This window comes from Eschrichtius robustus, chromosome 19 (assembly GCF_028021215.1).
Source record: "Eschrichtius robustus isolate mEscRob2 chromosome 19, mEscRob2.pri, whole genome shotgun sequence".
NCBI classification, from domain to species: domain Eukaryota; kingdom Metazoa; phylum Chordata; class Mammalia; order Artiodactyla; family Eschrichtiidae; genus Eschrichtius; species Eschrichtius robustus.
Window position 1 is genome coordinate 20,395,094 of NC_090842.1, and position 108,201 is coordinate 20,503,294.

Here is a 108,201-nt window from a genome sequence, read left to right on the forward strand (position 1 = left end):
TAGTTTCCCAGAAAATCAACTCTTTGATCCAATTATTCACATTTATTTGTTTTGCAAAGTGCTCTTGTGAATCCTTTCAGTTTCTTCGGGGTTTGCATTATTTTCCCTTTCTGGTTTCTAACTTTAAATATGTGTCCTGTTTTACCCCATTTTTTCCTGTTATATTGGCCAGTGGTTTATCAACTTTATTGGTCAAGTCTATTATTCTTGTTTGCTAATGTACACATGGCTGTTATTATCTCCATTGCTTCCCTAATTCCCTTTGTGAGGGGAAACCTGAGGAATATAAAAGTGAGGGGTGGGGGGAAGCGTGCCAAATTTAGTAGCAAGGGTAGAGTGTGTGGGAGGAGCAAAGGGAGAGGAGGAAGAAAGGGGAGGCGAAACAATGTGGACCCGCAAAGGGAATTAGGGAAGTTTCCCCCAGGTGGCGCCCCTGGGAATCACTCACTCCCTGCGGCCGAAGCCGGCCTGCATCCGCCCTTGCATCCGCCCAGCGGGCCACCAGCTCTCTCTGCTCAGCAGCCTAATGATCTTCAAGATTCCTGTGGGCGAGAAGAAAAAACGCTTGAGGCTGTCCCTGAATTTGGGCGGGACTTTGGCGCGGCCCTCAGCACGCTTTTGTATGGCCTTCTTCTCCCGCTGGCTGGGGATCGCGGGTGGTGCAGTGGGCTTGAGTGTGGGTGCAGTGCGCCCCCGGGATGCTGAGGGCGCCGCGCTTGTGTCCCGCACCGAGCTTGTGGATGGCGCCGAGCGCTCGGGATGCGCCGCACGGGCGACGTTTACTGAGCGGGAGGGACGTCCCCCGGATTTCGAGTCCCCCGAACGTGCGTTGTCGTCTTCAGGATTCATGGTGGACCCCCGAGCCTGGTGGTGTCTGGCGGGCCCCTCGGCTCTGAGCCTGCACGGCGGCGGCCGGCTCTCCCCTGGGAACCAGCGTCGCGCCGCAACGGCTGCCGGCCGCCTCTCCCTCGCGCGCACTCAGCTCTCGCTGCCGGCAGACAAACTAAGCTCTTCTGCAGCCCTCGTAGCCACCGGGATGCGACGCCGCTGCCTAGCCTGGGAACTCAAGGTCCCCTCAACGCCACCACCTCCGTGCTGCCAGCCAGCCGGGGAGCGGGCTCTGAAGACCATTTCGGGCCTCCCGGCCTTTCTCCTCTGCCTCCCGGGCCCAGGAACAGGAAAACCGGATCCCATAAGATTCAGGCGCTCGAGCGCTCCCTTGGAAGTTACAGCGCTGGGCCCACAGTTCCTAAATCTCTTCTTCCAGCTCCCATGTAGAGATTAAAATGAGAACTGCAGAAAACATGTGTCAGAATAAAGAGATATGTTTAATAATTAGCATCAACTAAAAAGGAATATAAATTTACAAAACTTATAGTTTGTCATGAACAGCACTTTTCTGATAAGGACCACTTGGATTAAACAGCAGCTTCCGGTAAATAAGGGCCCCGTCGGCAATACAGAACACCGAGGCCACGAGTCCAAACACCTGAAACAAAGACACAGTGTCACTGCTGTGGCCATGGTCGCACAGGTTTTAGGTGGTCTGCCCACCGGTTTCCTCACCTGCGAGGGCACCAGGATTGCTCCCTACGCTGTCACCTAATACTAAAATGGGAAGAGACTTCAGAGATCATTTTATTCTCATTCCCAAGTTTTCCCAGTACCTTCCTAGAGAAAGGGAAAGATAATTTAAGTGAGCAGAAACAATATTGAGGTGGTGTGGGCTCTGAAACAAATACTTGTCTGGATCTCTTGACTTGCTCCTGGATATACTATTTAAAGCCCTGCGATGGTACTTAGTTACCAATCAGCATTTCTATACCCAATGATCAACTGTTTGACTTTTCTGTTGCAAACTGTACTGGAGAAAAGGTCAGGTTAACACCAGCTCACGATTTAACCATGGTGATAGTAGCTGTGATAAGAGCTTTGGAGAACTGGAGTGATAAGATGACCCAAAGTGAACTCTCAAAGGCTGGGCTACATCCACTTAAGGGGTGGGATTCTAAATAGGCCTCAGGAAAACAAAACTGATGTAAAGGGAATAAACTAGAACATGGTCTTTAGGTACTCTGATGGCTATTTGAGAACTGGTGCCGGGGCTGCAGAAAGGGGATGTCAGTGTTATTTCACCAGCTCCATCCAACTGCCAAGAAATCTGGCTTTCTGGCTTCAGACACTGTTCCTTTTCCTTCCTGAATCTCAAACGCAGCTTCCTAGGTTCTGACCACGCTAAGTACCTCCTACCGGTGCTTTCATGACTCTGGTACACAGCATGTTGCTGGTTCCTCCACCTGGAACCATCCCCGTTTCCTCCCGTTTAGTCCTGGCAAACCACGATTCCACTGTCGGAGAGAGGTAGCTGCTTCCTTTTCTCTGTGCCCCACAGTACTCTGCTAACAGCTCAGACACAGCTGTTTGCACTTTTGTCTCCTGTATTAGGCTCTAAGCAACTTGAGGATATAGGGCTCACATTCTAGTCCAGAGCTGTCCAAACGAAATATAATGTGAGTCACCAATGTAAGCCACATAATTAATTTAAAATTTTCTAATTGCCACATTAAAAAGTAAAGAAAAAACAAGTGAAATTAATTTTAATAATATATTTTATTTAGCCTGATACATCCAAAATAATATAATTTTAACATGTCATCAATATAATAAAATTATAAATTCTACACTCTCTTTTGGGGCCAGTAAGTCTTTGAAATCCAGTGTGTATTTTGCACTTACAGCTCATCTCAATTCAGACCAGCCACATTTCCAGTGCTCAATAGCCACCTGTGGCTTGTGGCTCTATATTTTGTCAGCACCTACTGAAGTGCACTTAAAGAATGAATCAATGAGTGAATGAGTAAATAAGTGAGTGAAAGTAAACCCTATGCCTCATCCCTCTTTCTCCATAATTATCTTTAAAGACAACTAGGAGAAATTGCTATTACAGCACTATGTCATTTCTAGAGTAATTCCCATCCCTCATGAAGTTGCTTTGGGCCTAATGAAGGAGTTGAAAAGCCATGGATTCTGACATATGTGGCCAGTTCCCCTAAGTGGCCCATACTATGAAAAGACAAGGAAGTAGGAGGGAGATTTATTTAAGAAGAACTTAATAATTCACTTCTCTAAATCAGAACCTAGAAAAGCCAAATGATTTTGAACCCCCTATAAGAAATCTCAGAAGAATATCCGATGGAACTGTAACTAAATTACTTGACTCTTCATTTGTTTTGGCTTGCCTTCCAAATTAAACTGATTTGCTTCTCTTCAGTGTTCAAAATAATCCTTTAGTTACAAGGCTTCCTACCACCATTCCCTTACGATGACACATCTATTAAATTCCATCTGAAGCAGGATCTGGACAAGAAATAACTGAGCTCAGAACAGTCTGTCTCACCTTAACAAGTGGAATGTATCCTTTTCTTGAAAAGGGAGAGCTCTGAAATTCATCCATGGTTTGTTTTTTTCTTGACATCAGGTTTCTGAGAGTTTAGTACTGTAACTGATTCCAGTAGCTTTTCTCAGTCTAGTCTAGCCCTACATATCTATGAGAAATATGGAGGAATCTCTTTATTTGGTTAACTTCAATTTTAGCGTGAAATCATATTCCTTGACATTAATCAGGGTACGTGTTCACACACAAAAGTATTAAGCCATTAGGTACTGTGTACTGGCATAGAAGCCTCAAGGATGAATACAGTCTAGCTTTCTGTTCTTGTATTTATTTTTCAAGTAAATTTGAATTCTGATCAATCCTGAAGGAAGAAACCAGAAATACCTCCACTTACCCCTCCAATGACTATATATGTTGTGGTTTCTGGGATCAGTGCCAACACAGATATAACTATCATGAATACTGCTGTAACCACTGAGTTGATAATATCCTGAAAACACAGAATAGAAAGGTCAGCTTTACATGAAGATCACCAACAAAATGAATCAGCTCCCTAAAGATTTCGAAAGTTCCATTTTATTAAATTTATTTAGTTTAAATAGTTTTATTTAGTTTTAGGAAATCAAACTGCTGCAGTAAAATGACACATATATTGTATTTGGCCTATAATGATGCCTAATGGGTCTCTTAACCTATGATACACCAATCATTTAACTCCTTAACAGGCTTATGTCTTTTTTATTTAAATGTAGTTGGAGGGAGAGCTCATCTGGTTAGGAGTGGATGCTGTATTATGCGGAACGTTTAAAGTAGAATGGTACACTGGGAAGTCAGGATGCTCAATTTTAATAATATAAGAGAAAGTGTGGAGTGCTCTACACCATAAAATAAACAACTTTATAATGTTACTCCAAATGCAATTAATAAAACTTAGGGCTGGAGAAAGTGGTAATTTTCGGGAAGAAGCTCCCACATATCTGTATGCAACAGCTGGCCAATTATGCAATTATTTTTTGATGATGTAGCTCATTCATTTAATAATTTCTTGAAATGAAGCATTTTCATTCTGAACTGTGGCTTTAAGAGGTGCAACTTACATTTTGAATGGATGTAAACTGTGGGAAAGTTAAATTGTCTTTATTCTGGAATGGTTTATATATATTTGCAGATAACGGTAGCAAGAAGGAATTTTTAACACAGAAACATCAAACTTCAAAACTCTGGTAACTTAGAAAAGTAGTTATTACAAAGAAAATAGAAAGAGGTTCAACAGGGACAGGGCAAGATTAGATACACTTAGGCAGGAAAAAAGTCCTCATTTGCAGGAGATATTGAGTTCTAGGTTAATGCTCCTCTGTGCTAGGTATTTTGCTCTGCTTCAAGGCAATAGACCACACCTCTGCTTCAGACAGGCAGCCCTGCCTCCAGTTAGTAATTTGGCTAAGTGTATATGAATGGCTTCAGATAAAAATGGTGTTCTAGGGAGTGCAGAGAATCACAGGGGGGAAAAAAAGGATGCACCTGCTCCAGAACATCAGTGATCCTTAATGGTGGTTTAAAGCATTGCTTTTCTATTAAAACCAAACATCAGTATGCCATGGAGTAGAATATAAATTTAATTACAAAAATGGAGATTGCATAGAAATTTTGAGCCTGTACTTACGTATCACTACAAAGCCCTGGGTTGGCTCACTTTGTGTGTTTTCTGTCACTGGAGCACTTGAGGGGAACAGTCAGAGGAAGCCTGCTCTACAAGCTGTGTTAGTTACTGCAACTTTGGGACAATGACACAGATCACAAATCTGTGTGCAGACGGCCAAGCTCTTTCCTAATCAGTGAAGACAGTGGCCATCAGATAGAAGTATTTACAGGTTACCTTTTCCCCACCTACAGATTAATTGGAATCTTCAGCCATCTTTGTGTCCTTCACTTTTGTTATAGTGAAAGAGCCACAGACAACTTCTCCAGCTGTGCTCTGGCCCCATTCCCGTCAACCACTCTGCTGGGACCTCACTGTTTATTGCCCTCCTTTGTCCCTGGCCAGGTTTCCTCAACTCAGTGGTGGCCCTTCTGGTTACAGCTGTGTCCTTCCCTGCTCAGTCTAACTATCCCCACTGCTTTACTGTCACCTGTCCATTCAAGGCAAACCACTCTGGGAAAGGTCACTGGGGGCCTCTATTGATACAGTCAGTGAATATAGATATATTTTTTTTCTGGGCTTTCTTCCTTTACCTGTGACATTATTCACCACTTCTTTCTTCTTGAAATGCTCTCCTCTCTTGGCTTCTGGGACATGGGTCTCCCTTGGGTCCTCTCCTGTCCTTCTCTGGCCACTCCTTCTTTCCACGCCAGATGTTGGTATTTCCCAGTCTTGCCTTATCTTGCTCTACTCTCCCTCCGAGCCATTTTCCCAGAGCTCATTTACCATCACGAGGTGATGACTCGCAAAGCTGCAGCTCTGACTTCTCTCTCCTAAGCTTCAGACCTGAACATTTCCATCTGAATATCCCATAAGCAACTAAAACCTTCTGTTTCTCAAACTGAACTCATTACATACCACTCTCCTTGGCCCTTCCTTGAAGCTGTCCTTCCTCCTGTACTTCCTGTCTCATTACCCTCTTAAGACGGTTCTTTAAATGGCAGCTATCCTTGATTTTCCTGTTACCCAGTCCTACCAGTTTTCATCAACACTTTTTCTCACCAGCTACCGTTTTAACCTTAATTTAGGCCTTTCTCATTTCCATGTCTGGATTATGATAAGAGACTTTTAAGCGGTCTCTGAGACCTACCTCTACTTTTGCTCCTCTTCAAGCCATTATTGACACTGCTACGAGCGATCTCCTCAGATATGAGCTAATCATGTCACTCTCCTACTTAAAAACCTCCCAAAGCTTCCAGCGGCCTTTGGATTAAAACTCAGGGCATTCAAAGCCTTGCATGCTCTGACCTCCTACTGCCTCTCAGACCTCCACTCTTGCCCCTCTCTTCTTCACAGCCACTCAGAACTCCTGCAGGTCCTTGAGGGTCCAGCTCTTTCTCCCCCTAGACCCTCACACACACTGCTCCCTGTACAGGGAAAGCTCTCTCAGCCCCGTATCAGTCAGCTAACTACTTTTCATCCTCCAGCCCTCAACGCAGGCGTAGTTTTCCTCAGGCAAGCCTGTTGTGACTTGGTCCCCTTCCCTTCCACACCGTCCAGGTATACATCTATCACAGCACCTGTTATACTGGATTGCTCACCTATCTTACTTCCTGGCTACATTGAAAGTTTCTCAGGCGCAAGATTTGTGTCTTGTTTTATCAAAGAAGCTAGTATAGAATCTGGGATTAGCAGATACTTAATATTTGTTGAATAAATGATTTAATGAGATCAAGAGCAGAGAGGAATCTGGGTTTCATGATGGAGTAATAACTTAGTTGACCAATATAGCACCATATCTAAGAGTAGAGTATCAGCCAAGTGTGAGCCTCAGAGATTTGGAGACTACTTTCAGTATGCTATACTTAGGCCACGCTCCTTCTCAGTGTGTTCTGTTAACTTTAGGACTCCAAGTTTATTACTGGGACGTGTAAGAAGCTCCAGAGAATTACTACAGTTTGAGGAAAAATAAATGCTAAAATGTGTTAGTTTTATTAACTTTGGAAAAGCAGAGTGTGAAGAGCAACTATACGACTTTTTGGGTACAAGATTAACAGGATGTGGACCATATTCCTCATCTCCTTGAAGAAATCCTTGGGATAATTTAGCTTAGTCCTTTCTGCTACTAAATGGTATTACATACCCTGAGGGCCAACTGAGGAAGGCTTTGTAATCTCTTGTCCCAGAACTTACTTCAGTCAGGTCCAGCTCCGAAGTGTAGATCAAGGAGGATTTTGGAGAGGTGCCATGAAGATCCTATCTATTTCCCAGCTTTCCACTTTGGGGACTTTCTCAGCTTGTGATTAGCCTGAAATGCTCATCATTGGTCTTCAAAAGTGGTTCCAGAAGGCACCACTTTAAGGGATGCTTATGGTTTGAGAATAGCTCTAAAGTCCTCTCTTCTTAATACGGGTCATCAGCTTGGATATCAGCACTCTGGAATCCCAGAGGATGAGACAAGTGGTGCTACCAGCCCAGCCAAAGGGTGGAAGGGCAGCAGGGGTCTCAGAAAGGAGACCTATGGAGATAGGATTCTGGGGATAAGACTTCAAAGAGGAGCAGTGAAGTCACTCAGTTCTTCCTAGAACCAGCTTATGGTCCAGGCTGAAGGGCCAAGTATCCCTTAGTTAGTATCTTCAACTTGCCTATTTTGAAAGTTTCCAGACCATCTGGGCATTCCACTGGGCAGTTATTCCTAATGCTGTGAGTATGGCAGGTAAAGTCCATATGCTACTAAATAAGGTTCTACAAGATGAGTTAAAAATTATGTGGCATTAATGATTACAGACATTTTGAAGTAAGAAAATGTTGTGCTTTATTCAGCCTCTAAATTATTTTGATTTTCCATATAGTGATCAGGGATGTGTAAGATGTAGATACTTATGTATCTGTCTCCATTTCTATTCCCCAATTTTGAGGTCATATCAACATGCATTTAAAAAGTAGGTAAAGATTAAGAATGCTGTATAATTTCATTAACCATGATCTTAAATTTAAATTTCTTTTGAAGATCTACACCTACGTGAATTCTCCTTAGAAAGAAAGGTCTGAAAGGTCAGCCACATCTACTGATAGATAGAGCTCAGAGGAGAATTTATGCTCCTGGCTGCCCTGATTCCCTGAGAATCTCCCCAGAGCACATTAGCAGTGGGTAGAGTTCCTCCTTCCTAAGCCTGTCAGAGATTCCTTAAAGGCTTAAGAAAACTAAAGAACAGAGTTTATTAAAATGTCTCTCTATGGCAGGAAAAAGTAGTTAACTTTAACAGTGAAACTGAACACTTACAAGCAAAGGCCAAAATATACAGTCAATTAATCGATCAAGCCTGAGTATATATAAAACTATGAAAAAGAAATTAACAGTGACTTCAAATCCAGTGACAACAATGTATGGCTCTGGGGCTTGTGCGATGATAAAAAGGGTCATAGATGTCACAGTTAGCGCCTATAGGAAAAAAAAAACATGATATATTCAGTGATTATTGAATACAAGTTTAAGCTGTAAAAATGATCATTTCTAAAATAACAAAATAAATGGGTTTCTTCCATATACACACACATCTAAAAGAGGAAGACTAAAATGTATGGATGTTGACTTCTCTTTGTGTTTTAGAGAACTAGGTATCCCTCTCTGTTTCAAGTCTAATTAATTACTCCGCTTGTATACCTAATACCATCACTTCCCACATCTGTTCCCTTGATCTTTTTCCACTAAATATCTCCTTTTCCCTCTCGTACCTTCAATCTCTCCTCCTCCACTAGTTCCTTTCCTCATCATCCTCTAAACATATCTAAGTTATCTTCTCTTAAAACACACATACCTTCCTTTCACCCTGCTCCCCACAGAAATTCCCATTTTCTACTTCTCCCTGTAATGCTTCTCAAAAAAGTGTGTATACTGGCTGCTATAATTCCTTATCATCCACTCATCACTCCTTAACTCTTAACAATCTGGAATCTGCTGTCAAATTTAAACTTAGAATGTTGCCATGAAAAATACTGGGGAGGAAAGTTGAAAACAAATTGTCAGAGAAAAACAATTCTCTAAAGAATCCTGTGAGGAAGAAAAGGACAAAAAAACAAACAAAAAAACCCAACAATTCTGATGCTTCGCTTTTTAGCACACTTCCTCTTATCTAAACATAATGCAATCAGAATTAACAAAAACTTAAGTGGAAAAAAAAACCCTTGAAGATTATTAATCTAATCCAATTTCCTCATTTCCGAATGAAGATATAGAAAACAGAAATGAAAAGTGACTTAAAGGAAAAAATAAGCTGGTAGGTCCCTGGGAGTCTGTCAATGTCACGATGTTCTTAGGAGACACAGCTCTATCCACAGTCTCTGTGTTCTTGGAGAATGGTTTTGTCAAGAGTTTTCCCTGGCTAGACTTTTATGAGCAGTCTGTCAGCATCCACATTCTCTTTTTAACCTTAGATCTATATAGGCTACTTATACATAATTCTTTCAATTACTTTACTACTGTAAAAGTAGCTTACCTTTAAACTTCTAAATTGGTCAGTTTGCTTACACAGTAAATATAACTGTGTAAGCAGTAACAGTAAATATAACTAGTTACTAAATAACTCATTCTTTATAATTAATATAATTATGATCAGCAACATGTCATCTCAAATCACTTCATTTACTCTACTGAACCAAGGTCTTGAGTTCATGGGTTTATGAAATCAAGGGTCACTTTTTCAGTCCCCATCTTCTGTAACCTTGGAATTTGGCACTGGTGATTAACCCATTTTCTTAATTCCCATGATTTCAGTCACACTGGGTTCTCCCCTAATCCATACTAACAGCTCATATCTTTCCTAACTCCTGGCCTTTGTTTTCAGTTAGCTTTTAAATATTCCACTAATACCTCAAACATTTCTTCACCACTCTATGTAGACTGCTTTTGCCAAGATCATCAATGATTGCAAAATTACTAAATTTAACAAACATTTTTCAATCCTTATCCTACTGGCCCCCCATGACTTATTTGCAATTGGCTTTTTCCTACTTTTCTACTCCTTGGCTCCCATGTCACCTTTTCTAGTTCTTATACCTCTGAAACTATTCTCTCGGTGGGCTTTCCTTTTACCCATCTCTTTAAAATGATGGCATTCCTTTAGATTCTGTCCACAACCTGGGTCTCTGTCCCAGGTCTGTCCTCAACATCTCACACATAAATAGCCATTTAGAATCTTTAATTCACCGTGTGCAAAACTGTCACCTTGCCCCTTCCTCCTGTATTCACTGTCTTAATTGGTGATATGACCATCTATCTTTTCACCTGCCCCTGGAAACCTAAGATCACTGCTCCAACTTACTCCTCACAACTGACCAATCAGCAGGTCCTGCTGACTTAATGCCTAAGCATTTTGGGAATCCACTTTGTCCCTAAAACAACGGCCCTTCAGTATCTTTTCCTTGAATTACCCTGACAAAGATACTACAGTAAAATTTCTGAAATAAAAATGTGTGCAATTCTTCACCTATTTAAAACCCTTCAATGGCTCCCCATGGTTTTTAGGATAGAGCCTACCTTCACCACGGTATTCAAAGTCTTCCATGACTCAGCTCCTGTCTACTTATCTAGCAAAGAGTTGTTCACAATTTATCCACAGGATAATTCCAATGTTCAATTCTCAGTCCTCATCTTGAACTATCATCAGTATTTGACACAGTTGATCATTCCGTCGGAAAAGTTTTCATTCGGCTTCTAGGACACCATACTTTTAGTTTCTCCTACCTTCCTAATTGTGCTTTCTCATTCTTCTTTGCTGGTTCCTCCTCCTCTCCCCAATCTCTTAATGTTGAAGTGTTCTGGGGCTCCATCCATGGTCCTCTTCTCCACTCTATGTACACTCATCTCTTGATGATCTCATCAGTCTTGTGACTTTAAATACTTCTATTTCTGCAGTGCCAATCTCGCTCCTAAAATCCAGTCTTGTATATTCCAAATGCCTGTTCAGTATTGCCACTTGGATGTCTAATAGACATCTCTAAAGTGAAATCCAAAATTGAACTTCTGATCCTCTGCCTACATTGACTTCACCCACAGGCTTTCAGTGGATGGCAACTCCATTCTTCTAGCTGCTTAGGCCAAAAACTTTGGAGTGATGTTGGACTCCTCTCTCTCTCACACCGCATCTGGTTCAGCAGCAAATCTTGTTGGGGTTACTTTCAAAATATATCCGAAATGTGATCATTTCTTATAGCCTACTCCGCTAACAGCCTGGTCTGAGCCACTATCTGCTAACAGCCTGGTCTGAGCCACTATCATCTCTTGCCCAGATTACTGCAATAGCCCCAACTCATCTCCTTTTTTTCTACCCTTGCCTCTTCAGGAATCCTCCTGTCCCCACCAGCCCCCACCTCCCAATCTATTGTCAACATATTAGCTGGTGTAGTTTTTATTTATTTATTTATTTTTTGGCTGTGTTGGGTCTTCGTTTCTGTGTGAGGGCTTTCTCTCTAGTTGCGGCAAGCAGGGGCCACTCTTCATCGCGGTGCGCGGGCCTCTCACTATCGCGGCCTCTCTTGTTGCGGAGCACAGGCTCCAGACGCGCAGCCTCAGTAGTTGTGGCTCACGGGCCTAGTTGCTCCGCGGCATGTGGGATCCTCCCAGACCAGGGCTCGAACCTGTGTCCCCTGCATTGGCAGGCAGATTCTCAACCACTGCACCACCAGGGAAGCCCCTGGTGTAGTTTTTTAAAATGTTAGATCATATACAACTTTACTCAAAACCTTCTTCATCTCCCACTGTGTCCCTATGTCAGTCCACTCCCGCTATACTGGTTTCCTTGCTTTTCCTTGAACCCTTCAGGTACATTCCTGCCATAGGGCCATTGTACTGGATTTTCCTTTGCCTAAAACACTCTTCCTTCAGATATTCATAGCTTAACTCCCTCATCTCACTCAACGCTTTGCTCAGAAGTCACCTCAACAAGGCCTAACTTGACCATTCTATTCCTGCAATCTTCCTCTCCAACCCTACCTTCTCTTACACTCTCTTACTTGGCTTTAGTTTTCTCTTGTTCCACAGCACTTACCCCCTTCTAGAATACTACACCATTTATTTATTGTGTTTATTGTTTGTCTTCCCTGCCCTCCCACCCCAATATGTAAACTCCATGCAGACAGGCGTCTTTGCTTTGTCCCCTGATATCTACCAAGAGCCTGGAACAGTGCCTGGCACATGGCAGGCTTTCAATAAATATCTGTTGGCTGAAAAAAATAAGGCAAAACTCAACTTCTTATGGTTTGCTACATAAATCATGCTATCATGCTGGTTTTGTTTTTTTTTTTTTTGGCCTCCACGCCTTTGCTCAGGTGGCTGTCCCTTAAACCCTACCCAATGTCCCCCTAGGAAGTTTCCTGACACCTCCTTGGTTAGATGCCTCACTCTGTGCTCTAACTTCATCCTGTCACACATCACAGCTATCTGCTTGTGTGCCTCTCTCTGACTAAACTAAAGGACTCCATAGTCAGGGACTTTTGTCTTGGGTGTCTTTGTTGTTTCAAGTCCTAACTCAGGGCTGGGAATACATTAAATATTCAAAATTTTGTTGAGGGAATTAATATATCAAAAATGAAACCTTTCTGGAGACTATCAAACCAGAAATAGAGGAATGATAAATGTGTTTCATTCACACTATAGAATACTTTGAAGCATATACAAATGATAAGAAAGATTTATAATTATATTTTTAAAAAATGGAACCTTTCTCACAAAATCCCATTTCTCCTCCAGTGTTCCAAAGCTTTCAGTACCTGGCATAAAACCCCAGACCCTCAGGTCACTTCTTTCCTGATTATTTACTCCCAACCCAAGGTAATTTCTCCGTTTTTTGAACTCCAGAGTAGTTTTCTAAACTTCTTTCATGCATTCTGACTTGCATTATGTCATAGTTATTTCTCAGAATCACAGACTTTCGTGTGAGAAGGACCTTGCATGCAGTTTGTTCTGCCCACTCACCTGAAGCTGAAGTTGCCATCACAACATGCTAAGTGCTCATCTGTGCCTGCTACCTTTTCTGTCTGGGAATGTACTGCCTTCCCAAGTGGCCACTTAATTTTGGCAACTTTCCCAATAAAAAAAATTCTTCCTCATAATAAGCAGGACTGTTTCCCTGTAACCTTTAACTTTCCACCTCCTCTCCTTATATGTCACCTCTTTAAATTTTAAGAATTATTTTTTTCCTTCCCCTTTTCTCTTCTTGAATTCCTTCAACATATTCTCTTATGATAATTTCCACTTCTCTAACTAGCTGGGTCGCCTTCCTCCAAATGCCGATTCATTCTCTCCCAACCTCTGCCAGAACTTGCTGCAATGCTCCTGGCATGTCTGACACCCCAGGAACCAGGAGTTCCATCGTCCTTGCTCTGGACTATATCAGCCTTGAGCTCACTCACATAAAAACTACTGAGCTCTAGCAGGTAAACACAGCATCCACTGAAACCCCTCAGTGCTTTTGTTTTTGTTTTTGTTTTTAATCTTGTTGGCATCTGAGTGGTACAACTGCAGCTGCCTCCCCTGGTAACCTGGGTACCTGGTTTGTGGGTCCAAGTGTGGGCCATTCATGTAGGTGTGCGGATTTTGCTTTATGAGTGGGTCCGTTAAGCCCCTGATGGGGGAGGACAGCACCCTATTTCTCGTCTTCTACCCCCAGGGTGCAGAGCGAAATGCCTTGCCTCTAGGAAGGCCTTGACAGAGGTTCAACAAGGTTGAAAGAGAGGACAGGGCATCGGCTTCGTACTTTGCAGCCCTACCTCCCTGCGGGGGAGCGTGCTGGGACACTGTCCCTCACCCCGAGACCCCGCCCTCACCAGCCGCAGCATCTTCACGTGGCCTTTCACGCTGAAGCAGAAGGGGCGGTGCTTCGGTTTCAGCTTCACCGTGAGCATCTCGTCTGCAGACCCAGCAGCAGCACTTCTCCGTCAGTTCCCCTCCTCAGAGGATCGCTCTGCCAGGCCTCGCGCCGCAGCTGCAACGGCCACTGGGGGCCTCGAGCCGCCCTGGAAGGCGTCCCGCCTTCGCGGCGCGCATGCGCAGGTCATCTCGGGCCGCACTTGGGTGCACGCGGCAGCCACCCCGACCCTGTCCGCCGCCACCTACTGGTGGCCCCCGCTATGCGGAAAGCCAGGGTTCGCGCGCAGCGTTTCCTCAGACCTAGAGGGAAGCCAAGCAGGCCAGCTTCTCCCCACCCCCTAGTTGTCTGTCCAGTGGGAACGTTGGTTGTGCCTTTGTTAAAAGATAAATTGAGGCATATTAAAAATTTTAAGATTTTACTTGAGCAAAAATGGATGCAAATCGGGTGGCATCTGAACTTGAATCCGGCCTCTGTACCCTGCCACCGAATTAATCTCGGAGACAGAGTTTTGGGTGAAGTAGAAAAGTTTTATTGCTTTGCCAGGCAAAGGGGGCCATAGCGCGCTAATGCCCTCAAAACTGTGTGTCCCAACTTGGAGAGGTTAGTCAGAAGGTTTACAGTAATTGTTCAAAGAGGGTGTGATCAGCTCCTGGACATTATTCTGATTGGTTGGTGGTGAGGTAAGTGGGAGTCAGCATCATTAACTTTCTGGTTCCAAGGTGTCTGGGGTCTGCGTGCTTGTGGGCAGCATACCGTCCTTAACCATTGACTTCTCCCATCTGATGGGGGTTTCCGTATCTGCAAAACAGCTCAAAGATATTGTCGTGTATATCGCTTGATGGGGAGCCAGGACCTTGCCCCAAGTCTGCACTATTGTTTCTCTCTCTCTTTTTTTTTTATTGTTTCTCTTGACTGTTTGTTTCTCCTTTGTCTTGCATCCCCTTCCTTCCCTAATTAGCAGCTGCTTGAATATGCCAGATGGAATTTAGGGAAGGTCATAGGCTGAATGAAGCCTATTTCCTGTAATCAAAGAGATGGGGCACATAGAAAGGCTTTTGTGCCCAGGAGCCCCACAGGATCCTGCTCAGTATCACACCCAATCTAACATAGAAAGGAGCTCTGAAGAGCTGTACAAAATGAAAGACTTTTATAGGCAGAAGGGAGCGAGAACAAGGAAGTTGGTTATTGCAAGATTACTTTTCTTTAGGGGATGGCAGGGGGTCTATCAGGCAGGTCACTTAACTAGATCAGACGAAGCTTGATTGACTGGAGAGCCAAAACTATAATTAAGTCTCGGTTTGGTGAGTGGGGCTTAGCATAAGCGACTCCATTTGGGGCCTGTTGTCTTTTTTTAATAACTTCCTGAGGGATCTAATATATTTACAGTCCAGACCCTGGAAATGTCAAAGTTCAGAGGAAAGAGTGCTGGCTGTGAAGCAAGATAGATGAGCATGAATTCCAGCTCCACCCCTTAATGAATATTTCTGATCACTTTTTACGAGTTACCTAAGTTTCCAAGGATCAGCTCAGCCCGGAGAATGGGATTGACAATATCCACCTATACGGTTGTTGGGAAGAATAAATGACACCTTGCGTGACAGGTGCCTGGATACAACAGATGTTCAATTAACTAATCTCCAATAGTTAATTAACCAATCAGTCGCTGGTGTTATTGGCCACCCATGCCCCGAGTCTTGCCAAATCATGGGTTCATTCTGCCAGCGTCTCGTTGGCGGGAAGATATCCAGGCTGCAAAGGGCGAACCCCTCACCCTCTCGGAGAGAGGGTGAAACGAGACGGTGTCTCTTTAAGAGCCGGCAGGGCGGGGCGGGCGCGGGGCTGGAGGCGGTGCGTGGAGGCGGGCCCAGTCGCTGGGCCGCGCTCGCGCCAAAGTGCGCCGCAAGGAAGGTTGGGTCAGCTGGATTCGCCTGCGGGGCAATGTTGCTGCGGCCGCTGCGGAGCTGGGCTTCCCGGGCGCTGCGCCGCGACAGGCCCCGGAGCGCCGCCTCCAGCCCGGGGTCGCTAGGGGCGCAGCGTTGGGCCTGGCCTCGGGGTAACGCGTCTCTCAGTTCCCCTCGCTGGCGTCCCGGAGGCGGCCCTCAGTCCCACTCCGCGCCCTCAGCTCGCGGAACCAGCCTGAACCCGAAACCCCTTCTCCGAGGCGCCGGGATTTCCTCGGGCGGCCTGGGGGGAGGGGCGGGGCGGTCGCTGGCTGGTGTCCCAGACGCCAGCCGGCAGGGAGCGGGTGGGGCCTTGGGGCTCCGGGCCCAACTCTTGTCCCGAGCTGGGGAGCCCTCTAAAGAGCGGAAAGAACCCCCCTCCCCCAAGGTTCCTGGGCCCATTCTTTTGGCCTTGGGGGAGATGCCGGCGAGCGGTGGGTGGGTTAGGCTCGGTGCGCTCCTTCTCCCGCTGGGAGTGGAGACCCTCCCCTTCAGAAGTGAGAGCCCCTGTTGTGGCCAAGTTCTGGCATTCTTTGGCCTCGGGGTGTTCAGTGGCACCTGAGAACCCCTGTGGGGTGGGTGGGCCGCGATGTCAGCCCCGGGCCTGCAGGAGAAGCCTGAGTCCTGTGCTGAAACCCACCCCTGGGTTTCAGTGGCTCGCCCGCCAACCCCTCTTACCCCGGAGCTACGAGTGGAGGTCACTCTGCGTTTTAACTAGCTGGACACCCATCAGTGAGGATCATAAATATAAAATGTGTGGAAAACGGAAAGCAGAATATACTAAGTGACCAAAGCTGAGCACAACTGGGGCCCTGACGTGCCAACAGGACCCCGGCGGCAGTTTCAGTGTCACACAGGTAGATAGCAGTGGTGGGCCTGCCTCCGTCCACATAGGGAGGGTCCCAGGTGTCACTGGAAAACGTTTTTAGGCCAGGGAGCAAGCATAAAAATTACTGTTTTTGTCATGGTTTAGAAAATTAGGATAAAGAAGAGTGAGCTATTTAAAACTAAGTTAAAAAATTGATTTCCTTTCTTTTCTAGATAAAGGTAGAGAAAATGAAAAAGAGAAAAAATCAGTGGTAAGTCTCCCTCTTATGTGCACTCTTTCCAGTGTAGGATTATATATGTGTAATACACACGCATAACACACACATGTTTTGAGGAGGGGAGTGAAGGAATATGTGCACATAATTAAAAAAACGAATACAAGAGGATTTCCAGGGATAAAGAAGTCTGTCTCCACTCCTGGGCCCCAGACTCCTTCCCCAGAGACCACCTCTGTAACCAGTTTCTGGTGTGTCCTTCCTGAGAATCTACACAGGTGGGAGAATACATGTATTCATAGCCTTTAGGTGGATTTGGACTATTAGCTTGATGAATGATTACAAGGGGATTTGAAAAGTGGAAGTTTAGTTTGACTGGGTTAGTGGGTGGCAGCCTGGCTGTGAGGGCAGATCTGCTGACCGCTGCCCCCAGAATACCAATGCTGAGAATGGTGGGTGGGGGAGGGATAACAGAGAATTCATGGGGGTCCACAGACAGGGGTTCCACCAGTGCAGTGACTTTGAGGTGCTACCTCTGGGGTGGGACTGTGGCTGGTGTGAGGTTGAAGGTCAAAGGAGGGTCAAACTGGACATGCCCATGGGATGTTTAAGACTTTAGCTGGCTGCGGTGGGGAGCAGTATTTCGGTCACCGTTGATCCAGAGGCTCAGTTCCTTAAGGGAGCTGGAAGTTGGTAGATATGGCTGGAAAGGGATTTGCTTGGAGGGTGTCGGCAGGAGTACCTTGGCTGGGATATGCAGAAGGCGGAAGGTGTGGGGAGGCCCCCTGGGGTATTTGGGGTGATGGAGAGGGCCTGGGAAGGAGTGAAGTCACACGGAGAGGACTGGTGATGAAATGCTTGAGATTTATGGAAGTTTGTTGAAACTAGAGGTGGGGTGGGGTATGGCATAGGCATCATAGCAGAGGGAAGGGGTTGGTAAGTTGAGCTGGATGGGAATTGATGCAGTATTGTACTATTAATTATTGAGCTAGCATTGTTGTGAGCTGGCCCTGTCCTAGGTGCTTTCTGGGTGTGGTCTGTTACCCCCAGACACACAGTAGGTGGTCCATGGGAAGTGGTGTGGAGCCTGCATTCAGGCCCAGGGCTGCTCTTAGTCATTCAAATCCTCTGAGTTCCTTTGTGGACCTGGGGACCTGGGAATCCAACAGCCCCGGTTAGTGAGCCTGTGGTTGGATGGGGGGGATGGCAGTGAATAGGACAATGGTGGATCTAGAACAACAGGGAGTAGGGGCAGGGCTTCTAGAGGATGATGACTGAGGGGAGACTTGAGGCCTCCTGGGAGAAGGAGAGGGCGAGGCAGGAGTGTTGGAGCAGAGGGAACTGCAGGGGTAAGTCACAGAGGGATGAGAGACTGAGGCTTGTGGCCAGTCCCAGAGAGGTGGCTGGGGAGGGCCTGGGGGTCGGGAAGCAGGACCGGAGACAGATCCCAGCGCCCGGAGCCACTGAAAGACTTTACCAGCTGTGATCTGGTTTGCGTCTCAGGAAGAGGTGGTGGACCATGGATAGGGGATGAGGGACCTGGCTGGGCTGGACTGGAGGGGGAGAGGCCAGCAGGGAGGCTGCTCCCACAAGGAAGGTTAGAGACCTTAACTAGGGGCCAAGGAGACAGGCCAGGTTCTGCAGGTGAGTAGGAAGCGGGGCCCAGAGGTATTGCTGAGTTGGTGGGTGAGGAGAGAAGACATCCAGGGCCTTGAGGGTGTCTGGGTGGATGGTGCAGCCTTTCCTGAGGACAGGAACGGGAAGAGAAGCCATATGTGGGTGTTGGGGGGTGATAAATTGAGGTGCCCATGGGACATCCCATGGGATTGGACAGGACAGGGAATATCTGGGCTGAGCTGCAGCTGCGAAGTGAGTCACCGCCACAGAATTACAAAATAAATTCCAAAGTCGGGTTAAAAAGAAGTGACTAATGTTTTCAGGTGAACAAAGTCTGAACAGACATTTCCTGAGTGAATTTATTAATGGCTAATAAACATAAGAAAGTGCTCAACCTCCCTAACAGAGAAAGAATGCTTTGGGAGATGGAGTGATGAAAGCTGTGGATCAGACCTCAGACCTGGGTTCCAGTCCCAGCTCTGCTCTTTAGTAGAGGTGGATAAGTCCTTAACCTCTTAGAGCCTCAGTTTCCCCATCTGTGCAAATATTCGTAGCTGTGACTGTTGTGAGGATCAATGTGACAATGTTTGCAAAGTACAGAACCCACAGGGGCTAATTTTATAGACATTATTAACAATGAAATTAACGAAGATTTAGGATGGGATATGCCCAGTAGTGGCACAGTATGGTAATAGGCTCACTCTCATCCTTCTAAAAGGGGTGTGAATTGGGTCAGCATTTTAGAGAGGAATTTGGCATCATGCATCAACAGCTATAAAAACTCACTTATCCTTTGATGCAGTGATTATATTTCTAGACGTCTATTGAAGGGATAATCAGAGCCAATGACAAGGATTTATGTACAGGAATGTTCACAGCACAACTTATCATATCAAAAAAATGGGTGTCACAACACAGTTTTATAATAAAATAAAAGTAACTGGACAGAATGTAACATCCAACAGTAGGGATTTCAATAATTCATGGTATATCTTATATGATGGAATATTATTCAGCCATTCAAAATCATGTTTTTGAAAAATATTTAATGACGTAGGAAGGTACTCAGTATGTAAGAGATGAAAAAGAAAAGAATAAAAAAATATAAAGTATGATCCAAATGAAATAATAACTGTTCATAGGGGAAAGAAAGGAAAGAAATTGTCAGTCTGGTTAAGGGAAAGTTGGGAAGTCATAACAGTGGGTGTGTATGAGGGAGAGGGAGAGAGAATTTGGGGGGTGAGGGTGGGAAGTCAGATTCTCTTAGTTCTTTGAATGTTAGATAAACTGGGTTCTTTTTTTTAAAAAAATGGCTTTATTGAGTTATGATTTACATACCCCCAAATTCACTTAATTTTAAGTTTACAATTTAATGATTTTTTTAGTAAATTTATAGAGTTGTGCAACATCACAGTCTAATTTTAGAACATTTCCATCATTCAGAAAAGAAACCTCGTGCCCATTTGCAGTCACTCCCCCAGATCCAGGCAACTACTACTCTGCTTCCTGTCTCTATGGATTTGCCTTTTCTGGATATTTCCCGTAAAATGGAATCATATAGTATTTGGTCTTTGTGTCTAGCTTTTTTCACTTTGTGAAATGTTTTTGAGGTGCACCCACGTTGTAGCATGTATCAGCACTTCATTTCTTTTTATTGCCAAATAGCGATACTATAGTGTTCCGTTTTGTGCACGTACCCCACTTTGTTGGCCATTTGGGCAAGTTTCCTTTTTATGGCAGATTTCTCAGGGTCTTTAATAGGACAATATATATTTTGATTCTTCCAGTGGGGGCTTTGGGGCTCTAACCTATTTGCCTCTGGAAAGTTTGGTTCTGATTAAACATTTAAATGATGGTTATCTTTGGAATTATGAGTGATTTTTATTATCTTCTTTTAGTTCTCCGTATTTCTTACTGTGAGAATGCTTAAAGTCTATTTTCAGAAAAGATGAGATGTTATTATTTAAAAATAAGGATAGATGGTGCATCACAGCATCAGTTATAATCATGGGACGTTGGAATCAAGGCCTAATAGCAGAGTGGTGGGCCTGGCTGGCCATGTGCTCCCATGGCATGGTGAACATCTTTTCTTGTAATTGCCTCTTACTTTCCTCCCCATCTTCACACTCATGAACCCAGTGGGTGCTGGGACTGGCTCCTGAATCCACATTGCCTGGCACATGCAAGGCCTTCAGTGCTTCAGTGAGCAGTTGAAAGACTCTCAAAGATGAGAAATGTATAGAGAAAACAGTACTTGCCTGAAATACACTAAAATGTAGTGATGTTTATCTCCCAGTGGTGGGATTATGGGCAGTATTTTCTGCTTTATGATTTTCTCAATTTTTTTTCATTGGGCGTGCACTCCTCTTATAATGTTTTCAGACATCACTTTAAAAAAAAGTTGAAGACTTCCTTTGCTTGACTCCTCTTTCTTCCCTCCATGACAGGGGAACTTGGTGAGATTCTCCATGCCTTGCCTGGTCTAACGAGAAAACCAGTTGGTAATCCAAGGCCCTAGATTTACCAACTTTCAGGATTTCGTGGTAGGAATAGGAACACATAGTTTTGGAAGAATGTCTCATCTGAACAACACGTTCCTTGCAATGAACAGGAAAGAAACAGTCTGTGCAGAATGATGTCTAGGTTGAGCTCTTTTTAAATGTCTAGGAAAAGTTGTTTCCTTTAAAGAACAACAATAAAAATAAAATCCACTGGTGCCCTGATGGGATCTCCCTTTTGCACACTCACTGTGTTTTCTTGTGCTGAAGGAGTAAGCTGACAGGGAACCCGGGTTGGAGGGCCAGGCCTCTGTTGGAACTGCGATTGTCCGTCCAGCTCTCCTAGGTAGCCGTTAGGATCAAGGCAGGAGGAAATCTTCGCAGCCAACTGAGAGAGAGTTCAGTTGCTGGGGAGAGTTTGTAGAGGTGGGGCAAGGTGAGACAGCCCACTGTGCCCCTGTGTTTTATGCAGGGTGTGACTGAGGCTCCACTGGGGTCATGAGAAGGGAGTTGCCAGGCCTAGGTGTGAATTCCAGCTCTTTCCCCCGCCAGCCCTGGCACTTGGGGCAAGTCACTTAAGTGGCTCACATTTCTCTGTGGGTGCTTCCAACCTGGGTGTAAAGGTCACTGTGCAGCAGGACAGGTCCCCTCTGGCTGTGTGTACCCCATGGGACATGTAATATGTGTTGTCAAGGGCAAGTTTGTCTTCTCACGTATGTGGAACTGCCCATTTCCTCTCGTGATCTGATGGAACCAAAGCCATTTGGCCCGTGTCACCAGCAGTCCTGGCTGAGCAGCGTCTTGTCAGAATTGCTGGGCAGCAGGTTTAAGGGTCCCAACCCAGAGTCTGATTCAGAGGGTCTGGGTGCTCCGCTGGTGCTTCTGGAGCAGGGTGTCTGTGGACCAGTCATTGAGAAACCCTGCCATGGGTCCGTGGTACTCAGCTTCCTCCATGTTGAAATCACCTGGAGAGCTTTCCAAGGTACTGAGGCCTGAGTCCCACCCTGAGATCATGCCAGAATTGGCCTGGGTTGTGGCTTCCTTGTGTGGATTCTTAAAAGTTCCCAGGTGATTGTAGCACATGCGTAAGACTGAGAACCACAGCTTCAGTTGCTTTCTTTCCCTGCAGTGGGTACTTGTAGGAGGCTCCTTGTCTTTCTTGTGGGTAGACTTCTCCCACCAGTGCCAAGACAACCCCTTCCCCCCAGTACACTTAGTGTGAGCAGAGTGAACGTTCAAGCTCTACTCCTTGCCTTATGCCCTTCGAGAGCCTCATTTTTCTCTTCTGTGAAAATGTTAGAACCCGCTTCTCAGGTTCTGGCAAGGTTAAGTGCAGGATTGGTGTATGTTGCCCATCTTAGTCCTTTTCTCCTGTCCTCATACCTTCCAGTCCACGGCCAAGCATATTTTTCTGCACAGAGCGGTGCATTAGGTTCTAGGTAACGTACACGTGCTTCCCAACCTGAAAGCCATTAGGTTCTGGTGAAGGAGGCAGGACATTTAGGCCTAAAATCTAATAGTCTGAGGGGTTGAGCTAGGGAAGGGCAGAGCTAGCGCGGCCGAGGGCAAGCTGTGTGGGGTCTAGGGGTTGACCTAAGGGAGTGTCTGTCCTGGAGGGCAGTGGCCTGGTGGCCAGCAGCGGTGGGCCTGTAGCCTGCCACTGAGGGGAAAGATCGGGTGGTTGTTATTACTAACAACAGGACCCTGGGGGTTTCCTCCAGAGGGATTTTCGTGTACACACTGAAGTCTTGGGCTGAACCAGTTATGCTGTTCACCTGAGCCCTTCCCTAGAAATTCTTCCTGGTATTCCCCCGGGCACTCGATTTCTGGTCCTAACATGCGTTTGTCTTTTGCTAGATCTGTGTCGAGGGCAATATTGCAAGTGGGAAGACGACGTGCCTGGAGTTCTTCTCCAACACAACTGACATCGAGGTACGGCTTCCACACCAGGTTTGAAGGAACCTGCAAAAGCTTGGTGCATTTATAAAGGGTGCAAACCAGACCTGCACTATAGAAATGCTGCTGGGGGAGTGCGTCCTGTGTGAGAGGAGGGAGAGGCCCCTTGGAAGCTTGTGCCTGGTTTTCCCCCAGATTTTGCTCCACACACCCTTTTCCTTGGCTGATTTTGCTTTGTAACCTCTCACTGTAATAAATCTTAGCTATGAGTATGACTGTATGCTGTATCTGGTGAGTCCTCCCAGTGAATCCTCAGACCCGGGGAGGCGGGCGTCTTGGGGACTCCCGACACACCTGTCCTGAGCTGTGTAGCTCTCGCTGACACTTTAGAAGCACATGTATTCTCACTGAACACCTTGGAGCCAATGTACAACAACAATACCATCAGCAAGGAGGGTGAACAGCTAATGAGGGTAATACTCTATGCCAGGCACTGTGTTGAGGCGTCATTATATTATCTAATTGATTTCATTCTTACAGGAGTAGTCGCTATGAGACAGGTCCTGTTATTACTTCAGTTGCAGAGGAGGAAACTGAGGCTCAGTAAGGTGACATGACTTGGCCAGGGTCGCACGGCTAGTGCATGTGGTGCCATGTCTCAGCCCAGGCTGTCTGCTGCAGGGGCCATGCCCTTGTTTGGCTCTATAGTATGCAGAGCTTTTTTGGCTTTAGGAAAACCACCCAGCCTTCAGATCTCAGCTCTGCTCTCTGACCTCCCCAGCTAGGTTACCCTCCATGGTGTAGGTCCTTCTGGCTCCTCTGTATCCTTATTTTGTACTACTTCTCGGGGTTTGAAAATATGTGTTGCTTTCTGTGATGACCTGATTAATGTCTGCTTCCCTGGTAAGTTTAAAGTTGAAAGCATGAAAGCAGGGCTGGGGTGGTTTTTCTCTTGCTGAATCCTTGGTACCTAGCGTGGCACCTGGCACAGTGGGTGCTCAGTATTTGTTGAGTGACAGTGCCACAGATGGGGCACAGGTCGAGGCTGCCTGTGTCCCAGCCTCTGGTGGGCCTGAGTGGTACAGCATATGCTACTCAGGGGACAGGACCAGAGTGCTGAAGACCCAGTAGAAGGAGAGGGAGGTTGGGAGGAGCAGGGAATGATTCACAGAGGAAGGGATATTTGAACTGGATTCTGAAGGATGTATAGGAGTTTTCCATGTAATGAAAGTTGAGGTGAAATGAGGTGAGGTGGGCATACTGGGCAGAACAACAGCATGAGCAAAGGCACAGAGGGGTAAAAGGTGGGGGGAGGTTACTCTTCAAGGGTCCCATGCAGTGCTTTCCTTTGGTCTCTTGTGCCCTGTGGCACCTACTCACATAGACTTGAAAGTCCCCAGAGGGATCCGGATATTCTCAAAATCTTGGCCCCAAGAGCGCCATTTACTTATTTATTTACCTTGGCTGTGCTGGGTCTTAGTTGTGGCATGCATGTGGGATCTGGTTCCCTGACCAGGGATCGATCCCGGACCCCCTGCATTGGGAGCGCAGAGTCTTACCCACTGGACCACCAGGGAAGTCCCAAGGGCACCGTTTAAACCCTTTCCAGTACACACCTGCACAGCTTAGGGAGGCTACTAAAGAAACAGGACTCTTTGCCATCATTGTGCCCAACACAGAGATCAGAGGGAGGAAAGGGAGGCAGAGCACGCTGCCGAGGTCGCTGGAGAGCCCTCAGGCTGGAAGCTGGGTGCAGGCTGCAGCCTGAAGTGCAAGAAGCAGCCTCCCTCTTGGCTTCTCTCACCTCCCTGCCTTCCTGATGTGGTGGGCAGTAAGGGGCAGGGTGGCACACATGAAGTGGGGATTGGGAGAACCCATCTTGCCCCTGGGGAGCTCCCGTGGCAGCAGGAGAAGTGGCGTGTGCATATGCTTGTATACAGGGGTGGACAGAGTGGTTCTCAAGTCATTTCTCGAAGCTGCGCCTGGAGCCATGTCTACATGGAGTTGTGGCCTCGCAGGGAGGGTTGCTCCACTCTTTTGGCCCACCCTGGGTGCCCAAATCTTGACTCTCTCCCCCATCCCACCCCTAACATGAGCCTTCACAGAGCTCAGAACTGAGGAGCAGCAGCTCTCTGATGTTTTCTTTCCTGACAGGTGTTAACGGAGCCCGTGCCCAAGTGGAGAAACGTCCGAGGCCATAATCCTCTGGTGAGTGTGTTGTTCTATGCGTGAACCGCCAACTGCCCCCTAAGTGTGCAGGAACAGCGCTGCTGGTACCTGAGCCTGCACCCTGTCCAGACGTGTCCTTGCCCTTCACTGGGTGGTGGGGGAGAGGGAGGGGACAGAGGGAAAATGGCAGCATGTCGATGGTCTGAGGTCCAGGTGCTTTGAGGCCTGGCTGGGCATGTAAGGAGCCCAGGGACCTCCTGTCAGCTATCCCAAACTGTCCCAAGTGGTCGGCCCCAGCTACCGGGGGGCCCGTCTCCTGCTGCTCATTCTTACCCCACCCTCTCCTAGAAGAAACCCAGGTCTCCTCAGGCCTAGCCCCCCAGGACCTGTCCCTAAGTAACTAGCTTCCTTGGTAAACCTCTGATTGGGGTTTGCACTTGGCAATGCCCAGGGGCTGCCTCAGGCTCACCCTGAAGCTACCAGTCTGCTTTCCCAAGGGTGGACCTAGCAAGTAGGGGCTGTAATGTGCCTGTGCCCCTCCTACGTCCTTCCCCGTTCAGAAGGCTCAGCTCTGGCTGCTTGAAAGAGGTGGGTGGAGTCTGGGTCCTGTAAGAGTGAACTCAAGAAAGGGATGTTGGTTCTGGGCTCCTGTCCCATGATGGAGGAACGATTAGTTTCGTTTTTCAGGTAAGGAAACCGTGGCTGAAATAGGTTGCCCAAGGTCACACAGCTGGTAAATGACAGATCTAGGTTTGAACCTTGGACTAGGGGGAGCCTGTGCTGTCCCCTCATTTCTAGCAACACAACTGGCATCTCCTTGTGTGGTTCTTTAGACTCTGAGTTCTGCTAAGGGCAGGGAGTGTGTCTAATTTGGCTCACCGTTTTTTGCTAGAACATAGCACAGTGCTGAGCACTTAGTAGGTGCTTGTTCACTGCTTGATTCAGCCAGTATTCACTGCATGCCTGCCACGTGCCAGACACTATTCTAGACGCTGGGGCGGTGAGCACCTCGAAGCTTCTGCTCTGCTGGCCCTAATATCCCAGTGTGGGGAGGCAGAAGGCAATTAAAAAGTGTGTGATACGGCGGGTGGTGACAGGAGCCAAGAAGGCATCTAAAGCAGGTAAAAGGATATTATTTAAATAAGGCAAAACCTCTCAGAGCTTTTGAATAAAGAATCCCAGAGATGGGAAAAGAGTTTCACCTCTCAGCAAGGGGGAGAAGATGGAATGCCAGTCGTGGGCATAACAAGGAAGCTCAGAAACATTCCTGTCTTCTAGGAAACCGGGAGGAACCAGGGCTGGATCGTTATGTAAGACAACTAGAGTTGCGGACGTTAGGGGTTAGAGGTGACATTCACAGGACCCAGTCCCAGTCTCAGAAGTCTGAGTACCGTGGCACAAAGAGCATTGCCAATGACAGTTTTATAATAAAAAAAACAATAGAATTAGATATTTTTACACAAGTTTCCACTCTAGACAGAGGAGCAAGACTGATAGTTTTGTGAAAAGTCTCAGTTCATCACTTTATCTGAATCGGTTTTCTGATGCAGAAAGGTCTTTTTTTCTGCAGCTGTCAGGCAAGAGGGAGTGTTTCTCCTAACTTTTCTGAGATTCTTTCACCCGCAGTTAGGAGTTTGTAGTTTTCAATGCAGAGCACCGGAGTTTCATTAGTTAGCACCACGAGAAAAAGAAGCAAAAATGTGGAAAAGAGCAGAATAGGATTATTAGCAAGTGGAACATGGAGCAGGAAGTATTTTGTATCTACAGGCAGTAGAGAGTGATTGGGGGGATGGATTCTGTTTTAGAGAGGATGGTTGGGAAGGCACCTCTGACAAAGTGACATTTGAGCAGAAACCTAAACAAAGCATGGGAGTGAGCAGTGCAGGTATCTGGGGGAGAGTGTTCAGGCAGAAGGCACAGCAGATGCAGAGGCCCTGAGGTGAAATTGCACTTGGGTGTTTGGGTAACGCTAAGGAGGCTCATGTGGTTGCAAGCTCACAGAGCCAAAGGAAGAATGGTTGGAGACAAGATGGAAGTGATTGTCTAGGGCCCTGTGGGCCTTGGTAAGGGCTTTGGATTTCATTGTGAATGCAGTGGGAAGCCAGGGAGGGTCCTGAGCAGGGGAGTGACGATAACTGGCTCCTGTAGTGTAACAGGCTCCCTGGCTGCCGGATAGAGAGCAGGCTGCAGGGCTCAGGGAACATGATTGAATGCCTGAATGAATGCTCCCTGGGACTTTATGTAGGCTTCTGTTATAGCTGTTCCCAGGCTGTCCTGTAACTGCTCCAGTGTCTGTCTCTGTCCACTCTGTGACCGGGCTGGGAGTCCTACAGATACAGCACTGCATTCTCCCCTCTTTAGGGTCTGATGTACCAGGACGCCTGTCGATGGGGCCTCACGCTGCAGACATATGTGCAGCTTACCATGCTGGACCAGCACACTCGTCCTCAGGTACATTTCAGATGCTTGGTTTCAACCTTCTTAAACACAGTTTTCTTCAAATGAGTGGCGTGTGGTTGCCAGGAAGGGAAACCTCACAAGGAAGCCCCGCTGGGCCTTCAGAGCTGCTCAGCCTTCTCTGTCTCTGGGACCAAGGTCTCTGTTCCTACAGCTCTCTGAGGACCAGCCTCCAGTGGCCCCACCCACCAACCTCAGCTAGCCAAGAACTTGCTATGATGCCGTGTGAGCCCGAGTCTTCCTGACCCGACCGCTCCTGGGCTCGACTCCCTTTAACTCAGTTCTTCTCAAAGTGTGGTCCCTGGCCTAGGAGCGGCAGCGGCACCTGGAGGCTTGTTAGAAATGCACATTTTCTGGCCCCAGCCTGGACCTGCTGGATCAGAAATTCTGGGGTGAGGCCCAGCAATCTGGGTTTTATCACGCTCTCCAGGTGATTTTAACGCATCCCTTATTTCTTTGCAATTTGTTTGCATGAGAACTGCTGATCTAACCTTCACAAGGCTTGTTTGCATTCTCAGTTCAGGTTCTTGAGAGAAAGAATCTGATTGGCTCAGCTTGGGTCAGGTGTCCAACCCTGGTCCAGTCAGGTATTGGGGCAGGTCACAAACACGGCCACTTAGGCCCCTTCGATCAGCGGGGTGTGAGTAGGGGCAGAGTCTCTTAGAAGAAAGGCTGACTGAGAGATCCGGTTGGCACCTGTGGTTCAGAATGGCAAGTACAACCTAAGAGACTGGCTTTGGAGGCTGTCCTTGAAGGAGACAGGAGATCCATCGGCCAGTTTCTCTGACACAGCCATTCAGTGGTTTGATGCAAGGCTGGGCACTTGCAACCATAGCTATCATTCTTCTACAAATCTGTGTCTTTTAATATTAGAAAAAGATATGAGCAGAACCGTATGAATTTCTATCTCCCCAAAAATCTGTCTAAAAGATACATGTCAGAGTATGGTCTGAGGTTGGCATGCACCCTACTTTTCCTGAGTGGGCACTCGATTGCAAATGTAAATTGTATCTAGTATATCTGAATATAATGGGCTGTATGTGTGTTCCTCTGTTTAAGGAAATCTATCAGGAAGGAGGCAGAGAAAGAGAGATGGACAGACGAGGAAAGAGGAGAAGGAGAGAGGGATAAATGGGGAACTAGCAAAAGATGGGCAGCAGAGAGTCATAAGTAAGGAGAGGACTGAAAAACAGAAAAGAAGGCAGATGGACAGATAGACAAATAGGAGAGTCAGGAAATTCCTGGGTTATGGCTTTAAATCAGCCTCTGATTTGCTGGTCCAGGTCCCGTTGGGTGCTGTGGGCCAGGCTCAGTGAGAGCAGTGTTTGCCCACTTGGTGTCAAGAGTAAGAGCACCTCCGGCTTCCCAATGGGACACTGTGGACAAAGGGAAAGGCCTTCTGTGGAGGGTGTGTGCATGCTGGCAGAGAGGGGCCACGTCAGTGTCGTCCTCCCTCTTCCTGGGCACAGCCCTTTCCAGTTTTGAAGGGCAGCAGTGATCCCCAGCCAGCCCTGTGAGGAGGCGGTGAAGTTGGCAGGCATGCTGGTGGGGTTCCATAAAGCCACAGCCCAGCCCTCTCGGAGCTCTGCCTCTGCTTAAGCAAATGCATCCTATTTAGGTCCATGATAATCACCACACTTTGTGCTTGCCACCACTTTCCCGGGGGCCACTTGGCAGTTTTTCTAGCACTTCCCCAAACCCACAGTCCAGTGGAGCCTCACCCCTCCTGTGAAGGAGGCTGCTGCTGACAGGCCCTCCGCCCGGCCTTGCTGCACTGACCACTGAGCTTCAGGGTATGGTATGGGGAGGGTCCAGGGCCCAGGAAGCCTAACGTGGGACACACGGTTCTCTGGTGTCCACCTCCCTCTCCTGAGGCTTCTCAATTCTTGTATTCAGCATAGACCGTAGGCAGGGGGAGCAACAGGCATTCTTCAAGGCTTCCTGACCCCTTCCTCTTTGCCTGAGTTAGTGAATCACTTTTTGTTTTCTTGTAGACATTGCCTGTACGGTTGATGGAGCGGTCGATTCACAGCGCAAGATACGTTTTTGTAGAAAACTTGTATAGAAGGTACCGTAGTTTGCACAATCGATAATTTATTAAACCATTAAATTTTTAGAAATGAAATTGGAACTTATTTATCGAATTGACACTTACTGAGTACCTACTGTGTTGCCACAGTAACGCTGTGTAACAACCAACCACGAAACCTCAGTGACAGACAGCTCTGCGCGCTGATGGCTCGGCTGTCCAGGACGGTCGGCCCAGCGGCTCTGCTGACCTTGGCTGGCTCAGTGATATGTCCAGGGGTTGTCTGGTCTAGGGTGGCCCGGTGAGGGTGACTGGGGTGACTCATCTCTCATCTGCTTGCTGATCTTCCTCCTGGGACTGGCAAGCTGGCCTGGGCATTCACGTCTCATGGCGATGGCAGATCGAAAGCACCGTAAAGTTCTTTTTCAGGTCTCTGCTTCATGTTCGCTAACATCCACTGGCCAAAGCAGGTCACACCAGCCCACCCCAGTCTGAGAGGGGGCAGGGCCCTGTGGGTTACACGGCAAAGTGGGAGGAGACAGGGAGGGGTGAAGATTCAGAGCGACTAGAGCAATCAGTCCAGCAGTGTGCATGATATTTGTTGTGGTTTCACTCACAGCTGTCTTCTGCCCTCACGGGAGCAGACTGTCACACAGACCTAGCTGGGGGGGCTCTGGTGGCCCTCAGAGGTGTGGGGTCCTCCACTCCTGCGCTCAGTTGACTGCTGATGTTTGGGGGTCTTGGGGAATGGCCTGCAGCTTCTTCTCTGCGTCTCCCTTCTTGGTAGCTTTGAGCTTCACTCCCTCACAGAGCTGGTCCTGATATCTGCCTTCCACTCTACACCCTGGCTCCCTGTTCCCTCCCATCTGCAGCTGTGGTCCCAGCCTCTCTGTCTAGGTGGGTTGAGCCTCTCATTCTTTCTTTCCCTTTTCTTTTATTTATTTATTTTTGGCTGCGTTGGGTCTTCGCTGCTGTGCGCGGACTTTCTCTAGTTGTGGCGAGCGGGGGCTACTCTTAGTTGCGGTGCGCAGGCTTCTCATTGCGGTGGCTTCTCTTTGTTGTGGAGCACCGGCTCTGGGGAGCACCGACTTTAGTAGTTGTGGCTCGCGGGCTCTAGAACTCAGGCTCAGTAGTTGTGACGCACGGGCTTAGTTGCTCCGTGGCACGTGGGATCTTCCTGGACCAGGGCTCAAACCCACGTCCCCTGCGTTGGCAGGTGGATTCTTAACCACTGCGCCACCAGGGAAGCCCCTCTTGTTATTCTTAATTACTTCTTTCTGTTGGTTTTCTTCGTGGTATTCAAGACAACTTCTAATTAGATTGAACCATATGAAATTGTTAACACTTGACCAATTTTGACCTGCAAAAATGGCAGTTTTATGTGGTTTAACTTAGTATCTAGTTACTTGTTTGTCTATTGCAGGTCCCACCAACTGGACCATAAGCTCCTTGAAGGCAAGGGAGCACGTCTGGTTTGCTGGCCTAGCTGGTACCCAGCACAGAGCTGGCACCTGGGTGATACTCGTTAGCTATTGCTGGGTGTCAGGACCTGTGGCTGGTCTTTGGTCTCCAGCCCAACTTGTTCCCCAGCTGTTTCACACCCCTTCCTCTGAGGGCGCCACAAAAAGGCTTCTCCCTGGGTCCTGAGCTGCCAAGGATCGTGCCCTAGAGCCTGTGTGGTCCCAGGGTGAGAGCCTCTGCCCCCACCCACTCCAAGCATCCCCAGTGCTATGGGGTCAGGGTTGGCAGCCAGGGCAAGTCCTGACTGTAGCTTTGTCCTTTGACCTCAGAACTTTCTTGTGGGCTCTACCCTTCCAGCAGGCAGCATTCCTGATGCTGGAGCCCCGTCCGCACCTGGCTGCCTGCGTGTCTAGTGGGGCTGGCGTGCCCACTGCTAGGTTTACACAGCCCTTCGCCCTCCCTTGCTTCTGCTCATTAGTGCCTCTGCCACGGGGAAGACGGTCAGAGGAGAGGAGAGAGGAGGACGAGGGAACCCCTCCGGTGTTCATTTACTGCGGACCCCGGCAGTGGGTGGGACTCCCTGTGACCCTCGCGTAGCTGGGCTGTCTCTGTTTGCTAACTGCAGTCAGCCTGGCTAGTTCTGTGTGGCAGCCAGTGGCTCTTTTTGAAGAGGATGACCTGGAATGGAATGACCAGAAGTCAAGGGGAGAGAGTGGAGGGTGGACTTCAGTGCACCTCAGTTCCATCCTGGCTCTGGAGGCATTGTGAGCACACCCAGGTTCCTGGACCTCTCTGAGCCCTTCTGCTCTCTGATTCTGTTGTCCGTCTCTGGAAAGCCTTTGGAGTGGTTGCCTGGTTAAGGTTTGTGTCCCTTGCCCACATTGGTCTGCACGAAATTTGCCAGTTGAACCCCCTCCCCCCACAGGCTGCCTAACGTCTGGTGAGCTTGCCCAGGAGCTGCTTGTGTTGCTGGTCCTGGGCGCAGTTTTAAATTTTAGCTGATGTCCCGGGCTTTGGTTCCTCACACCCATGGTCCTTCATCTCAGCACTTCTGACGGGTGGTTCTCTGTTCCCTGACCTCCGTGGCTGTGGTCCAGGTGATGGGGCATTGATGGGGCCTTGCCCTGGGCTGTTTGGTGGGTAGGGAAAGGCTGTAGCTTTTCATTTTTTGAGCTCTTTTCCTCCATATTTACACCTCCCCCTGGCCCTCCCAGAATGCCTGGCATCTGTGGGTAGGATTTCTGTGGGACAGTGAACCACAGAAGAAATTCACAGCGTCCTTGTTTCTGTTCCCAGGACCTAATTGTTTTAAGTTCACGCAGCCTCCAGAGGGCATGGATTTCCTTGAAGATCTTGTTGGAGCCTCGAGACTGATCTCTGGTATCACTTGATGGAGCCCAAAGGCTGTGGGTTGGCCCGAGGGATCACTGTGGCACCCTGGGGGGCCAGGCCATCCGCCACTTTGGTTTCAGGGAAATGGGAGAAGGCAGTGCTCCTCAAACCCTTTCCCCGAAGTCTCCAAAGGCAGAGAAACGCTCACCCAGGCGGCCGCTTCCCTGCAGGTTTTCCCAGCCTGTGTACCCGAAGCAGCCGGCTAACTAACTGGAAATTTCTTTGAAGACTTCTCTTCGAAGTCTTTGCATTCTATCCCATAACATATCCTTGTGATTGTAACGACTGGTGTGCTCAGGACGTGGCTGGGAGTCCCCCTCACTCAGCCACGCTCCCCAGAGAGCCCGAGTTTGGGCGGCAGAGATCCAAGGGCAGGGGCAACAAGAGGCACCTTCCCAGTGCAGGCCATGCACTTGTGGGACTGGTCCAGCTTATCTGAGAGTAGGCACGGCTCACGCGGTTGAGGGGCAGGCCAGGGACCCGTGGGCAGGAGCTACAGTTATTGTCCTTCCGTTTGAACCCTCAAGGCAGCACTGAGATGGGCACTGTTGACCGTGTTTGGCAGATCAGGAACCACGTGGGGTCCGAAGGCCTTGCTCCTTCCTGGTTGGGCAGGAAACTGACTGGGGGGCTGACCTGCACACTGCTATGTGGGGCAGCAGTGAAGGAGGAAGTGGTGAGGCATCTAGATTTCTCTCTTTAAGGCCAGAGGCTTCAGGCCCCAGGGGAGCCCCCAGTGTGCTGGCTCCGGGGGACCAGGCCTCTGCCCCTTTCCACCCAGGCCCTATACTCAGCTTCTCCCACAGACTCCGTGCATCTTGTTAATGCACCCATGCTGCTTCTAGGGTGGGGCCCGAGAGCCTGCATTTCTAGCAGACAAGCACCCTAGGTAGCCATCATCCTGCTGGTTGGCGTCACACTTGGAGGGGCAGCCTCCGAAGAAGGCAGCAGCCAGGTGGCCCGCAAGGGGCCCTCTGTGCCAATCATGGTCCTTTCCCCTGGGAGTTTTGCCCCGTGGCTTCCTTGGGGCCTCACCTGGGCCTTAGGGGTCGTTGAAAGCAACACCTGCGGGCTGTCTTTGTGGGGGGCAGCGGGGCAGGTGGCAGCCAGAGTGAAAGTTCTTCATGGAGCAGGATTTCCTCAGCTTCCTGCACCACCTGCAGTTTCTTCATTTCACATTTGTGGCTTCAGCGTTTGCTTGTTGGGGGTTTTGTTGTATCACCTTTGTTTTCAGGGTCTCTGGGTGTATTCCTAGGTCAAGAGTGAGGCAGCTGTAGGCCAAAGGTTTTCTTTTTGGAGGCACAGTAAACAGCATTTCTAGCCAGAGCTAAAGAAGTGACAAGTGGGAGGAAGGGAAGGACGTGGGCTTTCTTCTTGGTCACTTTCGTTAGAAACCCAGCTTCTCTCCATGCAGTGGGCCTTCCACAGTGAAGTGGTGCTGCAAAAGTAGATGTTTCCCTGCCCCCCAAATACAGATTACCATCATTTTGAGCCTAAACCAAATGATGCCTAGAACTGGGTTTGGCTGGATCCTTTGCTCATACCCAGAATAGGATGGTTTGGTTCCCACCCGTGGGAGTTCGGCTGGGTACTGGGAACCACAAGACGGCTTGTGTGGGCTGTCAGCTCTTGCCTGGGAGCTTGTGTGGGGACAGCCCTTACACAAGGCGGGGGTGCATGGCTGCTGCCCCTTCAGCCTTGGGGTTGGTCCTTTTCTCTTTCACAGCAGCCCTTGCAGCCTTGGCTTGGAATCTGGAGGGACTGGGATGGAAGGAAGTACGGTAGGCATGGCCTTGCTGTCTGCAGTTGCAGGCTCGGGTGCCCAGAAAAGCCCACATTCTACAGTTCTGCATCCCCCAAAGCCAAATTTCTGGAAGGGCTTTCTTGCCTTTTGGGCCTCGGACAAGTGAGGAGCTCCTCCAGGGAGAGACCCGCCTCTTTTGCCCCCATCCTCACCCCAGCGAGTTTGGGGTGGGCAGAACATACATGCAATTATGCCACCAGGGGTTAATTGCCAACAAGGAAGATTCTGGTTCCACAGTCTCCTTGAAGACTTAAAGAACCTGAAGAACTTCTGAGGTGTGGGCGCTGTGCTGGAATGAACAGCTGAAGGTGGCGAGAAAGACTCAGGCAGCTAAAGCGGCCACGCAGGCCACTGTGTGGCCCGACCCTGGGGGCTAGTTGAACACACAGGTTTTACAGGATCGCCTGATTGGTGTTTTCTAAGAGCAGAAGGAAGGGAATTGCATGGGGCCCAGCTGGGGAAGTGACACACTGACTCACCTGGGGCTGCCGGTGGCGGACATCCATTAAGACCCTGTGTTTGGAACAACAGGCGGGTCTGCCTACTGCCCTGATTGGCCCTGGGGACTCACTGCCTGGGTCATGGGCCTGCGAGCGGTGGCTTTCCTCAGGCTGAGGCTAGAGAGACACTGGACGGGCCCAGGGGCAGCCCCCTCAACTGACAGACGGGGCAGGTGGGGTTGGGGCACGTGGTGCAGCCAGGAGCATATGGGTTTGGGGGCCGCCGAGAGCCAGGCTTCAGTCCCTGGCTCAGAGCTGGGCTGAGCTTCTCTGGGCCTCAGTTGTCCTCATCTATAAGTTGGGGCTAAAATTGACCTCACAAGGTCTTGTGAGAAACAAAAGAAAGTCATGTGTACAAGGAGGCTGGCATTTGAGTGTGTGATTTCTGTTTTAACCCATGCTCTCTGGGCCTCAGGGGGAAGGCGGCAGCAAACTGTGCCAAACAAAACAGCAGGATTCGTGTGGACCCGTGATCTCAGTTTTGCCCCCCTAGGATAAGGGGAAGGCACCGTGAAACCCCCTCAGTCCACCGTTGGTGGGTCTGCAGAGAGGTGCTGCCCTCTGTGTGTTCTGTGGAAATAAAAGCAGTGCCTTGGTGGTGGTGCTGGGCGCCCCATTCTCGAGGCAGACACAGGAGGAGCCGGGCAGATTCCCAGGAGAAAAACGGCAGATACAGATAAAACAGCGCCCGCTGCCTGACATCCCTCAGAATCATGGAAGGCAGCTTCCGTTTCCTCACTCCGCTCAGCCGGTGGCCAGTTGTCCTGGACCCCCCCAGCACATGGCTCCTGGCAGTCTTGGAAGGGTTTTCTGGAGGTCTGCCGGCCGACGCTGCCCTCAGGGAGGCTGCCCGGAGCCATCTGCACAGGGGACCTCTGAGGAGAGCATCGGGAAGGGAGGACCTGCTTCTTCCGTTTCCTCGCAGTCCCAGGTTTACCTGCGCCAGGTGGGAATGGGAGGTTCCTGAGCCACCCAGGGGGTGTCCTGAGACCGCCTGGAGCCGATTTCCAGCAGAGCAGTGGCTCTCAGGCCCCAGCACTTTTTGTGGTGTCAGTTGGTTTGGTTTTAGTTAACACTGTGCTACCTGTGTCCTGAATTGTGACTCAGTTTGGTGGCCACAGCTAAGGGTATCCTCCCAGCTCTGGGGTTTGACGGAACCTCCCTTGAGCCTTACAGACACCGGTGAAGTCCTCAGGGGCAGTCTCACACCAACTGTCCAGCGTCCATGACGTGGGAGGCTGTTGGGCAACTTTCCCTCCACGCGTGCTGCTCACTTGCCCACACCCTCGAGTTGCCAGTCTGTGCTGTGTCCCCAGGCTGCGTGTTTGGTGGAGCGAGTGGGGCTGATCAGCAGCTTCTTTTTTGCAAATCCTCATTCCCTCGGAGTCAGCTTTGTTCCAGAGAAGGAAAACATGTCAAGAAGAGTGGTTTGGTGTCTGAATATCAAATACTCTCAGCTGCAACTAACTGCAGCCCAGCTCAAAGTAGCCTGAACACTGAGGTTGTTACCGGCTGTCTTAACAGCAGGCTTTGGGGTTGGTTTCATTCGGTGGCCCTAGCGCTGTTTCTCTCTGTTTTCCTACTCTATCTTGTTTGTGTCCTCAATATGATTCCCTCTTGGTGACACAATGCCTGTGGCAGAACTGGGCTTCTCATTGCTGGCCAGAGGGTGGATGTCTTGCCAGTGGCTCTCCTCTAAGCGTGAGGAAGCATGGTTTCCATAAACCCCAGCAAACCTCCCTCATGTCTCACTGGTCAGGTTGGGTCCTTTGGCCTGGGCTGATCAACTCAGCCTGGCCAGCGGAGAGGACGTCCCTCAGACGTTGGTTTACTCTGAAGCTTGGGCTGGGGTCAGGTTTCCCTGAACACTCAGGCCTGTGGGATGGACCCTGAATAGATCATGGGCTACTTTTAAGGAGGTAGGAGGAAAGAATTGGGGGATGGGCAACCATATGAGCCGTGATCACAAAGTTGTTACCTTTAGTATCTGAATTTTGGTCCCTTCTGCAATGTCCTGGGACTTCCTCCCTCTCCCCTCCCCTACAAAGCCTCCCCCACTTATTCGGGGGGGGCGGGTGCTGGTCCTCACACGTTAGTCTGCTCTGGTGTCCCTGCTGAAGTCTGATGCCTGAGACCCCTCAAGGCGCTGACAACTGCCCGTCTGCCCCTGCTGTTCTCCCGGGCGCCGTGCATTTTCCTGCTGCTCTGCCAGGCACAGCTCTTCTGCGCTGAGGGCGGTCGGGTGGTCTCAGGGACTAGGGGAGGATGTCCCCCTCCAGTCTGTGCCCCGCCCCATCGTTTGGGCCCCCAGGCAGGGCTGCTTGAGCCTGTCATCTTCAGAGCGCCTTCCTCCACGCCCATCCTGCCCCCTCCCCCAGGTGGGAGTCAGTTCACCACCCGTGGCGGGGGCAGCTGCAAACCACCCTCTCCACCGGCCTCTTTTCCCCGCCTCCCCTTCTTTAGTCAACAGGCAGAAGACCCCCAGCTGCACACAGCTCAGGCACCTCCACTCCCCTGTAGCCCGCCTTGCCAAACCCAGTTCTGAGTGGATCCAAGATGATATTCAAGTCGGGTGGAGGATGTTGAAAGGAATTCCTCTCCTGGGCCTTTGAGGGTCACCCCGCAGCTGCCTGGTTTGTTTCCTCCAGCTGCTGCCCCTCCTCCCGCTCTTCCCTGCTCATTTCCTCCAGGGCAGAGGACAGACGCCAGGTCTCTCTCACTTGTGGGCTGCTTCTTCCTTTCTTTCTTTTTCAGTTATCACTTTAAATATGTAGTAATTCTCCCCCCACCCCCACCCCGAATTGAGAACTAGCAGGTTGTTAAATTTTGGAAAATACAGAAAGAGATAAAGATAAAGAAAAAAATGTCTCCCATAGTCCTACAGTTCAGAGAAAAGCACTCTTAACCTTTTGGTGGTTTTCTTTCCAGTCTCCTTTCCAAAATGTGTGGATGAATACTCTTGAAAGTATGGTTGGGTCGTGCTCTATGCACAGTTTTATATCCTCCTGTTTTCATTGAATAATGAGAATTTGATTATGAGCATTTTCCATGTCATTAAATATTATTTTATAGCCTCATCTTTCAGTTGCTGTGTGGTTTTCTGTTAGATAGATGTACCATGATTTAGTTTTTCATTATTTTTTAAATAGTGCTACAGAGGGCAGCCACGATTATTTCCACAAAATAAATTTCTAGAGGTGAAACAGGTTTGCTGTTCCACCTCCCAGCCTGAGCGCTGTCCGTGCTCTCAGGGGACAGGCTTCATAGCCCCTTCCTTGGCTTGGAGTTCAAATCCCAAATGAATTCTCCCCTCGGGCAATGCCAAGATACTTGCTGCATTATACCATCAACCGTCCCTGGGCAGCAGGAGGTCGGAGGTGTTTCGGGTCCTTGTCGTCACTACCCGCCCAGTATCATGTGATCACACTATGTCATGGTGCCCTTGGCACTGCCCTTTCAATAAAAGCAGTGCCCAGATGTTCTGGGGGAATGGCACAGCCCAGGAACTTTCTCATGGGATAATAAAACGCTTACAACTCTCATTACAGTGGGAAGATGCCTGAAGTGGACTATGTGGTCCTCTCGGAATGGTTTGACTGGATTGTGAAGAACATCGATGTGTCCATTGACTTGATCGGTGAGACAGTCCCTCCCTGGCCTCCCTCCCCTGGGCCCAGTGAGGAGGTGGTTGGCTGGGCCCCAAGCAGCAGGGGCGGTGGGCAGGGCCCTCACCATCAGCGATTCTTCCCCTACCTTGACTCAGCCTTCTCCCAAAGGGCAGATAGAATCTGGGGCTTTTGGTCCCTCCTGGAGAAGCACCCTGGCCAGTTCCTCAAACTGCTTTCCCCTCGGTCTGTTGTGATATGATGGGTTTTTTCTAGTTTGTAAAGGAGTGAGGAGGGACAGAACCTGGACAGTTACTGAGAGAGGCCGGGTGCCAGGCCCTGTGCTAAGCTCTGTCAATGTACGGAACCTATTCAGCTTCACGGTGACCCTGTGGGGCTGGTGACGTGGAAAGAGAATGAAAGTCAGGATGAGGGTCAAGATGCCTGTCTGGCCACACAGCTGGTCTGCCTCTCCTGCTCAGGGCTGCTGGCAGATGTTTCTCTCCACGCCTTGCCCACACGCCTTCCTTCCCCCTACCCCTCACTTTCACTTCCAAGCCATGAACAGAGTAATTAAAGCCCCATATATGTTTTTTAAAATCTCAGTTTATCTCCAGACCACTCCTGAGACCTGTTACCAGAGGCTAAAGATGAGATGTAGGGAAGAGGAGAAGGTCATTCCACTGGTAAGAGCCCCTTTAACCTGGGGAAAGGTGCAACTTCATCCCAGCCTGGCCCCACCCTCTTGTGAGATCATTGTGCTGTTGTTGCAGGGAGAGAAACAGGAACTGAGCACGTTGGAGGGTGAACTCTGACTTCCTCTGAGCTGGAGACCCTGTGTGGTGTCCAGGTCTGCTTCACTTCCTGTGGCCCCAGACTCAGTGGTGGGCACCCCCGGGGCTCAGAGGCGTCCCTTCTCCCGTTCCCACCCAGGTGTCCCCCGGGCTTGTTTGGTCCACCTCCTGAAAATTGCTTGCCTTTGTGCCGTCCCCTGGATCCTCGCTAGGACGTGCCCAGTTGCTCGCTGCTGCATTGCCAGTGCTTGGCACAGTGCCTGGCTGGGAGGTGAAACTCACTAGTGTCTGCCCAGTGCCTCACCCTTCTGGGTTCTGGCTCAGGGCCACATCAACTCTAGTCAGGGCTGTCTTAGCAGGCTTGGACTGCTCTCCTTGCCCTGGTCCCTCACTATCCGCATCCCCCTCAGAAATCCATCCTCCACAGTGCTGCTTGGGTGATGTCTCCAGTACAGAACACCGCACATGCAATTCCCTAACCCCACCTGCTTCAGTGCCTCACCACTGTCTAGGATAAAGTCCCCACTTGTAGCATGCCATCCGAGATCCTGCATGATTGGCTTCATCCACTTCCACTCCCTGCTTTTCGTGCTCTGGCCATAAAGAACTAGTTGTGGCTACACATGCTCTCGCTCTGTCTCTTCCCCTCTCTCCCACTCTCCCCCTCTCCCCCTCCCCTTTCCCCTCTCCCCTCTCCCCTCTCCCCTCTCCCCTCCCCCTCCCCCTCCCTCTCCCCCTCCCCCTCACTCTCCCTCTCCCCTCTCCCTCTCCCTCTCCCTCTCCCTCTCCCCCTCCCGCTCCCCCTCCCCCCACCCCTCACCAGGGAGTTACACAAATGTACCTTTGCCATAGTGGTTTATTTTGCCTCAGGTGTCACCTCCTCCAAGAAGCTTTCTCTGACCTTCCCTCTGTTGTGGTCCCCCAGCCTCTGTGCTTATTATGATCACAGCCATTAGGACAAATATTCTGAAACTATTTCTTTATGTGTTTGCTCCCCATCCCTCAGAAAACTACCATGAACTTTTTAAGATTAGATCTTATTCCCTCTGCATCCCTAGAATGTGTCCCAGGCCTTGGCACCTAGGGGTTGCTCAGTTAATATTGATCGGAATGCCCCATGTGAATGCCACTGGAAGTACACAGACAGAGGCTGGGCAAGCATTTACTGGGATATCATGGGGGTCTGAGCCCAGGATGGGCTGGACTGGGGTCCTAGAAGGCCAGTCCAGCTCCTGAGGCCCTCCCAGCCTTGTTTGCCCCAGGCACCAGCAAGGTGGATTCCAGCCATGAAGACCCAGGCCTCGTTCTGGGCAGCTGCTTTGAAATCTGGAGACAGGAGTGATTAGAGTAAGGGTGAAATGGGGCGGGTCTGGGCCAAGCTGGGACGGGGCACAGCAGCTCTGTGCAGTGACCCAGATGTTCGGAAGAAGTGACAGATCTGGAGTCCTTCCAAGTCATTGTCCAGGACATTGTCTTAATGGTTTTGACAAGGCCTCCAGGACAAGTCTGTTGTTGCCAAGGGAGAACTCGGTGGTGGGTAAAGAGGCAGCAGTGTGGTTTACCCGAGAGCCTCAGGGCTGGGAGTAAATTGCTGCTTGAGGAGGTGTTTGCCGGCGGCTGAGAGCACCCGGGCCTGCCTGTGGGAGAGTGCCGTCCAGTCCTACCGGATGCACAGGCGTGGATGCCTTAGGGGCGGGTCCGGGCCTCTTTTCCCTTGGGTTTCACCTTGTCCTCCTTCTGAAGTTGGCCCTTAAGCTTTCAAGGATCCACAGGTTACAAGTTGTCTGTTGGGGTGAGAGCAGCCGAGTGGGGCTCCTGGGCCAGTGAGGGCCGCAGTCCTCTTGGTGGGAAGGACAGAGGGAGGTTCAGAGGCTTCCCAGGCCCCCGTGAAGGAACAGAGGCCCTGCTGATGGAGAAGTGGCAGGAAACGAGAGCAGCCAGGTGGGAGGATGCGTCCAAAGTGCCAGTGGAGCAGAGTGCGCTGGAGGGATGGGCGGGTGGCCAGAGGGAGGGTTCAGAGGCTTCCCAGGCCCCCGTGAAGGAACAGAGGCCCTGCTGATGGAGAAGTGGCAGGAAACGAGAGCAGCCAGGTGGGAGGATGCGTCCAAAGTGCCAGTGGAGCAGAGTGCGCTGGAGGGATGGGCGGGTGGCCAGAGGGACGCTTCTGACTGTTGGGACACGTGGGCTGGCCGGCAGAGTGCTTGGCCGCATTTATCATTGTCCATCTGAGCCAGGGTGGCTGTTGCGGGTCCTTAGTCCAAGCCACTGCCCTGTGGTCATTGACATTCACCTCACCTGCCCCTGAGACCCCTTGGGGGGGAGAGATCTGCTCCCTACGTCCTCCTGACAGCCCTTGCATTTTTCCCCCCTCCGGCAGGAATACCTGGATGCTATTCACCACCTGTACGAGGAGTGGCTCATCAAAGGGAGCCTTTTCCCCGTGGCGGCCCCTGTTCTGGTAAGCCCCCCTAACAGGGCGGGAGACTTTTCTAGAAGGAGGAGCGACTCGGGGGATGTCGGTCACTCTGCAGCTGGAGAATTTGAAAGAAGGAAGCGGGGAGGGTGGAAGGGACTCTGTCTCACAGTCCCCGTTCTGGACTGAGCCTTAGTGAGCTGGACAGACCTGGGAGAAGGTGACCTGTCCCAGTGTCATTACACCGGTGGCACAGTAGCATCTCACTTATCCAGCATTGTCAGCAAAGGAGTGTTCCGGATGGCCAGAGCCCCTGGACCTGGGTTTTGGCTTTAACCGCTTAGGGTGGTGGTCTTTCTGACGTGCCCGTCCCTTCTCCAGTGGGTGGCAGGCCCAAAGCCTCATTGCACCTTTTCTTGGTGACCCAGGGCATCTGAAGGAACGTCAGTTGCTGTTCTGGTCTGTCACACAATGATGCCCCCTTAGGAGGTGCTGAGGTGTGTAGGACTGTTTGCCCCAGACTACTAATGCCTTTGAATTCCCGTGTTTGCTTTTTACCCTCCTTTCTCCTGCTGGCACTCACCATTTCTAACTGTGTTGATGCTTCTGCCCCATTAATGTTTCCCCACTTCCTTGTCCCCTCGTTTTCTGATTCGCTGCTGCCGACTTTCTTTAGGCAGGCCATCGGGTCCCTCGGACTGTTAGGAACGCGTGTACAGTGTGGGATCTGAGGGAGGGCCGTGTACAAACTTGTGTGCGTGGCCTTGGGGACATCTGTCTGGGTTGCTCAAACGCTGTACTCATGGCTCTTCACGCTGGAAAGTGAGACATTACTGTACTGGATTTTTAAAGAAAATTTATTTTTTTTCCCTCATTATAGAAAAATGGTTGATATCAAATGATGAGAAAAAAAGCATTCATGAGCTTGCTGCAGGGACGACTATCGTGGATTCTTAAGTGAAAATATAGTTGAGAATGTGGATTGACTTAGAAACGGGAGCTGTTTGGCCCTAACCTTCCTTTTTCTCTGCCTGTGACCTTGGGCTTCCCTGCCTCTCCCTGCCTCATTCTGCCTGCCCCCGTCTCTATCTCTTCATCAGTGAAGGGAGGATGATGTTGAGGTCAAGGGCAGCCCTGTGACCTGTGTGTTTAATTTCCAGGTGATTGAGGCTGACCACGACATGGAGAAAATGTTAGAACTCTTTGAACAAAACCGGCACCGAATACTAATTCCAGAGGATCGGAAGCTTGGTCCATAGGACGGGGAAGATCATGCCAGAGAAATGCCCGCTGCTGCCAAGTTAGCTCTCACGAGCAATTTGGAACAATCCACTCTCGGGAGGGCTTTCTATCTGGGCACATTTGTCTTCCTAATGGTCTTCTCTCCTTTACCAGTGTCTTTATCCTGGGATTCTGGCCCTCGTGGGTAAATGACATGATGGGACCATTGGGTTTGTCGCGGCCCTTTGGTGTCGCAGCCTTGCATTCCCCCGGTGCTTCTCCCGGTGGTTTCCCACCTCTGGATTCCTCTAAGTTAGGGAAGAGCCACCTGACTGACCCTGGGCTCATGGTCTCTAGCCCTTCAGACCATCCTCGAGGGCGAGGTAGCGGTCTTACACCCCAGGGGAGGAAGTTGAAGCTCAGACAGGCTAAGGGACTCCCCGGGGTCACACAGCCAGTGACAGTGGAGTCAGCACCATTCAGACTTTCGGTGACTCCCAAACGATCAATCTCTTGCCCCAGGCTGCCTCATCCCAAGAACCCTGCCTTCCCTGCTGGAGAGCCCCGCACGTGCGTGGGAGTGTGTGTGTGTGTGTGTGTGTGGGTAGCGGGGGCAGCGGTGCATGCAGCCAGCATCATCATTTTCTCCTGATTTGAGCAGCTCCTGAGGACAGTTAGCATTTCTAGACTTTCACAAAATTGTGAGGTATTTGGCTCGAGCCCAGTGTTCAGTGATTCACTAACATGAGGCTGATGTGGTACTTACCACCTCGTCATCGGGACTTCCCCATCCTCAGAAGAATCATGGTTTGGCTCCTGAATGGTGCTCGGTCTTCTTGGTGACGAAGGTCCTGCTTGAGCTGCTGCTGATTCCCCGGCAGGGCAATGGCCTGTGGCGCCAGGCTGGTGTGCCCAGTGCTGTGCTGGGGCAAGGGGCTGCCAGCCTGGCTTCTGAGGCTCCCTTCCTCCATAGTGGCCTTGTGTGAAGAGCTTCACCCTTGGAATTCCTGGGAGTTTGTGGCCCAGGGGAGAGACACAGTGGCCTTACGTCTCTTTGAAATGTTTTTCCATCCAAAGGGACACCATGGGCCCTAGGGCATGAACCATCTTTATTAGTTCAGAGAATATCTTAGCTCCGCTCAGCTGTAACAATGCACTGAAGGCACGGCTGTCTCCTGAGTCAAGTAGGAAGCAAGAGAAAGGAAGAACTTTCTCTTCGGGGACAGTCTGGGCAGGAAAGTTGGGGCTGGCAAGCAAAGGCTCTTGGAGCACTAGAGCTCCTGAATTTTGGAGGTGGGTGGGGAGAGCTTCCAGAAGGCTGTTTGCAGACACGGGGAAGGATTGATTATGAACTTAGGGAAACAGGCCTTGGCCTCTCCCGAGTGGTGGTTGGTGTACCTGAAGGTTGGAAGGCCTCGTCCCAGCCTCTGTGTGAGTGTGGCTCCTGTGCACGCAATTCTCTGACGCTACATAGGTGAGAGGTGCCCCTGGTGGCCCGGGCCCAGAGGCAGCGCTAGGAGGGCAGCACTCTGGCTTCCGGCCCTTTCTGGCTGGACTGACTCCTGGGCCATGTGCACAGGGTGAGGGCGGGAGCCCGGTGGGGATGTGTCTCTCAGCCCAGTTGTTGGTGATGGACCAGAAACCTGGGGGAGGCAGCGCCTCTGCTTCCAGGCATCTAGACATGCCGGGACCATCTTTGGGCCTTTGCAAACAAACAGTCCAATTTCCCCTCAATTTGAGCATCTGTTTTGGGGGAAATGTGATTTAAAAAAAAAAAAAAAATCTTGCTCTGTGATAGCCAATAAATCCTTCACTTAAAACCTGGTGATAATTTTGGAGTGCTTCCTATGCCAGTGATTCTAGGTCCCTGCAGCATCCTTGTACCAGCAGGGTAATGTTTTAATTTTTAAACACTGTGTTCCTAACGGGATGTCCAGGTCCATAAGAGCTCTCTGTCCTCCCACCCCGGCATCTTGGAGAGGATGCTATATGTACCCACAGTGGCTGGGGCTTGTCGCAAAAATCTCCCGGCCCAGAGATGTCATAGGAAATGGCTGGAGCCTAGCCCACCAAGGGTTGCTCTCCCCCATGTGGCAGGCAGGGCTGGTGGTGGCAGGGGTCACAGAGCAGTTATGAACACTGCTGAGAACCAGGGCAGGGAAAGGGCAGATGGCACGTGGTAGGCACGGGGCCCAGTTCCTCCAGCAGAGGGAGGCACTCCCCAGGGACTCCCAGGAATGGCTGTGAGGAGCGTGGCAGGGCTTGGCAGGCCCTTGCTAAACATGGACCCTGGGAAGTGCTGTCACCCAGCTTGTTTTTCCCTTTCTGTTTCTCTTCCAGCCTCTTTTCTTCCTTTCCACCTGAGCCCCTCACCTAGATGAGATGTGCCCCCCTGCCTGGGGAATGCATCAGTCAGAGACCCTTCCTGGGACTCCCGCAGGCTCCCACCATCTGACCTGTGGAAGGAAGGATTGAGGTATTTATTGCTCTGAGAGCAGGTAGGAGATGTTTCCAAAACCTGTCTACCCCTGGGTGCTATGGAATCCGCTTCGCCCTCGTTTTCCTAGAGCCTGGGGCCGGATGGGGGAGCTCACTTCAAATGCTCACACATCTGCGGAATGAGTAACACTCATCCCCTTGGCCTCTTCACCCTGAAGAGTTACAGTTATTAAAATAATTGACAAGCTCTTGGAGACGTCAGCCCTCCACTGTTGAGAATCTAATAACAATAATATTGTGCCCAGTGTCTCTGGGCTTTGGCAGTTGATTACTTATTTACCAGAGGCCCCAGGGTCACAGGCACATGCTTTCTTTTCCTAATAACCCCAACCTTGTGGCTCCCCTAAGGCTGGGGTGAGCTCTGTGTTCCTCTAGTTTCCGTAAGATGGTGAACTTGGCAAAAGCTGTCATTAAACAGAAGCTAGGAGAAAGCCAAGCTTGTGGAATCAGAATGGGCATTGGCATTTATTGCTCTTTTCTTGAATTTCTGCATTTTTTGGCTTTTTCTTCTCCAAGACTGGGGTCTGTGGAACACAGGTGTCCTGGGAGATAGTAATAGGTGCTCTGAGAAAAGAGGGTTCTGTAGTCCAGAAAATTTGGGAAACACCACCTGGGTACTCTCTCTGAGATGCACAAGGTACATTAGCCTAGATAAAGTCAAGAAGTCCTGCAATAAAAACACCTTCTAAACTTTTTTTAGCCAGGGACTCTCAAACTCACTTGACAGTAGAGCCTCCCATTTGGGGAATATACATTAACAATCTCCAGATGTGCTAATGTTCCTTGGAACACACATTGGGAAGCACTGTTTTAGGGGGCCTGCAGCTGCTGATGACTCCTGGTTCTGTGTCCTTTGGGATGCTCTAGCTCATGGTTCTCTAACTTCAGAGCATCTGAGTCCTCCGGTGGGCGTGTTAAAACACGGACTGCAGGGCCTACCCCCAGAGTTTCTAATTCAGTAGATCTGGGATGGGCCTGAGAATTTGTTTTCTAATGACTTTCTAGGGAATGATGAGTCTGCTGGTCCAGGAACCACCCTTTGGGGACCACTTCTCTTAGCTTGATGTTTTCTAGAAGTGGACATCCAGGAGTTCCAAGAAAACTTGGCATGTTGTTGAACCTCTCATGAGTGTTGGCTGTCTTATCTGTTGAATGGGAGCATTGCTCACTTCCTAGGGCCGTGAGGATAACCAGCCTGGCATGTGGAAGGGGCCCAGAGCAGGACCAATTGCTAAGTTTTAAATAAATCTTACCTTTGGGGATCCAGATGTTGAAACATACTATAAAACTTCTATAATTAAAACAGTATGGTACTGGTGCATGAATAGACAAGTAGACCAGTGGAATAGAATAGAGAGCCCAGAAATAGATGCAAGTACATGATAGAGGTGACATCTCAATGATTATTGGGGGTAAAGATGGATTTTTAAATAAATGGTGCTGAGATGACTGAGTAGCCATTTGGAAAAAGAAAAAAATAGATCCATATCTCACATCATACCCAAGAATAAATTCCAAGTGGTTAGGGATCTAAATGTAAAAAATGAAACCATGCAAGTACTAGAAGAATGAATTCTTCTTTAAAACCTTGATGTAGGGAAAACTTTGTAACTATAATTCAAAATCTAGGAACAATAAAAGATTGATAAATCTGACTAAAAAATGTGTATGACAAAACTCATGTGGAAACAAAGTCAAAAGACAGTGGACAAAGTGGGAGAAAATATTCACAATGTATATCACAAAGGGCTAATATTCATGAAGAATTCTTAAAAATGGACAAAGAACCAAAACTCCAATAGAAAAATGAGAAAAATATCCAAACAGAAAATTTACAAAAAAGATTATAAAAATGGCCCTTAAAAATAAGAAAAATACTCAAATTCACTCAATTAGAGAAATGCAGATGCTATGATCTAAATATTTGTGTCTCCCCCAAATTCATATGTTGAAAACCTAATGTCCAAGGTGATGGCGTGAGGAGGTGGGACTTTTGCGGGGGGGTGATTAGGTCATGAGGGTGGACCCCTCATGAATGGGATTAGTGCTCTGATAAAAGAGACCTCGCAGAGCTCCCTAGTCCCTTCTACCATGTGAAGACATGGGGAAGTTGGCAGTCTGCGATCTGGAAGAGGGCCTTCACCAGAACCCAGCCATGCTGGCACCAGGATCTTGGACTTGCAGCCTCCAGAACCGTGAGATATAAATTTCTTTTGTTTATAAGCCACCCAGTCTGTGGTATTTTGTTAACAGCAGCGCAAACAGACTAAGACAGCAAATAAAAGAACACTGAGATACTTACCAGACTGGCAAACACACGAACATATATATCGAAACACATCCTGTTGTTGAGGCTGTGGGGAAACAGTTACTCTTACACGTTACTGTTGGACATGCAAATTTCTTATACCCCTTCTGGAGGGAAATAGGGTAACACCTGACACACTACATATGTACTTACATTGCAATCCAGCAACCCCACTTCTAGGACATGAAAGTGTATATATGTACAAGGTTATTTATGGCAGCATTGCTTGTAATTGCAGAATAATTGAAAACAACCTAAAGACCCATATACAAGAGAGTGGTTAAATAAACTATGGTACATCCACACAATGGAGTAGTATACAGCTGTGAAGATGAACAAGGAGGATCTCTCTCTGAATGGATGTGATATGATTTCCAGGACACACTGTTAAGGGAAGAAAGCAGTGTCCAAATGAGTATCTATAGTATGCTAGCCTAAGAAAAATATATAGATGCATAGGAAGTACAGGAAAGGCAACCCAACTAAATAGATTGGTGGGAAAAGGCTGGAAAGAAGGGAAAAATGGGATCAGGGTTGCTGGGATGAGAGGGGAGTACACTCCTGTGAATATATCATTTTGTATAAATCTAACCATAGTAATGTCTCACCCCCCAAATAAATAAATAGTTAAGATGGAGTAGGACGTAGGGGGAACGGAAGATGGAATACAAACAGATGAATCACGAGTAACAACCACACTGAAGGTGCTGGGAAGAAAAGAACTTACTGAAGTAACCTTGGAAAACAGTATCTTGATTGGATACGAGAAGAGTAAAGGTAAAAATTATTTTACATAAATGCTGAAAGATAGTCATTAGAAGTGTTTCTCGCAGGGATATGTTTAGCAGTTCTGAAACTATACTAGAATCGACCAATATACTAGAAGTGAACAAATAAGTAGTCTGTAGATTATGAGAGCTGGGTTTCTCACCGTTAGAGAATTTGAGTTTGGTGTTTTCTTATGGCTAGAGTGAGGTTAGACATTTTTGGCAAGAATGCCACCATAAAAAAAAAAAGATGCTGTGTCTTCCCTCAGTGCATCTTATCAAAGGATGTATGATGTCCGTGCATCTTATTACTGGTGATATTTACCTGCTCATCCCTGGAATAAACTACTAGGATCTCTGGTTCCTTGTATTGGAGAGTGATGTTTAGAGACCAAGATCTAAGTGCCAGGTGTACTCATTGTTACTGGGTGTCTGCTTCTAAGCCCACTCTTGGGACAGAGTTAGGAAACACATGTATGTGTACTAACCTACTGATACACACACATAGCTATATTTCTGTATCTAACTATATATAATTTAAAAACCATGAGTTCATATTGATACCTCTGATTCTAATCCAACACCACAGAGTGAAAGTCATGATGGAACATAGGTTTTAACAGGATCCTCCGGCAGCTGGATGGAGCTGACTGCGGGAGGATGAGGGCAGAGGCTGGGAGACCAGGAAGGGGGCTGGCGTCCTCCCGGGATCTGAGTGACAGGCCTTGGTAGCTCAGTCGAGGGGCTCAGGCCTCTGTGGAAGGAGGAGGGACATGGTCAGATTTGGTCCTTGTTGTGACAGAGAGCTATGGTTGGATGAAGGATGTGAGAGAAAGGGAAATCAAAAGTGATTCCTACCTTGGGCTCAGCTTTCAAGTAGATGGGGAACACTGCGGGGCAGGAACACGGGGAGAACAAAAGTTCTGTTGTGGTTTGGGACTGAGCATGCTTATTATGTTAACGATCAGAAAATAACGAATAAAAAATGGTCAGGGGCTGCGGGTCAGACCCAGGACTAGGTGCCCTGGTTGCCATGATTCCCAGGTCCGTACCCCCTCCCGCTTCATCCCTTCTCCCGAGGTTCCTGACCCTCTGTGTCTCCAGCCCAGCCTGTTCCTGATGTTCTCCTTCCCCAGGATGGAGGCTTATGGCTAGGGTCTGCTCTGACCATCCCTGCCCCCGGCCCCCGCTTCACTGGCTCCAGACACTGACAGCTTACCAGCCTGAGTGTCGACTGCTGGGTGCTGTGCTGAGTAATTGGCATGGGTGGGTGGGAGGAAGGATGGATGGACGGATGGATGACTGGCCAGTGCCTCTCTCTTGCCAGTGCAGACTGCTTCCCGATTTGTCTCGAAAAGCCTGTGTAGGGCCCGGCCAACTGTCTGATTGGGAGGGAGGCGGGGCCAATGCTCCTTAAATCCTTCCCACCTGTGGTCCCCCTTGATTTGGGGACTGAAAATGGTGGGGTCATATGCTCAGCTCTGGGGACAGCAAGGCAGGTGCCAACATTTATTAAGCACCTGCTGTATGCCCAAAAGGGGCCTTTACCACCACCCTCAGAATGCAAAGCTTCCCCACTTCACAGATGCAAAGCCGAGGGGCAGGCCCTGGGCAGGTGCCACCTGCCACCCCATAGAGAGGGTCTTGGCTTTCTCTTGGGGCCCCCATGAGGACTGCCCGTGTGTGTGTGTGTGTGTGTGTGTGTACGTTCCTGGACACACCCACTTGTGTGCATGCATGTGTGCATATGTGGGGGCAGGAGAGGCTGGTGGAGGAGGTGCCCCCACTCCAGGCAGCCCGGATGATGGAGCCCCCAACCCTGGATGCAGAGCAGGCCTCTGAGCTGACCCTGGGCTCCCAACTGTGGCCTTGCTCTCTGTCAACCTGAAGTTGGCTGAGAGAAAAGGGAGGCTGACAGAGGACCCTAAACAGATTAAGAGTGTATTACACGTCTGGTTGTCTACACATCTCTCTTTTAATCTGCTCTGTGACAGGTGCCTTAAGGATGCTGAGGGAAACTGCTATTCAGAGATGCAGGATGACTCTCCCAAGGTCACACACTGAGCTGGGATGTGAAGGGGACAGGAAGCCCCCCTGAGGTCGGCACTATGCACACCTCACCTCATTAACTCTTCTTAGCCTCCTGTGAGGTAGATCTGACACCACACCCACTTTGAGATGAGGAAACATGGCTCAGAGAGGTGCAGTGAGTGGCCCAAAGTCACACAGTCTATAGGTGGCAGTGTTGGGACCTGAGACCAGCTGGGATTAGCAGGTTTGTCCCTGTGGCTGACAAGCTGTGGGTTTGGCTGCTGTCCCCACTGTGGTCCCAGATCCACCATCTCTCCAAGTGTCACCTTCCTGGCAGAAGAGCAATTGGCTTAGTCAGGTGTCTGCCCCTGTGCCATTCAGGGGTGACAGTCTCAGCTGTTGCTCATGTAGTGTCCTCGTGTGGCACCTGGCACCTCCAGCCCCTCCGGGGGGACGTAGTGAGCACTGGGGGGCTCTTGTACATGAGAGGGGACCTGAGGAGACCTCCAGAGCTGAGTGATTCTACCATCTGGGCTGCCACCCTCACCGGCTGGCTCTGGCCTCATGAGAGGCTCTGATTGTCCATTCTCCTCAACCCCTGGGCCAGGGGAGCCCCCGGGGTGGCCTGCTGGAGTTGGGGGTCTGAGGAGGTGGGCGAGGTACTCACAGAGCTCATCCATCTCAGAGGAAGCACTTGGAGGTGCAGCTTCTGTACCAGGGGTGGCCAACTCCAGCTGTGCTTCTGGCTTTGGGTCCAAGGAATTCTCTGACAACTGGGGGCCTGGCACCAGGCAGAGCTGGCCGGGAAAGGTGACCCCTTTGCTCTCAGGAGCTGCGCTGGGGACCAGGGGCTGCTCGCTGCTGCTACCTGCGGGGGCAGTTGCCTCCCCTGGAGGTGGGCTGGGCCCCAGGCCTGGGCTCTGGAGTTGCTTTCCCTTCAGGCTGCTCAGGGGATGGTCCCTGGGGAACAAGGGTGTCTGGTGCAGCACAAGGTCGCTGTAGCAGGTCAGGAACTCCTCACTGTCCGAGCGTGTGCTGGTACGGCGCTGGGGCCCCAAGGAGACCGGGGGGCCAGTGAGGGGGCTGCTGGGGGCTATTGAGATCTCAGGCAGGCTAAAGGCCACAGGCAGAGAGCGCTGACCATCAGGGCTTTCAGCCAGGGCCCTCTCAGTCCTTGCCCCCGCTGAGGGGCCTGGGCTTGACTGGGCCTCCTTCAGGCCCTTGTGGGTCTTCAGCAGCCCTCTCTCTGAGCTCGGCCTGCAGTGGGGCCCGTCCACTTTCTCTCTGCCCGGCCCGAGGAGCTGCCTGCCCGAGGTTCCGAGAACGGCCTCACACATGACTCTCGTCAGGAAGATCTCAAACACCATCTGCTTGGTGTCCTCCTCGCTGATGGCCTGGACCAGTGAAAACTCGGCCTCGGAGGTGGCCATGTAGCCCAGCCTGCCCAGAATGGTCTGCAGTGTGTGTTCAGAAAGCACAGGCCGCACCCAGTAGACAAAGTTCCCTGTGTATGTCTGGAACAAACAGAGTTGTTTGTTAGAGTGGGACACGTCTCAGCAGAGTAGCTGAGAGGGGCCAGGCAGGACCAAGGGCTGATGTCCAGGGCACAGAGGCTCCTGAGAAGCAGGTGGGCCAGGGCATGGGTCCAAATGGAAACCTAGCCCACAGTCATGTCACCCCTGTCCCATTTTACAGAAGGGCACACTGAGGCCAGAGGCAGGACTTTTGTCTCAAGTCACACAGCAGGAGAATGACTGAGCCAGCTGGTGTCCTGGCTTCCGGCCCAACAATCCTGGCCTGGAGCTAGAAGAGATTAAACCTTTCCAGTGGCTTTCCACAGTCAAAATCTTTCCCTTGTTTCTTGTGAGCTCCTTGGTGCTGTCTCTTTAGAGAAGCAGTACATCCTAGTGGTTAGGAGCTGCACTGCCTGAGTTTGAGTCCTGTCTGGGCTGCTTATTAGCTGGTGACCACAGATAAGTTGCATTAACCTCTTTAGCCCTCAGTTTCTACATCTGTAAAATGGGACCAAAGTCAGTGGGCATGACAGACGACACACTGTTCCCCCCAGAGGCACAGCCCTGGTCCCTCCCCGAGACCCCCTCTCTCCGGGGCATGGCGGTGCCTACCTTCAGGGACCTGATTTCCTTCCTCCAGGGAAACAGGAGTAGGTTGATGGAGATCAGCTCTAGGAACTCCAGTGCCCGCACCAGTTTGTGGCAGATGTGCTGGGCAGAGCTGGGAGCCCCCTGGGAGTGAGTGGTCCCCAGATCAGGGGCCACATCCTCAGGCAGATAGAGCTGAGGAGGGACCCCTGTGACCAGCAGCTGCTGGGCCCTGCAGGTGAGAGCTGCTTGCCTGCAGACCCCGAGCCGGCCCTCCCCTGCCCTGTCCAGGTAGTAGCTGATGAGGTCATCCAGGAGGGTCTCAAGAGCATCCTCGTCTGGGCCTGGGGGTCGGGGCCGGCTCATGGCGGCTCCGAGAGACTGGATGTGGACGAGAGTCCTGTGGGCCTCCCAGGCCAGGCCCAGGCTGGCCTGCCTCTGTCCCGCCCCACAGCTCAATCAGGAAGCCGAGGAGGAAGTTGTGTTAGCAAAAGAGAAAGCTGTGCACGGTGTGGCCTGCCACAGCTTGTCACTCTGGGGCTGTGTTCATCTCCTCCCAGTGGAGCAGAGCCAAGGTCAGTCTGGGTTCTCGCCTTGCCCCAAGAGCAAGTGGGAAAGCACAGCAGCGCCTGCATCCTTCCACACCCCCTCTGCAGCGGTCGCTGCCCGTGCCGCCCAGCACCCTCAGCCTGCCCTGATGTCACCTGCGCAGGCTCCTGATGCCTCCTGCTTGAGAGCCTTCTTTGGCTGGTGTGCGGGCTGCAAGTGCCAGGGAGTTAACACCCAGGGGCAACCCTCAGCCAACCAAGGAGGGTCAGTGGATAGAAACCCCAGCTTCCTGCCCTTGGTGGGACAGTTCTGAGGTGTGTTCTACTCTGTCTTTCAGAGGGTCCCCAGTGGATCACCCCGGTTGCCCACAGCAATAACCTGCTCATTGATGCATCTGTGTTGACTCTTCTCCCTCCCTGTCTTAATTCCTGACTCCTTCACTGTGCTTCCTGGGATCACCTCCCACATGAACTATTTATACCCAGATCTTGAGTCAGGGACAGCTTTTGGAGGAATTGAGATGGATACAATCACCTATGCACTCTCCCATCAAGCCTTCCCTCCCTCCACTGCCCCCTCCCTCCCTCCCTCCCTCCCTCTCTCCCTCCCTCTCTCCCTCCCTCTCTCCCCCGCCTTTCTCCCTTCCTTCCATTCACCCACTACTTAATTCAGCGATGATTCACTTATTCATTCAGCCACTCAGTGACTCACTCGTTCCATGTGGGTCAGCATTTCTCAAAGTGTGCTCCACCTAGGAGCACTTGTTTGGGGCTTTAATCAATCTTATGTGAGTGAAGATTTCCTGTGGCCAAATGCATTTGGGAACCACTGGATTAAGTAAGGTCTCTAGGCTTCTTGGCTTTAGGACCTCTCATGTGGGCGCTCACTGGGGGTGTGAGTTTCTAGGAGGGGGCAACCTGTGCTCTGTTTCCCAACTTCTTGGACCCTGGGTCCTTTCAGTGTTCTCATATGGTGATTGGGGCAGTGTCATCCTTGAGCAGGTGGCCTGGCCCTGTCCATGCCAGCCCGGGGGCTTCAGAGGCAAATGAGACAAAGCACCTGCCCTCGGTGGCTCACAGTCTGGAGAGCCCAGTTGAGGGGGTGGTGGATGTGCAGGAGCTGGCTGTGACCTTGTAGTAACACAGCCCAGGAAGACTTGGTTCTTGACCATCCTTTGCTTTCTGTGAGACTCTGCTGGCCTCCTGCCCCTCCAATCATCAGGAAGGGCATCTGCCTGGTGCTTGGCCTTGGAGCGGCCTCAGACCTGGGCTCACCACACCTGGGGTCTCTTTGCTCCCTGCCCCCAACTCCCCTGCCCCCGGGGTCTGTTTGCTCCCTGCCCCCAACTCCCTTGCCTCCTGCAACCTTTTCTGAGCTCTGTGGCCAGGGCGGTTCCTACCCCTCTGGTTGGGAACTTACTTCCTCATGGGAGTGCTACTTGGAAATGGGTCTCCCAGTGAGTGGCAGCTCTCCCTCTGGAGGCTGGTCTGGGTTAGTCATTTTTTAGGTCCAATGGTGGGGATGCTACTCTTTCACACACATGAGTTCATCTGATCCTGAAGCTCAGCAAGTTTAGGTAACTAGTCCAGGTCACATCTGACCACCCTTCTGGGTAGGAGACATAGGTCAGGGCTGTGCAGGCCAAGGTGGGTGGGAGCATGCTGGTGGACGTTTGGCATCCTGACAGCCTGGGGCCAAAGAGAGCCAGAGAGGCCCTTGTCCATCACTAGGCCAAATCCCCTTTCCTCCCATTTTATGAATGAGGAGACTGAGGCAGGGAGGGTAAGAGCTGGGATTAAAACCCAAGTATATTAGTTTCTTATTGCTGCTGTAACAAATTACTGCAAATGTAATGGCTTAAAACAACACAAATTTATTATCTTATAATTCTAGAGGTGAGAAGTCCAAAATCAGTCTCACTGGGCTGGTTCCTTTTGGATGTTCTAGGGGAGAATCCGTTTCCTCGCTTTTTCCAGTTTCTGGAGGCTACCTGCATTCCCTGGCTGTGGCCCCTTCCTCCATCTTCAAAGCCAGCAGTATAGCATCTTGAAATCTCTCACTTCTCTCTTCATTCTGCTTCAGTTTATCACATCTTCTCTGACTATGACCCTGTGGCTTCCCTCTCATAAGGACCCTTGTGATTACACTGGGCCCACCTGGACAATCAAGGATAATTGACTCATCTCAAGGTCCTTAATCACACCTGCAACGTCCCTTTGCCATGGAAGGTAACATATTCACTGGTTCTGGGGATTAGGACCTGGACATCTTAGGGGGGCCATTATTCAGCGTACTACACCAAGTCTATCTGATACCCAAGGCCATGCTTTTTCCATAATACCAAAGATTTGTAAGATCACCGAATAGAAGTGGCAGGTTTGGGGATGGGTCCCAGGCCACTGAATTATCTTGAAGGGCTGGTCACCAGACCATGGAATCGGGTTGGGGGGAGGTTTAAAACAAAAGAGTTTTAATTTTCTTTGTCTCTGTCTCTCTCCTTGGCCTCATTTGCTCTCTGAGGAGGGGCCTGGAGATGTTAAACCGAAGTTTACCAAACTGGTACACACAATTTAACCCCCCCCCCCTTTTGATTCTCCTATTGCTTTTGGTTACCTGTTGATTTAAGCACTTCACTCATTCTGGACATCCTAGTCCTCAGCCCTTGGGAGCCCCGTCATGTCTGTGAACTTCCTTCCACCCCAGTCTCTCCAGGGTGGTCCAAGATCATGGGGGGAGAACGCTGGCAGGTTGCCTGGATCCATTCCTCTCCCTGCCCTCTCGCAGGTGGGTCAGCCCTGCTTCTCCAATGCCAGCTTCCTCCCCCCATTGGACCACTGCTTCTCTTGAACTGTCGGATTTAGTGTTAATCGCATTATTCACACTTTCTGGGCCCTCAGGGGAGTGACTGGCTTAGTGAGAACCTGCTTTCTCTGCCTGCCAAGGTGACTTGCTTTGGGGACAATGCAGGGGGGCAGAGGGAGGAGAGGGGATGCTGGAGATTTGTGGGGGGGTGCTTTGACTTAGGATAGGCTGATGGGGGATGGGGTCCTGAGGCCCAGAGAAGGAAAGGGCCTGGCTCAATGTCACAGGAGTCAGGCTGGTGGGGATGCGTAGTTGCGGTCTGGCTGAGGCTGTGACCACAGGGCCTGAGGCCCTGCAGACCTGGGATTCCTTGGAGAGATGCTGAGCAGGCACAGCTGGGCTGCAACCCTGGGGGCAAAGGCATGCCCAGCCCCGTCCCTGCTCAGAAGCACCCGGCCTGCCCCAGGCAATTGGTCCTGATTTGAGAGAGTTCACCTGGGCTTGGGGAGGGGCACTGTGAGGTCGAGCAGAGCAGAGCCCGGGGCAGAGGATTTGCTCTCTCAGATGATAACGCTGCCTGTGCTTCCACTGCTCGTGCCCCCAGCCTAGTCAGTCTCTGGGGGACACCGATGATGACACCCGAGTGTGAGTATGGGTGGCCTTGGGGTGTGCATGTGGGACCCCTGAGCGTGTGAGCTCTGAGTGTGAGGGGCACAAGTGTGTGTGCAGTGAAGCCATCTGAGCCAATGCATACAGACCACAAGTGGTGTGAGCTGAGTGATGCTGCATACGGGCATGTGCCCGAGGGTCTCTCTAGGAAGTTGGTGTGAGAGACCCCTGTGTATATACGTGGGTGGGCTTGGCTGGTGCAAGCCAGTGGGTGTTCTGAGGGGCGGCTCTGGACGGCCGTGCTCGGTATCAACCCTCGTTCCTCCCTCCCTCGGGTGATTCTGCTGCTCACGTGTGGCAGGTGCTGTGGGTGCCCTGTCTGGAGGCCGTGGAGTGCGCCGTGCCCGTGCTTACTCGTCCAGCGGCATCTTGTGCTGACCGTGGCGGTGGCCTCATCAGCCAGCAGCTGCAGCTCCCCTGTCTGAAGACTCTCTTTGGCCAGAGGTGCCTGCTCAGCGCACAAGGGGCAGGGATTAACATTCACAGAAGAGCAGCCTCAGACAATGACCCCTGAGAGTCTGAGAGCTGCGTGTGAGTAATCTGTCTCCCTCCCCGTCAGCTGACTAACTTTAAGGTGAGCTCCACGCAGTCTCTCGGAGTTGCCAAGGGGATGGAGCTCAGTTGCCCACAGTGGTGACCAGCATGACGACACCCTGCATGGGCTTCCTTCCTTTCCTGGTTTCACTGCCCACTCTGTGGTGGTACTCCCAGGGTCGCCTTCCTCATCAGCCCCTTGTGTCCACATCCTGTCACAGGGCCTGGTCCTGCCCCTCCTCCTGTTCCCACCATCCTGGGAATTTGACTTCACTTCCCATCTCCTTGGGGCCCAGGATGCTCTCCTTGGCCCCACCCCTCAGGCCCCTGGCAGAGGGAGGCAGCCAGGCTCCTTGTAGGAGTGTGCACAAGGACCTTGGATGTGGCACCGTATGTGGACACAAGGCACGTTGTGGATGGAGGAGGTGGAAAACACCGAGCTCGATAGTGCCCTGGGCCAGGGGGATCCTGAGTGTATTTGCTGTTGGAACTGGGTGTCGGCATGGCATGGTTCCGATTGGGGTCACCACGGGCACCACGTGGGCTGGGCACCATCGCCATGAAGGCTGCTACATTCATTCCCAGGAGCAGGGGTCTCAGAGCACAGAGGTGGCACCTGAGCCATACACAGTGGTGTTTAGAAGGACAGGGGAGTGATTATTTTGTACACAGCAAGGGGCACTTAGGTATCTGGCTGTGGCCAGAGAGATGTGGAGGCAGGAGTGATTCCTGAAAATGGGGTACTTGAACGATTTAAACTTTATGGAACATCCCAAGGGTGGAGGACAAGCCCTGAACCAAAACAAGTTCTGTCTACAACAATGAGTGTCCGCAGGCAGTGGGTTAGAAAGTGGGAGAAGGGAGTTTCAGGGGCTGACTCATTTGCTTTGAACAGTGGCGGGAGGCAGCCAGCAGGTGGCAGTGTGGGCTTGCAGTGGGGCTGGCGGGCGCAAGCCTCTTGGGATCTGGGACAGGGCTGTACCTTCCTTCAGGATCGCACCCCACTTTTAGGGCACTTGGGGGTTTAGGACTATGCTAGTGCACTCTGCCTGAGTTCGAGTGGGAGGGAATAGTGACAGAGGAAGGGAACCGGCCTCTGTCGGCCAAGGAATCAACGACCAAAGCCAAGGTCTTATGGAAAGCAGAGACAGGAAGAGAATTTTTGCAGAGGGGGAGAAAACAACTCATTTCAGTCTAATTACCCGCCCCCCACCCCCTTCCTGGTAGTCAAAGCCATCAGGGTGTGGAGAGCCAACTGCTGTCAAAGTGCAGTCCCTGGTGTTCCTGGAGTCTTGAAGTTTATGACTTGAAGTTTATGGCCTGTCTTGGTGGCAGTTACACTGGCCAAGTCTTGGAGAAATGATGCCATGTTTTAGAGAGGTTAAAAAAAATTAACTCGTGTAAGTCACTAGCTACGCAAATATCCGTGTCACTAGGAGAATGACAAGGCTTCAATGGCTGCTAATTTTGAGAGAAGTAACATATTATCCGTTTGCTGCTATTTACCATTTCCCTTCCTTACAAGTTTCAGATGGTGCCAGCCCCACCATGGGCTCCTTGATCATATTACTTCTTGCAACATTTGTTATTGATATATTTATTTTGAACACAGAAAAGATACATTGTTGCTTATTTAGCGCTTAATCCAGGAACAAGAAAAGCTGTTCAGCTCCATCCCTCAAACACTGATGAGCATGTGGGGATTTTTATCTTTTCCGCGCCCACCCCCCTCCCCCCAGCACTCTCTAGGGTTGCAGAAGCAGGATGCGTTTCTTAAAAGAGTCTCATCCCTGGAGTGCATTTTAAAGGCTATACAGTACAACAGACAGATATTTTTTGCCTAGGAAACTGTACACCACAAAGGTGGACAGAACTGCTTGTAAACAAGGTCCCTCCCCCGGGCGGAGTCAGGGGCTCCAGGATGCTACAGAACCTCTGGGTGGATTCCTTTCAGTTCTGCACCAGAAGAAATTCTATTTCTACAGAAAATAAAATTCACGATTGCTTTCCTTGCCGCCTCTCTTCTTCAGAAAGGGATTACTAAATTGTCTTAGCCCTTTGTTGGAGGAATTGGAATGCGGGGGAGAGGATGGTTGGAGGTGCTCTTGTTTAAGGAGGGGGTGAGGAGGGAGGCAGGGTGGATTTGAGAACTCTCTGCCGCTGGTGATGCCGGCGGGGACACTCTTCACAGATGCTGGGCTGCCGCCCTCTGGCAGGCTGGGTCTTCAGGTGTCTTCAAGGTAACTTCAGCTCTGTTACCTGCATGGTCTCTGATGGAAATTGCTGGGATTCAGGGGCCAATATCTGAGTCTCTACAACCAGGCCCACGTATCCCCTTCCGTGGTACCCCCGGCAGCAAGGCCGAGATGTAGCCACTCGTGCTTTTGCAGTGGCATAGTGGGGCCCACATCCCCTTCATTTCGTCTCCTCAAACTCCATGGAGGGCAGGACCAGAATGCGTTGGCTCACAATTCCCCACTATGCACCACTGCCCAGGAGCACAGCACTGCTTCTGGGGTCTGACTCCAGCCCACTCAAGCTTAGGCCGTAATGGTCGGCTGGGCATGTACTTAGCGAGGGGCTGCTCCTCTCCTCAGAACTGTACCCGGCAGCCCTCCATCTTCTTTGAAGACCCTCAGTCCTGGGCAGTGGTTGGACTGACGTGGGCACAGCTGTGACCCACTACCACCACCGCATGCCCACCAAGGGCCCTGCCCATCACCCGTGGCTTGGGGTGGGGGCTTCGGAGATGATTCCGCTAGCACCACCAGACTGAGGGCACTGGGCGAGGGATGGGCAAGGCGGGCTGCGAGGGTCTCCAGGTTGTGCCTGAGCCCCCAGACCCAGGTCCCTTACCCTATAAGTGGCAGGGTGTTGACGTTGTGGCTCTTCTGCCCTGGGGTTGGGAGATGGGGACAGTGCGGAGCTGAGCCTCACTGAGGCCTGTCCTGCCAGCCGGGAGGACCAGCTGCTCTGGGGTGGGGTCGGGGCAGGCAGCTGACCTGGGACGGTTGAGCAGCTTTCGGAGGCAGAATCCGCGTTTGGGCACAGCCTGCCTGGTGCGGGCAGGGCAGTCAGGCCCGTGGAGAGGGCGGGATGAGCCCTGGTCCCTTCTCCGCCTCTCTTCTCCCAGCGTTGGCTACAGAGGCATCACTGACAGGCTGGGGAGGAGACTGGGAGGTCGGGAGAGCTTCCTTTATAATGAAACCTTCGCAGATGGGATTGTGTGTGTGTGTGTGGGGGCCTATGTGTGTGCACGTCTGCACACGTGTGGGGCGTGTCTGGATGTGTGTGCGCACATGGGTGCATCAGTGTGTGCGTGTGTCCAAGTTGTGTGTACATGTGTGCATGTGGGGGTGCCATGTGTGCACATCTGTGTGCGCGCGTGTGTGCGTGTGCGTGTGTGTATGCGCGCGTGTGTGTGTGTGCGCGTGTGTGTGTGTGCGTGCGCGCCCCTGCGTGCCTGAAAGGTGTGGCTCAGCCCTGAGGGGCTGACAGGACCCGGCTGCTGGGTCCCTCATATAATCCTCTCTGGGCCTGAGGCTGGGGCCCGGGTTGGGGTGGGCAAGTCCTGGGAGCTCCTCGGCCCTGGTTCTGGTCCCGGCAGTGGCAGCAGGCCCGATGGGGGGGGGCTGGCCCCACACACGGCCTCATAAGGCGGCAGGGTGTCCATGGAAATGGTGCAGAGGCCACTCTGGCGCTGCGGTCTCTGTGCCTGCTGGTGTTGGCCGGGGCTGCGGCCACTGCCCGCATCCAGGGCGCGGTCCAGCGCAGGGCAGGAGTCGGTCAGCGAGTAGGGGGGCGGGGCGTCCGTGGGGACGTACAGCTGAGTGGCCCCCGGCCCCACACACTCCTCGTAACTGCAAGAGAAGAGGCTCCCTCAGGGCCCTGTGCAAGCCGGCTTCAGTGGTGGGTGGCGGGGTCTGCCCCGAGGGCCGGGGGCCTAGCCACAGCGACAAGCTGCCCCGGCATGGACCAGGTCAGGCCTTTGTCACGCTGAATCCGATGAAACCCCTCTACTCCCTGGGGAGGGGCACCCTGGAACCACCGAGACCTGGATTCTGGCCCTGACTCAGCCCCGGTGTTCCGTGTGAACGTGAGTGAGCGAGCCACCGAATTCTGGGTCTCAGATCGCTCAGAACCGTAGCCGCTGCTGCTGGAGCATCTGCAGGCTGGCCACCGAGCGTGGGTGGTGCTGGTGGGAGCAGCCTCAGGCTGCCAGACACTTCTGGGTCTCAAGTCACCCCAAAGTGGCCCTTCCAGGGTTAGGAAGGTGCCCCTGGGGCCCATGGCTGCAGGGCGAAAAAGCACCCACCTGCAGGCGAAGTTCATACCTCCCAGTGCCCCTGGGGGCAGAGGGTAAAGGGTGATGGGGAGGATGGGGCTCTTTCTGGGGCCCAAGTGGTCTCCTGGCGGGGAAGTGATGGAGGCCCAGACTCCTCTTTTCAGGTACAAACTGGTGGCGATGTGCCTGAGGGTGGCTGGCAGGACAGGACAGGACCCAAAGGCTCCCCGGGGAAGAATCCCTCCCATGGGACAGGGCCACCTGATGGCCACGAGTGCAGTCTGGACACAATGATGCCTATCCCAGTGGATGTGATTTGGGCTTTGGGGGTGCAAACTAAGGGGCTGGGGCCTGGACCTTCCACCTCACCTCTTCACCCAGCCTGAAGGAGCTGAACGTTTCTTCCTTTTTCCTTTTCGAGTGTCTCTCAGGGACATCTGCTGAGTCACACCCCACCTTACAGGGACCAGCTTGGTCAGGAGGGTGAGGAGATGGCCACGCCCACTGAGCAGATGTTTTCTGCATTTATTCCATCTGGGGTGTTGCTGTTTCCCATGGGGGCTGGGGATTCTTGCCCAGAGCCCTGCCCTCTCAGGCCTCCTTACCCTGGTGGAGAATCTGGGTACAGCTCTCGGAGCACCATGGCATCCACGTCCCCATCAGAGCTGAGGTCCAAGGGTGGAGGCCAGTCCTCAGCAGGGCTGCAGGTGTAGCGTGTCCTGTGGCTCGAGCGGCTATACGTGTGCCCGTCGGACACTGCAGGGAACGGACATTCAGCCTGGGCCTCAGGCTGGTGCCAGGGAGGGTCCTCACAGGTCTGCCTGAGGCCACTGAGATTCTGTTCTCTCCAACTCACCATCCTGCCCCTCACCAAGGAGGGCTGCCTTCATTCCGTCAGCAACAGCCCCAGAATATGAGCGCCAGTGCCCTGCTGGGCATGGGGGTCACAGAGAGGAAGCAGAGCTGGCCTTGCCCTGGTGGGGCTCCCAGGGTAGTGAGCAGCCGGTCCTGCGGACAGCCTGGTAGTGGGCAGCATGTCACAAGCTTTGATAGATGTTGTACTGGGGCTGTGGGAGCAGAGACGGGCCTGACCCAGCTTGGAGGGCAGGGAAGGCTTCCTGGGGGGAAGGGCTCCCAGAGCTGAATCTTGTCTAGAAATCAGCCAGGGGAAGAGGGGCAGGCCTGGCAGAGGGAACAGAACAGCTTGAGCCAAGTGGGGGGAGTTGTGAAAGAAGACTGTAGGGTGAACAGGAAGCTTTGAGCTGTGGAGAAGGGCTGGGGCACAAAAAATGGGGAGGAAGTGTCAGGGAATGAGGACAGCAGAGGTCTCTGGGGTCAGGCCTCCCTCCCTTAAGGTATCCCAGGGAGAAAAGGGGTTTCTCTGATGACTCCTGGTGACTTCATATACTAGACTCTCTTCTGGGTTTTTTTGTTTGTTCTTGTTTTCGTTTTTATCACATAGTACATCAAAGGCTCTGAAATGTCCCACAGCTGAGAAACACATATAACTGTGCTTGTGCAGCATTTGGCCACGGAATCTTATTTTCTGAGACCTAGTAACACTGCTTAGGAAATGCCGATGGAGTACAATCTTCTCATTCTACAGCTGGGGTTCAGAGAGGCTCAGTGTCTTGCTGGAGGCCACACAGCAAATTATTGGTTGGGCCGAGAGTGGCTGGATGTCCCGGCTCCTCCACCTCCCAGTTTCTGACAGGTCTGGTAGAGGGGGGGTCGGGGTGGGCGGACAGTGGGAACTGCAAAGATAACTGGCTGAGACATGAGGTCTCCCCCCCACCTCCAACGGGTTCCCAGGTGGCTCCTCCCCTCAGAGGGCAGGGCGTAACATCAGGGTCGGGGCTTGTCTGTCTGGGGTGGGGCTCATGACCTTTCTTTGAGGTCAGCAGCACCGTTGCAGTTGCCCTTTCCATTCTACAGCCAGAGGCTCAGGGTCGCATTGCTGGTAGAATGTGGAGCTGGAATTCATGCATAGTCTGTAGACCCCAAAGATTGCTCTTTCTACTCCCCAAATCTCTTTTTCTCACCTCGATACAGCAATGAATGGAAAAATCTGGATATGAAACACTATCTGCAGGTGCAGTCCCAGGGTTATCTATGGACATCGAGAAAGCTCTCGGAAGAAAATATTCCAAACATGTTAACAGCGGCTCTGTCTGGAGGACAGGATCAGAACCCTTATTTTCTTCTTTATATTTTCTGTATTTTAAAGGTTTTCTGCAATGAACACATATTACTTTTCTACTAGGAAAAAGGAACCCAATAACATATGCTGTAAGAAGGAGCCGAAATGAGATTTTTTTCCTTTTAGGGCACCAGCTGAAGGATGAGAATTTTGGGAAGAAATTGGGGAAGAAACTCAGGAGAGAGGAAGACATGAAATAAGTGCATGAGGACAGAAGCGGAACTGAGGCCGCTGGGCTCTGGTGCCAGGATCCCGTCCCTGCCAGTGTTGCTGCGGGGAAGGCCCCCCTTGCAGTGCCAGTGGTGGGGGGGCTACGGCTGTCCAGACCTCGGGAAAGCTAAGGCTGTTTCCTGGTGGGCAGGTCTGAGAGCTGACCGGGCCGAACCACGCTGCTGTTACGCTCTCTCCCTGGGTTGCTTTTCTTGGGCCCCCCAGAGGCTGAGCGTCTCAGGGAAACTGAGGCTTCCCTGAGGCACTCACCTAGCCCAGACCCCATTCCTGAGATGACCCAGGTCAGTCCCAGACATCCAGCTGGGTGGAGGTCCTGAGGAACAGCTGGAAAGAACCCCCTCCCCACACACACACCCTATTTGAACTCCCCAAATTCCTTTCTTATCTCCTTTCCTTTCCTGTCTTCAACATCAGCACAGACCCCAATGGTCCAGGGAGACCCAAATCTCCCTCTTCCCTTATTTACCCAAGCTAAGATATACTTCGGTTCATTATTCAGCCCAAATCCAAGGTTAACAACCTTTGACAGGCCCGGGAGAGGGGGAAAGAGGAATTTGCATCCATGAGCACCTCTGTGCTCTAGCCTCACGATCTCATTCACCCTCAGCAATTTGTGAGAGGGGGACAGTGGCTACTCCCTTCCCTCAGATGACGAATCGGACATAAAGCCACTTGCTCTAAAGCCCCAGCAAGTGAAAGGGGACCAGATCTGTCTCCTAAAGCTCAAGGTATTTCCATCTTATGGAAGGAGAATTTCCCTTCCTTCCTTCCTTCCCCCCTCCCCCCTCTCCCCTCCCTCCCCTCCCTCCTCTCCCTCCCTCCCTCTCTCTCTCTTTCTCTTTCTCTCTCTCTCTCTCTCTGCCCCCCTTTCTTCCTCCCTCCCTCCCTCCCTTCCTTCCTTTCTTTCTTTCTCGGTCTTTCTGTCTCTCTCATTCACTCACCCCGTCATTCATTCTCAAACATTCATTGGCTCCTCTCTCTGCACCTGACCAGCCTACAGAAGGGCCCTGTGGGCAGACAGAGGAGGACCAACTTTGTCCTGAGGGCAATGGGGAGCCATTGAGTAGTGCTGAGTAGAGTCACAATTCAGTCATGTTGGCTGTCTTGTGGAGAATGCCTTGGAGGTGCCAGGCCAGTGGCTGGCAGGTGTGGAGGTTGTAGCATTAGTGAAGTGGCCCCGGAGTAGGTTTTCTCGGGGTGGTAGGGAGAGATCATGAAAATATTTAACATTTACTGAGCACTTACTCATAAGCCAGGTACTGTGCTAATTTAGTCCTGACAATAACTTTTTGGGGTGGGTCCCTGTGTACCCATTGTACAGATGACTCACAGAGGTTAAGCAACTTTCCTGAGGTTGTGCAGTAAGAAGTGGAAGATGAAGGCTGTTTTGGACCCCCTGGGTCTGAGGTGCCTCTGAGACTTAAGCGGGTGGTGTCTTGGGAACGTCTGGGTGAGGGTGGTGGGTGGTGCCTGGAGCTGGCTGGTGGATGAGATGGACATGGGTACAGATGGGGTGGGTACAGAGAGAGGAGCTAGGGCCCAGGGTTGGGCTCTGAGGGACCTTAATATTCCTCTCCTCAGAGAATAGGAATCCACCAAAAAGTCTGAGAAGGAGCAGCCAGAGCAGTGGGAGAGAGCCTGGGAGAGGCTGAGTCACTAGAGCCAGGGGGAGGGCATCTGAAGGACAGAGGGTCCCCAGGGCCACTAGGGTGGTGTTTGTTGGTGCTCTGCTGCTTTCATGTCCCCTCTTCCCTGGCTTCTTTCCAAGGCTCCTCGCAGCACCTGTGCACCCCCTGAAGGCTAGAAGGTGGTGTAAGGGCATCAGCACCTCCAGGCGCCCTGCTGAGGCCCCAAGGAGGTGCCAAAGCCAGAGCTGAGAATAGAAGTGGGCAGAGAGGCGGGAGCCCCACAGAGGGGTCTCCACGGTAACAGGGCTGCAGGGCTGCTGTGAGTCAGCGGAGCGGGGGGGTGGGTAAGCAGAGGCTTGACCCCAGACTTGGCCTGGCTGTGGCCTGCTGTCACCCCACCTGCTCTGATGTCAGGGACAGGGCCTTGCTCATGTGGCACAGGCCCTGTGGCTCCACCACAGACTCAGGATGGACTAGCCTGCCCCTAGGTCCATCTCTCTCCTCAAGGCCAAGGTTGACCTCTCAACCTTAATCTAGGGAACTCCTGTGGGCATCTCTCCTAGGCTCTAAGTACGAGGCGCAGGCTCGGGGGCACTCAGGCCATTCAACAAGTCCCTCCAGCTTCCCAGTCTTTAAAATGGGCTAACACAGCTCTTGCTGTGAGGATGAAATGAAGTGGTTCCTTCCCTTGCCCGCGGAATACTTCTTCTGGGCCAGGTCCTGTTCTGGGCTGTGAGCTCAACTCTCGGAGAGCTACATGCAGCTCCTGCTTTCACCGATGCAACACAGCCATCCTGTGTCGGGGTACTGATGGGAATGTGGGTACAATGCTAAGGAAGTACAGGGAATGGGGGTCAACCCTGCCTGGGGGGGGAGGTGAGGAGGGGCCAGAGAAACTTCCAAAAGGAGGTGGTATTTGAGCCAGGTCTGGAAGGACAAGTAGGCTTTTGTCAGGTGGGGAAGTATGGGGAATGGCATTCTGGGCATAGGGAAGAGCATATGCAAAGGTGCAGAGGCAGGAAGGAGCATGAAAGAGGTGCCTGGGGAGGAGCAGAAGGAGTGGAGGGCACGGGTCTAGTTATGTGAGGTGGGCATGCTGGCCGTCCTGGGCCTGACCGGCCACATCCTGGGGTGGGGGGAGGTCGAGGGTGGTACCTGGGCTCCTTGTTGGGGGTGGGCCTGCTCTGAGCAGGAGCCCTGCACTCTCCAAGGGTCAGGCTGGTGATACAAGGGTAGGAACAGGCAGGCCTGGTCTCACAGTGGCCAGGGCTGGGGAGGGAGCACCACACTCTCCCTTTGCCCTTCAGCCTCACCCTTGGCAGACAACTGGGCTTCTTATGCCACTGAGACATGGTGAGTGCCTCTGAGCTCTTCCTGATTACTTATGACCTCGAGGATGCCTCCTCTGACCACCCTGCGCCACCCATGGCAGAGCTGCCACCTCCCTGATGCCTCCTGGGCTACAGGGGTCCCAGGGCCCGGGGTGGGCGGCAGCTCACCATAGCCGTGCTCGTACTCTCGATGGCGGCGGCGGCGGCGGCGATGGTGGTGGCGGTGGTGGCGGCGATGGCGGTGGCGGTGCCGCTGGAGCCGGGCTTGCCTGTCCCTGCGGATGCTGCCCACGATGATGGTGATGCAGGAGAGGATGATGACCACGCCTATGACTGCGCTTGCCACCAGCACAGGAGACACAAGCAGATGGCTGTGCTCTGAGCTCTCTGAGAACGTCGGGTAGAAGTAGCTGGTGCGGTTGTATCGAGCTACTGTGGATAGAGAGAGAGAGGACACTGAGCCGGGGCACGGACCCTGCCCCACACCTTCCTCCTCCCTCCCTGCTTCCCTGTGAGTTATTCATCCCTAAACAAATGGAGGATATTCAGGTCTCTATCCTGACTGTTCCTTCCAGGGAGGAGGGGAGCAGCGCCTCGCCCACTGCCTGCAAGAGCCTCTGCTAGTGAGGGCTGACCTCGTCGCCTCTCCTCTGAAGCCTCTGGCCTAGGAGCTCAACCAACTCACAGAAAGGAAAAAGGAAGCTCAGAGAGGGCAGTGGACTTGCTCAAGGTCACACAGCAAATTAGCGGCAGAGCTGAGGCTTGAACTCACTGAACCTGACTCAGTGCTAGACAAGGACTCTATTCCACCAAGACATGAGGTTGGAAGGTCAGCATGACTTTATCAAAGTCTTGGGAAGGGATGGGGGATACACAGGGGTCAGAGTATGAGGACCAGATGTGCTGGCCTCCAACACTGGTCTCCTGCCTCAGGGGCGAAACCTACCGAGGGGACTCCAGGGAAATCAGGCAGGCCTGGGGTTATGAGCAGTAACTGACCCAGACATGACAGTGGGTTGGGTCAGATCAGGGAAGTCTTCCCAGAGGAGGTGAAGCTAGGAGGTGTTCCAGGCAGGGGAAGAACAAGGACAAAGGTGCAGAGAGGTGGGAAGGGGCTTCTAGGAAGGGGTGTGGTATGGTGGGTCCCTGAGAGCCCTACTAAAGGAAGCTTCTGGGGCCCATGATGGCTTTGTCCTCCCATAAGATAAGATGATGGAGCCCTGGGGGCTGGGGTCCCAGGGAAGGGTTAGAAACAGCCAGGACCATCCATGGGTACTTGCTGCCTCGCTCAGGGAGAGCCAGCACCACATTAGTGAGTGTCTGTGACTGCCCCTTAATTCCCTCCCACTCAGCTGGGCAGGGATGTGGTTTTCCCCATTTACAGATGCGTGGACTGATGCTCAGCACTGGTAGGTGACCAGCCCGTGGCCACTCAGTTACTCTGTGGTTGAGCCGAGTGAGAACTCAGGCCCAAGCTTCAAAGTCCCGAGCTCACTCTCCATTGTCCCCTGCCCCAGGCATGAGCCCTTCCTGAGGGTGCAGGTCCCATCTCTGGACAGCCATAGGGAGCCAGCTTCAGATACTCAGTGAGCCACAGGGTCAGGGGCAAGCTTTCCTGGGCCCTGTTCTGAAAGCGGTCCCCCTGTCTGTCCTCCCAGAGCCTGTGTCCCAGTCCCTGTTCTGCATTTGTCGCATATGATTATGTATGGTTTCCAGGGCTTGTGTTTGATTGCTCTGTGTGTCCTCAAGCTCAGCACTGGGCCTGGGCTCACCAAAGGTGCCCAAGCCATGTACTGAGTGAGTGGCTGCAGCCTTGAGACCAGATGGGGAAGTGGCAGGGAGGCCCTGAGCTGCCTCCGGGGAATGAGGTCTCTGTCTTGAGTGGTAATCAAGCAGAGTGTGGATGGTTACCTCCCTGGGTCGTTGTAGGAGGGCTTTGTTCCCAGGTGAGGGCATGGACTTAAGCAAATCAGAAGGTAGAAACTCAACTGTGGCCTCCTGTACCTTCCCATCCCTTTCCAGCACCATCTCCAAAAGCCTCTCCCACACTCAGCCCATGTCAGGGACAGGGAGGTGAAGCATGAACTTGGGGCCTTTGCCTGAGCTATGAACATGCCTTGCCAGCAGTTCTGGCCCATGCTGGTGGCTCTTGCAGCCTACTGACCTTCATTAGGAGGCGCTGGCCTCAAGGCCCTACTGCCTGGGCCAGAATGTCATCCTAGCCTGAGAGCCAAGCCTTTGCTTGCTGAAGTTCATTGTAAGCTGCTCCCCTGCAGGTGCCTTCACTGGGGAGAGGGAGCTGCCCTTGGGCTTTGGCTGAGCATGCGTGCTTCCTGACCCTCTAATATGAAAATGCCAGGGTAAGCAGATTTCTGGGATTCTTTGAGGGCCAAACACAGACCACTGTTTTGAGACCCCCCACTATGTGTAGGTTCTGTGCTGAGAGCTCACTTCATCCCTGAAGCTATGTTCTCCCCATTTTATAGGTGAGGATACTGAGGCTCAAAGATATTAAGTAACCCACCACAATCATATATAGCCAGTATATGGCTAAGTGATAATCATTCTCTTCCTGTTTGGCCCAGGAGGCAGCCTCAGCATCCTTTTCAACATAGCACTTCACACAGTGATTACCCTGGTCATGAGACAAAGCTTTTGGCCACCACTCGTCTAGTCCACCGTGCTTTCACTCCTGAGCCAGTGACCAGGCTTTGCCTTGGACTAGAGCTGAGCCAGTGGTCATTCTGCTACCGTATTCTCTCTGATAAAGTACAAGCCAGCTGGCCATCCAACCAATGTCACCCTCTTCCTCTCACCTTTGAAGCCAATGGCAGGGCTTGGGAATGTCAGAGACAGCAGCCCTCCTTGGGGAGGGTAGGAGTGTATGGGGTCCGCACTGCTCTCGACTGTCCTGTTCAGTCTGTTCCAGCTGCTGCGATGGTTTGGGATGTACTGGTCACCCCACGATCCAAGGCAGATGTGCTACCAGAAAGCTGGCCATGGCAAGGAGGTGGAGGTGCCCAGAATGAGAACCTAGGGTTGGATTTGTGTGTGCATGCCTGCCCTGCTCAGCATGCAGAAACTGCTGCGGAGGTGCCAGTCCCATGGGGTCACCCTGAAGACGCCTCTCCCTCCCCCTGCTTCAGCAGCAAATGAGAACCTCGCCCTCGTGGCAGTGCCAGGCTCATCACCAGCCAGCCGTGGAGATGGCAACACCCATGCCTGCAGATAGAGCCAGTTGGTGCAGGCGTCCGCCTGCATGGCCAGGGGGAAGTTGATCTTCCAGTCCCTGCGACCGGCGGAGGTAGGTGCTGCTTTAAATCATGAGGGAAACTCTTCCAATTCCCAAATTCAGGGTCCATTTCATCAACAAGATAAAAATGACTGCAGAGAAATAACATGATGCTAGCCCCCCTTCCCACCACTCTGCCTCGCTCTCCCCCTGCACCAGCTGTGGAAAGGACAGAGGGTAAGGCAAGCTTTGCCCCTATCCTAGACTTTCTTCCCAAGCAGCTTCTGCAAAGGTGCTGATGATCAAGAGGAAATTGTACCTCAAGATACCAGGTCATCCCTGAGATGCGGCCCTCCCTCCACATACAGCATGAGTAGCTATCATCTCCTGGACACCTACTGTGTGTCATGCACCATGCTTGGTACTTTTCATGCACTGTATTATCTCATTTAATTCTTATGATGGTCCATGATGGGATCCCCAATTAACAGGTGGAGAAACTGGGCTTCAGACAGGTCATTTGTCCAATGTCACTCAGCCCACAAAGAGGGACCTGGGTCAGTGGGCAGCAAAAGCCCCATGCTGTTAGCCAAGATGCTACTCTGTGGCTACCAGGCACTGTGCACTGGTGCTCATGTTTTTGGGATCTTGCTAAAGTAAAATTTTTCTCTCCCTAAAACGATGCATGGCTTCTTCTGGGCCACCTTAACATGTAGTCAAAGTAGGCCATGACCTATGTCTTATTCAGGGTGAAGGTATATCATCAGCTGAAAGAACATTGCTGAGTTTTGAAGGGCTGGCAGGGGCCCACCATGAAGGTCAAATCAAGAGACTGTCTTTTATCTCAAGGGCAGAGAGGAGACATGAAGGGGCGCGGTCAGAGTGTTTTAAGAGCGCCCTCTGGCTGCAGAACTGGACGCAGGGTGGGAGGACACCAGCGAGTCCGCTGTGAGGGTCCACGTGAGCGTGGGGCGTGGAGGGTGGAGCGTGGAGCGTGGAGCGTGGAGGGTGGGGCGTGGAGCGTGGAGGGTGGAGCGTGGAGCGTGGAGGGTGGGGCGCGGAGCGTGGAGGGCGGAGCGTGGAGCGTGTAGGGTGGAGCGTGGAGGGTGGAGCGTGGGGCGTGAAGCGTGGGGCGTGAAGCGTGGGGCGTGAAGCGTGGGGCGTGAAGCGTGGGGCGTGAAGCGTGGGGCGTGAAGCGTGAAGCGTGAAGCGTGAAGCCCGCAGCTCCCGCCCTCGGAGCGTGGAGCCGGGCTCAGCTGAAAGCACTTGAAGGGCGGATGCTCCTGAGGAGAGTTCTTACACCGCGCCAAGCTGACGTCCTTTGAGCAGGCCTCAGCGACAACCGTGGTGCTCTCCCCACTCTGCAGATGGGGTCCCAAGGTCCCCTTCGGGGCTGGGATGGTGCCTGGATCCGTGGGCCTCCGCTGTGCCAGGCAGAAGCCAGCTCTCGCGCCTCCAGACCTCTGCTCCAGGCTGGGACTACGAACCACAGGTGAGTCAGAGGCCCTGCATGACCCCAGCCTGGGTGTGGGGCCGGGTCTGGCGCTTGCCCCCTCTCTGTGCGGAACCATTGTCACCCCCATTTAAAGGACACTGAGTCTTGGTGAGCTGAAGTTTGCCTACCTAGTTTTGCGGCAGAGCTGGGATTGGAACCCAGGTGTGTCTGATAATCCATGCACTAGGGCCCAGAGCAGGGGAAGAGAGTTGGGTGGGGTGGAGGTGGAGGTAGGAGAACGGGGCTCCGTTCCTGGTTCTAGTTCTACCCCTCACTCGCTGTAGAGTGAGTTTGTCCCCTGCCCTCTCTGGACCTGCTCGCTATTTGTCTGAAAGACGCTTATTCTTGAGCCGTTCTTCCTGCAGGGTGGGAGAAGGGGTCTGAAAGGGGTGGGGAGGAGGTGGGAGCCAGCTGAACACAATGGATGAGGCAATGAGATCCAGGCTTGCGTCGGGGGATGGGGTCAGGGCTGGCTGCAGGCTGGGAAGCAGTGGGGAACGTGCAAGGCAGGGAAACTGAGGCAGACCATCACTACTGACTCCTTGCTGAGTGTAGTGCGTGGGCAGCTGTGCAGTCACTCTGTTTGGGTTCAGGCAAGTGCTCTTTGCAGCCTGAAGCCACCTGGGAACACTGACGAAGGGCACCGAGACACTGGAGGTGCTGAGCCAACATCTTTAGGCCTCCAGTCCTGCCCACACCTTCGGAGACGCTGTCTAGAGGGAGAAGGGGGGCCAAGGACTGAGATCTGACTGAGGGTTCCTGTCACAAAAAACTCTGAAGACATTTGTTATGGGTCCACTTCCCTGGCAAGTCTGGCCTCAGTAGTTCACCTCTTTCTCCACTGCCGAAGCCACTAGGGTGAGGCCTTGAAGTCATCGGAGGGAATCTGGGGAACAGGATTCAGGTACCGTCTTCCCTGTGCTCACCAATGGCTGGTCTCAGCCTCCCAGCAGGGACAGGGGCAGGGGACGTGGCAGGGCAGACTCACTTGCTTGGGCACTTCTGAGTCCCCTCCCTTTCTGTTTTGGGCAGCCTCTCAGCCCACTTGGTGATATCACCTAGTTACCAGGAGACTGTGATGGAGAGAGTCAGAGTACCGGGAGCAGGTCAGGGACATCCACACAGAGGGGCTGGGTCTTGAAGAATGAACCAGCAGAACAAGATCAGGGGAGGGAGGAAGGGGCCTGGGCAGGGGTACAGAGTGGTAAGGTCCCAACAGAGCTCAGGAAAGGAGGAGGTGCTCCTGGGGTGGGGCTGTGGGATGTCCCCTGAACATTGGGATTATGGGGATGAGGAAGAGGCTGCTTGGTGTTCAGGATTCTTCTTACAATGGGGATGTAGCTCTATAAGAAGTCAGCTAATGTCATGTCAAGGCCCTGACACGTTTTACTTGGCCATTTGTGGCATTACAGGTGGGGCAGGTTATAGTGGAAAGGAGGATTGGAATGTGAAGTCATCCACGTGTTAATCAGTCCTCCATAAATTCACTCAACCAACCGATCATCCACCCTCCTAATGTATTTATCTACCTAGGTATCTATTCAGGATCCACTTGATCATCCATGCATCCATCCATCCATCCATCCATCCATATATTCAATAATCCATCCATCTATCCATATATTCAATCATCCATCCATCTACCCACCCATCCATCCACTAACCAATACTCACTAAGTGCTTATTCTATACCTGGACACATGCTAGGCACTGGAAACATGTATATGAATCAACTAAAATGAACCTCTCAAACTGTGGAAAGCAAGAGTTCCCACACAGGTGCCCCAGGGCTGAGAGGGAAAGTTTTGGTACATCATGGAGTTCTCTGCTCTCACGTCGTGCAGAGTAGCTCTGCTTCCCTCTGTTTTATGCATCAGAGTTAATAGAGTGCTCCATTGCCAAGTGGAAGATTTTCAGCCACTGCATTAAAATATAACTGGAAAAATATAAATGACCACCCACAGGCCTTTCATGATTCTATAAATATAAGATGAAAGTGATTTATTCCACTATTGAGATAGATTCTGCCACTTAAATAAACTCACCAAAATTAACTCACATGTACCTCTACATATCCAAACTCCCTAAGTTTACTGTCTTGTCATCATTCACTAAGGTTTTATCTCTGGTTTGATGAACAATTTATTTGTTGGCTGGAAAACTCATTGAAACAGTGTCACAAACCACTTTTCCCTACTTCTGCAGAGGAAGTGGTAAACTGGCTGACATTATGGAACCAAGCCATGGCAGAGTTAGACTTTCTACTTGAACCCACACCAAACTCTTCCTTTTCTTGCTAGAATCATCAATGGCCCTGTACTCGTTTTCTCTCCTCTTCCGTCCCCATCTAGAGTTGGCTCTTAGGCTATTTTCCACAGAGAACACAAGCTTTTATAACACTAGCAGTCACTGTGCCTGCTCGATGGGTAGGAAATAGTGGAACTGCGTGGAGAAGCAGATGCTGGGTGGGAGCGGGGGCTTGCTTGGCCCGCCCATCAGCTAGGGGATTAGCTATCACATCCCAGTTTGCATTATGAGACTCAAAATCGTGGCTTCGAAAAATGACCACTTACTACAATGTGGACTTTCCAAGAAGTTCATGAATAATTGATATGTACAATGTTAAATTCATGAATGCAGCAAATTACCCTCAGCTATCCCACCACAAGCTGGACCTGCCTAAAGGTATGTTCTTGGGCCACAGTGGCCGAGCCCCCATCCCAAGTACTATCTCCCTTGAGGTTTGTTTTGGCCATTTGCTTTTGTGGGTTCTGATTCTGGAACATGTTAGAGGTGATGGGATTGTGTCCCCTGCTCCACAGTGGTTCCCTCAACTCCTAGAATACAACGGCATGTGGGAAACCAGCACCAGGGCAGCAGTGTTATTAAAAATAATATATCATAAGTAGAAAGGACTTATTCCAGGAATGCCAGAATGGTTTAAGACCAGGAGATCTATTAACATAACATGTCACTTTAGTAGGTAGGATGAGAAAAACTAGTAGATCAGGCAAAGATAGATACTTCTTGGCCATGATATATCCTGATGATCTCAAATGACTGACAACATCGTACTGAACCCTGGTGGAGCTTTGGAATTGTTTCTCAGCATGTGGTTCAGGGAATGTGGGCTTCTAAAAACATTACGCAGTGTTTGGGGACAAGCCTTGGACCCCCATGCCCACCCCCCAAGATTGCTTTGCAGCCCTGAGCTGGGGCAAACCAGCCCGAGTTCTAAGGCCTTTTATTCACCAACGTTCAGTATCCTGAGACGGTGCATGGTCCTAGTGTCCTCTGGGAGAAGGATCACTCCTCAGCCATCTTCCTCAGGGCAGGAGGAAGCCCAGAGCTCTTCCACCAGAGCTGACCTGCATCTGGTCCTAGGATCTGGCTAAGTAAGGCAGACAGTCCTGGGTTCGAATTTTGCCCCTGCCTCTTGCAGGTGGTGCCCTCGGGGCAGTTTACCCCTCTGAGCTTCTATCACTTCATTTGTACAATGGGAACAGCAATTTCTTTGAAATAATCAAAGCACACTGCCTAGCAGGATGCTTGGCACACAGTAGGTGCTCAGTATATGACAATTAAACCTTAAAATCTTTAAAAACACCCCTAGACATAGTGTTAAATGTGAAAGGCAGAACAGTAAAGCTCCAAATGGAAAACACTGTAGAACATCTTTATGACCTCGGATTGTTTAAACAGGATACAAAGGTACTAACCATGAAAAAAACGGATAAGTTGGACTATATTAAAATAAAGATCTTTGGTGGGAGATTGGGCTTCTAGGTGGGCAGGGGGCACAGGGACTGAGATGTGAACAGGGTCAAGGCCATGGCTGGAGCAAGGGGAAAGTTCTGAAAGACTTTCTAAATCATTTGTAACCTGCCCTAGGACACTGGTGAATGTTTCTCAGGGAGGAATCTGTACAGGTGCCTGGAACCAGATAATAGATCCTGAGACACAGAAGTGTCCTTCTTCCACATCCTTATGGGATCCTCCATTTTTGCACAATTAGCTGTTTTACTCCAGTAGGTTTGCTCTTTGCGGGAGACCCAAGAGAGTAGCCATACCATCAATTATAGCAATTCAATGTGAAACAGTATTAACTGAGTATAATACATCTTGTGATGATACAGGAAAACTAATTTGGTAACCTAGGTCTCATGTTCAATGAGGGGACCTAAGACAGCCTTTCTTCAAATAATTGATAAGTAAAAAGCCCCACAGTATTCCTTTTCAGTTCGAAAAATGCAAGTCTTAGCAGCAGCTGACAGGAAATGTGTGATATTTACCCGGGCTGTCTTTTGATGATGACTCATATTACCAGTGCCTTTGCTACCTCTGATTACCTATGTTTCAGTGTTAGTGTCACTTTAGTACTTGAATCCTGTAAAGATTTTTGCAGTGGAAGTATATAGTTCTTGGTTACCTACTACACTTAGAAACAGGTCCTCATTCTGTTTTTATAATATGTTTTTTGCATTCTACTCTAAATCAAAGCCAGTGTCGAACACAAAGGGATGATGCTGTGCGCGTCTTTCTCCTTTTGTGTGTGTTTCATCAGCTCCCCCTCCCCATGGCTCTTGTAATAAGGCAGTGGTGTATAGCTGGGCCTTTCATTCTTGTGCACTTAAAAATAAATGTCACTGCAGGAGAAATGCTGGCTGTGCTAGGATTGAGCAGAAATTGATTTTGAAATGATAGTAAACATTTGTTAAACCAGACACTGAACTTCACCCACTATGGTGGTTACATTACTTAGTTCAGTGTTTTTAATGCCCAATGTAATTCCTATTTTAAAAGAATTTAAGGAACAACCCACAGGTTTCTGAATATACAAACTCAGAAATTCCATACTGTCTGGGAATCTGATAGTCATGTTGTTTTAGATAACTGGATTTTACACTTGGTAGATACGCCAGCACACTAATATCGCTCAGGTGTAATTGATCATCCTGTTCGCTCGCAAGGATAATGAGAGCCGCTGTGCCCCAGTGCTATGATTCTTATTGTTTAGACAGTGTTGGTGACATACTGTGCATGTGTAGTAGCCACATGTACTATAATAGTCCTTAAACTATTGGGATCACTGTCAGTATTTAAGTGTTGGAGGTACTTTTTTATCTTGAAAAAAATGAGAGATTTTTTAAAAAGTTTAAACTGTTTCACAATCAGTCCTTTAAATTTCATTTAACCTAAAACCTGAAATTTCAGTAATAGACAAAAACTCTTTAACAAGGCTGCCATCCAACTTAAAAGGTGCCCACCGTGGCTTTCACATTTGTAAAAATGTATTCTTTGAAGTGCAGCAATAGAATCCTCTGCTCCTAAGGAGTACAAGAGGGTATCTCCTAACTGTATGCTCCATATCATTTTATTTTCTGTAAATTTTGAAGTTAAATATGCATAAAGCAAATAATTATATACAAGAATAGATAAATAGTCTATATATAAAAGTTTAAGAACATCTGTGAATCCAAAGACACGATTATAAGAGTCAAAAAGCAGTCCACGGGCTTCCCTGGTGGCACAGTGGTTGAGAATCTGCCTGCCAATGCAGGGGACATGGGTTCGAGCCCTGGTCTGGGAAGATCCCACATGCCGCAGAGCGACTAGGCCTGTGAGCCACAATTACTGAGCCTGCATGTCTGGAGCCTGTGCTCCGCAACGGGAGAGGCCGCGACAGTGAGAGGCCCGCGCACCGCGATGAAGAGTGGCCCCCGCTTGCTGCAACTAGAGAAAGCCCTCGCACATAAACAAAGACCCAACACAGCCAAAAAAAAAAAAAAAAAAAAAAAAAAGCAGTCCACAAAGAGGGAGAAGATTTTTGCAATAATATATCCAACACAGGACTGGTAGTCAGAATATATAAAGAACTCCTAGAAATCAGTAATAAAAAGACCCAACGAAAAAGTGGGCAAAAGGCTTAAACAATCACTTCACAAAAGAGGATATCCAAGGTGCTAAATACACTGTACTTAATCACCAGAGAAATTCAAATGAAACCACAAGGTAATATCTCTACTATCTACCAGAATGGCTAAAGTGAAAAAATCCAGACAACACCAAGCATTGGTGAGGATGTAGGGCAACTAGAGCTATCATATATTGATGATAGTGTGGATTGGTACAGCCACTCTGGAAAACTGTTTAGCTCTATCTATTAAAGCCAAATGCATGGATGTCCTATAACCCAGAAATTCCACTTCTGGGCAGAATGAATTCTCCAACAGAAATGCATCAATATGTTCACCAAAAGTCATGTACTAGAACAGTGCTGTCCAGTAGGGTAGCCACTAGGCACATGTAGCTACTTAAATTAATGAAAATTAAATTAAAATTCAGTTCCTCAAAATTGAAGATGATTCAAAGAAATAGAAAGATACCCCATGCTCCTAGATTGGAAGAATTAATGTTATTAAAATGTCATAATATCCAAAGAAATCTATAGATTTAATGCAATCCCTATCAAAATACCCAGGACATTTTTGACAGAACTAGAACAAATAATCCTAAAACTTATGTGGAACCATAAAAGACCCCAAATTGCCACAGCAATCCTGAGAAAAAAGGACAAAACTGGCAGATACACACACTACTATATCTAAGATAGATAACCAACAAGGACCTACTGTATAGCACAGGGAACTCTACTCAGTATTCTGTGATAACCTATATGAGAAAATAATCTAAAAAAGAATGAATATATGTATATATATAATCGAATCACTTTGCTGTACACCTGAAACTAACACAACATTGTAAATCAACTATACTCCAATAAAATTAAATACAAACAAACAAACAAAAAAACACCAAAAAACAAAGCTGGAGGTATAACCCTGCCAAATTCCAGACTATACTACAAAGTTACAGTAATCAAAACAGCATGGTATTGGCACAAAAACAGACACATAGATCAATGGAACAGAAAAGAGAACCTGGAAATAAACCCACACACCTATGGTTAATCAATCTATGACAAAGGGGGCAAGAATATATAATGGAGAAGAGACAGCCTCTTCAACAAGTGGTGCTGGGAAAACTGGACAGCCACATGTAAAACAGATTAGAACATTCCCTTACACCGTATACTACAAAAATAAACTTTAAAAGGGTTTAAAGACCTAAATGTAAGACATGAAACCATAAAACTCTTGGAAGAGAACATAGGCAGGACACTCTTTGACATAATTTGGAGCAATATTTCCTTGAATCAGTCTCCTAAGGCAAAAGGCATAAAAGCAAAATAAACAAATGGGACCTAATTAAACTTAAAAGCTTTTGCACAGCAAAAGAAACCATCAACAAATGAAAAGACAACCTACAGGATGGGAGAAAATATTTGAAAATGATGATACCAACAAGGGATTAATGTCCAAAATATACAAACAGCTCATACTGCTCAATATTAAAAAAAATCCAGTCAAAAAATGGGCAGAAGACTTGAATAGACGTTTTTTCCAAAGAAGACATAGAGATGGCTAACAGGCACAAGGAAAGATGCCCAACATCACTAATTATTAGAGAATTGCAAATCAAAACCACAATGAGGTATCACCTCACACCTGTCAGAATGGCTGTCATCAAAAGGACCACAAATAACACATGTTGGAGAGGATGTGGAGAAAAGGGAACCCTCGTACACTGTTGCTGGGAATGTAAGTTGGTGCAGTCACTATGGAAAACAGTATGATGCTCCTTAAAAAACTGAAAACAGAACTACCATATAATCCAGCAATTCCACTCCTGAGTATATATCTGGAAAAAATGAAAACGCTAATTCAGAAAGATTTATGCACCCCAATGTTCATAGCAGCACTATTTACAATAGCCAAGACATGGAAGCAACCCAAGTGCCCATCAACAGACAATTGGATTAAGAAGATGTGGTGTGTATATATAATGGAATATTACTCTGCCATAAAAAGAATGAAATACTGCCATTTGTAGCAATGTGGATGGACCTAGAGAATATTATGCTTAGTGAAATAAGACAGAGAAAGACAAATACTATATGGTATCACTTATATGTAGAATCTAAAAAATAAATGAATGTATATGCAAAATAGACTCACAGATATAAAAAACAAACTTGTGGTTATCAAAGGGGAGAAGGAAGGGGAGAGGGACAAATTAGGGGTATGGGATTAACAGATACAAGCTACTATACATAAAATAGATAAGCAACAAGGATATACTGTATGACACAGGGAATTATACCTATTATCTGGTAATAACCTGTAATGCAAAAATACTGAATCACTGCTGAATACACCTGAAACTAATACAATATTGTAAATCACGTATACTTAAACTAAAAAAATTCAGTTCCTCATTTGCACTAGCTACATTTCAAGGGCTCAATAGCTGCACATGGGTTGTGGCTATCATACTGGGCATTGAAGACATAGAACATTTTCATTATTGCAGAAAGCTCTATTGGACAGCACTCTACTAGAATGTTCACTATTCATTCATAGCCCCAAACTGAAAACTACTCAGATGTCCATTAAAGTAGAATGGATAAGTTATTTGTGGTATATTGACACAATGAAATACTATATGGTGATGAGAATAAGTGATCTACAATTATATACAATACTATGGTTGAATCTCACAATGGAATGTTGAACAAAAGAAGCCAGACACAAAAGAGAACATACTGTATGATTCCAAATGTATAAAGGTCAAAAACAGGCAAAACTAATTTATGGTGACAGAAGTCAAGACAGTGGTTGACCTGGGCATGGGGTAGTGACTGGAAAAGCACACGGTAGATGTTCTGGGATGCAGCTTATGATGTGTTTCTTGATCTGAGTGTGCTTAGTTTGTGAAGATTTGAGTTGTACACTAACGATTTGTGCACCTTTCTGTATGTATGTTATATACAGTGGTGTGCTGGCAAACCAGCTTTCCAGGAAAAAAAAAAAAGAAAGAAAAAGGAAAAATCCCTGATTTGTAGTGTTGGTTGCCAATTTCCATGGTGTAAATACTCCCAGCATGATGGATTTCAGGCTGGCTACCAATGATTAAATGGGTCATGAATCCCCTGAATATTTAAGTATTCACTCTTGTGAGCTGGTATCTCTACTAAACAAACAAAAAACTAACCCCAGAGAATCCCCAGAAAAGGAATTCCTCAGTTCAGTTCTCACTCCTAACTTTCACAGGTCCTCCTGGAGTCTTGGGGACCAGAGGGGAAGGACTGAGTAGGCAGGAGGGAAAGGGTTTGCTAGTCTGACTGTCCACTGCCTCCATGTTAGACTGAGGTGGGACTAGGTTCTAACAACCTTTGTCCTTTTAAAGACTAGCTTGGTAAGCCAGTCTTGGTATTACCATCCACTCAGTATGATTGGCTTAGGGGTGGACATGTGACTAAATTCTGGCCAATAAGACATGGGGGTGGTGTGCTGGGGGACTTCTGGGAAAAGTTGCGTCACTGCCTGGGTTGATGGGGGCCATCTTTTTTTTTTTTTTTATATTTATTTATTTGGCTGTGCTGGGTCTTAGTTGCGACAGACAGGATCTTCATTGCTGCATGCGGGATCTTTAGTTGTGGCATGTGAACTCTTAGTTGCTGCATGTGGGATCTAGTTCCCTGACCAGGGATTGAACCCAGATTCCCTGCATTGGGAGCACAGAGTTTTAGCCACTGGACCACCAGGGAAGTCCCCGACGGGGGTCATCTTGCAATGCAGAAAATGTTGGTGCAAGAAGATGGAAAGAACCTGGGTTCTTAATGATGTCCATCCTTGACCACTGAAATTGAGAACCCTAAAGCTGTTCCATCTCAGGACTTTCCTCCCTATGCGGAAATAATAAATGTCTTTATTGTTAAAAAAAAAGAAAAAGACGTGGCTTTTGTCACAGTTTTGCTTTCAAAAGAGGGCTGCTCTTTTTCTACATCTTCACTGAGAACAGGGGAGCAGGCGCCATGTGGAAGGAGCACTTTATGTGGAGTCAGGCTGGGAGCATCAGAGTTTCAGCCACAGACACGCTGGGTGACCTGGTCTAGTCCCCAGTCTGCATCTTAGTTTCTCCATCTCTGGTGTGAGGCAGTTGGGGTAGAGTCCCAGGGTAAGTCCTAAAGGGTCAGCAAAGGACCTCTTACATCCCATCTACAAGGTAGGGAGAACACGTTTTCTTGCATTGTCCCATTGTGTGCCTGTGATGGGATCTGGTGAAAGGCTGGCATCTGGCTGGCCCCTGATTAGAGCCTGTCAGATGAAGGTGGCCAAGCATGCCATGCTGTGTTTCAACACCAGCCTGGGGCTGACTGGGAAGGGAGAGGGAACACGTGATCTCCCCTTGAAACGGTCTTGGGAGGACCCTGCAGGGAAGACCGAGTGAGTTCTGCAGCTCTCGTTGTGGGATGCAAGAGCCAGAGGTGAAAGATAGAACAAACTCTTACTGAGCGTCTATGTGCTCACCAAACTCTCAGTCACCCTGGAAACTGGGTCTCATAATCCCATTTCATAGCTGAATAAACGGAGGCTTGGATGATTTAAATACATTTGCTCCAATGGTTTTTGAACCTGCGTCTTTCAGCTCTTGCTGTTTTTACTGTATTAGACTACATCCCCAGCCTTAGCCACATTCCTAGGGGAGACAGACATCATCCAGTGGCTGAAGGGCCTGGCGGATGGGCAGAGGAAAGCTCTGGAATGACTCTCTCGAGCAAGGCTTGGAGGTCACCTACGGACATGTAGTCTAGGTGGGGTCAGGTGGGAAGAGGGAGCAGCCCTTAGAAGCTGATGGTTTGGGGGCTAATGGAGGACACGGTTCTTAAGTGCAGAGAGAAGCAAATAGAAGGAACTCTAGGAGGTGAAAATGTATCAAGCTCTCAGAGGGACTAGCGTGGCCAGTGCCCTGGGCTTGGGCCCGGAAGCCCTGCTTTTGAATCCTGTCTCCTCCGTCGGTGGCCCCTGGGTCCATGGGGCATGTGACTTCTCTGTTGGGGCCTCTCTCTCCTGTCTGGGAAGTGTGCAGGCCTGCACACTTCTGTGGTGACATCACAGAGGAAGACCAGCCTTTCCTAATCACCCTGGGCACAGTTCCAGGTGCAGGAGGGGTAGCCAATCTAGGGTAGCCCTTTGGCAGAGAAATGGCAATGTCCTTACACATTGCTGTTTTGCAAGTCAGTCCTCTCCAGTGTACTTGACTTTGGGGTGCCATGGGTGATAACTCTGGGGGTCATGCTTTCCTTGGCAAGATTTCTAGATACAGAAACCAACCCAAGACTCAGTCTCTAGATCCTTCCCTTTTCCACGCTCCCAGGGTTGTGGCAGAATAGGCCGGAGGGGGACAAGAGGGAGGCAAGGAGGCCAGTTAGGAGGCTAGGACAGTGGTACAGGTGATGACGATGGTGTCCTTTGTCCTGGGGCTTAGAGGTGGAGGTGGCAAGATGGGGTCAGATTTGAAAGTGAAACTGTTTTCAGATTAATTGGTTTGGGGGTAGATGAGAAGGAGAGCAGTAAAAACTGAGAAAGTTTGGGGCTTGAGCACATGGAAGGACTGAGCTGCCATTTCCTGAGATGGGGAAGATGACGGGCAGCTTGGGTGGGGTCTATGAGTCAAGATGTAAGGTTTTGACATGTTCTATCTGAGATGCGCTGTAGACACCCGAGTGGACAACCGAGTGGAGATATGGGGTGGACAGTTGGATATCTGAGTCTGGAGTTCAGGGAGAGTCTGGAGTTCAGGGAGAGTCTGGAGTTCAGGGAGAGTCTGGAGCTGGAGATGTAAATTTGGGGACCGTCAGTGTATGGAAGCTGCTCAGTACCATGAGGTGGATGAGGTCACCCAGGGAGCCCGCTGCCAGGGGACGGGGAAGTGCAGAAACTCTGCCAGCAAGGAGTGCTCTGCAAAAGCTGGGGATACTGCTACTGTTATTAGTACTACATTAAGCACTCAAGCTGAGGTTGATGCCCTCTTGCCAAGGACTCTAATATAAAATGATTGTGCATTTAAAACTGAGATTAGCTATCAGATGCTGAGCACTCACTACAGTCAGACGCTGAGCTCAACCAGAGAACTCTGAGGAGGGGCAGCCAGGATGTTTATGGGGCTGTAGAATGGACTCTTCATTCAAGGGGTGGGGGTGAAGGAGCGGACTTGACTCTACCCTTGTCTTTTTGTCCAGCTGCAGATTATCTAAAGTTGAGCCCTGGAAAGACTCATCTGGGGTGTATCCCTGACCCCCACCATTTTCCAGCTGTGTCACCTAGACTAGCTTCTTCATGTCCTTGAGCTTCAGTTTCCTCAGGCCTGAAATGGCCACACTGACCCCTCCTGTGCAGAGTTGCTTCTAGGAAGCAAGAAGGCCACACAAATAAATGATCATAAGGCCCTGTAAGCCCTTTACCTGTGATACCTCATTTGATCCTCAGAGCAACCCGCTTGAGGTGGACAGTCCTTTCAACTTCCATTTTACAGATGAGGAAACAGGCTCAGAGAGACATGGCTAGCCGAAGTCACTCCTTCTATTCCCTTGCCCATTCCAAAATCAGACCTCAGCAAGGAATGGACAAAGGTTTCATTTCACAGGCTAATGATTATTGGGTAGTGCCTGCACATGTTCAGAGGGAGTCTGAGGTTGCATTCAGGCTCAGTAGGAAAGAGCACTGCAGTTGATTAGCAATGTCTACTCTGGGCAGAGAAGTGGTAAATTGCAGAGTGTGCCCCATCATTTGCCCTCTTAGCTTTCAAGTCCTTCCTTCTGTTGACAGCGAAGTCTCTGCAGAGGTAACAGTTACAATGAGCAGAGCAGCAAACAGAAGTGTCTGGTCCAAACCCCGGATTCATCTCCAAAGTCCCCATCTCTCCTCATTTCCCACATTCTGTTACCAAAGACTTGGGTCATATTAAGCTGTGTAGAGAGAGGGTGGTCAAAAGACAAGACTTTCAAGTTTCTTGAGCATCTTCTCAGTGCCTGGCACCAAGCTAGATGCTCCTTGTGGTACACCACATCTGGGCATCAAACCAAAAGGCTATTATGACTATTTCCATTTTACAGATGAGCAAATTGAGGTTTCTAGACGTTAAGTAGCTTGCTCCAGATCACACAGCTGGTTAGTGTCAGTGCCATGTTGCACTCGAACTCAGGTACTGTCTATCACATCACACCAACTCTGAGGGAGAGTCAAGCCCATCCAGAGACTTTTTCAGTCTGCGATTCCTTCCAGCCCTGTGGGCAGCCTGTGAGCTTAGCAGAGACAAGCCCCACCTGATTTCTCTGTGGCTCTCTTTCCTGCTTGGCTACAGGCTCGGTCTTCCCTGTGGCCCCAAAGCCCCTCCTCCCCCAGATCCGTCCTTTGAGGCCACCTCTACCTCACAGGGAGCTCTGTGGAGCTGCCATGTGCTGGTGGCAAAGAAGAGGTTGTGAAGCATCTGTTCTTGGAGCCTGGGTCCTGGGGGAATCCTGGGCTGCCCTGCCCAGCTGGGGCCAGATGGAGGAGGCTCCCACGCCTCCAGCCTCTCTGAGGATCCAGGCTGGTCCCCCTCCTCCTCACTCAGTGCTTAAGGCTGGAAATGGCTCACAGGCCTGCACTTGCAGGGAGATGACCTGACTTCCCTCCTGCAGCCTTGTGGCCAAAACCCTCAGGGCTTCCCCTCCCCTGTTCTTGCCTCCTCTCCCTGCCTTAGTCTTTTCATCTGCTTGACTGGGCAGAGGGGCATGGAGGTCTGCTGGGGCTGTCTCTGCGAGGGGCTGAGATGAGCTAAGATGCTTGGAAGGTAAGATGGGGCCGGGGATGTGGTAGGGCCTGGGAGGAGTGGGCCCAGCCTGGTCTGCTTCATGGCTGCCCAGCTCCTGAGAGGCCAGTGGATGGTCCCACTTCACCCAGTGTCTGAATCTGTGGGTACTGGGCAGACGCCTGCCCATTGCCCTACTCCTCCCTGCCCTGGATCCACGTTCCCTGCTGACTCTCCCTGACCTCCTGAACTCTAACTCCTAGGAGATGGGTCTTGCTTGGGAAACTCTAGGGCTTGTTTTTCCTTCTGGGGACTTTCCTTTCTGCCCTTCTCAATCGGCAGGGTGTAGGGGTGTGGAAACCTAAACAGGAACAAGCTGTGATTCCTATCCTAAGTTTTCCAGGTTTTAATGGTCTTTGGCATCTTTGCATGTACTGAGCAAGATAATTTTGTGAGCTAAGAAGGTTCAAGGATTCCCTGTTAGGTGTCTAAATTCGCAGAGCGGGAAAGGAGGTGCTAAAAAAAAGAGGGTGTGTGTCCATGGCAGGGCCCTCCTGGGACTTCCGGCTTCATCCCTCATTGCTCCGGGTCAGGTGTATGTGGATGTCTGGGGCTCTTGTGGTTCTGCATCCCTTCCAGAACCTGCGTGAAGGCCTCTGGTCTGCGAGCCCAGGAGGCCGCCCATAAGACATCTGCTTCACCTCGATTTGCTCACTTGTCTGGTTGTTCCATAAACATCTACTGAGGCAGCAATTTACAGGTTGGGTCTGAGGAGGGGCCCAGATGGGGGGGAGTCAGAAGGGAGATCCGTTGACCCAGTTTGGAAACCCCGGGGTCTCCTTGGGCAGTTGGCAATGATGGGTGTGTTGGAGGGGAACTGATGGTCACTCTCAGATTTCTGGCCTGAAGAACTGAGTGGTGGTGATGGTGGTGGTGATGGTGGTATCCTAAACCAAAACAGCAAAATCAAGCAAGCCAGCATGGAGGGGAAGACAAGGAGTTCAGTTTGGGACAGGCTGTATTTGAGCAGTGGAGACGGGGGCTTCCCAGGGGAGCCAGGCAGCAGAAGGCAGAAGGAATCAGAAGCTCAGGCAGAACTGGGGTGGGAGAGAGCCGGGACGCTGCCGGCCTAGACGCTGCAGTTGAGAGCAGAGTGAGGATGAAATGGTCTGGAGTGTGTGGGGTGAGAAGGCCAGCAGGATTGGAGTCTCGGGGGACCCAGCATCCCAGGGCAGGTGCTCGAAGAATCCACCCACCTCCAGCACCAAAGGAGACCAGGAATGGATGGTCAGAGCCCAGAGAGCCAGAGGGGCTGGAGGAGAACCTGAGGGCTCAGATTCAGGAACCCAGTGGAGGAGTTACCTAGAAGACTGATGTGACCAACAGAGTCAGATGCAGCTGAGAACTGGAAACTCTGGGATGGACTTAGCGACACAGGTGTTGATGCGGTGTTGGTGTGGGGTTGCAGGAGCCAGACTGAAGCAGACTAAGGGTGCTGAAAGGGGTGCTGTGAGCACTTCTTAGACAAGTGCAGAGAAAAGGTAAAGAGTCTGATTGGACAACGTGAGGAGAAGAATCCGGCAGAGAAGGGGAGAGATGATGGAGGAAGGGGTGGGCCTGGACAATCCCATGGGACCCAGCCTGCCATTGCCTGGGACACCCGTCTCCAATTGAAATCTGAACAGACCCCAACCTGTAGATGTTAGCAGAGCTGCTCTGGCTGAAGCAATGGGTGGTGGAGCTCCTGGGTTCTGCCTGCCTGGGCTCCCCTCACCCTCCAAGGAGCCTCACAGTTGCCCTGAGCTCCTGGAACCCACTGGCCTCAGTCCCCTTCATTTTAGAGATGAGGACGGGCTGGCCAAAGCCACAGAGAGAATCTGGTGGCAGAGTCAGGAGCTTCAGCTTCTCCCCCTCTAGCGCCTCATCCACAGTGTCTGACTGTGCATTTATTTATTCAACAAACATTGAGTGCCTACTGCATGCTAGGTGCTGGGCCTGTTGGCGTGGGGTGGGGCGGTGAGGGGAGAGGGGAATTCAGAGATGTGCAGGAACTGCTTCTGACCAGCCCAGAATACCCATGACCATACCCTGGAGTCCTCAGGAGCTGGATGCACAAAGCCCTGTCCTGGGGTGTCGACCCCTATTAGTGCAGACAGGCGGGGCTCCGAAGGGCCTGGCTTGAGCCCAGAAGGTTCTGGAAAGCCCTCCGTACTCAGCAGCCCCAGCCTTCTCCACTGCTGGCTGCTCCCAGGAGTGAGGGCACAGCCACCCTGACCCTCCGTGGGGCAGGTGTCCCTGGGCTCCGACCTGCTCCCCCTGTGGCAGCCTTCCCACCTGGCCTGGGGCTGGGGCTTTGACACCTGATTATGCCACAACAGCAACCTTGGTGACAACAATAACATTTATTGAGCTTGTCCTATCTGTCAGAAAGCTTATCACTCTTGACCTATGCCCTCCTCGGTACCCATGGCAGCCAGCAGCCAGGCTGGGCTCCCCCGGCCCCTGAACACCACTCTTTGCACAATAAACCCATTGCCACCTTGCCCTTCCCAGCCCGCCTGGTGATGATCGCTCCCAGACGGGAGGGGCCGGCTCTCCCCACCCCGACTGCAGCAGCCCTTTGATGTTCAAACAATTGACAGTTGGGATTTCGACTATATGCAAGAGAGGTCCCCAACCCCATGATTCGGGACATGTAACCAATGGCGCAGATTTGAACAGACACTGGTGAGCGGGCCGAAGGGAGATGACAAGTAGAGGGAGGCTAAGGTGGGGGCCCTGAACTCACGCAGACTCACAGTCCCGCCTCACCACGGAGAGGGGATGGGGAGGTTATGCACGTCCTCCCAAACTGCAGCAAATGATGGTGGCTTCGAGGGGGTTCAGGGCACATCACGGGAGGAAGCGGGTGGCTGCCAGGGGGAGAGGTGAAGGCGACTCTGGGGTAAGGGTGGCAGCGTGAGTCGGTGAAGGCGGGGCTGATGACGACTAGGGGAGTGAGCCCCAGGGGCTGTGAACTTGAGCCCCGGGGTACACCTGATTGTGTCCGTCTTCTAGACGTGTGAGCGTCAGGGAGCCATGAGAGAATGTTACGGGCAAAATCATCGATGGCTTCAGTAGATGGAAATGAATTAGTAAATGAGGGGCTGCATGGTGGGGCTACTCCAGGAAGGGTTTCCTAGGACACTGAACTCCAAGGAGCGTGTTCTGTGGAGCACCCATCCCATGAGACATTCCTTGTGGCCACCTAGATTTGGGAAGATCACTGGACTTTCTCTTTCCTATGGAGCCTCACAACACAGCACCACATTAAAGGCTCTGAAAAGTCCAGCAAAACCTGCTTGACTTGTCTCACTCAGCATTTCCCACACTCACTTGACCATGGAATTAAAAAAAAAGTAACCCCATTAATATCCCTTGGAGGAACCCTGAACCACACTTTGGGAAGTGCTCATACAGAGGGATTCGCAAAGTGAGATGTCTCTTGCAGACGTCAGGAGTCTTCTGTGTTGCCCTCCCCCCATCCGTCATATCACATCACACCCTGATCAGACCCCTGGAGCTCTCTGGCCAAACATCCTAGAGACATTCTCTGCAGTCCTGACTCTGCCCTCACCTGGCCCTGGTCCATGGGAGGATGTGGGGAGGAGACTTACAGGGGCAGGGGCGTTTGAAGGACATGTAATCCTTGGAGCAGAACAGCGGAGCCAGCCTGCCCACGTGCACAGCTCTGACTTCTCGCAGGGAAGGACCCTCCGCTCACCTGCAGAGACACAAACAGGCAGGTGATGGGGGCGCCCATACAGCACCTACCGACCCTGCAGGGCGCTTGTGTACCTTGGGCTGTCAGCCTCTGGGGAGAGGATGGTGACTTTGAGAGCATGGGCCTAGTCTGGGTGGGGGCCTGGAGGGCTCTGGGCTGCAGAATATGGGGGTTCTGGGCAGGGGTGGCACAAATGTGTGCTGGGTTCTCAGTGGTCGGTGGAAGAGGGGAATCTCTCTCCTGGGTGGACCCTTGAGAATCTTGTAACTGTCAGGGCTGGAAAGACCCTTAAAGATCAGTTCAATGTCCTCATTTCACAGAAGGGGAAACTGAGAACTGGAGAGGGTGAGGGACTAGTTTAAGGTCCCACAGCTAGCTTTGGAAGGGAATTCATAGATGCCTAGCTCAAAACCTTATTATTATCATCATCATCATTGCAACAGTTTTAAGAGGAAGATGCTCTGCTCTTTTCATTCTCATTTTATAAATAAGGCAGTTGAGGCTCAGAGAGGTTATGAAGCTTTCCAAGGTCACACAGCTTCTAATTACAGGCTGGGACTAGAACCCAGGTCTGTTTGACTCCAAAGCCCACACTGTCAGGCAGCACACTCCCTTAGAAGGCACCTAATATATTAAATTACCAATTCAGAAATAAGGACCTAGAGAATGAAATTGTCTCTTCCCCAATTCCCCCTGTACCCCCAAGTGAACATCCAGGTGTCAGGATGTCTGTGCAGCAAAGGACTGCCAGGTCACTCTAACACCCATTTGCAATGGAGGAGACATTTTCAGAAAGTAATCCATCCTCCCATGCTGCTGGAGATCTGAACTGATTCAGTCTCTCCTGGTATGTCCCCAGGTGACAGGAGGCTATGGGAATATTAGGGAGTTATAGTTCTTATTTCTAGGGAGTGCGGTCACTTTACTTGCAGAAACCAAACTGCACTTTTGGATGGATGTGGAGCCGAGCAGGTACTTGCAGGGGAAGCTGTCAGTCACAAGCCAATGGGAAAAGAGCCTGGCCCCTCTAGGTCCCAGGGGGCATTCGGCTTCACTGATCCTGGGGATGATATCATTGTGGACAGAACTTTTCTGTAAGAGGCGGGTCCAGAGGTCCCACCCTTTTCTCCTCCAGGGATCCCTTTTATCATATGTTTTTTTTCTCCAAATGGGTCCCCTATTTTGACGGGGCCAATTGGCCAAACTACACTAGTAACTGATTATTCTATTTAATAAACAAATCAAACACCTATCTTTGGAGAGCCTGAGCTCAGAAGTCCAATTCCTGAGTGCTAATATCAACGCGGTGTGACTTTGGACAAAGCACTTCACCTCTCTGAGGTGCAGTGTCTTCCTGGGGAAAGCAGGGTAAGAACACTTAAGCTGCCGTGAGGACGGGGGTTATGTACGGAAAGCCCCTGGCAGGAGGTGTGTGGCTGCAAAATGTTCATTCTGCTGCCTGAGGGGGGTGGGAGGGAAGGGGCCATCACTGCTGCTGACCTGGGAATCCCTCTTCAGGTGGCTTCTTCCAGCTCAGCCTGTCCTGGTGTGAACCCCAGGCTGGCCTGACTCCCACTCCCAGTCCCCATAGAAGCCCAGTCAAGAGTTCTGATGGGGGAAGTGAAGGTAGGATGTGATCTCCCCAGGCCTGGTAGAACCGGCGTGGCAGGCTGCTCGGGGAACTGTGATTTCACACCAGAAAACTCACAGAGCATCTCAGGGCCTGGGATCTGTGCTTTCTAAAAATACATGTGTGTACGTGTGTCTGTGTTCATTTCTGCGGGTGTGCTGGTGTGCACTGTGGCCGCGTGTGAGTCTGGAGGAGGATGTAAGTGGGCTGACAGGTCATCTCTTGCGCTGCTTCCAGAGAGGTCTTTCTTAAAGGCAAAATGGATTATGTCATTTGCTGATAAGTCTTCCACAGCTCCCAGTGCCCTCAGGAAAATGTCCTGGCTTCCACCCCAACCTCCACAGTTCCAGGGCTGTTTCCCTCTCTAGTGAGTTGGCATAGTGTGGGCGCTTGGTAAATGCACGCTGAATGTACACTTACTGTAAGGCTACCCTGGTGGTGGCACCTGATGCCATGGAGAGTGCTGACCAGCTCTAACACTTCAAGCAGTTGTCCCCAAGGTCCTGCTTCTCCTAGAGGCCCCCTGTACCCCCTCTTTCCTCCCACTGGGCCTTGTGACACTGAGATGAAGGCTGGGGTTTTGTAGGGTGTGGGGAGGTGGGAGATGACCTCCCAGGGCAGGGGGCACCAAAAACCCTTGCGTTACGTATCTTTTTCCATGGTCAGTTTGGGTGTTTGGTGGACAGCGTGTTAGGTTCCCAGGTGGCCAGGAGGCTGGCAAGGGGCCGGCAGGTTTGGCCATGGGTCAGGTAGACATTTCCGTATGTGGAGATGTTCCGGGCACGCCGGCTTTCAGGGTGGCTCACGTTCACCAAACACCTGCATGTGCCAGTTAAGATCACCGAAATTACTGCAACAGGTCCCCCGAAGTGGGTAACAGTTTCATTTTGCAAATGAGAAAACTCACAGGCTCCGTGACATAACCCACCCAAAGTCACCCAAAGAGAAGAGGTGGAGGAAGAGCAATGCAGGGAGGGACTCTGTCACTACCCGCCCCCCCCCCCCCCCGCCACAGTGCCCCTTGGTTACTGCAGGGACACCCCACAGAGATCTGACACCAGGTCACGTCTCCCCCCACGCCCGCCGCACTCAGCATCAGCATCAGCATCAGCATCAGAGGCGAGGCGTGTCCCTGCCTGTGACTCATCTCCGACTGGATTGTCTGGCTGGAAACTGGAGGGCGGGCCGGCGGGCTGCGGTATTCCAGGTTCTGAAGTGGCTGAATGGTGGGCGGCGAGTCCACGTCACTCCCACTTTGCTTCACGTCCCTGCTCCCGGAATACCTCCTTTCTGTAGCCACTGCGACACTCTGATCTCAATCAATGAGCCTGTGGTTAGTGGACTGGCGCCGTATCCCTGGCGGAGGCGGCCAGGTAACAGCGGGGACAGGACGGTCAGCGCATGCGCGGCAGAGGCACCCGGACTGGAGGGTTGAGCTTCACGGGGGTCCACGGCAGACGGGGCAGGGCCGCGCAGGGGCTGGCCTCCGGGATGGGCCACGTCTGTGCAGCGCCTGCTCAGCCCATTGGATCTCAAAACAAATCCCCATTTTACAGTTGACGACAGAGAAAGGAGGCTCAGAAATGAGGGAGGCGGGTCTTTTAAGTCTGGGACCCAGGTGATGGTTTCCCTAATGGACAAAAACATTCCTTGGCAAGTGCGGGTAGATGTCATTACAGGCATACCTCGGAGATATTGCGGTTTGGTGGTCGCGAGGCTCCAGACCACCGCAGTACAGCGAGTCACACGATTTTTTTGGTGTCCCAGTGCATATCAAAGTTAGGTTCACACTATACTGTAGTCTGTTAGGTTTGCAGTAGACATTTATCTAAAAAACAATGTACATACCTTAATTTAAAAATACTTTATTGGGACTTCCCTGGCGGCCCAGTTGTTAAGACTCCCTGTTCCCAGTGCAGGGGGCTCGGGTTCGAACCCTGGTTGGGGAACGAAGATCCCGCATGCCGCATGGCGTGGCCAAAAAAAAGAAAAAAAAACTTTACTGCTAAAAAACGCTAACCATCATCTGAGCCTTCAGTGGGTGGTAATCTTTTTGTGACAGTAACATCAAAAATCACTGGTCACAGATCACCACAGCAAATACAACAGCAATGAAAAAGTTTGAAATGTTGTGAGAATCACCAAAATGTGACATAAGGGACATGAAGTGGGCAAATGCAGTTGGAAAAATGGCATGAATAAGACTTGCTTGACGCAAGGTTGCTCCAAAACGTCAGTTGGTAAAAACAAGCAATATCTATGAAGAGCAATAAAACGAGGTATGCCTGTAAACGTTTGTCACGTGATTAAATGAAGAAGCAAATGAACTCAGGAGTGGAGGAGAAAAAGAGTGAGAGGACGGTGGCAGAGAGGCTGGCAGAGGACACGGAGGTTTGCAAATAAGTAACTTGGTCCTGATGTTAGAAAAGGGATCCAAGTGTGTGGCAGCCTCTGCAGCAAGGAGGCCTTCTGTCCCCATGCAACATCTGGCCAAATGTGTCCTACACTGGGTTGGTCAGGAAATGCCTGGAGGTTACTGGGTCTTCAGGTTGCCTTGATTTACCTGGAGTAGTCCTCTATTGGATCAGCTGCCTTCCCCGCTGCCACCAAGGCCCAACTTCTAAGACTTGATATACTGACTAACTACATAAACCGGTCCATTTGCAAATCAGCAAATAGGTCCTGACCAAGGGTGTAGAGAAGCCTGATTCAGGGTCCAGAAAACACCAAAGAGGGCATAGAAAAGTATTATTACAGTGGTGAAACATGGGATGCGTCCCCAGTGTCCAATAAGAGAGGAGAGGCTGAGAAAATTCTGGCATATGCTTATAATGGAATATTGTATAGGCATGGAATCATGTTTTTAAAGAAACTTTAATAACATAAAAGACTTTCAGTATACTGTTAAGAGGGGGGAAAAACCCCACCAGGTAAGCAGGTTCTAGAACTCTGCCTACAATATGATCCTTATTTTGTAAGGAAAAAAAAAAAACCAGAGAAAATATTCACACATAGAAAAAGATTAAAAGGAAATAGACTAAAATATCCACAGTCACGTACTCTCTGGGCAGTGGTGAGATTGAGGAGGCTTTTTATGTTCTTTTATTTTTTAAAAATGATTTTCCCAATTTTCTTCAATGAACATGTATTACTTTTATAATCTGAAAAATCATTAAAATGAAGATTTGAAAACACCTTTTATGCTAACAAAATAAAGAATAATTAAATGAATAAATCAGTGATCGTTAACTCACTGGAAGTTTTTTTTTTAATTTTTTAAAATTTATTTTTTTTATTTTTTTATTGATTGATTGATTGATTACTATGTTGGGTCTTCGTTTCTGTGCTAGGGCTTTCTCTAGTTGTGGCAAGCGGGGGCCACTCTTCATTGCGGTGCGCGGGCCTCTCACTGTCGTGGCCTCTCCTGCTGCAGCACACAGGCTCCAGACACGCAGGCTCAGTAGTTGTGGCCCACGGGCCTAGCTGCTCCGCGGCATGTGGGATCTTCCCAGACCAGGGCTCGAACCCGTGTCCCCTGCATTAGCAGGCAGATTCTCAACCACTGCGCCACCAGGGAAGCCCTCACTGGAAGTTTTAAATGCTAATTTAATTGCCTTTGAACATGCCATTTTTTATTGCCAAAATTTAAAAAAGTTAACTTGTCTTTGAACTTACTGATAAGGAGCTTTACTAACATGTTAGGAAAATAATCTCCACTGGTTTTAACCTTCATCACATTTTCCTTGGCGCTTGAGCAGGTCCTATTTGCCAGATTTTTGAGAGAATAGTTTCTGCCATGAACCTTGAGGTTTATCTTCAGGCAAGCTATACACTTGGCAATAATAATAACAATAATAGACCTTATGTTTGTAAAACACTTTATAATTTGCAAAGCATACGAAGTGCTGGTTATTGTTCTAGTCTCTGGGGATATGAGAGTGAGCAAAGTGGTTAAAAGTCCCTGCCTTTGGGGAGTTTACATTATATTGATGAGGGCAGACAATAAACAAATGAATAAGATATATAAATCTTGGGGGTGATAAGTGCTATGGAGAAAAATGGAGAGAAGAGAGATAGGGAATAAATGGGGCGGGGAGCTGCTCTTTTAAATCAGTTTGATACTGTTGGAATAGAAAAAAAATGAAGATGTCTCTAAAAATTCTATAGCCCATGGGCAATTAACACATAGACATACAATGATTGAAGATATCCATTGAGGAAGCATTCCATTAACTAATTACATATCGTCTAAGATACAATGTGCTAATTATCAATTTTACAAACTCATAAAATTATGATGAGTCATAGTGATGTTTTAAGTTTTCTATACCTAGCAATGTTAGTCCTTAACCTTTCTAAGCCTCAGCGTTCTCATCTATAAAATAGGGACAATTATAGTACTTATATCAGAGGGCTGTCCTCAGACTCCAGAGAGAAAATACTTATGCTTGGGAAAGAGCATGCATTCAGTGCATGTTCATAATACAGACATAGCAAGGCCATTGCGAGGGGTCCATTCGTCACTGCCACGTGTTTCCTGTATATTGTTTCTCCAGTCCTCACGACTATACTGGGAAATGTAGACTATTTGTTCCCCTTTTCAAGAGGAAATTGAGGCTCTGAAAGGTAAATCTCCTGCCCAGAATCACAAGCCATAAACCCAGGTAGTCCAGCTCCAAGAAGCTGTGCTCTCAGCCACAACTGTACTTTGTGCCAGGGGGATTCAGAAGCCCTCCTGGCTTTAGTTTCTCCCTTTAGGAGGCTGAGAGCTGGCTGCCACCTTCTCGTCCCTTACCCTGTGCTGTGAGCACTTCCAGGGCAAAAGCTTCAGGTAACAGGCGTCTGAGTGTGTCTAACTGATTATTCCCCAAGACTGAAGGAGGTGCCCGTATCCCCATCACGTTGCCGCCTGGCTGTACTCCACTATGTGAACCAGGTGACACAAACATCCTAAATTAGTTTCTGATTAACTCCTTTGGGAAGAAGAGGTGAGGATTATAGAAGATGCTGGGATGTGACACCCTGGTGGGTGAATGGGGGAGGGGTGGGAGTAGGCTACAGAGGAAGAAGATGACAGAGGGGGTTTTTGTGTAGAAACAGCCCCCAGGAGGCAGCCCATTCTGCCTGTCTCACTAGGTCCCCACCAGGCAGCATGTGGACAGACCCCCCCCCCATCCCCCCCGTTCTCACAGCTGGGGCACAGGTGAGCAGGACTAACACGGGTGTCCACAAGCTGGACATTTGTTTTCTTCCCAGCAATGCTCCTGGTTACCTACACCCTCCATGCCACCCCAAGGATTCCAGCATCCTTTCCCAGGCCCTGGGCCTCATTGGTTCTGCTCTGGGTCTGAAGCCTCAGCTGCACAGACTGGGCAGATCTCTTCCTGGGGCCCTTCCAGCTCTGAACTTCTAAACTCTCAGTCAGCCACGGGCTCCATTTCCTCCCCAAGGGTTATCATTTCTGCTGCCTCGTGGCTCGGTTGCCTGGATGAACACACCACGGTCAGCACAGGTTCAGGGTTGGGACCCCTCGGACTTCCCGCTGTCTCCTTGCCCTGGTGGCTGCTCCCCCTGCTGCTCTTCACTGCCTGTCTGAACTGTCACCACTGGAACATCCAAGCCACCTGACTGTCTGATTGCTCCTCAGGGAAAGCAGTCCTCCCCAGGCCCCAGTCCCCGGAGTGGAGGGAGGTGTGAATTCCCTCGCACAGAGTGTGAGCAGCAGACATCAGTCAAGGGCAAAAGAAAGAGTTGGTCAGATACAGTCTTTCCCAACCTGGATGGAGATGACAGGTAGGGAGGCGAGCACCGCTGGGAAGCGGAGCACCCAGGGAGGAGGGAACAGCTGAGAAAGGGCAGGCCCTAAAGAGAGGGTTTTGCACTGCAGTTAGATGTCAACAAGCCCTTGGGGGATTCAAAGGCCTCCTTGGAGGGGGGCTTGGGGGGTTGGGAGGGGGTCGTGTCACCGCCACCTCAGGGCAACTCGCTCTGCCTCAGCATCCACTGGCGCTGCATGCTTCACAGAACGACACCTGTAGTCAACCTGAATTGAGTGATGGCTGAGTGCCAAGCACCATGCTAGGCCCCCTACAAGCATCACCTCATTGAATCCTCCCAACTCACCTTCCCCATGTTTCAGATGGGGAAACTGAGGCTCAGAGAGGTTAAGTATCTTGCCTAACATCACACGGCTAGGAAGGCAGCCAAGCCCACCCTCTGGTTCCAAAGCCCTTAAACACTCTGCTCATGACAGAATCCTACCTACTTGTCAGCGGAGGCCATTGAGGCACAGGGACGTGAAGTCACTTGTTCCAGTAGAGCAGTCAGGATGTTTGAGGAGAGTCAGGAGGGGCTTGCTCAAGGCAGGTGCCCGTGGACTGTGTGAATCAAGACCAAGGACCAAGCTCCTGGAGCCCCCGCCGCTCACACCTGTCACTGGTGCCCTCCCCTTCCCAGCCTGGGCCTGGCCATCTCCGCTGGCACGGCGCGTGGGATCAGGAGGGCAGAGCCTCAGGACCGCCAGGCCGATGGGGAGAGGGGGACGGTCGTGCGAGTCTGCCGTGGGTCTGGTGGGCACTACCCAACTTCCGAGAGCGATTAGGGAGAGGCGGCTCTACCGCTTGGTGCTGCGCAGCCAGCCAGAGCAGCCGCCTCGGACTCAGCCTCGAGTCCCGCTTACCGCGCCAGGGAAAGTCGGCGCCGGAGCTGGAGAAGGTGCGTCGGGGACACCACCTTTCCCACCGATGGTGCTGAGATAGGCCAGCGTGGTAGGCATCGAAGCGGGGGCATGGCCCTGGTGGCCCGCCCGTCGGAGGGTCAAACTTCCCAGCTCGAGGGTCGGGGGTGGGTTCTAGCTTCAAACTCTACAAAGCCCGGAGCCCCTTTCCTCTTCTACCCCGACCAAAAGTGCGCCCTAGTTTACCCTTCTTGGGTGGGTTGTTCAGGGGTCCGCGAAACCGAGGGCGCGGGGTCGTGAAGACTGTCTTATGCTCCCTCCATGGGGTGGATGTTTGTTTGGGACTCAAGTCGGGCAAGAACCGGGAGACCTCTCCATCCCTGCGGCCCGATGGCATGCTCAGGGGCAGCCACGGCCCGCGCGAGTCCCGGTGGCCCGCCCCGGGGCGCGGGGGTCGGGGCCGGGGTCCGCGGGAGAACGGGGGTCCAGTTTGGAGCGCGCTGTGGTTCCGCCGAGGACCGCGCTGAGCGACCTCGGGTGTGTGCTTGCGCCGGGGCCGCCGCAGAGCGCGGGGGAGGGGGCCGGGACCCCCTCCCCGCCCCTCCCCAGCGCCGCCCCCGGCCCCACGCCCCTTACTCGGCTTGGCTGTCTCGCTCCGCTCCGTGCGCCGCACTGCCGGCTCCAGCTTCGGCTCCAGCTCAGGTTCCCGCTCTGGCTCCGCTCCCGCTCCGGTTCCCGCTTGGATGCCGCTGCGCTCGGGCTCCGGCTCCGGCGTCGCGGGGGGCGCGCCGCTCCGCCTCGGCCTGCTCGGCGCGCAGGGGCGTGGCGGGGCGGGGCCCTGCCGAGCCGACCCGGGGCCCGAGATCCCCGGCCGAGGCGGCGGCGGTGGCGGCGGCTTCCCGGCTTCCCGGCTTCCCGGCCCCGGCCCTGCCGCAGCCCCGCCCGGCCGCCCGCCGACCCCGCGCCGCCGCCCACGCCACGGCCGCCAGCTCCCGCCGCCCTGCGCCGCGGCTCCGGGGCCTCAGCAGCACTGGGCCGCCGCCCGGGTCATTCCTGAGCTGAGGGGACGCGGCGGAGGGGGAGGGCCGAGCCGCGCCCCTCTGCGCACTGCCTGCCCGACACCCACACAGCGGCAGGCGGGGCGGCGCGGCGAGGAGGCCGAGAGATGCAGGGAGGCCAGCGTGCCAGCCAGACGTGTGAGGACAGACGGACAGGCGTGTGTAGAGAGCGACATACAGACAGGCGGGAGCAGAGGCGCAGACTCAGACATGTGCAGAGAAGGGCAGACAAACGAAATGTGCAGGACAGACAGGTTGTTCAGAGGCAAGCCTGGGCATCCGGGCAGGGGACCCCTGTCACGGCCACTGGGAGGGGCAGACGAGCCTGGCAGGGCCTCCTGCTCCCAGTTGCCTCGCGGTGAGTTCTAGGGTGTTCGGGCATGTCAGCTAGGCCTGGCTGAAGCCTTCCTCTCCTGAGCGACCAGCTTGCCTGTTTCCTTTACTCCTGGCCTGATCCTGTGCCCTCTGTATCCCCCTGTCCCCAAACCTTGGGCATAGAGCTTGACCCTGGCAGATGCATGCCTGCCTCAAGGGGTGCCTGCCTCAGGGAGGGGCTCCTGGCTTTCAGGACCTACTCTGTCCACACTCTACTTTGGGGCCTTGGACAAATCCAGCCCATCCGCCAGACCTCCCTTTTTTTTATTACACTAGAGCTCCTGTTTATTGCGCTCTTGCTAGTCCTGGTGCTTTCCAGTTATTTGTGGAATCATTTATTTAATCTCCCCTACTTAACTGGGAGTCCCAGGAGGGAGACCCTTGGGGGCCTGCACAGAGCATGCACTCTAAATTTGATGAATGAATTGATGAAATACTTTGTTGATAATTCTCCTAACCCCCATTTTGTCGATGGCAGCTAATAAGTGGTTGTCAAAAATAAAACATGAGGATAAGGAGCTGCACATATTGATGATAAAACTTGGGGAAGGAGAGGAGCCATAGGGATGGCGTGGAAGAGAAACCAGGCAGACAGTGGCACTGCAGGGAGGGTGGGAGCAGAGCAGGCTCTGGTGGAGAAAACAAACCTCACTCCAGCCCACCTCTGACAGTCACCATGTCTTGGGCTTCCCTGGGTGGAGGCAGAGAGACCTGCATGGTCTAGAGCCTTGGTGGGTAAGGACACTTCCCAGCCGCCTTTGGTAACTGTTCATTCTGGGCTCTGCCTCCTGCACTGCCTACCCCATCCCCCAGACTGAGGGGGGTGGAGGGACCCAGGCTGAGGGATTCCAGCTCCATCTGGGGCCATCAGGAGGCATATGTGCTATGTGGGGCATGGGGCCAGAATAAAGGGAAACGTCTCTGAGTCCTAAGAAATGGAACCTGAGAGGCCCTTTGTCCAACCTCGTGCATTTATTTTATGGATGAACAAGTAAAGGACTGGAGAAAGCAGGGGCAGGCCAGGGCTAGACAGCTAGGATTGGAGGCTCTAGGACTCCCAGGCCAGGGCTGTGCCCCCTGTGCATCCCTGCTAAAAGTGACCTTGACCTTCCTAAGCAGACACCTGCTGATCTGTGCAGGATGGATATTCTGGTTGTTGAGTGGTTTTACCCGTAGTCTGTCCCCTTTGGCAAGACTGTGTGTATGTGTATTTTGTGGGGGCCTTGTGGAAGGCTCTAGCCGATAAAGAGTTCATCCCCCGCTACCCTCTGAGCATCGCTGGGCTGGCAAATCTGGCTTGTTCTTCACACTGGAGCCCAGAATGGGAATTGGTTTCCACTGGGCATGGTGGTGTTGGGGTCTAGCTTTGGGGAGTTGGCTTATATTGATTTGCCTGTCTATACATCCATAAACAGGACACTGGAGAAACATAAAAAGGTGAAAAAAGAACAGAAAAGCTGGTCACTGTTAATGTTGAGGTTTCTTTTTCTTTCTTTTTAATCTCACATCTCTACCAGTGTCCCTAATGGAGTGAGCTTGCTCACTCTCTCCTATGTCACACTTTTCATGGCTGCCTAGCGTTGCATCAGATGGCTGTACTATATTTTATTTAACCAATTCTCTACTGCTGGGCATTCAGTTTTGAGTTTTTCACACTTGTAGACAGCACCGCAGTGAACATCCTCATGGGTAAGTTTGTGCATGTCTGCGATTATTCTTGGTTTCAGTGGGTATGTCCATATAGTTTTGAAGCTTTCTTCTGTATGGGGTCAGACTTGCAGGAGGGACATTTCCTGGGCACCAGGGAAGCACAGTGATATTTAGTGTCTGCTACACCAAGGGCGGGGTAGGGAGGCTGGAGGGAGGAGCCTGGGAGAGGTTATGCAGTGCCATCTGAGGACAGTGAGGTGCCAGGCTGTGGGGACCTGCCCTAGAGTGTGCTCTGTATTACCCCTGTCACTCATAGGAATGGCCAACTTATCAATTCTATTGTTGGGGGGAATCTTCTGATACTAAGGGTGGAGGAGGGAAGGAGGAAGGGCCATCATGATGGTCTGGCCTCTGGGTGGGATATCTGTCTAAAAAACCCAGCACAGGGGGGCTTCCCTGGTGGCTCAGTGGTTGAGAGTCTGCCTGCCAATGCAGGGGACACGGGTTCGAGCCCTGGTCTGGGAAGATCCCACATGCCACGGAGCAGCTGGGCCTGTGAGCCACAGCTACTGAGCCTGCGCGTCTGGAGCCTGTACTCCGCAACAAGAGAGGCCACGATAGTAAGAGGCCCGCGCACCGTGATGAAGAGTGGCCCCCGCTTGCTGCAACTAGAGAAAGCCCTCACACAGAAACGAAGACCCAACACAGCCCAAAAAAAAAAAAAAAAAAAAAATCCAGCACAGGGAATTCCCTGGCGGTCCAGTGATTAGGACTCTGCGCTTTCACTACCAAGGGCGCAGGTTCAATCTCTGGTTGGGGAACTAAGATCGCACAAGCCACGCGGCAATCAATCAGTCAATCCCATCACACCCTTCAGGAAGGTTACCTTGTGCTAGTATATCCCTTATACAGAATTATGTCAAAAGCATCTTCCCAGCTTTGAATTATGTTACAGAGGGCCCGGCTCTCCAGATTGCCTTGGCTTTGGGGGTGGGGAGTACACCATGCTCTAAAAAGAGAACGAGGTGAGGGAGGAAAAACTAACCCACCAGCTTTAAAAAGATTTTTCCTCTTTCCCTCTGATTTTTGCTAATGGTCCCCTTGAACATGTTAAGGGGGATGAAGGAAGAGAAGAGGGCTTGGTTCTTGCTTGGTGGCGGGTGGGGTCAGGGACCAGAGCCCTCCCAAGGCCAACAAGCTCTGAGGTGGTGCTGAAGTAGAGAGAGGAAGCTGGGGGCAGGGAAGCACCTGTAAAACCTGAGGCAGCGCCTTCTGGAGCTGCTCTCTGCTGAGAGCATGGAGGGTTTTGTGTTTTCACCCCACTTTACGGATGAGGAGACTGAGACCCACCGAATTTAAGTGACTTTCCAGAGATGCACACCTGGTTAAGCCACTCCAGGTAAGATGATGAAACACTTTTAAAACAGGCAGAAAAGATTACCAGGGGTCCTTCGAATTGACTATTCGGTGTTACCCGGCACATGGTTGTCTGTTTCTGTATGAGTTTGCAGCTTTCATGGTCTCTAAGCTGTTTTATTATTTTGGAAGTTGTAGAAAACTGATTGTGATGGGAAATTGTTCTTGTCCATTAAGATGCAAATACATTTTATCAGGTGAAGTCAGTTGAGATCTTGTGGAGCGGGGGCTAAAAGCTATACTTGTGGCTGTGCTTCGGATTCTCCTTTAAATTGTGTATAATGTCTTATTTTTCCCTAAGTAATTAATCCGTTAAATGAAATCTTTGACATGTGTTGTTTGTTTTATATTTTATAACATTCATGATTTTACCCTTTAAAAAATGTATCTTTTAACAGTAGTAAGCTGGGGACTGCATCCAGATGGGTCTCTTTTACATCAGAGCTTAGCCTTTCATTGGAGGTATCAGGCCCAAGGCCCTCAGAAGAGACGGAAATGAGTGCTGGGTCAGTCCTAGAGGGCTTTCTGGAAGACGGAGGGGGTCAGGTTTGAGGGGTGGGGAAGGATTTAGAGAGGGACACCTGAAGACAGAAGGCTTTCCAGGATGGAGGGCGGGGCCTGGGGTGGAGAAGGAGTATGGAGGCTGGTGAAGAGGCCTGTCTGGATGAAGGGTGGGCTCTGGGGTGCCAGGTGCCAGACGGAGGATGGAGGTGGGATTCCAGGTAGAGGAGACTGTACCTGATGCTGTAGGCAGCGGGGAGCCACCATAGGCTCTTGAGGGAGGAGGGGACTTAAAGAAATGGACCTGTTAAGAAGGTTGGTCTCTGGGTTCCTTAACCCTTCTGGGTACTGAATAGGCCCCAAACACCCTTTCTCCTGGGTGGAGGGCTGGGGCAGGCTGCCCCTCACTGTCTCCTGTTAGGAGGGAAGCCACCCTTCCAGGGTCCTGAGAGAAGGTCCCCAGGTAATGAGTGTAAAAGTCTGCCCCTCCTCTCTTATCCCCAGAGACCCATCTTGGGGAGCCTATTTCTGGGCCTGCTTGAAGATTTGTACTCAGGGTGGAGCTCATTTCAGGGTCAGCTCGCTGCGGGGTGAGCAGGGTCTGCATGCACACCTTTCTGCTGCTGTTCCCAGCCAGTCATGACACGTCCTCCCAGTGACCATACCCTCTGTCAACCACTCTACGTTCATTGTTCAATTCCATCCTTATGGTATCCTGTGGAGGGGGACAATATTTTCTCCATTTTTTTTTTTTAATTGTGTAGCAAGGAGGTTTATGGAGGCTGAGTAACTTGTTCAAGTTCACATGGCTAATTAGGGGCAGAACCCAGATTTGCACCCAAGCCTGCTTGACCCCAAAACAAAGCCAAAATAGTCATGGTCTCTCCTTTGTGGGGCTTACTGCTTAGAGGAGGTGACAGACATTAACCGTGGAGTGACAGAGATAAATGTCAAGTTGCCATGATGAGACGTTCCACAAGTTTGGGAAGCATGTGAGTGAATGTTACGGAAGGTCTGACCTTGTCACGGTGTGGGACGAGGCGGGAGAAGTGGGCAGGGGCCAGGACTGCTTTCGATCTTGAGAGCAGTGGAAGGCATAAGAATGTTTTAAACAATATTGGAGGAGTGGTGGTGGCATAATCAGACCTACGTTTGTTTTTTGGTTGTTTTTGGCTGCGCGACATGTGGGATCTTAGTTTGCCCACCAGAGATCGAACCCGCGCCCCCTGCACTGGAAGCGCGGAATCCTAATCACTGGACCACCAGGGAAGTCCCCAGACCTGCGTTTTGAGAAGATTGCTTTATTGGTAGTGGGAAGTTAGTTGGGGGCAAGACAGAATGGAGGCAGGGAGGCCGAGAGGTGGTGAGCACACTAGCCCAGGAGAGAAGTGATGGTGGCCCTGGAGCTGGAGAGAGATGAACCGGTTGGAGATAGATGTTGAAGGTAAAATCAATAAGACTTTGTGATGTCTTGGGTATGGGCGTGGCGGGAGTGGACGGAATCAGGGATGGTGCCTAGATTTCTGCTTGGTGCAGCGGGATGGACAGTGTTGCCGTTCACTGAGGAGCAGAACACTGGGAGGGAATCAAGTCTGGGGAAGAAGAATATGAGTGTGATTTTATACATGTTGAATTTCGGGAGTCGCTGGCGGGCGGCAGAACTCTGAGAGGAGTCCAGGCTGCAAAGACAACCTAAGGACTGAACCCCAGGCTTAGACATGCAGGCATCAGAATTGATTGATCCGTCCATTTATCCATCTATCCATCTATCCGTCCACTCATCTATACTGCCATGAATTCACGTATCCTTTCTCCCATCCTCCTGTCATCTCTCTGTTTATCCACTCATTCACCCATCTGTCCTCCCACTAATTCACCTATCCCAACTCCTGTCTTCCAGTCCGCCATCCATCCATCCATCCATCCATCCATCCATCCATCCATCCATCCATCCCCTTGAACATGTCTCGGTAGTGTTAAGGGGAGATGAAGAAAGACGTCATGCTTGGTGGGGTGTGGGGACAGTGGCAGGGCCCGCCTAAGACCAACAAGCTCAGAGGTGGTGCTGAAGTAGAGGGAGGAAGCTCAGGAGGTGGGGAAGCATCTGTAAAACCTGAAGCAGCACCTTCTGGAGCTGCTGTCTGCTGAGAGCTTCAAGGGTTTTGTGCTCTCATCCCACTTTGCAGATGAGGAGATGGAGGCCTTCTGAATTTAAGTGGCCTTTCAGAGATGCACACCTGGTTAAGCCATGCCAGGGAAGATGATGAGACACTTTAAAACAGGCAGAAAAGATTATCAGGTGTCCTTCTAATTATCTATTAGGTGTTACTTGGCACATGGATGTCTGTTTCTATAGGAGTTTGTAGCTTACATGGTCTCTAAGCTGTTTTATTATTTTGGAAGTTGTGGAAAACTGATTGTGATGGAAACTGTTCCTGTCCATTGAGATGCAAATGCATTTTATCAGATGAGGTCGATTGATATCTTGTTGGGGTGAGTGGGCTAAAAGCTGTACTTGTGGCTGCACTTTGGCTTCTACTTTGAATTGTGTATAACATTCTATTGGCTCCCTCATTAGTTAATGAGTTAAATAAAATCGTTGACATCCATCCATCCGTCCATCCATCCATCCATCCATCCATCCATCCATCCATCCGTCTAACCTTCCTTTCATCTATCTACCTCCATATCCTCCCACACATCCACTTATTCTTCCTCCTATCCATTTACCCATCCATTTATCCATACAAACTCCCATTTATTCATCCATCTACTTATCTATTTACCCCATTTGCATGCATCCATTCACACATCCCAAACATACTTACTGATACCTACTACAGGCCCAGCACTCTGCTGTGTACTGGTGAAAAAAATGATGTAGAAAACAAGGTCCCTGCTCTTAAGGAGCCCACAGTCTGTCAGGAAAGGCAGATGTAAAAACCAGTGGTCACAGAACAATTTATTTTCTTTGCCAAACGTGCACAGAGAAAGGACACTTAACCCAATCTGAGGAGGTTAGAAAAACCTGCTTTGAGGGTGTGCTCCTTGAATTGAGCTTAAAGTTTAATTAAAATTTCGCCAGATGGACAGGACTGGGTGATGTTCCAGGAGAGAAAATAGCTTGTGTGTACGATGGCGGTGTAGCTGTCGAGAGACCAAGGTGATTCCAGGGACACAGGTAATTTGGAATATTGGGAGTTGAGTGTGAATGAGTGGTGTGTTATGAGAGAAGATTGGAATGCAGGTCTGGAGTGTTTTCCATAGCAACAATTGATTCTCCAACTCTCCAGACATCAAGTGGGTGTCCAACAACTCGATTCAATTCTGCAACTCCCCAGAGTTAGCACAGATGCCACAGCTTAAGGGCACAGCACCACAAGACTGCCCCCCACTTTAGGCATCAGTTGCAAAACTACCCTTTGATTATAAGTAGAAAGTTCCCATGATCCCCTCCTTGGGTTCAACAGTGTGCTAGAATGGCTTGCAGAACTCAGGGAAACACTTTACTTATGTTTACCAGTTTCTTACAAAAAATACAACCCAGGAACAGCCAGAGGGGAGAGATGTACAGGGCAAAGTGTGAGGGTGTGGAGTGGTGTGTGAAGCCTCTGTGACCTCTCTGGGGGCACCACCCTCCCTGCACCTCGATGTGTTTGCGCACCAGGAAGCTCATCAAGTCTCATTGTTCAAGAGTTTTTATACAGCTTAATCTCCAGCCCCACCGGCTCCATCCCCTTTCTGTAGGTCAGTGGGTAGGGCTGAAAGTTCCAACCCTGTAATCACTTGGTATTTCTGGTGACCCTTGCCATCCTGAGGCTGTGTGTGGGCCCCACCCTAAGCCACTCCATTAGCATAAACTCAGTGTGATCAAAGGGCTTGGTATGATTAACAAAAGATATTCCTATCACTTAGGAAATTTCAAGAGTCTTAGAAGCTCTATACAAAAACCAAATATTATAACAAAAGATGCTCCTATCACTCTTCACGCTTAGGAAATTATGTGGGTTTTAGTTGCTCTGTGTGAGGAACCTAGGACAAAGACAAAATATATTTCTCATCATATTGCAGCAGGTCATAAAGGCCTTGAATGACAGACTAATGCCTTGAATAACAGGCTGAGGGCCTTGGGGGGCCACGTAAGAGCTTTAAGGAGGGAGTGACATGGTCAGGTATGTGTTTTAAAAAGATCTCTCTGGCTGTCTTGTGGAAGATGGGGTTGGCTGTGTGTGTGGAGAGGGGATCAAGTGGTCCAGTCTCTGTAGAATGAGGACTTTGCCAATGATGTGCTCTTGATCCAGGCCCTGGGGTTGGTCTAACCCCTAGGTTTAGCCTGGGCCCAAACCCAGTTCTCATTCCACTTACCCTGCCAAGGCTGAAGTCAAGGCATCCCGGCTGAGGGTTGTGGTACGAGGAAGATTTAGGGGTTCTCCATTTTCCAGGGTGGCATGCAGTACCCCTCACCAAGGTCTTCAGTCTTGCTGTGGTCCATCTCCAGCTTTAGGACTGCTGTGGACTTTTGTGAACTGCTCACTGGTTTGTCTGTCAAACTGGGAAGGATCTCAGTTCCATGCCCCACTTTTCTGCATCTACAGTTTGCATCCACAAAACCCATTAACTTCCCATCAGTCACCCCGTGATGTTTCCCCTGGCCCCGTGAAATCTCCATCCCACCAGGCTTGCTAGTGACACCTGACAGTGTTTGTCCCAGGTGGAGCCGCTACAGGGAGTTAGACATGGCTCCAGCCCTCAAAAAGCTTGCAAAAGGGGTGAAAGATTGATCTGGGACCCCATTGATCTGGACTGAGAAACACCAGCATGTGGAATAGGAAACAGCTCAGGCTGCAGAGTTAGGCGGACTTGGGTTCGTGTGATTGCTCTACCACTCACTGAATTGTGCCCTTAGGGAAGTCACTTCACTTCCTCTGAGCTTCAATTCCTTCATGTGTAGAAGGGGAAAAATAATATTTACCTACCTTAGTTTAGATTTTTTTCGGTAGCAACTAATGCAACTAATGGGCGCCAACTTGAACCATTTTAAGCAAAAAGGAAAATTTACTAGAACCTAAGTCTGGGCTTTTTGAGGTCCTGGAGTGGGGAACAGTGAAGTAGATGGGAACCCAGGCAGGACTTTGCCTCTTGTCTCTGCATCTCTCTGTTCAGTCTCCTAATTTTCTCACCCTGCAGACCCTCTTTCTCCCTTACTCCAAAAAAGTCCACCCTGCAGCTTAGGAGTGAGTTCATAGTAGCTCATTTTAACCAAAAGCAGACCTGACTGACTGTCTTTCAGACGTAAGTCCAGATTCCCAAGAGAAAATCAGCTGAGTTGCATTTGGTGTTCACGTTTGATCCAATCAACCGTGACGAGGTTGGGGCTGGAGGGCATATAGCACAACTGTGGCATCTATTGGACGTATGCATAAGCAGGGGGTAGTTTTTTTTTTATTGAGGTATAGTTGATTTACAGGTGTACAACATAGTGATTCAAATTTTTCATAGGTTATACTCCATTTAAAGTTATAAATATTGGCTGTATTACCGGTGCTGTACAATATATCCTCGTATCTTATTTATTTATTTATTTTTTTTTTTTTTAGGTTTTTTTTTTTTTTTTTAAACATCTTTATTGAAGTATAATTGCCTTACAATGGTGTGTTAAATTCTGCTTTATAACAAAGTGAATCAGTTATACATATACAATATGTTCCCATTTCTCTTCCCTCTTGCATCTCCCTCCCTCCCACCCTCCCCATCCCACCCCTCTAGGTGGTCACAAAGCACCGAGCTGATCTCCCTGTGCTATGCGGCTGCTTCCCACTAGTTATCTATTTTACATTTGGTAGTGTATATATGTCCATGACACTCTCTTACCCTGTCACATCTCACCCCACCCCCTCCCCATATCCTCAAGTCCATTCTCTAGTAGGTCTGTGTCTTTATTCCCGTCTTGCCACTAGGTTCTTCATGGCTTTTTTTTTTTTTTTTCCCTTAGATTCCGTATATATGTGTTAGCATACTGTATTTGTTTTTCTCTT

At 50.6% G+C, this 108,201-nt stretch overlaps 4 protein-coding genes across 7 annotated transcripts; 1 reads left to right on the forward strand and 3 right to left on the reverse strand.

The window, feature by feature from the left end:
- Positions 1 to 1,372: 1,372 nt before the first annotated feature.
- CKLF (chemokine like factor) lies at positions 1,373 to 13,934 on the reverse strand. Its single transcript, XM_068528281.1, has 3 exons — positions 13,857 to 13,934; positions 3,789 to 3,884; positions 1,373 to 1,489 (listed from the first exon to the last, which is right to left on the reverse strand). The coding sequence occupies exons 1-3, from the start codon at positions 13,932 to 13,934 to the stop codon at positions 1,373 to 1,375; spliced, it is 291 nt and encodes a 96-aa protein (XP_068384382.1).
- A 1,879-nt stretch (positions 13,935 to 15,813) lies between these two features.
- TK2 (thymidine kinase 2) lies at positions 15,814 to 44,722 on the forward strand. Of its 4 annotated transcripts, XR_011071511.1 has the most exons (11): positions 15,814 to 15,953; positions 16,882 to 16,919; positions 22,856 to 22,930; positions 25,049 to 25,102; positions 27,425 to 27,514; positions 29,515 to 29,588; positions 38,255 to 38,343; positions 38,918 to 38,997; positions 39,085 to 39,161; positions 41,483 to 41,563; positions 42,679 to 42,735. XR_011071511.1 is itself a non-coding variant. In XM_068528832.1 (10 exons), exons 1-10 carry the CDS (start codon positions 15,839 to 15,841, stop codon positions 42,775 to 42,777), a joined length of 795 nt encoding a protein of 264 aa, XP_068384933.1. In that variant the 5' UTR covers positions 15,814 to 15,838; the 3' UTR covers positions 42,778 to 44,722. The 4 variants fall into 4 exon arrangements, 3 of the variants coding, with proteins under 3 accessions (XP_068384933.1, XP_068384934.1, XP_068384935.1); XM_068528832.1 differs by lacking the exon at positions 39,085 to 39,161 and having other exon boundaries at positions 42,679 to 44,722; XM_068528833.1 differs by lacking the exons at positions 39,085 to 39,161; positions 42,679 to 42,735 and adding an exon at positions 41,947 to 42,037.
- A 5,591-nt stretch (positions 44,723 to 50,313) lies between these two features.
- LOC137753516 (spermatogenesis-associated protein 2-like protein) lies at positions 50,314 to 52,812 on the reverse strand. The gene is made up of 2 exons (XM_068528782.1): positions 52,471 to 52,812; positions 50,314 to 51,858 (listed from the first exon to the last, which is right to left on the reverse strand). The coding sequence occupies exons 1-2, from the start codon at positions 52,810 to 52,812 to the stop codon at positions 50,737 to 50,739; spliced, it is 1,464 nt and encodes a 487-aa protein (XP_068384883.1). The 3' UTR covers positions 50,314 to 50,736.
- Positions 52,813 to 60,517: 7,705 nt separating this feature from the next.
- On the reverse strand, positions 60,518 to 98,400 carry BEAN1 (brain expressed associated with NEDD4 1). The gene is made up of 6 exons (XM_068527100.1): positions 98,275 to 98,400; positions 98,025 to 98,224; positions 97,803 to 97,969; positions 66,844 to 67,107; positions 61,891 to 62,041; positions 60,518 to 60,860 (listed from the first exon to the last, which is right to left on the reverse strand). Exons 1-6 carry the CDS (start codon positions 98,398 to 98,400, stop codon positions 60,518 to 60,520), a joined length of 1,251 nt encoding a protein of 416 aa, XP_068383201.1.
- Between the last annotated feature and the right edge of the window lie 9,801 nt (positions 98,401 to 108,201).

What these genes read in the sequence shown, in the direction of transcription:
- BEAN1 (XM_068527100.1), bottom strand. Translation starts at nt 98,400, where the DNA reads ATGTCGCTCTCTACACACGCCTGTCCGTCTGTCCTCACACGTCTGGCT. An exon ending in GCCTCGGCCGGGGATCTCGG is followed by an intron (nt 97,970 to 98,024) that starts GCCCCGGGTCGG and finishes CGCGCCGAGCAG; the next exon opens with GCCGAGGCGGAGCGGCGCGC. An exon ending in AGAGTACGAGCACGGCTATG is followed by an intron (nt 62,042 to 66,843) that starts GTGAGCTGCCGC and finishes CGTTCCCTGCAG; the next exon opens with TGTCCGACGGGCACACGTAT.
- TK2 (XM_068528832.1), top strand. Translation starts at nt 15,839, where the DNA reads ATGTTGCTGCGGCCGCTGCGGAGCTGGGCTTCCCGGGCGCTGCGCCGC. An exon ending in AAAAAGAGAAAAAATCAGTG is followed by an intron (nt 16,920 to 22,855) that starts GTAAGTCTCCCT and finishes GTCTTTTGCTAG; the next exon opens with ATCTGTGTCGAGGGCAATAT. An exon ending in TCCGAGGCCATAATCCTCTG is followed by an intron (nt 25,103 to 27,424) that starts GTGAGTGTGTTG and finishes TCCCCTCTTTAG; the next exon opens with GGTCTGATGTACCAGGACGC.
- LOC137753516 (XM_068528782.1), bottom strand. Translation starts at nt 52,812, where the DNA reads ATGAGCCGGCCCCGACCCCCAGGCCCAGACGAGGATGCTCTTGAGACC. An exon ending in AGGAAATCAGGTCCCTGAAG is followed by an intron (nt 51,859 to 52,470) that starts GTAGGCACCGCC and finishes TGTTTGTTCCAG; the next exon opens with ACATACACAGGGAACTTTGT.
- CKLF (XM_068528281.1), bottom strand. Translation starts at nt 13,934, where the DNA reads ATGCTCACGGTGAAGCTGAAACCGAAGCACCGCCCCTTCTGCTTCAGC. An exon ending in ACGTGAAGATGCTGCGGCTG is followed by an intron (nt 3,885 to 13,856) that starts GTGAGGGCGGGG and finishes CTGTGTTTTCAG; the next exon opens with GATATTATCAACTCAGTGGT. An exon ending in CATATATAGTCATTGGAGGG is followed by an intron (nt 1,490 to 3,788) that starts GTAAGTGGAGGT and finishes TCTTTGTTTCAG; the next exon opens with GTGTTTGGACTCGTGGCCTC.